At 40.0% G+C, this 142,810-nt stretch overlaps 9 protein-coding genes across 12 annotated transcripts; 1 reads left to right on the top strand and 8 right to left on the bottom strand.

Annotated features, from left to right (window-relative positions):
* The first annotated feature begins 4,137 nt into the window (after nucleotides 1–4,137).
* cplx2a (complexin 2a) lies at nucleotides 4,138–7,737 on the top strand. Its single transcript, XM_073468343.1, has 3 exons — nucleotides 4,138–4,234; nucleotides 4,488–4,666; nucleotides 7,546–7,737. The coding sequence occupies exons 1-3, from the start codon at nucleotides 4,138–4,140 to the stop codon at nucleotides 7,735–7,737; spliced, it is 468 nt and encodes a 155-aa protein (XP_073324444.1).
* Nucleotides 7,738–10,245: 2,508 nt separating this feature from the next.
* On the bottom strand, nucleotides 10,246–32,550 carry tmod1 (tropomodulin 1). Of its 2 annotated transcripts, none has more exons than XM_073470709.1 (12): nucleotides 32,272–32,550; nucleotides 27,246–27,324; nucleotides 27,011–27,094; nucleotides 26,544–26,680; nucleotides 22,446–22,602; nucleotides 20,683–20,799; nucleotides 18,038–18,127; nucleotides 16,573–16,703; nucleotides 16,129–16,236; nucleotides 15,546–15,689; nucleotides 15,043–15,187; nucleotides 10,246–12,798 (listed from the first exon to the last, which is right to left on the bottom strand). In XM_073470709.1, the coding sequence occupies exons 4-12, from the start codon at nucleotides 26,664–26,666 to the stop codon at nucleotides 12,740–12,742; spliced, it is 1,074 nt and encodes a 357-aa protein (XP_073326810.1). In that variant the 5' UTR covers nucleotides 26,667–26,680; nucleotides 27,011–27,094; nucleotides 27,246–27,324; nucleotides 32,272–32,550; the 3' UTR covers nucleotides 10,246–12,739. The 2 variants fall into 2 exon arrangements, with proteins under 2 accessions (XP_073326810.1, XP_073326818.1); XM_073470717.1 differs by having other exon boundaries at nucleotides 32,488–32,504.
* Nucleotides 32,551–34,310: 1,760 nt separating this feature from the next.
* Nucleotides 34,311–47,181, bottom strand: tdrd7a (tudor domain containing 7 a). The gene is made up of 22 exons (XM_073480544.1): nucleotides 46,940–47,181; nucleotides 45,810–46,028; nucleotides 45,422–45,566; nucleotides 45,157–45,274; nucleotides 44,434–44,526; nucleotides 44,008–44,048; nucleotides 43,338–43,375; nucleotides 42,762–42,932; nucleotides 41,740–42,474; nucleotides 41,003–41,190; nucleotides 40,556–40,748; nucleotides 40,151–40,262; nucleotides 39,763–39,974; nucleotides 39,354–39,488; nucleotides 38,128–38,211; nucleotides 37,826–37,960; nucleotides 37,620–37,730; nucleotides 36,609–36,792; nucleotides 36,284–36,429; nucleotides 35,835–36,028; nucleotides 35,209–35,369; nucleotides 34,311–35,101 (listed from the first exon to the last, which is right to left on the bottom strand). The coding sequence occupies exons 2-22, from the start codon at nucleotides 46,011–46,013 to the stop codon at nucleotides 34,869–34,871; spliced, it is 3,633 nt and encodes a 1,210-aa protein (XP_073336645.1). The 5' UTR covers nucleotides 46,014–46,028; nucleotides 46,940–47,181; the 3' UTR covers nucleotides 34,311–34,868.
* A 304-nt stretch (nucleotides 47,182–47,485) lies between these two features.
* On the bottom strand, nucleotides 47,486–56,942 carry stra6l (STRA6-like). The gene is made up of 18 exons (XM_073470697.1): nucleotides 56,456–56,942; nucleotides 56,095–56,167; nucleotides 54,565–54,665; nucleotides 54,237–54,367; nucleotides 54,009–54,129; nucleotides 53,750–53,795; nucleotides 53,420–53,545; nucleotides 52,961–53,034; nucleotides 52,705–52,813; nucleotides 52,439–52,592; nucleotides 52,128–52,203; nucleotides 51,935–52,016; nucleotides 51,382–51,430; nucleotides 51,154–51,271; nucleotides 50,941–51,060; nucleotides 50,454–50,617; nucleotides 49,193–49,336; nucleotides 47,486–48,892 (listed from the first exon to the last, which is right to left on the bottom strand). The coding sequence occupies exons 1-18, from the start codon at nucleotides 56,482–56,484 to the stop codon at nucleotides 48,651–48,653; spliced, it is 1,959 nt and encodes a 652-aa protein (XP_073326798.1). The 5' UTR covers nucleotides 56,485–56,942; the 3' UTR covers nucleotides 47,486–48,650.
* Nucleotides 56,943–57,041: 99 nt separating this feature from the next.
* On the bottom strand, nucleotides 57,042–62,781 carry LOC141000093 (probable pancreatic secretory proteinase inhibitor). The gene is made up of 4 exons (XM_073470729.1): nucleotides 62,663–62,781; nucleotides 61,947–61,975; nucleotides 61,653–61,762; nucleotides 57,042–57,218 (listed from the first exon to the last, which is right to left on the bottom strand). The coding sequence occupies exons 1-4, from the start codon at nucleotides 62,715–62,717 to the stop codon at nucleotides 57,173–57,175; spliced, it is 240 nt and encodes a 79-aa protein (XP_073326830.1). The 5' UTR covers nucleotides 62,718–62,781; the 3' UTR covers nucleotides 57,042–57,172.
* Nucleotides 62,782–64,079: 1,298 nt separating this feature from the next.
* Nucleotides 64,080–67,849, bottom strand: LOC141000025 (phospholipid-transporting ATPase ABCA1-like). The gene is made up of 4 exons (XM_073470643.1): nucleotides 67,721–67,849; nucleotides 67,486–67,592; nucleotides 67,046–67,187; nucleotides 64,080–66,818 (listed from the first exon to the last, which is right to left on the bottom strand). Exons 1-4 carry the CDS (start codon nucleotides 67,745–67,747, stop codon nucleotides 66,636–66,638), a joined length of 459 nt encoding a protein of 152 aa, XP_073326744.1. The 5' UTR covers nucleotides 67,748–67,849; the 3' UTR covers nucleotides 64,080–66,635.
* A 215-nt stretch (nucleotides 67,850–68,064) lies between these two features.
* Nucleotides 68,065–70,775, bottom strand: LOC141000034 (probable pancreatic secretory proteinase inhibitor). The gene is made up of 4 exons (XM_073470656.1): nucleotides 70,655–70,775; nucleotides 70,272–70,303; nucleotides 69,975–70,084; nucleotides 68,065–68,241 (listed from the first exon to the last, which is right to left on the bottom strand). Exons 1-4 carry the CDS (start codon nucleotides 70,707–70,709, stop codon nucleotides 68,196–68,198), a joined length of 243 nt encoding a protein of 80 aa, XP_073326757.1. The 5' UTR covers nucleotides 70,710–70,775; the 3' UTR covers nucleotides 68,065–68,195.
* Nucleotides 70,776–70,989: 214 nt separating this feature from the next.
* On the bottom strand, nucleotides 70,990–110,496 carry LOC141000002 (phospholipid-transporting ATPase ABCA1-like). 3 transcript variants are annotated; one of them, XM_073470618.1, is made up of 49 exons: nucleotides 110,392–110,496; nucleotides 106,259–106,367; nucleotides 104,550–104,643; nucleotides 103,041–103,182; nucleotides 102,701–102,819; nucleotides 97,847–97,968; nucleotides 95,869–96,060; nucleotides 93,742–93,831; nucleotides 88,671–88,914; nucleotides 88,439–88,578; nucleotides 88,228–88,344; nucleotides 86,630–86,824; nucleotides 84,816–85,024; nucleotides 84,554–84,730; nucleotides 84,251–84,473; nucleotides 83,756–83,977; nucleotides 83,309–83,513; nucleotides 83,072–83,185; nucleotides 82,760–82,934; nucleotides 82,512–82,643; nucleotides 82,249–82,388; nucleotides 81,958–82,095; nucleotides 81,628–81,857; nucleotides 81,378–81,450; nucleotides 81,077–81,279; nucleotides 80,916–80,967; nucleotides 80,683–80,796; nucleotides 80,223–80,371; nucleotides 79,986–80,110; nucleotides 79,415–79,513; nucleotides 79,106–79,295; nucleotides 78,840–78,934; nucleotides 78,700–78,732; nucleotides 78,486–78,591; nucleotides 78,150–78,224; nucleotides 77,410–77,579; nucleotides 77,119–77,296; nucleotides 76,841–76,956; nucleotides 76,592–76,736; nucleotides 76,345–76,468; nucleotides 76,098–76,227; nucleotides 75,726–75,909; nucleotides 75,495–75,601; nucleotides 75,055–75,196; nucleotides 74,693–74,827; nucleotides 74,479–74,582; nucleotides 74,264–74,356; nucleotides 73,900–74,143; nucleotides 70,990–73,806 (listed from the first exon to the last, which is right to left on the bottom strand). In XM_073470618.1, exons 2-49 carry the CDS (start codon nucleotides 106,322–106,324, stop codon nucleotides 73,663–73,665), a joined length of 6,816 nt encoding a protein of 2,271 aa, XP_073326719.1. In that variant the 5' UTR covers nucleotides 106,325–106,367; nucleotides 110,392–110,496; the 3' UTR covers nucleotides 70,990–73,662. The 3 variants fall into 3 exon arrangements, with proteins under 3 accessions (XP_073326719.1, XP_073326735.1, XP_073326726.1); XM_073470634.1 differs by having other exon boundaries at nucleotides 80,692–80,796; XM_073470625.1 differs by lacking the exon at nucleotides 110,392–110,496 and adding an exon at nucleotides 106,751–106,842.
* A 21,493-nt stretch (nucleotides 110,497–131,989) lies between these two features.
* Nucleotides 131,990–133,629, bottom strand: LOC140998052 (CMRF35-like molecule 1). Its single transcript, XM_073468223.1, has 6 exons — nucleotides 133,573–133,629; nucleotides 133,085–133,414; nucleotides 132,932–132,976; nucleotides 132,767–132,823; nucleotides 132,129–132,254; nucleotides 131,990–132,003 (listed from the first exon to the last, which is right to left on the bottom strand). The coding sequence occupies exons 1-6, from the start codon at nucleotides 133,610–133,612 to the stop codon at nucleotides 131,990–131,992; spliced, it is 612 nt and encodes a 203-aa protein (XP_073324324.1). The 5' UTR covers nucleotides 133,613–133,629.
* Between the last annotated feature and the right edge of the window lie 9,181 nt (nucleotides 133,630–142,810).

Below are 142,810 nucleotides of genomic sequence, written 5' to 3'. Positions count from 1 at the left end.
CTCTGTAAGAGAGCAGGGATAATGTATCAGATATTGCTCTGTCAGCTTCCCCGTGCTGTTAATTAATGCTGATCCAGCGATACCTGAGTTTACTTTGGATTTCTCTCTTTCTGTCTGAATTTCTTTCTAATCTGTCAAGTGGCTCAATAATGTGATCGATTGCTTGTTGTATTTATTTTCTATTCAGTTTCCATCTTTGGTGCTGAGCCCTCATTGCTGTGATGTGATCTGCACCTGTCCATTGAACAGTGGAGCCTGTACACTGCCGTAAACTGCATGGACTGTAGATACAATTTAGATCTCCATTGGTGGCCATCTTCTTTATCTCTTCAGCCATTTTGGCTCCAATGCTGTCCCATTTTTTTACTGTGTTTTACAAACTATGGATGTACACTATTTTACAATAGCTGAAGTGTCCAAAGACGCTTTTGTGTTCAAAATATGTAACTCCAACTGTGAATGAGGTTGTGTTTTCTCCTTTCTGTTCATGGCGAAAGTTATTTTAAACAGGAAGTAACACATACAGAACTTTCAGTACTTTTTCTGAACACCTTTTAATTTAGATTAAACATTTGTTATCTGCTGTAATCAAAGTAAAAATATAAGAATAAACCCAAAATATATAATATTAGTAAATAATGCAGCTTTTTTCTCATTTAACTAGACTAAGACAGTTTTTAATTTGATTTGAAATGAATGTCTCGTCTCATATCGTGCTGCATAGTCACCAGTATAGAAACAAAAAGCTCCAGAACTTGTAATTGTACAAATCTCATTCTCTTTTTATAGTCTGCAGTTTCCCTAATGTTTTAATTTGTTTTTCTCCCTGTTCATTCTCTCCTTCATTGCTCTCGCACTCATCTCTTCCCACTTCATCCTTTCCTCTCCTCTGTCTCTCCTGTCTTTTATCTCTCCGCATTTTGCTGCAGTTTCTTTTTTTTTTTAATGCTGATGAATCAAAATACTAACGATACCTGGGGGCAGCTGCAGAATGAAGGAGAGCTCTGTCTTTCTTTCTTTCTTTCTTTCTTTCTTTCTTTCTTTCTTTCTTTCCGTGTTGCTTGCTTTCTCTCCTCAGATGCCCCTTGTCTGCCTCTTAACCTCCTCCTCCTGTCCTCACTCTCTTTCATCCTTTCCTTTACACCTATCTTCCTCTCCTTTTCTCCTCCTTTCAGTTTGTCACTTTCCTCTTGACACCCCCTCCATTTTTCCCTCCCTCCATCTCTTCAACCGTTTCTCCCTCTCCCTCTCCGGTCCCACAGAAACTGCTGGGTAATCCCACTAACTGGAACAGCTCAGTTAATTGGACTTAATAGTTTCTGACAGATTCTTTCCCTCTCCTCATGCTCCCCTTGTTTTTCTAAATATGTCTGGTTTTGTCATAATTTCAGCAGCAGTATACTGACTCCTTATCTCCCTTGTCCTTCTTCCCTCTTTTCTTTTTTCCCTCCTCTTCACTGCTTATCTGCTCCCCCTGCCTTTGCCCAAATCCTTCAGACCACTGGCTTTTCTCTTCATCTGTTTCTCTTGTGTTGATGCTTGGTGACAGGTTCCCTCGTTTCTCTTATTCTTTCATTTGCAGTAGTCAGCATTTTTCAGCCTTGGCATCACGAGGCATTACTTCATGGGATGTTTAACTCCTACAGGGGGTGCCTTGTTGTGTAATAGTCAAAACTCATATTCATAACGTATGCTCTCTTATCACATATTGCACAGCAAGTCTGCACATGTTAATGTGATCTGCTGTGTGTTTCTCAGTGCTAGAGAAGTATAGTAAACAATGCATACTGCTTAATCTGATCAGACACTGCTCAATTTTGAGATTTCAAGCTATTTTGCCTCCACGTGTCTTCTTTCAGACTAGGGGGGAAAAAATGTCCAAAACACACGTTCAGGTTCTTATTTTAGTTCCGATTTGTTTTCCGAAAATAACCTCATTTGCATATTTAAACATAAACATGAAATAATCATGAAGCTTGTAATACAAAATATAATTGTCTGCAACAAATCAACTCCGCATTGGAGATTGCCAGGGCCAGAGGCATTATGTTTTCGAGCTGTCCATCCATTCTATTCTTGTGAATGTGATATCTCGAGTAGGCCTTGAGGGAATTTCTTCAAACTTGTCATAAACATCCACTGTCACAGTTACACAGAAAGTTCCCCTATGCAAGACACACAGGCAGGCAGGTAGTATAGCAAAAAGTGAGCTTTAATCGGCTTAATGCCCAAAATCCAAAAGCGCGAACAATAAAAAAGCAGGCGACGAAAACTGGCAACAAAAGGCAGGCAAAGGAAAATATCAAAGTAAGACAAAAACTGAAGACAAACCAGAGAACTATGAGGGACAAACCAGGAACACAGGGAACACACAAGGACAAGGGAACAGGCGAGGGAACTAACGAAGAGTGAGGGAACAACACAGGTTTAAATTCAAACTAAACTAACGAGGGGATGAGGTAAAGGTGGAGAGACACTGGGAACAGAGAAGTGCTAACAAGGATGATGTGAGACAGGTGTGGAGGGACGATCCTGCTGGGGAGGAACACAGGAGGGGAACAGAACACTGGGAACACTCTTATGGTGAGCAGGAAGTAAAAAGTGACAACAAGACATAAGAGGATATAAACTACGAAATAAATCAGGAAATAACCAACCAAAAACAAAACTACGGCATCCACTTGGACTCAAGGTTGAACTGATTAGTTTTTGGCAGTCAAAGGTCAAAGGTCACTATGACCTCACAAAACACATTTTTTGCAATAACTCACCAATTCGAAATGATGATTTTGACACAATTTCACAAAAATGTCTAACAGGATAAAATGATGAAGTGAAGACATTTTATATCCAAAAGGTCAAAGGTCAACTACACTATGACATCATTATGTTCTGCAAAAAATGTTCTGTCTATTATTCAACACCTAAGTCTAGGAACAGCAACTTGACTGGTGTGCGGAGGCATACAACTGCAAGGTGGTAATTGTAGTTTCTCAGACCCCTTTTCCACCGGGCAAAAATCCCACTTAAACCCGCTAAGATCGGGCTTTTGTGTGCAATGGGAGTGTGTACGCTAGGCATACTCTCGGGTCAATTGACTCTGCACTGATGTATTTTCCGCCATGCGAAGTGATGACGCGTTATCTACATTCGGTGGTGGCGTGGAAATAAGGAAAGAATTTGGGTAAAATGTACAAACCGGTGATCAACGTCACTGGCCTTTAGAAAACTTAGTAGTTAAAAAAATATTTGTCTCAATGCATTGATCAACTGGTGAGGTTGGCACAGTTTGACGCACAAAAGGACCTGATCCACACTCCCTCCCTCTGATATCATGGCAGAAGGAAAACACATTTCTTCAACTAAAGAGCCTTCTCCGTTGCCGCCCCCACCCTCTGGAATTCACTCCCCAAACCCATCAGAGACTGTACAGACCCCCACACCTTCAAATCACTCCTAAAAACACACCTTTTTAAACTGGCTTTTAATCTGTAAATTAAATTAAATATGTCTAATTTTCTGTTCTTTTATCCTCTTCTCATTTTATGTCTTTTTTTAACCTTCTACATTGTTTGTGTATCTTAATTGTGTGTTACTCCACATTGTTCTATATTTTAATTGTGTTGATATTTTTATGTAAGCGTCTTTGAGCACCTGTAAAAGCGCGTTATAAATAAAATGTATTTATTATAAAGGGCCACTCAGCACCTCAGCGGTCCCCCACCTCCAGTTAGGAAACCATTAAAGCTGTAGCCAGCGTTGAGGACACTGAGGTCATGTCTTCATTATTGTTTCTGGCTGTTTTAATGACCTAAGACTAACTTGCATTCGACAACAAGACACAAATTACACATTTCTTAAGGCAGATTGCTGAGGTGGCAGATTGCTGAGGTGGAGTTTGAAACAACAATTAGACTTTCATGTATAAAGATAAAATTCACAGAAATTATATTTGAAGCTAAAGGTAAACCCAAGGTGTGAAATAGATATTAGGTAAAATGTTTGGTGTTTGGAGGGTGGGGTTGCACTGCATGGGGGAATGACAGTCTTGGCTATGGCACTGGAAACCATTTGTTTTGCATGCATGAGTGAAAAGAGCCGCAATAGGCCACTTCTTTTCCAAACCATAGTGGTGCTATGCAGGTAGCAGAGTGGACACTGGGCATGTTCCCAGTATGGAGTGTCTCCAATCAGCCTGTCTACAGGGTGGAGTCACCAGCACATGTTGAGTCACGTATTTAAAAACAGAATCATTTTATTTTCCACATACTGAACTGTACAAGTGGAGCGTGCAATGAATGAGATAGTAAAATATAATACACTGTAAATATATGAAGATAACAGATGTCCATTTACTTGCTTGTCTTGTGTCTGTCTGTCTGTCTTGTTCCTCTTTATGTGTCTTACAGACCAACTTGATAGTTTGATCCAGAGCTGTCACTGTGTCTCATGTAATTCTTGTTTTTTTCACTTCCTGTCTTTCTCAGGAGGACCTCCTGATGTGGGCAAAATGCTGGGTGGGGAGGAGAAGGAGGAGGACCCCGACGCAGCGAAGAAAGAGGAGGAGCGACAGGAGGCGCTGAGGCAGCAGGAGGAGGAGAGGAAGGCCAAATATGCCAAGATGGAGGCTGAGAGGGAAAGCATGAGGCAAGGCATCAGGGATAAGGTATAAGACACTAATACTCCACTTGTCATATCAAGTTTACATTTCTGCAGCTGTGCGAGACACCGACCAAACGAGACCAGCGTTTCAGCATTTGTAAGTGCGAAACCACTGGTTAGTTTTAAACAAGAGACCATCGTGCAAGACAGCGTTTTGACATTTGAAAGCGTGAAACCGCTGGATTTGATTTGATTTTTTTAACAAGAGGCCACTTTTCGAGACAGTTTTTTAATATTTAAAAAAGCATGAACTGGATGGTTTTACCCAGAGACCACTGTTCGAGATGGTGTTTTGACATTTGCAGACCATTAGCGCAGCGTTGTCACAACATAAAAATTGAAAACTGAACATTAAGAAATGTGAAGGTGCAACACAAAGAAATGAACAGTTGCAACATATCCCTGGTTTGCAGAAATGTACATTGCCAACATTTATTTTGTCAGTGGGGTCATTAACCCAACACAAGGAACCAAGTCAGTCAGTTTGCATCAGGAATCCAGCCACCAATACAAAGAAAAACCAAAAAGAGAGTACATATAAGATTCATTTTCTAACAATGGATGCTCACAGAAATGTAAAATCGAAAATGGAGTGAAAGAAAACAGAGAAGCGAGAGTAAAAATTTAAAATTGTGTCACATTCATGTGAGAAGCTTTGATGGTTTTGGCTGCCAGATCTTCTAAAGGCTTCACATCTTGGTTGCATGACAGCAAAACTCTTTTTATAACAGACCTGTGTTTGAATAATCAAACTATTTTTGTTTGCTTTTATGTTATTTTTAACTCAGATCAGTGGAGCATCAGGAAGGAGCTGGAAGAGTAGGAGAAAGTCGTAGATAAACAAAATGAGGAGCCGTGATCAGTTAGAATACATTTGAATGTTCAAACAGATATGGGTGAGTCAGAGAGAGGGGTGCTGTGAAAACGCTAGCTGCTATCCAAGACAACCTATATGCACAACTTCTTGTTCAGTGAACGCTTTAGGTACAACTGTAACAGGATGTTAATTGTACAATGTGATATTTATGCATTGTGACGCTGTTGTCTTGATATACTTTGCCTTCTCAATCAGCATTAGTACAATGTGTGTTTTATTGTCTCTCGTGGGCGAAGCTGCTGTCAGTGTAAGTTCGTACTCGGACAGCGTTTGCTTTAGGTTCTGCTGTGATTGTAAAGCCTGCAGTGTGCCCACTTCGCTGCAGAGACAGTGTGACAGACAGGCAGTCTGTGGGTGGGGCAGGTCTGAGGGGAATACTGTGAATCAGCGGGATGAAAAGCGTCTCTCCTCCCCTGGCTCCTCACCTCCTCTATTCTTCTCAAGTTCTCCCAGAGGAGAACAAAGAGCGAGGAACATCTCCCAGAGCGCTCGTTACTGAAAGGTTTGCTGTCAGCTTCCTCCACCGCTTTATCCCGTTGTGCCAGATACAGCGAGAAATGTCCATATTATAGCTGAATTCTGTGTTCAGACTAGAGTATGATAGATGACAGAGCGAATAGTGTCATATGTAAAGCTGTTTTTTTCCAGTTGTTTGGAAATTTAAAGTCACTGACATTGTTAGCAGAACTGCCACCTGACAAATGAGATCAGTAACATCTTAGTATTTCACTCCACTCCCTAATGCAAGCTGTCAGTGATGATATATTATTTCTTTAAAAAGCACACAGTCTTACGTTTTCCCTCAAATTCTGGCTATAGTAACGGGGAACGCTGACTCCATAATACCATCTTTTGTCGATGCATCTTTGGCAGCAACAGTTTTCAAAGCTGATTTTTGTTGTGCGCATTTGTCAAGCAAATAAATGCAGCAAAATGTTGACATGCGCTGTCAAAAGCAGTCAAGACATGCGCCCTGCTTTTGACATATTCCAAGCTGACAGACCCAGACAATGAGGGTTAGCACCTACTCAAAAACAAAAACAGGAGAAGGCGCCATGGGATGGATGACTAGCAGTACATGAGCATCATGTTGTATTGGAGTTATAATAATCATAATTAAATCGTAATCGTAATAACAGTCATAACAGACTTTCCTGAAAATGCTGACATATCTGACTTGGTGCCTAACATACAGAATTAAAGTCAAATATAATATGTACAGGGTTATATTGTCATGCATTAACACACACACACACACACACACACACACACAATTCTGTATTACATCCTCTGCTTACAGTATGATGCTACGAGCAAAACTGTTGGCTCAGCACAAGTTGGTGTCTCGCCTTTCAGGTCAGAAGGCAACTGAGTTCTTAAAGCTGCCATAATAGATGGTTTTGGTCACTTGGGGAAAGAAGAACAAGCTACAAAAAAGACATAAAAGGAAGAGCGCCAGAATATACAGAGTTGTAAGTGCAGGCACTACAGTCAGCACTGCAGGTCATGTGACACACTTGGACTCGGGAAGCAACCATCACATAAGAAAGTGTAAAATGAAAAAGATGTTTAGAAATTACTTGTTGTGTATTCCCAGTTTTAGCCATTAGGTGTAATAGAAATTTGAAAGGCATGAACATCTAAATTATTTTCATCACATTCATGTATGCAGGCAGTCAGCTGGCTTGTTAGCAATACCACTTGATAATGTTATTAGCTATATCATTAGCTTAACCGTAGCTTTTTACCTCTGGTTCCGATTGCATTTAAGCTTCCAAAATCATTAAAGTGATGCTCATTTTCTTGCTTACAAAAGCATCATGAACATTTGCCTTGAGCCCAGAGCTTATTTTCTGCAGTAATCCAAAATCCTATTGAAAAATCCCGTTCGCGTTCAGCCTACAAAAAGCAGCACTCAATTATGGTGTTTTTCTTAACCGGCATTTCCTTTGCATTCTTCACTCTTCTAATTACCAAATATGTCTTTTTTTGTAAATGACCACCAGTACGGCTTAAAAAAGCGCGAGGAGGCTGAAGCCGAGGCAGCAGCCGCCGCGGAGGAGACTGCAGCTGGCAGCTTGACTCGACCCAAGAAGGCCGTGCCGGCCGGCTGCGGTGACGAAGAGGAAGAGGAAAGCATCATGGACCAAGTGATGAAATACCTGCCAGGCCCGCTGCAAGACATGCTGAAGAAGTAGGCTAGCCTGCTAGCTAATGCTAACGTTATCTAGCTTTGTTCATAGGCTACATTCACAAGGTTGGCTTAAATCAGGGTTTTTTTTCCTGTTCACATGACAGGTACGAACTTTGCTCTGTAACTACATCAAGTAAAGTTTAATCTTGTGTGACATTTTGGTGTTTGGACAAACGGCGGGAAAATTAAGCTGATGTGAACCAGCAGTGTGAATTGTGGCCATTAGACTTAGCTAGGTTGACCAGCCAGGTGAACGTTAGCTTAGACTGAGGTTAGCGATGTTACACTAATGAAGCTAACAGCAAGCAGAGGGGCTAAAAAACACTATGTTAGATGGTTTATCCTTCTAGTCTGAGACGTTTTAAACTCTTTTTCTCTCCTCTGTGATAGCTGCAGAGCTCTCTGGCAGCACGGAAAAATAATATCCCTGTTCACTCAATTTGTACATAAATACAGTACGTTACAGGCCTCAAGGTGGGCAAACAATCATTAAAATATTATATGAAATTATTATACTAACTGTGTGTCTGTCTCTAAAATAAAAAAAAATGTGATAACTTGATAAGCCATATTTTAAAAAGGAAATTTAAAGACTACTGTTGTGTGCTCCTAAAGCTACTGTTTTGTGTTCGACCATGTCCAAATTTTATGTCAAACTTTTTGCACACAGTGTGACACATCCTCTGTCGGACCTGTTGTCCATCTCCCCCACACACTCCCCTAACGCCCAACATCAAAGTGTAACGACATTCATGTAGTGTAGTGTTTAAAAAAAATGTTTCTACTCCCCCTGTTCAGTGCGTCTCCTTCTTATGTCTTGCATGCCATTTGTCTGGTTTGTTGTGTGAATATGTACCAACTCACCCCCCTGCCCCCTTTTATCCTCTTCTTTATCATGCAAAAAATATTATGGCAATAACTCCTTAGTTTGAGTGTGTTTTCACTACCATGTCGATATAACCGTCAGTAATATCAGTAATTAAAAGAAAATGATATGTATGCATTCAGGAGATTTCATTTACAGGTTTTCTTTTTCTGTTGTCTCGTTGTTTTGATGAAGAATGACCGTGTAGCCGTTCATACAACAGCCAAAACCTTAAGCTTTCAGCCATAAAACCAGAACTTACAGTATATATACTATTACTATCAGGATCTACTACTAGGGAGAGAGTACTGAATGAATCTGTATGAATAAATAGGACATATGTATTTGTGATTTTTAAGCTCTAATAAGCAGTATTAACTTGAAAAGTGGACAAGTCTGGATTTTGCATCATGTGAAGAATTGTGAGAAGAGACATCACTCACACAAGCACACACACACACACACAATCATAACACACACACACACACACACACACAAAAAGACGTCATGAAGTGATGCTTTATTCAGTTGTACTTATCGTTGGTTTAGGTGTGAGAATGAGCTGCTGAGGGTGATGTGGAATGCCACGAGCAATAAAGGATTATCATGTATGTTTCTGCCTGAGATTCAATAAAAACTTAAAACCTTGTTCACAGACATTAAAGACGTGTCATCTTCTGTTCTCTGTGATGTCCACTACATTTATCTGATAACTTTAATTAATGGTTACTTTGCTGATTGCTTCCTGTGCCAAAGCCTAAGAAGCACATTCTTAAATTACTTTATTTTTTATCTGCAATCAGATAATTAAAAAAAATATGTTGAATATAGGGTCAGGCTGATAATCAGTCGACCAATAGTGTTCAGTATAGCATAGATATATGTATAATTTACTTTTACTTGGACTTTTAATGCTTAAAGGGGCACTGTGTAGTTTTGGAGAAGAATCTCAGAATTTTACTATTTACAATATTGATGAGGTAATCATACAATCATACTCATAAATATTTCTCTTTTCCATAACTGAATAAACAAGCTGTTCTCAGAGGAAGATAAGGTCCCCAGAACACCTTTTGAAGCTAGAAAGGTGGCAGGGTCCGCCACACATAAACAAAGTAAAACCGTATGAAATTGTGTTGTCCTTTGGGGATAGCTTATTTATTTATTATTATATATTATTAGTATTTATTAAGTTTATTCAGCCATGAAAACAAAGAGTTGGCGTACTTGTTACTCAGTGTAAATCATTCGATGAAGATATTTTTCTTCTTCTTTTTTCAAGAAAATTACCTTTGATACTCGAGTTCATTTAATATCAGACTTTTAGTCAAGTACTATTTGTAGAGGTGAACAGTGACAGTGAGAGAGCTGATGCAACTATGTTTCATCATTGGGTAAAAGCTCTCTCTGCATACTAAAAAATAAATGTAATAAAGGTCATTAAAAGGGAAATACTTTTATAAGTTAGCAGAGGTGCAGCTCTGTTGGCGCTCTGAAGAGGGCAACAGAGGGAGAGATGAACAGACTTGGTGTATTTCTTCCATTCTGCCACAGAGAGTCACTGTTGTCTGTACATGTAAGAACACTGCACCGGTTTAACATCCAACCAACTGCAATCAGTTCAAGAACAAAGACATAATGGTAATGTTATTTTCAAGCTTTATTTATTTCATAAACAAAAATTCAACCAACAAAGGTGAACTACCTAACAAAACACAGAGTCAAGCACTAAAATATCAGAAAACACGAGACAGAAGAAAAGAACAGGACACACAAAGACTGTGAGTGGCAGGAGTCCTCGTCCTCTTTTACCTTTTGCACTCAGCGACTTTTTGTTTTTTACAAATGTTTACATCCATAACTCCCACAGCACTGACGAGAAAGTAACAAAGCAGTGATATTAAATAACATTAAACGGGTTATCTAACCCTTAAACATGCTGTCGATTGTATCTCTGAGCGTCAGTATCAGGAAACATAGATGGTAAAGTTTTACCTTCAAGTCTGCAACTGCTAGTTTAAACATTCTCTTGTAGGAAATACCAATTTTATTTTCAGTCATTATAAAGAGTGCAGACCATTTCCTGCGATTTTAACTGAAGCTGTTTAATTTTCAGACAGCAACATATTAGCTCTAGTTCCTCGTTATATAGCAGCTAACCCCTCTTTATCTCATTGTGCTGTTGATTGTGAAAAAATCCCATCAAGTGCTGCAAAATGTACAGCAGACTTTATCATTGGAGGACATAAACAGGCACATACATGTTTTGCCCCTTGATGAAAACATTTTGATTTAGCATTTTTGGTTGATTTGAGACCCGTCACAGATAACAAGCATTTAGAAACTGTAAAGAGTCTGCCAACATTTGTTTTAATTAAACACAAATGGATCTGTGTAATCTGACAGCTGTAAAGACATGAGAGGTTTCCTGTGTTTATAATCTGTGTCTACCATGCATTACTGAAATACTCCAGACCTGGATTGAGGCGTTAATGTGAAACCTGTAATACACAGTTAAGTCAACAGTACCACCCATTTCATATTAAACCACACGTCTTAGCTCCAGTAAATAAAAATACACAAACACAAACAGTCAACAAACCAGACCTGGTTGAGAGTTAGGAACACTCAAATACTCAAAGTTACTTGAAGATACATCCTAGATAACGAGGTGGTTCTCAATGGGTATTTTACAGCGGATTCATAGAATATCTAATTTCATGTGGCAAGGGACGACTTTTTAGCTTCGACTTATCATTCTGACGTAAATATTGATTGCACAGTGTAATGGCGGGAAAAAATTACACCATCAGCGTATATTTTGTTTATGTCTGTGTAAGAATTCTGATGGTTGGTTCAGCCAATAGTGTCACGCCTTGGTATCATGTGGTTTCTGTGCTTCGTCAGTGATCAGCAGTCTTGGTAGCTGCCAGTTTGGAACAAATATAAGAATGGCTGAGCTCTGTTATCAGTAACACCTTTAATACAACCTGATGTTTAACTCTGCCTTTCATCGCACTGATATCCTGGTTTCTAGGTCAAATTGGGATTCTTATGGTTGTTTTTTGCTTGGGACAGTAGCCAGACTGCTAGCGGTAGCGGTTGCTAAGTGTGGGGGTTTGAAAAGTTATCTATTTCTACTTTAAGTAAATATAATTTCTGGGACCGCGCCACAGGGACTGGTAATGTAAATGCTGGATAATGTAACAAAGCGTAAATTGTCATTTGCAGAGACATTTTCACACAAGCGATTTCACGATCCAGCAACATCAATCCCAGTTTGGCCAAGTATTCGAACGGCTTCTGACTCTCAATCAGGTCTGTCACAAATAAATATATTCTGTATATAGCGACAAATCTCACAGTAGCCAGGTTTAAAGATCTATCTGTTACTGACGAGTCTGTATAGCTTAGTATCTGAGGACAGTCAGTCACTAAAATACTGTTTGGACCGAATACAAAAAAGACCATGACATCAGATTTTGACATTCATGTGAAATCCAATATGACAGTATTTCTCTGAGGTTTCTTTTAGGCCTATCAAATTAAAAAAGGATATTATCTTTTGTGTATAATTGGTAGAAAATACCTTGTATGCCAACATCAGTAACTTTGAGGAACAACAGTAATGACAGCACAACTCATTTACAGCATAATAATAATAATTAGAATTCAACTCATCAATAGAAACAGGGATTTGTAAAACCCTCATTAAAAACCAGCCCCCTTTATTAAGGAATCCAGACACTTGAGGAGATACTAAAGGATTCAAGATGACAAGGTAAGCCTTGTCTGGTTGGTGCCTACAAAGAGCTAGAGCGAATGTTCAAGCCTGGAGCCCGGGTCAAAATTCAAACGTCAGAGCACAAAAAATAAGCTGACAATGTCACCTTTTACATGCACTGAAAGCTCAGAAGGTTGTATATGAATCCCATCTGATCCTTCAATATCTACTAAAGTCTAAGTCTGGAAAGTAGAAAGAGTTCTGAGATTTACTCCGAACTCCAAAACAATTGAACCTGACATGGTCTTCTGGGTAGGCCATCGATGGCGTGAGGCTGAAGAGGGTGACAACAGTTGGTTTGGTAAAATGGTAGGGGGTCGAAGAGGGGGAACAGAGGGTTGAGAGTATCCCTGGTTTCTACACATTCGTCCGACACTTGGGGAAGATGGGTCCTCCCTCAAGCCTTCTCTTTCTTACTGTAGATGGAGAGAAGGTGGAGGGACACAGGAGAGGGAGAAAAGAGAGGACGAAGGACGGGAAACAAGGAGAAAGAGAAGAATTAGATAAACAGAATGCAAGAAGGTGGTTCATCATCACTATTAACAATGACTTTATTGCTAAAGCAGAGCAAATAAGGCTGGCCTTATTTGCTTTACATGAGAAAAGCAAAGACAGGCAGCTGAAAGAAAGTAAGACAGGAGCATTAAAGTTACAGCACTTTGTCTGACAGCAGCTCTTGAAGGGAAAAAAAACACAAGACAAAGGTAAGACATGGATATGAGCAGGACTGGACTAACCCAATATGGGGCCCTGGGACAAAAATGAGGTGAGGGCCCCGACTGAGCCCCTCTTTACCCCTGCTGTCTGTGTATCGTTTGTGCACCAGATAATGACAATATACGCTGAGACAATAAGTTAAAACTAGATTTGAAACTGTATGACACATGGTGGAAAGATAAAAAAATAAATAAAAATCAAAACAGCAGAATAACTTTGTTTTTATTTCACACATTCTTCTTCCCTATCAAAAACGTGTGGCTACATTGCCTACAATGCAATTTAAACGTCAATAGTTAGGCTGAAGATTTGGCTGGGTTATACTAGTAGCAGCTAATGGAGTGTGTACCCGCTCGCCCCACGTCTCTGGATCTGCTCATGAGGAGATGAGGAGCAGGCCTCAGAGGTCTGGTAAGCTCACGTCCATCTAACTCTACAAAGCCAGATTTTAGTATTTTTAAACTTCTTTTTTAGCCTAAACTAAAACTCCTGATCAAATCAAATGATTCACAATCACAGTGAACCTGGAGAGTGTTTGTGTCCCAGGGCAGGTGCCCACTGTTCCAGGTTAGCAATCCATCTTTGTATAAGAGATGTGTTTAAAAGAGTAGAAGGCAGGACAGAGGCTGAGCAGAGGAAGGCGAATGCCTCCAGATGATGCAGGAATAGTAGAAACAGCAGATCATAAGAAGAATGATTATCAAACAAAAGTAAAAAGGCCAAAGAGAAACTGTTAGACTGAAATTATTACTGGGAAAGTGATGCAAAAAGTATAATTGGGAAATGAATGATAGAAGTAGAATTGGGAAATGAATCTTATCTGCTGTTTATTCTTCTGTATATCAAAATATGGGTTTTTTTCATTATTTTTTCTTCTGTTGAGCGAAAGTCGAGTGTTCTCTGATTTATTGGTATCCCACAATCCCTATTCTTTCGATGTTCAAGACTTCAATTTTGTCCCATTTGTTATATTGTTGGGCAGAGGTTCCTAAACTTTCATGGGGAAATGTAGAGAAATTGTGGCAACAAAAAAAAATATTATGACAATGGTGGACTGAAGAGCAACAACAGCTACGTTTCGGAGACACTGTCCGGGGTTGGAGTGCAGAGAGACGACTACAAGATGAAGAAGGAAAGTGATGAAGCAACAGAAACTCTCAGAGGAGTACGACAGGCGGTGGCAGCGCTTTCCGGTGGTCTGGAAAAGAACCAGGTGGTGTTGGCAGAAGAAAGGCAAGGCTGAGCGCTGTTTGTATTCCTGTTTGTTTTTTTGTACTTAGTCTTAGACTTGAACTTTTTCCCGAAGGCCCTCTCCAGCTCGGGGACAGACAGAGTGAGGGTGAAGGAGCCGTCTGACTCGGACCTGACGACCCGGGCTTAACGTGGGGGAGGAAAGCATTATGATACAAACATTATCTTCAGGGGGTTTGTAACAAAATACAAGCAGCCTGTAAAACCATTCAAAACAACACAGTCCATACACGGTATGTAAATGTAATCCTATTTCTTAACTTAATCTAATGTGAATAACAAGAACTGTTTCTTCCACTAGTTTCATTTTGTCCTCTCTCATGCACACAGACTCTTTTCTTAGTGCTGATGTCATGACTTAAGAAGCCGCTGTTTTGATTGGCTGTGGCTTTCTGGCCGTACTACTGAGTTACCGGCCGATGATATCACTCTGACTCTTCTGTTAAGGGTCTGATTAAACTAGGACCTGAGGAGATATAGTGAAGATTAAGTGTCAGCACTGACGCACATAACAACCAACACTGCCAGACACAATACAACTGAAACCACAGGAGCCCAGTTCATGAAGATATGTCATGTTCCCCAATCAGTTCTTTTGGAGCAGGTATACAGTGTGTGTTTTTTTTCCCACGACTCATTGCTGCATTTGTTTTTTTGAAATGCACGTGTGTGTCTGTGTGTGTGTAACCCACCCAGGTCGTTGTTGTTCATCATGGCATTGGAGCCTCGGAGGCGCGGGCCCTGCTGAGTGAAATGATATCCAAACTTCAACAGCGTGGTGTTTTTCTCCAGCATGCTGGCTATCTCCATCTCCACCTTGTTTCCTAATGGCTGGCTCTGGAGTTTGAGGAGAGAGTGGGGAGTGAGGGGGATACAAGAAGAGATATAGAGATGAATAAAAAGCTGGTAAAAGTGAGGGTAATTATGTTACAGAGCTGGAGTGCCACAACATAGGAAGGAAGCCAGGACAAAGATGGAAGGTGCAGCAAAAAAAAAAGAATCATTCAACAAGATGAACTCAAGAGCAAACAGTGAGTCACACATCTACAACTATGCAGTATGACACATCACATTACAATCAGGGGGTGCATTAGACTGAAGTGGCAAAGATGGCCTGTGTATACAACCTGACACACTCACATTTTCATGCATGGTTCGTGTGTGTGAGTCTGCATGCACTCTGTGCAGCTGGTACCTGATTGTCTATCTTCAGCTCCTGTAGTGTGGTGTTTCGCTGCAGGGACTCTATAAGGGCCAGGATTCCAGTCCCTGTGATGAAGTTGGACTCGACGTTCAGGCTCTTCAGCGTCGTGTTAACATTCAACATCTCTGCCAATGCCTGAGGAAACACACAGACGCACTAGCTGTCACTTGAAGTCATTTGCTTCTTATTCTTGTCAAAATGAGTTGAATATCAATATGAAATGTTTTTGAGACTGAATGTCTTATTAGATAGTAAAAAAAACTGTATAGTGGCAGAGGGTTTACAAGCACATGAGGTATTAGGAAGGCAAAAAAGACAGAAAAAGAAATGACTATCCCTCTTTTTATTTGTTGCATTAAAATAAAGAGTCCCTCAGGTTATATCTAAAAAAGATTGGAGACAGAAAAGTGTTAATAACAAAATGATACTATGAACAGTTCAACCCACAGATCAATTAAACTAATCAAAACCATTAAAAGAAAGAGTATTTCAACTTTCAGAGGAATGGAGGAATAAATCTGCTAAAATGGCTTCTGTGCAGCATTTTGTGTTAAATGTTAGAGCTGTGACTCACAAATGCTACGGGGTCGTTGCTTCTGGTTCCTACGATACTAAACCTCTCCACCACAGTGTTCTTCATCAGAGCCTCAGCGTACGCCTTCAGAGTCTTGATGGGGATTTTCTGGGAACAGAAAGACACAACATCAGTAATGTTATATGATTTATTCATCATTTCTGATCCAAAACAGCCAAAAGGTTCCGAGTCAAATAAGTTTCCATTTACATGATGATTCATCACTAATGGGACGACCATGAGATTAGATATTACATTAGGTTTTTATTGCCTTTTGCACAGATATACTGGAATTATTGTGCAAGTCATCTTATAACAAGAAGCTGACTTGCCTATATAATTGAATTTAAATGATTAAATGATTTAATCATTTAATCAGCTCTTCTAGACAGCTCTTCTTCTGCCAAATGTTATCTGAGTGAAAGGATCAACAAACACTCTTACCCTGATGTTGTTGAGGTTGACCTCCACCAGGTCAGGGTCGTTCCTCTTTATTCTCAACAGGGTCTCTTCTACGTCAGTGGCGTTGGGCTCTTCATCAGGGACTGGTTTATACTGAGTGCACTGGATCACACCTTTAACACATTTAAACAACACACTGTCATGTACAGCAGGAGACAGTTACTGTTACACTAGTCTCACTGTGTCTCACAACAGTCATTTAAACATGTTTGTGGCCCGTTCCACACACGTCTTTATTGAGAATTTATATTGTACTTCATTGGACACCATCAGGACAGTTGAATGCTTTAGACTCATCTACCTGCAGTCCTTGCCAAACAAAGTTGTGAAGAAGTTTCCTTAAAGAAGTTTTTAAACTGTAGGTAATCCATCACTTTGAACACGGGGGTTTATCATAGCATGCAGCACAGACTGGTTAATTAATCTGCAAAAGAAGCTATTTTACCACACAAGTTTATTAGAACTTTGCCTCCACAGCAGCAGATGTGATGTTGAGTGTGATGGATTACATAACTCAAGCAAAAAAGTTTCTTAATATGGATGGTGTTGCAGTGAAATTAATATTTAACCAAAAGTATACTTTGGAAAGTTGGCAGTGACAGAACATGTTAAAATACTAATTGTTCAGGCTTACTGAAGCAATAAATGTGTGTTTTATTTGTTGTATTAGTGAATTGTGTTGTTTTTAGCCAGGAAATCATCTTGGACCAACATTTTAGTCAGTATCTTTATTTTCTGTGCAGTATCAGATGAGGAAAAAGATAAAAATCTGTGAAACAATGCTCAAACAATAACAAAAAAAGGCTCATTGTTCACTCTTTTATGTACTGTCCCGTGTATCAGGACTGGAGTTTATAGCTGCCTCCCTTTATGAGACACGGTCATATTTGGAAGTCAGATGTTTGGCCTCTGTCTCTGTTTAGAGCTGGATGAGAATCTATAGGTTGAGCCACCGTGCAGTGTAAGCAATGGCTCATTTACATGTGTGTGTGTGTGTGTGTGTGTGCGTGCGCGTGCGATAAAAGTAATATCAGAATACAGTTTACACAGTGTAATGGAAGATAAACAGACAGATCATCTGTGTTATTCCTGGAGGGGAGATCGGACGATGTACAGTTTTATCTGCTTATTGACTTAGTTTTGATTGTACAAGACTGTGCCTATCATCTTTGGTCAAATAAACCAACATTCTGCCAACATGAGATCATTTCACTGGATTCCAGTCCAAGTCCACTCGCTTCAACATTTTTCTTGAATGAGGTAATTTTTTTCCTCAAACTTGTTGACTGCTCTGCTTTATTTTTACTTGATTTTTTTTTAAAAAACTGCTGCACTGAATGTATCTGTGATTGAACCAAGTGACGACAGGTCAGGAATAAAAGATTTGATAGGTGGATTTGATGAAAGATTTGGTACATGTGTGCAGGCGTGTGTGTACTGTACGTACTGTTGAGGCCTTGCTTGTTGACTATGGTGCTGCTGGCCAGGGCTTCATAGTACTGCTGGTTACTCATCAGGGTGTGCATACCCAGGATGGCTGGAAGACAGAGAGAGAGACAGAGACAGAGAGATGCTGAAAAAGAGTCAACAGATTTCATGAATGTCTCGTTACAGCCACACAGTGGACCACCATGCTAATGCAGACAGCACATGAGCACTTGCAGCATACCAAGCAAGTCAAACCTAACCTTATCTTCAAGCACTTGTACGCTGCAAAGTTTCAGGTGCAGCAGTTTAAGTGGTAACATGTCCTGGCTGACTACAGATCAGTGTGATACTCCACCTGCTGCATCGTAACTAGATGTCAAGTATGTGAGAAATTTCAACTTGAGGAATCTGACTCGTGTCCCTGCAGCAGAGACTCGCACCGCAAACGTTCTGTGGTTGCCAAGATTAAAAATCTCAAAAATACTTCACTAGTATCTGTCGCTGAACTCATGGTATGTTCCTTAAACTGATCATGAATATGAGTCAGGAGTGTTATGCTTCAATTAGACAGGAAATCTTAATTATGAGTAATTTACTGTTAAAACAAGCTGCATCAGATAGAGTGAAGCCACATACATACTCTTACACTAAAAAAAATAAAAACTTGTTTCCAGTATAATTTTACACATTAAAGGTTGCATTGTGGGTAATGTCCAGGTTCTAAGAAGCAGTCCACTGATCTACTCCTGTAACACTGTTGGTCTTTATGGACAGTTTAAAAACAAATTATCAATACTGAACCAGATATATCGCCTTTTTAATTCCACAGATTCTCCTTTCTTTTCAAAACCTGGCGCTTACATTACCCACAATGCAACTTAGCCTCTGGGTGACATCACTGGTGGTCATTTATCAGATTGCATGCAGCTTCCTCTAGACATTAAACTGCTTTTTCACATATGCAGTAGTACTCCCCAAGACCTGTAAATGCACTTTATTGTGTAAAATTGATTGAATAACCCTTGAAGTAATTTTCAACTTAGAAATTGCCTTTTTGTGCGATTTGGCGCCCCCCACAGTTTCTGAGTGCAACCCCTGATGAGCAGGTCGGCTCCTTGCATGGCAGCCTCTGCAAAGTCCATTTACAAATTAATCTGATCTAAAAACTAGCAATTTCCACTTATTTAAAGCCTTTAAACATTTATCAGGGGCTACTTACTTCTGGACTGAATCAGCGTTTTTTTTTCTTGTCAAGAAAAAGTTTCTTGCTGCGTGGACAGATAGTTTCACTCGTATTAAATCATTTTCCCTTCTTGTTTTTTATCTTTCCTTTCTTGCTGTGTGAAATATGCTTTAAGCCCGAGCAGCTGCACTGAGGGCCCAGTTTACAAGAAACAATTTAGCAAGAATTATCACCTCATCTGTTCGTCAGAGACACATTGAGGGCATGAGAACAGTTTGCAGAGACATAAACAGTTGGAGAACACATGCTGCTCTTAGTAGATGTAACATGGTACCTTTGACAACTGCAGGAACTACTTGTGCTACAAAACTATTTCTAATTTTCAGCTTCAGCTCTAAGCGTTTGATTACAGACTTCTGCCATGCTAGCAAAGGTAATAGAGATAATCTAAGGTAATAGATCCATCTAACAAAAAGATTGAACATAGTACTCAGAGTTATAATCTCTGGAATACTTTGTAGACTATTAAACAGCTCTTTAGTCTTTATAAGAATATATGATTTACATCAGAACAACACTTTAAAGACTATAAAGAATGAGTTCAGCAACTGAAAAAACATCTTGTGATCCCTCTTGATGACTCTTTAAAATAAATGTCTTCGGTCATTTATATGTTATATATGTTAAAACGTTTCTACATGCAGCAAAATATTTGCCACAGTGATGAAATTTGCCATACATTACAGAGAGTCCATAAAAAGTCCCGTGTAATGCATGTACATTAGAGAGGTTTCTCTGAACGTCTCCTTAACACAAGCCGACAACATGAACATGACAGAGGACCGGACTTGTTCCATGCAAACGCTGCGTGCAGTCTACAGATACCCTGGATGGTGTTCAGCTAGCGAACAGAGATATCCAGCAGGGATGGAGGAGGTGGAGGAGATGGAGGGGCTGATGGAGGGTTGAAAGGGGAGGATGGAGGGAAGGTGGAGGGAGCGCTAGAGGAAATGAAGAAGATCTGGATTAAGGAAAAGTGAATGAATGAGGGGAAGAAGAGGCCATGGTAGTGAGAGAAGATGAAGATAAAGGATAGTCAGACACCTGCACAGTCATTATCAAATCCATATGAAGAGCATTCCTCCAGATACTTTGATGTGAGTATGTTGATGTGTTAATTTGCCTCGTTTTTGTTAGAATTTTTAGTTTCCAAAGATCAATCTGTATTGTTTTAACTTTAAACACATAAAAATCTGATTATATTCCCCCTAATTCTACAGTATATTCTAAATTGCCTTCACCAACTGTAAAACTATGGTGAAATTACTAAGGTGGAACAACTTTTTGATGCAGGACCACAAAATCCAGGTAAAAACACTCATGTACTTCTTAAAAAGCTCTGCATAAATTCGGTGAAAAAGAGATAAAACTGAAACCAATATCTTCTGTGAGGAGATGTGAGGAGGGTGTGAGTGTGTTACCTGCAATATCACACAGTTCAGCATCAGAAGCACTGGCCAGGGCCTCTTCCAGCTCCGGCTCCAGAGTCACACTCTCTATCATGGGGTCCACCCTCTTTTTAGGCACCCAGGCTTTCCCTGCAACATGAATGAGGAGATTTAATACAAAGACACACACTACAAGTACTACTATCACGAGCATCAAACCCTCAGCTGATGGCATTTTCTAAATTAAAGGTCCCCTCTGAAATCTACCGTATTCTCTATCAGGACATAATATTTGCCGAAATTATATTAAAGCGCTTGTTCAACCAGAAAAAGCCCTTCTGATAATAATAATAATAACATGATACAGAATACCATGAAACTGTGATATCTCATACTGTTGCAACCCAACACAGCAGACAAGGAAAAGCACAGCTGTGACTAATAAGATTAACGATGACTTTGCTCTATAAAAGTGTCCCAGTAAGTCAGGACAGTGTGATAGTGAGTCAGCATGACCCTGAAACTGAGGCTCCAAGAAATCATCACTAATCACTCCATTATGACCTGACTGCTGCATCTGACACAGCCCAGTAATCACATACACAATATATCAAACCATGACGGATAACTCTTATTAAAATACAGTATATACAGTAGTGTATATTTCAAATGTAAACGACAAAGTAAGATGAAGTGTCACACATAGATCACTGTCCAAACTAGCTCTCTTACATAACAGCTGAGCCATCTGAGGTGAGTTTAACCTCAGGCAGGCTGTCGTCACCATGTCTGACCGTAACGACCCAGAGATTTGTGTCTTCACTGATGCGTCTGCTGTGTCTGTCTGTGTGTGTGTGTGTGTGTGTGTGTGAGTGTGTGTGTGTGTGTGTGTGTGTGGTCAGCTCCTCAAGTTTCAGTCAGACATTTTTTGACCCCGACATAAACACAGACAGCCAGCAGCACGGAAAGGAGATTTGCCCAAAGCACTGAGAGGCTTTTATAGTCACCTGTGTCCTCTCTCTGTCCAGATCACATCACTGCATCCTTCTACACTGTTAAAGGCTGTGACACTAAAAATCAAACCCAGCGATGGAGCAAACTGTGTTGGCCGCAGTTCGCTCCACTCACATGGTCTGTTTCGCAGCTTACTGGATGTTCCACAAGAAGAACTACGAATGAATGCCTTGCTGAATGGTTTTCACATTACAATGTAAATTTAACTAATTATATTATCATCAAATGAGCGGCATAGATTTGTCTAAAAATTACAAAATATCCTTTATCGTAATTATTCCTGGGACAATATATCATCCAACAAACAGTAGTTATCGTGACAGGTGTAATGACACCAGCAAAGAGGAAGATGACAAGAGTGACAGCAGGGAGACCTTCTTGAGTTTCATAGAGATGTCCGGTATCTCTCACCCTCTATCACACACCTCTGTGTGCACACTAGACTGGGACTGGCCTCACAAGGCCTGGAGAGTGCTGGTGTCATGGAGCCGATCACTCTTTGGGGAAAAAATCATCCTACTCATGGATACCTGAGATTCCCGTTACAGACTTCTGACTTTAGGGTTTGTCGTGAGACCTTTTACTGTTTGCGGCCAAGTTTAGGCCATGATTAATTTGAAAGTATTAAAGTATTTTTTCATTTCTTAATATTTTCCAGCATCCTCAGCTCACATGCTTGGATAACTCACTTATCTAGAATATTTAGGGAAACTAAACAGTGCTGGCATCAAATGTTTTTATCATCTGTTCACTCCACAGTTTTTGAGAAAACCAGTTCTTACCCCTCTTCTCTCCTGTGAAGGGCACCAGGTCTTCTTTGTCAGGATGCTCTTTGGCCTGTTTCTCCAGGTGAGCCAGCAGGTTGTCTCTCTGAAACGTTCCTGTCGGAGCTTTCTTTGTCTGGTCCTTCTGCCGCATCCCAGCCGGCAACAATGCGTTCTAGACAAAATAAGAGAAATTACATAGTTTAAAGGGCTGGCATGGTGTATTCTGGGAAAAAAAGTTTAAACTTTTTTGTGAATTGGTATCCCTTTTGTCTCCCTATTACAGTAAAGTCCTGTAATACCTTACAACATCAGAGCAGGAGAGTGAAGAACAAATTACTTCAGGATTCCCTCTTTGCTACAGTGATAGCACTGATAAATAAGTCTGGTTTATATCACCAGGTACCGGTGGTATCACTGAGTGGACTCTTTTTGAGCAGCACTCCAGTCAGGGTTGAGAAACAAATCTTTGATTTTACATGGTGTGTTGTGACTCAGAGTAAATATTTTCACATAAACACTAATTAACAGTTAAGAATGCATGAAAAAACATTTAAAGGAGACCTGTTACGTTTTTCATTTTTTTCCTTTACTTCATTGTGTTATAAGTTCTCATTTCACCTAAAAGGATTTGAAGGTTAAAAGCCTAACATCCATGCCAATGGATGGTACAAGTGAAGCTAACTGGAAGCTAAAAACATGACAAAGCTGACCGGAGACACAGTGAGTGTTGCTGGCACAGGCATGTATGAGCTGACCAATCAGAGGAGAGGGGCCTTAAAGAGACAGGGGCTCTCAGACAGAGTGGGAATACAGTGCTGCAACACTGGTCAGTATGACAAAACTGGTGTGTTTTTGAAGCACCAAAGCATGTAAACCTATTCTAGTAGTAACCCAAAATAAAATTATGAACCTGAAAATCAGCATAATATGTCTCCTTTAAGTCAGTGCAGTTATACATTTAAAATAGCTCAATCCAATATGATGATGTGCCAGGTATCTACTTAAATAACAATAAACACCAAATAAATTAAATTAGCCAAGTAATTGTAAAAGAAAAAGTGTGAGAATAAAGACTTGCTTCTCATGAATTTGTATTTATAAACAATACTATCAAATTAAACACTAAACAGATATGGTTTATTCAAATTCAATTTTGCAACAATTTTCAGCAAAACAAAAATACAACCAAAGTATTACCGTGTTATAGCAAAGTGAGTTATACAGTATATAGAGATGGTCGTAGCGTATTTTTGCTCTGTTCAGTGCACCAACACATTTCCCAGAGCTTTGCTGCTCACCATGTTATTTTCAACCTAAAGCAACATTAAAAAGCAGGCTCTTACAAGTAGTGCTACTTATAGCTTCATATCTTATCAGCCCTCTCAGCACTCAGAGGCCTCTCTCTCCTCATAACGCTCTGTCTCTCTCACTCTCTTTAGCTCTCACTCTTATTCCTCTTGCTTCAGTCTCTCTTGAAGCAACAAAAGAATAATAATGCCAAAGCAACAAGCAATCTTCGAAAGTATACCAAACAATTCAGACCACATTTACATGATTGTTTGGTTTGAAATATAATCTTTAGAAGTAAAATAATAATCTCTTCCCATCTCATTCAGCCTTTCCATTAGTGGTCTTTAAATGTTCACGTGACTTACAGTAGTATTTATAGTAAAGCCAGGAGTATATCGCATCACCACTGCTGAGCTTTTTATGTCACACGTTCTTTCAGCTGTAGATAACAGGCACTCATGCAGCCCCAGCATGTTATTTTTACCAGCATGAGACTCTACCTTTCTCTGCTGTCCCTTCTAACTGTACTTATCTCTAAGGCCTACTTTGAAAGCTAGGGTAGGTAATGTGTTTTAGAGGCAAGGTTTGCTTTATATTTCGGAATTATCCTTATATCCCATCTAAAATGAATAATAAGAGGTGCACATGTAATCATGTAATCCCTAACATTCCCTGGCATTTTTGCTTCGGCTTGGTCTCAAACAACTCTTTAGCTGATAAAAGCTCCACTATGTTCACTTGCTGCAAACTTTGTCTCTCGGTTGAAAAAAGCTGCCTGTTACTACTGGGGAGAAAATTCAGTTGAGAGTGAACCAAAACAGTAAAACTGCTGGCAGTGAAACCAAAACAAGGAGCTGAAAGACACTGAAATGCTCATTAAAATACTCATTTGTAAAGCTTTCAGTTATGTAAATTTTCACTTTTGTGTGAATTTTCCATGATTTGGGAAATGAAATTCTAGAAATTCTAGGTAAATAATATTTTATGAACTTATTCCAATTTTAAAAAGGAATTAGAGCTCTAATCTCAGAGTTCAAGTTACAGCCACAAGAGCGAGACCACGGCGTTCGAGAAAGAGTAAACAGTATGAGCCAGTCCAAGTTGTAGTTAGTCACTGGATGACTGTGAAACTGTACTCCCCGTACTAAAAACACAAAATGTTCCCCTAATGATTGACACTAAATTTATCTCACTACAATCACAGCAGGCTGCAGCTGGCAGACATGTTGTTTTTTTGGTCCAACATTATGGGGCTTTTTCAATGACTTACTGGAACTGATGTCAGAAGCCTTGCTGGAAGTTTTCAGTGCATTTCAAAGCGAAGGGGCACTTAACTGTTGTGTAACAGGTTACCCTCATAAACAGGCACAAACAAGGCAAGCACGCACGCACTGCCTCTCACTGCTTCTTCTGTTTACGTCATGGAGTCCCTCCAGTCACTCACTGCGGGCATCAGTTGCTCTCTCTCTCTCTCTCTCTCTCTCTCACTCACTCTAACACACACACACACACACACATACACACTGAGTCCTGCACATTATACCCTTCCTGTCATCCCCTTGGCATTGCGGGGGAATCCAGTCTCTTTATGAGCAGTTGCACATTCATCAGAAAGCTATTACAGCTGCTGTCACCAACTCGACCCATGATGCACCACTGAGGGTACGAAGCTGTCAGTGGGTGCATCAAATGCAGAAATAAACACATCATAAAAAGCAACGGAAACTAAACACGAGTATAACTGTTGGACTGGATCTACTGTTGCACCATGACTATGCCTTGCACAGACTGCAATTTATACAAACAGAAAAACTGTAAATGATACAAACATTTTCTGTCAGTTGACTAATTGACCAATCAGCAAATCAATTTAACAAATAACATAAATACACCCGTATGCAGTGTCTAAATCTACAACTGCTTCTCTTATATTCTTAATTATATTCTCTATTCTTAATATTCTGTAAGGTATATAGTGCATAAATCATGGTTTATGTTCCATCCAAATACTTTTGCAGCTGGCAAAAGAGGTGACTGCTCATTACCTCTGCCAAGAAGGTTATTTTTTGTTTACTCGTGTCTGTTTGTTTGTTTGTTTGTTCGTTGGTTTGTCAGCAGGATTACACAAAAACTACTTTACGGATTTCTATGAAACTTGGATGGAGGATGAGTCTTGACCCAGAATAGACCCCATTTAGGTGGCTGGTATCTATGAGTGAGGAGCCTTGGCTCTCTACTGAGTGCCATTCTAGTTTGTCATCTGTAACGATTCTGGGCCAAATGATGTCCACCATTAAAAAACAATATAAAAGTTTCTACTATTGGTCAACATTGACAGTTTCATTTGGATGCAACATTTCTCCCATTGCCCTACCTTTAAATATCTCATTTATCATGAACATACACATGTAGACTGTGAGTTGTTGTATAAATTTCACACATTTTAGTTTGATTACAACCGGACGATATAAACTCTACTCTGCCTTACGGTAACTGCCTGTTAGGAGACTTTGGCTGGCTTTGTCTACACAATATTCAAAGCACAGTCCATCAGCTGCCACTGACTAATACTGTGGTAACCATTATTTACATTACACACATTTGCTCGTGCGTATGTTCAACAGCATTAAAACGCACTAAAACAGTTTAACAGGCTTAAAACAGCAGTTTAGATGAGAGCACATGGACATGTAGTTAATGCACAGCACGGTGCAGCACATTACATAATGAGGCTCTGTTAAGCCTACACGGCCACATAACTCTCCACTGACACCAACATAGTGACAGAAACTGCTCCATATGGAATTTAAATTATAAACTCACATCCGGATCCAGCTCCTCTAACTCATCCTCTAATCGCTGCAGCTCTTCCTCCGATAGTTTCTTCAGCAGCTCGTCCTCGTCTATGTCTCTGTACTTATCCATCTCCTTCTTCATCACCGACATGGCGGACAGCACACCTGGAAACATGGACAGTGTGTCTTCAGCACGTCATGCAACAGCATGCAAAAAGTGCTAGGATAAAAAATGTTTACCTTACTAGGCATGAAATATCACTAACATTGACTGGATTGGACTGATTTGATTTATATACCTTACACTTACATTTCTTGTAGTACCAAATTGCTCGACGTAATGTCATTAGTTATTAAACAAACTTTTAAAAATCATTATCTCTTGTATTCTCTCGGCAAGGTTTTCATTCCTGAGACGTGTCAGTGCTGCCAAGGTAAATGTATACTGTGCAAACACACAAAGGGATCTGAGAGGTATGTAAATGGGCCCCTCACCTCAATAACTCCTCCAAAAGAGAAAGACAAAATGCAGGAGATCAGGAGCCTGCAGGACCCTGGGGTTTCAGAGAAAATGGATATCTGTGGATGGAAACAGCAGAGAGAGAGTGAATAAAATGAATGCAGCGATAACAATGTGTTTGAAGGACCAGAGCAAAGCAAAGAAGAAGAAAAAAATCACATGCAACATCAGTGTCGGTTGATGTTGCTCTAAAAACTTGACTGTACTCACCTCAATGACCCCCAGCTCAGGGGTAAAATAACAGGAAAGGCAGCCAAGTGCCCGTAGCGCTCCTGGGAAAGAGAGAAACCTGGATGGAGGAAGAGGCACAGAGTGAAGAGGGATTAATAGCTCTCAGAATTCAAAAAGCAATAGATACACTAAGTCAACTGTGGAGAAGCATCATATTTCCCTATTACTTCTCGTTTTTCCTGTCTCCATTTCTCCCCTAAGTATCTGACAGGGTGACTACTGAAGGCCGGGAAAGATAATCTTGTTATAAACTGTGTTTTTCATTTTTTAAGCCATGTTGTAAAAACTGTTTTTCAGTTTTCAGCAGCTCCTCATTGAAACACCACGTCTGAAATACTTGTGAAAGAACGTAACCTTTACAGGCCAGCTGATGCTGTTTTCACTGCAGATGCACTGAAGAGTCATTTTTCCATTTCTCATTCTTCCACTGTTTAAATTGCACATGGAAGCGTTTGGCTAGCTGGGAGAAGATTCATTTCAAGCTCCACATTTCCTGATAAGGCAACTTGTGTCATTTTAACCACACCTCATGGATTTCTCCAGGGTAGCTGGTCTTAAAGGAATAGTGTGACACTTCAGTACATTTATTCACTTATTTTGCCTTAAGCAGAGAAGACTGATAGGCTGCCACTCTCTTATTTGTACATATGAAGCTACAGCTAGCAGCCAGTTAGCTTAGCTGAGCATAAAGACTGAAAACAGGGAGCTATATGTGTTACTACATAATGTGAGCTATGGTTCAGTCAGTGTTCTGGCCATTTGTTTGTGGAAAGCAGATCTCAAAATTTAAGGAAGAAGAGGACGGCCATAAGTGCAATTATTTTTTCAGCCGTTATCTCAAGATTATGAGAAAATAATGATGTTATCTCGAGATAAAAAAAACTGTTCTGCTCATTATACGGGTTAATTTATCACATTATCTCGAGATAAAGGTGCAATATGTAAGAAATTGAAGAAACTGAAACACAAAACTTTTAAAAGTATCAACAGAATATGAAGAAATAATCCTAGTTTTTGACATTGTGACATCTACGTATTGTGCTGCAAAGCATGTTACCATGCTAACCAGCCTGGTCCATATATCCTGTCCCAGTCTGGACTGCTAGCTGCACGGCTAACTTAGCGAACTAGCTAGTGACAGTTACAGTTGGCAGCAGTTAGCGGTTCCTTTGATGTGCTGCCCAGCTATTTGTTTTGAGTATTAATTGCACCTTTAAAAAAACAGAAGTGCGCCTACATCGTTCTCCGCTTCTGTAAAAATTAGAACTCTTAATTAAGATGAAGGACAAATTGAATGTGCGAATTGAATTTGTACGACATTATCGAGACATACTGACTGGATTCTCGCTGTGAAACAGTGGCGTTGGTTCTCTGGTGTTTGCCTCATTCAGTACTTAATTTGAAGAGTGATACCAGGAGAGAGACATTGGGAAACCTACACAAGGCTGTTTGTAGATGTTGTCGTGAAAATGTGTTTGACAAGAAAATGGCTAAAAACAATTAAAGTGTGACCTGCTACATAAGCTAAATTATTTTCATATTATTCTAACAGCAGATAAGCCTTTAACTAGCGCTATGACATTAAACCTGTTCTGTGTAAACTCACTCTCCATTTCCTCTCAGAATTATATCCTGCTGCGGACCTGTCCGCCGTGAATCATTGTAAGATGTGCAGTTCTGCTTTATTTCTCGACAGAAAAGTGTCTTCGTATCAAGTTTTTTTCTAGTTTCCTTCTCTTACAGTGTGGACAGACTGTTTTCCTGTCTCTTATTCTACATATAACGAGAGTCTTGGCTGAAGGACCAGATGACTGGTGATGGATGAGCTGCAGCCGAACATTTGTGGGTCAAGGCACCACACGCTCGGCATACATGCTGCCTCTAAGCCCTGGTTCCTCACAACTATGGGTCAGGGGTTTGAAATGTGTGGTGAGCTGCTGCTGATAGACGTCCACATGACAACACTAATTATAACTTCACTGAGCCTGCATCAAAGGATGAGCATGTTCTCAAATTAGGCAGCAGAAAGGCTTACAAACTCTTATAAGTACAATCGTTAAGTGCAAATGTTTCTTTCTGATCGTAGGTATGTCAGCAAGTGTGTTTTGGATAACCTCCTAAAAGGTGGGGTCAAGCGTGCCGTTCTTTTGTTCTGCTTTCTCTAAGCTTCATGACAAGACAAGTTTCCAAAACCAAAGATGAAGAACTGGGCTGAACGCCAAAGAACGCTGCAAGTCTGTTGGAAGTCGAGGCCGACCAGCTCTCATGATATCAAACAGACCCGTGCCTGTATTTATAACGTTTCTACAAGCTTCTGCTTCATTGGAGGACATTTATTGGGCAGAAAGGAGAGACGACTAAAGACGACCTGAGTCAGTATGTACCCTGTAAAGTCATAAACACGTGACTTGACCCTTGACCTTCTAGACCAGGCTTGTCCAGTCCTCAAGCCTCTAAGAATAGCAGCACTGATACAGGATCATTAATCAAGTCGGATGTGTTTAAAACCTCCAAACTGATGCTACAGGGCAACTGGTCTCGGCAAAGCCACAATTTAAATGATCTGTTTTTCAACCAAATTACACATTTCAGCGACTCCTGTCTAGCAAAGTGCTTTAACGGCAATTTCTTTGTGAATTTCTTTCTTTTTTCAGCCATGAAATACACATAAATCTCTGTAAAACTCACACGTGCTCTCAGAGTCGCCAAAAACTCTCACAGCCAATAAATCAGCACATAAAAAACGTCGAGAGCACGTCAGTGGACTTTTAGATGCTTCAGTGGATGACTTCCTGTCTTGAAACAGCTTAAACTGTCATGAAATAAACGACATGTACGGTGAGTGTGAATGTTTCGCTTCAAGTTTCCTAAGTTTGGCAAGTCCAAGATATGCTGCCGTCTTCTCTAATCCTAAATCAAACTCGAACCAGGCGGCCCACTTTCCTCCACACGTGTACATACTTAAACAAGGAAGTATCTTACAGAGCCAGGTATGAATAAAAACAAAATGAATAGTGATGCACGATCGGACGAATGAATTATTGGCTGGATGTTGGAAATTTGATATTATCTGGTATTTATCCGAATCTGTGAAATTACAGCCGATAATACAAAGCTGAACTGCATCTACACACTCCACAGTAGGTGGCAGTAAGTTAATCTGTGATCCACCGATAGACGCTGAAAAAAGGAGAGGAAGAAAAAGGCGCAGCTCGGCGTATGAGCCTGAGGTGTGGAAAAACTAGTTTATGGACTTCTTTTTAAAAATACATAAACGTGAAATTATCGGTAATTGTATCTGTATTGGCCAAGAGAAGCAGGTAATTATCAGTATGACAAAAATCAATATGTTGTTTTGCCTTGAAAATACGGCCTGACGTCCCTCCAGATTTTCAATATCCACTGTCTTCCCAGTAGCTGATAAATCAGTGGTGGAAGTGGTAAAATAATAAAAATGTGTCCGATTCCTTACGTTTATAGGACGTGCAACCTTTAACTACAACATCTGAGCTTCCCACCTGAGAGTGTTGTCAGAGAAAAATGGTTGCCGTGTGAACATGGTCTGTTGTAGCAAAAATATATTAAATGTGGTAAACCTTTGAATTCTAACCAGATGATGGGAAAATAATAACAAGAAGTTACCACACCATTCCACAAGGATAGGTGTATTTACAGCCTCCATCATACTTTATGCTATCTATCCTCAGTGATACAGGAAGTCAGGCCTTATTGTGACACGTTGTCTGTCTGAGCTATTTTGCAGCATTGCAGTTGTTAGAATTGCACAGATCTCTGAAATGACCCAGAAGAAAACAGCTGACAGGCAACTGGTCTGCTCTGCTCTGCCCCATGTGTGGCACAGATAAGCTGCAGGACTGTCTCTGCTGTGACAGTAACAAGGGTTTCCACTTGATACTGATACAGCACACAGATACCAAAATAGATTAGCACACTCCAGAAAGTTTCTATTCACTATGAAGTTACCATTTATCCTACAGTAATATGTCAGATTAGCCATGATCAAACATGTCACTGTCAGACATTGTCTCTTTCTACCAACTTTCAGTGCTGAGGACAGTGAACCCATCAGTGATCAGGGACCAGTAAGGCGTTGTATATCATGAGGCGTGTAACGAGGCGCCCACAGCTGATATGCTGCCTTGGAGCTGAGGTCAGGACATCTGTGCATTCTGCAGAGGTCAAAATGTCACATGTGTATCACTTCACCAACCAGAGCGTAGATACTGATATGAAACATTACTAATCCAAGAGATGAAGAACAGACTGATGGATAATGTTTAGACGGTGAAACAGTGTGCAACAATGAGTCAATGACAAAGACTGAGACAGCTCCTGTAGACAGATGACCAAAGATGCTATACTGCCCACATGCAAGAGTTTGCAGGGCTACGCTACACATGACTAAGAGGAAAACCATCACTTTACCATGTAGCAAAGGTTACAAGGCCCTACAGTGATGCATGTAGGTCACAGAGGAACTGACATCCAACATGTCAGCAGACAACTGTGGCATCTCAATACACTTGTTGACTGAAATCCGGGTTATGCAAGCTGGTTTTATTTTCTCTCACTGTCGAGCCCTGAACTTACACAAAAACTTTAACTCAAGTTTGAGCAATAGACAGGATGAATCCTAAGAAGTAGAACAGGCCCAGTTATTATACATTTACTGACTGGATTACTGGAAACTTCACAGTGAATTAGTTATAATCTCGATCTGTGCAGGACTTTGGTGTGAGGACTTGCAGTGTGCATTACAGCAGCCAATACAACAATCTCCACTAACAATGACATTTATAAAAAGAAAAAGAAAAATATTCCTGTTTTCCTGGAGAAGCCCACACTATTCTCAACGACCTCACTGAACCTTAGTTTCTCCAAGTAATTTAAAAAGTGTTGTACATTATTTTCACGCTGGTAGGTGATCTTCTCTAATTTGCCTGTTTTACAGCTCGCAGTATAATTTCTGCATGTATTTCCGTACCTCCTCCGGCGCTATTTATAGCCGGACGGTCCCGCTGGGTGACAGCAACGAATACTTTGACCAGATATGGTTTCCTTCAGAGCCGCCTGGAGTCGCACTGCGCGGTCCGCTCTGCTGCGGCCGCACAAGCCGGGAATCCGCACAAAAAACTGCGCTACACGAAACCGTCCATGACCCGCAGATAATCCTCAATTCAGCAGCTTTCAGCGTGCTCACCAAGTTTCCTCCCCCGTCCCTGGTCGTCTCGCAGCGGGTTTGTGTGGAGGCTGAATCTCATCTCCCGCAAAGGGCAAAGTAAACTTATGGGGAGAGATCCTCCTCCTCCTCACCCTCCTCCTCCTCTTCCTCCCCCCCAACACGGCTGCCCTGTCACTCCAGTGATGTCATCAAGTGCAACTACATCCATTATCGGACAGCACTTCCGTCTCATAAATGTTAATATTTTAGTGTAATTTTGAGCCGCTGGAGATTGTTTGTTAATGACACACTGACAGGATGTTAGATGCAGTAGTGGAGGTGAAATACTAACACAGGCCAGAATACTCCATCTGTACGGAAGTTCATTTCTGCCAGTTAAAGAAAAAAACATTTATGGAAACTTAAGACTTGATTAAAATGACAGAACAAAAAGTAGAAATTATGAGGCAAAAGTTATACTTGATATTAAACTAATAATTATGGGATAGACAGTAGAAATTATGAGACAAAAATTCAAAATTACAAGTTATTAAGCCAAAAGTAATAAATGTTGACTTTCTCTTATCTCTTAATTCTAATTTACTTCAGCAATATTATTTTTTTTTCATCAAGTTTTCATCTTGTTTTTTATTTAACTGGCAGAAAATGGCTTCCATACAATTACATGTTAAAGTCCCTCGCAAAAAGAATTAAAAAAACCAAAAAACTCCCACATATGAAAAAGTGGAGCAGTAAGTATCAGTAAAATTTTGGGAAATATGCTTATTTGCTCTTACACAATGAATTAGTGTCTCATATCTGTCCGTTACATGGAGCTACAGCCGACAGCTAGTTAGCTTAGCACAAAGCCCTCAACAGCTAGCTTGGCTCTGTCTAAAGTGTGCCCAGTCAAGTAAAAGTCCAGCACATAAGCCCCAGTAAAACAGCAAATTGTTATATTTTTTAACAAACTGAAGAGAAAAAAAAACATACCATGGTACAACTTGCATTTCATCGTACAAACCTTACCATAGACAGAGGTAATGTTAGCTCTATCCATTTCCAGTCTTTTGTGCTAAGCTAAGAGTCCGCTGCACCAGTTGTATCAGTCTTCTCATCTAACTCTCTTACAGCAAGCAAATGAGTATGCTGACAACTCCAGCCCAAAGCATTTATGTTACTTTCTCTGGGGTCACAAGCCAAAAATGTTGGAAACCACCGTTTTAGTGGTTTAACAATTTTCTTGATTGTAAAATCTTAATATGAAGCGTAACTAGTACTACAGTGGTCAAGTTAATGTGGTGAGGTCAAAAGTACAATATTTCCCTCTTAAATGCAGTCGAATGTGTAAATACTCTATTACAGTGCTGAAGTAAATCTAGTCATTTTCATCTGACCACTGGTCAGATGTCCCACAGCTGTATGACCACCATCCATTTGTATCTGCTCTTCAGCCATGAACCACGTTGGTGTTGCAACCCACCTTCCAATCCAACAACCAAGTGAAAAACTAATTTATATAGCGAAAAAACACTGTATGTTTGTATTAGTTAGTGGATATACTCCATTTTCTATTAAAATGAAATTAAAGTGTGCTAAAAAAGAAAGAAGGTCACAGTGTGTCAATTGACATAGCTCATTCAACACACATTCACTACTGGTGGGTTATACTGATTTGTTATTTGCTACTTGACAGCACATTTGGTGTTAAAGTAAAATATTAAAATCCATTTTGAGAGAATGATACTTCACTCAAAAGCTCTTTAATTCGCTGGCAGTTCATCCTGAGATACCAGCTCACATTGTCAGAAAAAACTGCAACAACCACCATTTCAAAAGCTTCGAGACAAAGTAAACCCTGCTTTGGCTATATGTTTTAATAGAAGAAATCCTCGTGAACAGCTTTTAATTTGAAACAAACACAACAAATATTACAACTTATTCTTTTCTGCCAAATAACACAGGATAATATTAACCAAGGCGTTCCCATCAGTGGTGTTTTAACAGCAATGTAGATTAATGCAGATGCAGTTATGTCATGTCAGTTAGATTAATGTAAAAATGTTAGTACACAAAAGTAATTGTAAAATGAGACAAACCACTGCATGCATAAGGCACAAACAAAACAAATTAGATGAGGGAATAGCGTTGTGAATAACACACACAACAAACCATGCAACACACAGATGACTTAAATTGAAGGACCAAAGGAAATGCTGATGAATGAAAGTGAGCTGGGTTGTTTCAAAATGATTACCTGAAAGAAAGTGTCTTTTGGCCTTCAAAACTTCACTTAGCACTTTCACCATTGTTAGAAAATGAAAAGATCCAGAAAAACAATCATTGGTTCAAAAATACATTTTGGGAGATCGACATGCAGTCCCAGAGTCAGCTGGCTGGTTCATTTCCCAACACGCATCCTAGGCTGCTGAAGACAAGTCACCGCCGATGTCAGCCATGATGCTGTGAATCCATAGGTCCCTGGCCTCCACTGTAGTGTCCACCAGGTAAACTGTCAGCCTGCGTTCCCACAGCTCACCTTTAACCTCTGACAGCTCCCGCACACTCTCCACCTGGGCCACCAGTGCGCGATTCTCCACATGGTTCCTGAATAACATGGAGGCTTCCTCTGTCCACTGTTGCTGTGTCATACCTGTGGAACCAACAGGAGAGGGTATCAGTGCTCCACCTTGTGTTATCAAACATTACATTGCCTTTATGCGTTTCAATTTACCAAAACAGAATTGTAATCCGACTCACCTGCCAGCTGTGCAGGGATGGCCTGGAAGGGCAGCTGTCTGAACTCCTCCACCAGGGGCTGGAGCAGAGAGCTTTGGACCAGCTCATGTTTTCCGTGGTCCAACTCGTAGATGGAAACCAACCCATTGGTCAGAATCCCCTTCACCTGCACGCGGTGCCAACTAGATAGGAGCAGGCAAAAGTTAAGCCATCAGACAATAGCATCGTCTTTTTTTTTTTTACATTTTGTTAATCAGCACAAAATAGACAGATTATCACCAATAATTTCTGAGATATATGCAACCAGTGCACGGGCAATCAAGGATAAGCAAGATATTCATATAAGAATAACTGCTATCAGTATGAATGCATTATCCTAAAGTATTATGCTGTTAAAATGTTTCCTTGTATGTAAAGTTACACGGCAAAATGCTCCAAGATCTTATCAGACCATCTACTGTTTAAGGAGCCCTTGTGGTTTAATTATGAGATTTCTATCATGTGTTGTTTTTGACTTCTTGTGGTCATAATAATGTAAATGTAATATAAAAGATGTTAGCATGACTACATAATGTCCCTGATGAAAGAACATAGTAGGTAAGCTATATGGCAGATTTGCGTCAGGTGTAAACACATTGATCACCGACTTCTTGTCTATTTTGGCAGCGTAGACCTCTCCTTTCTTCACATTGGTGGCGGTGTTGGTCTTCCACGTCTGGTTATAATAGAGGATCATCTCCCCCATCAACACAACCAGCTTATGCAGATCCTGCCATTGCTGCAGCACAAAGTGACCAGGGTGGCAGGCCACTGGCACGAAGACATCCATGTTCTGGCCGGGCTGAACGAAGGAGGAGTGTTACTGTTAATTGTTCCTTACAATGCTTACTAGTAGTTTGGTGACAGTGTAGACATGTACATCTATTCTATATCTGCTGACTGTTAATATTGTGACAACCTAACAAAACACAAAATGTTGCTTTAGATTTTATGCACACATTTACAAATTATGAATCATAATATGGGTGAAGACAGACCACGACATACATACATACATAAGTGGGCCACTAGAGAAAGTCTGTCCAACTCCACATACCTGGGGGAGCTCCAGCGGGGGAGGCAGCGGAAGTGGCTGCATCGTGGTTTTGGTGGTCGTGTCTGGTAGAGGTGAGTTTCCTGCTCTGTCAACAGGTTGCCCAGAGAGGCTGTCAAGAGTCAACCTCTCCAGTAGAGCACTGTAAGCTAGAAACGTGGAAAAACAGGAATGCACAACACCCTCAATTAATGCTGAGTTAGCACTATACATAAACCCCATAAAACTCTTTGGAGGGGGTTTGACCAGACTTGTTTACATATGCAAATACTGATTGTTGGTGGGAACCGCCCCAAAAGGCACTTTCTGTTGTGATGTGCAGTTATACCTGTATCCATGCTGCTGTTACTGCTGGTGACTGTGTTGTTGTTGTTCCGTGTTGTGAGTTTGTGCCACAGCTCTGACTGGGCCAGCTGATGGTTGAGGCTTTTGTCCAGCTGCTGACTGTCAGTGCCGATGAACAGGTACATATAGACCAGCCAGTCCCCTTTGTGCTGCTCCAATTTCAAGATCTCAAATGAGGAAGAAATGGAGAAAAAACAAAACGGCACATGTACACAAACTTAGAGTGACCTTGAGGCCGTTGAGATTGTTTCACGCTGTTCTCTAACAAGGCCGTACTCGTAAGCTTGATTTGCAGTGTTTATATTTGGGATATTTGGAGCGACATCAACAAAACTGCTGCTGCACCACACACCCTGTCGGTATGCTTCAAATAGTCAAGCCTTTATAATCAACATACTCTGAGTGGCCACTTTATTAGGTACACCTTTTTAATACATGCTACTACCCCTTATGCCCCCAGAACAGGCTGAATTCTTCATGGTATGGATTCCACAAGGTGCTGCAAACATCCCTGTGAGCATCAAACAGTTAAAGCAGATTTGTAAGCTGCACGTTCATGCTGCGATTGTCCTGTTCAACCACATCTCTATTGAACTGAGATCTGATTACCGTGGAGGCCACTGGAGTACACTGAACTCATCTTCATGTTGGTGAAACGAGGTTGAGATGATGCGTGCTTTGTGACACTGATTTCAACCCATCTGGTATTAACAAACATTCCATTGTTGAAATCACTTTGATCACATTTCTTTCCAATTTGGATATTTTGTCTGAACAACAACTGAACCTCTCTACCATGTCATTTTTATGCAGAGCTGCTGCCACATGAATGCCAGATATTTGCATTAATGGGAGGAGGAGAAGTGTGACTGAGAAAGTGGCCACTGAGTTTAATTTCCTGCTTTATTTGTTGCATGTTTGTGCTGTGGCAGCAATCACTGTGGGAAATAGAGTTGTGGGAATATAGAATTTAGATGTGTTAACTGTATGTTACCTTCATTTTACAGTCGTCAGAGCGCAGGACAATCTCCTTTACCCACAGAACAGCCTCAGGACTCCAGTCCCCCTGTGGAACAGTGAGGTCAGCCAGGCGACATTTGGTAGCCTGAAGAAAGCAACAAAAACAAGTATCTCCATCTACTAAACTGGTTGAATAAGGTGCATCTACTCCCACAACAGGAACACACTCAAACAACTGACCTGTGGTGGGATAACTATGAATTGTTTGAGGAAAAGAGGGGGGAACTCTCTGAGAGCTGTGACCTCTACAGTTGCTGGAACACCCAAGTCAATGAAGAGGATCTCCATCACTCTGTTGCCGTACATGGTGGTGATCTGAAAACAAGAGCAACAACATGTGAGTGAGTGGGTGCCAAAGACATTTGACTTGAAACTATCTGCTCAGCAAAACAATATCCCAATACTTTCAATGTCCAAATCTATTTAAGGCTTTTAATTTTAAGCTTTTAAAAGGAAATACATTTGATTGCCTCTGTTCTTACCTCCACTCTGGACCACTTTCCTTTGTAGCGGGCTAGACAGAACTTGCCACTGTAGGGTCTAGACACCAGGGACTCAGAAGTCACCTGGAAGGAACAATTACTAGTTATGAAAACTATAAAAAACCCTATACAAGAGAGAAAATAAAGACAGGTAATAAACAGCAGCAATCTGTGAACACCACACCAATATGTTTCACAGCATCGACTGGGGAGAGGTCAAAGTCATCGACCAGAAGTAAGTGGACAGCCAGAGAGAGATCAAGGAGGCCATAATGTATGCATTGGGAATCACAGTGAATTTTACTTAACATCACTTGTATGTAGCCACATCCCAGTCAGGGATATCAGCTGGCAGCTGCTGATCATTCCCTGTCAATTGCCTATTTTTAAATTTTTGATTGGGTTGTAGCATCAACTGCAACATGCTCAAAAGGTTTCAGAGATTTAAGACAACAGTGTTTTGTTTGTGATGCAGTTTGGGTTTACTATTGATCTAAATATTTGGATAAAGTTATCCCTGCTTTTATCAGATCACATCACAATGACTGTAAAACACTGTTTGCCTGCCTCTGTCAACACAAGCTCAGTTCTTAAGAACAAGGTGTAGAGCCCAACCTACAGGTCGGATTTTATAAAGCATTAACCAAATACTTTCAAAAGTGATATTAAGGTGAACTTAGTGTAGTTAGGATAATTCAAACTTTTGCATTTTCATGAAAAGGACCACCACCCACTGAACAGACACCAGAAAACTACACTGTTGGTATTCTTTATACCTACAATTATCAAATAATATAATTTACTTCACTGTAAACCTAAAAATTTTGTACAACACTGTTAAACCAACATTGTGAAGAAATTATCATTTGTGCGATTTTGAGCCCCCCACAGTTTTTGTCGTAAATACAAATCCCAGGTCTGTAACAGTTTGTCAGACATAATGTAGGTGCTAACTACAAACAAAACTCATTACATCATAACAATGTTATGTGTTGAACACTTGTATGTTGAAGTAAACATGTATGTAATGCTGTGATCCTACCCTCTCAATGAAGTTACATAGTGCAGAAACAAGTGATAGGGGGGCAGAGTGGCAGAGACAGAGACACCATTCTCCCTACTACAAGACACTGTACCATCAACATCTTTTTGAAGCTGTTATTTTAGGCAGCCTGTCTGTTAGTACTAAAATGGAGATATTCATGAACTCCTAAAGTCTCGTCTACCTGGGAGGTAAAGATGGCCTCTGTTTCCTCCAGCAACTTGCCGAGTCTTGCAGCTCCTCTGGAGGGCAGCTGACAGTGGATGATACTATCAGTACACACATTTGTGACACACACGTCCTGATAGGTGGCATTCACCTAGAGGCAACAGAAACATTCATGTTAGATAATAACGGGGAGAGTGATGTCAGTGAAGACGTCACAATCCGTTGGTTTTAAGTACAACTGAATAAAACTCTACTACTTGTGTCTACTGTTGGACACAATACACCAACATGAGGACAGTACAACAGCACCTCTCACTAGTACAGCAGAGCCAAATAAAAAATATGAGAAAGTGCTCTTCCACTGGCATTTAATTGGCTTCATACATGCAGCACACTACAGATGTAGTTAGCGCCACCCTTCTTACAGTCAGAGGGTTGTTCATGGTCTTGTCCCGCAGAGCCTTCAGGCAGGTGGAGTTGATGTTGACGTCATCATCCTGAGAAGTGTCGTACAGCACTGCCACGGGCATCTCTCCCTGCTGACAGGGCTCTAATGCCTCCATCAGCAGGATCTTTCCAACCGCCAACTTGTCTAAGGAGGACACCACCAGTGGATGGGAGCTAAATGCCTCTAGACCTGGGAGGTAAGGAAGGTAAGGAAGGTAAAGACAGGTGGGAAGACGAGGGATGAGGAAGAGGATCAGGGCTATTAGTGACCCCTGACTCATGTGGTCCACTGGCCAATGTAAACATTTTGTCTGTTCTGTTGTGACATCTTTGATCCACATCAGTTACATAAGAAAAAGTCTGCACCTGCAAGTCTAACATTAGTAGCCTGGAATGGCAGTGACAAGAAGTCCTGGTGCAGCTCCAGCAGATTAGTCCCACTGGTTTCCACAGAGAAGCCGTGGTCTAAATAGTACACCTGGCAAACAGACACACAACAGTTAATTTCTACAAAAACACAGAACCACACCACTTGAGATTTCGCATGGATTTGTGTTTTAAAATGATGAATCTGTTTGAAACTGATTAACATACATTGTTAGTAAAAACAAATCTACAACTACCTACAAACAACTCAATCTTTATTTGTATAGCGCCAATTCACTAATACATTGGACTTATAAAGCGCTTTTCTGAATACTCAAAGACGCTTAACAAAGAAAACAAAAACTGAACAGGTCTACAAGCTATTTAACTAACTAAACAAGTTACCTTGACCTTGTCACCGCCCATAACCTCCATGACCTGAGCTCTGGCAAGCTCATCTCCATCCTCCCCTCTGACTGCTACCAGCTGACCAACAACAGGGTTAGAGAGAGTGTGGTGCAAAGAGCTTCGGCTGTAGAAGGAGTGCATGGCTTCCTCCATGGCCTCCTGGGCATTGGAGTAGCTCTCACCTACATACCTGAACGGACAGACAAACATTTTTTTCAGCTTTTCTCAATCAGTGCATATTAGTCCTCGAACACCGTAACCTAGATGTTGCATTAGCAAATCAAATGTGAGCGGTTGCTCATATTTCATTCCTCACAAAGCTTTGAGGTTTGTTTTTTTTTAGTAGGTGAACTACTCTTCTGTTCCTGTACTTGTGTTAAAAATAATTCTGTTTACAGCTTCAGGGACTATTACATTTATGTCTGACGATAATGTGTGCCTCACCTTATAGTAACAGCATTGCTGTTCTTGGCATCAGTAATCAGCACAGAGGGGTACTGCTCTGACGGAGGAACCAGAGGAGGTGGCATCACAGGACCCACGACCTCCAGACCAGAAGGAAGGGGATGGCGACTGCACTGCTGGCCGTCTGTGGCTTCCATGTGTGTGCTGTTGTAGATATACAGGATGGCCTGACCACAGGACAGAGAATCAATGACAAACACGTTAATAAATACAAATATTTAAACACATACAGACATTCAAGAAGGATGTCCCTTGGCTCCCTGGAAAAATAAAGGTAACAGTAGGGATGAAATCATTGTTACAAATGTTGGAACCGAAAATCAGTTTTCTCTTCCCCACACCAATCATCATTCCAACTTATCACTTGACTTTTTGTTATCCTCACATTAACTGTGGATAATGCAAAAAAAGATCCTCTGAGGCCACTTCATTTAACTCTTACAGACTCAGTTAACTTGACTTGTACATGAGAGCTGCAATGATCAGTCTACATATGAGTCTTTGGGTTTTGGACTGTTGGTTGGACCAAAGAAGCAATTTCAGGGTGTCACTGCCTCTGGGAATTTTTGACGATCACCGTTTTACAATTTTAAAGACTAAAAGATACACTGTGTAAATAATCAGCAGATTAATCAATAATGAAATTAATTGTTTGTTGCAGCCCTTTTGTACATTGTGTTAACTCTGGTACAAGCTGTGCAACCTCATTCAATTACCTTCTTTTTGTTGTGTGGTATGGGGTACTCCACAGTGCATATATCCAGCAAGAGGGACAAGTTATCCAGAATCTCTTCGGGGAACGGCACCTTGTAAGTGTCCATAAAGAGTTTGGGCAAAGCATGGGCCCACAGACCATGACTGTTCTTTGACAGAAGCTCCTTTATTCTCTGACGCACCTCAGCTGACACAAGGCCAGTGGAAGATTTTGAGGGGGGGCAAGGGGCAGAATCGGAAGTAGGGGAGAAGGTGACCTTCAAAAGGGGTAAAATGTCAGAGCCGGATTGCAAGGGGGGAGCCAGTGGTGGAGCATTTTGTTTGGGGTTGAGAGTAGCTGTAGGCAAGTTGTGATTATCTTTACATCCACCATTGGCATTGATTGCAAGATTGATACATGTGGGCAGCCAGGGAGCAAGAGCTGGGTTGAGGGCAGGGCTGCGCAGCGTGACCGACGACAAAAGCTTGCCTGAAGAGGCAGTGACAGGTTGTGAAGGAAAAATGAAGGTGGGCTTAGCCAAGGGGGAAACTGTACGTTTAGGAACATGGAAAGAAGGGACATGAGTGGAAGGCTGTTCAGTTGATGAGGGAGGTGATGAAATGGGTGTGGTGATGGTGCCCGAATCAGTGGCTGATGTTGGCGGAGTGGTGATTCGTCGGGGGACAGTGGAAGGTTTAGGAGGCTGAGGAGGGTAGATGAGGCAGTCAGTTCGGTGGGTGCTGGAAGATTTCTCAACCTGTGAAGGCCAGATGAGCCGGACACAGAGAAGAGAAGGAAAGAGACTTTAACTCCTGTCAACTACTGTTGAGGTTGGGTAAAGGTGTTGGGGGGGCAAAAAAAAAAAAAAGGTAAATGAACATACATGGAAAAAACAACCGACTTTATCATCTTGTGTATTTAAACAGCATCAGATCATTTCCCCCCCAAAAGATAGATGAGGCATTATACTTATGAGGCTTCGCTATACCTACTTTATTTGATTGGGCCTATAACTATTGGCACAAATAAAAGTTACTGACTCACCACACAGATGTCTGTCCACTTTTCCAAATCTGTGAGTGCCTGAGGGTGGAGCTTCTGACTGAACATTTCACTGTAGACCTCCGACAGTTTAGACATCCACAATCCACTGCAGTATTTCTGCAGGAGCTGACTTACTCTGCTCTGCACCAGCTCCTCACTATACGGACACGACTGAGGAAAATCACAATTCAAATAAATAAAACAGAAACTACAAATTACAAAATAAACTAATTAAGAGGGATGACAGAAAATGACTGCTGTTGCATCAGTGATTGGGGGTGTGGCATGAGTGCTGCATACATAAACACAGGATTGACGTATTAAAAGGCAAACACTGACAAATTTTCTGCTCGTCTAATGTAGAACTTCATTACAATCCTTCAGGGTGCTACCAGCCAGAAGCAACAATTCAGTGAATGTAATTTTTTTAACAGCAGTAGGTCTATGCAGTTCAATTTGGACCTTTTATAGGGGTGTAATAAGGACAACATAAAATGTCAATGCGGTGCAATTCAGTTGTACGCTGTCATGTCATTTTGTGCAGAATAGAAACACAGAGAACATTTCTGTCTGTACCTGGGATTGGTTAGGTGTCCATACCTCAGCAGGCTTCTCTGTGAAAAGTTATGCAATGTAGAAGGTTAACAAGTGCTGATGTCAGTAACAGGATGCAGCAGATTAATTCAGCAGATAGTTAGTTATTTTTTGTTTTTATCAGTGTTTTACAATATTAATATGATAAACTGGTCTGCAATTACTTCCTCAATGACAAGTGAAAAAGGTTTCAGCGCTGTCTTTTACTCCCCAGCGATTGGACAATATAACAACTAAGCTGATCTGCTGGATTATCACTAGGGCCAATAAAGACTTTTTTTTTGTTTCAAATCAATCGGCTAGATGAAGCACAATTTATCTGATCCCATGTTGATTGTGATGCTGTGTTATCCTGGCTCCACCAGCTGTCAAAAAAAATAAAGTAAAATTGCCAAGGGTATTGAGTTATCTTGGACAATATAGAAATTGTAAAGGGGTATTTTTTCATATTGAATTATCTATTTTAGGCCATGTGCAGCTGTACTATGAAAGACAAGTATTGGATATGTACAGGGTGAAAAACCTGGAAATATTAAACAATATATGATAAAAAAAAAATTCAGCTATTTCAACCCTGATTTATATTCAAAGACTTCATTCCAATAAATGTTGTAAAATTGATGAGGATACACACCAAGAAGGTCTCACATACCTTTGGGCATCTGGTGGCAGTTTGAAAAGCTGATCTTCTTCCTGTTGGCAACATAGCAGTATTTAAAGCATAATGTGCTTTATGTCATTCATTACAAACATCTTGCTGAAGTTCTTGATACAATAATAAGTTAATACAGGTTGGTCCTGTATAAATAAACTAATAAATTCATTCATTCATAAATGTAAGGGTTCCTATTAAAATGTATTCCAAAATGTCCTCCCATCTCACTGCTAACACATTAAATGACCCATGACCAATATTTTTAGTATTACATACTATTAAAAAGTAATGCTAGCAAGCTAACCTGTATATGTATGTAGTTATGATTTGTAAACTCAAAATATATATAGCTGTCCAAAATTAACACTGTATATAGAAGAACCAGGTTAGCGGCATAAGGTTTGCCTGCATGTGTACGTTTACCTTTCAGGCACGGCACACTGTTTTACAGCTGGTTGCGGAGCCGGCACTCTATGCTCAACAGGGGTAGTGGAGCTCAAGGTTGGGTCCAACTGCCTGATGTTTAAGGGAAACAAATGCTGCAACATTGGTTAATTCATTTTTTAATTCACTTAGGGGGAAACTCCACCAAGTTTACACATTAAAGTGTGTTAACAGTTCTTGGGGAGTTCTACTGCATATGTGAAACAAGTAGTATAAAGCCTTTTGGGGCTCCAGAGGAAGCTTCATGTAATCTGATGAATTGGCAATGATGTCACTTAGTGGCTATGTTGCATTGTGGGTAATGTAGGAGCCAGGTTTTGAAAAGGGAAGAGGAATGTGTGGAATAAATGTGATATCTCTGATTCTGCTACATGATTTTGATCATTCGTTATTGAACTGTTCATTATGCACTTAAGCCATTAAGTAAAATCACTGGATGCAATTTCTCAAATACATGCAGGTTCCTCTGGTGCCACAAAAGGCTTTATACTACTTTTTTCACATATGCAGTGGTGCTCCCCAAGACCTATAAACACACTTTAATGTGTGAAAAGTGGTAGAGTTAGAAGTTAAAGCAGAGACAAAAGATTAAACACTATTTAGGATTACAAAAACTGATATGCAAGAAAAAAAGGGTTATAACTGAAGAATATCACTAATAGCAGCTACAGCAGATATCTACTGACAGCAGATATTGGTCACCTGTAGTCTCCTGAGGACCTGCAGCCTCTGTAGTTGACTCTGTGGGGCCGAGAATAGTTAGCTATCCAGTTAGAGGCATCACCAGACGAGGGTTGGCGGAGAGATGACCTTGGCCTCACTAAAAGCAGTGTGAGGTTAGAGTGAAACAAAGGGTGGTGGATTACAGGCAAAGTTGTTCAAAATGTGTTGCCACTCTCTTAATACGAAGGCTTTTGCAGAGACAGAGCCCTGACGTAAGAAACAAAGCTGTTTGTGTGTTTCCTACCATTGAGCATGTATGGGTTGGAAGGTTTGAACCTCATCCTGCAATTGACCACTTGGGAGCGGCCAGATTTCTTGGAGCTCTTCTGTCTGGCGACCAACTCAGCAATGTGGGCTGTCTCTTGACACACTGCAGCAAAGCATTTAATCTACAAACCAGATTCATTGTTACACTTAGAAATTCATAAAATTGCTAAGTAAAATTCAGCACACTTCTGAGGATTGAGTTAAATCTTAGGAAGTACAAACTTTTTTTTTGAGATTTTCAATTCTGTGTTCATGCTAGCTGCCCGTATATGGATGTAAAAATATATCAATCACACCATGTCAGGCAAAGTAAAATCACAACTCGATCAGACAATATTTTTTTTAAAAAAAAGAACAGTCCCCACCTCACCCATGCAGTACTCAAGGCGGACCACGGAGGGGATGCTTCGGAGGTAGTCCTCTAGTTTTGAGTAGCCCAGCTTCTTCAGCGGGATGCTCTCTCCGCACAGATCTTTGTATTCTGACTGGAGTCTATACATAGACACACCAGTCTTGCTGGACTGGAGCACAGACCGCAACATTTTTTTGATGGACTCGCTGTCCGACATACTGGCAAGTATACACTGAAACAAAAACAGCACAGAAAATATAAATCAGTGGGGTTTGAACTGCACAAGTACACCAGCAACATCTGAAGGATCAATCAAAAGGCGATGTTGCTGTACTTTTAACACCCTGATAACTGTTCCCAAAGCATTGTGTCATTATCATTGGGAACAAGCTACGCTCAACCTGGAAGTGCTACGTTCCTTCTAACTTTTGGAGACAATATGATACAAAAGTAACACGATTCCAAGTAAAGTGCTTCAACATTGTATGGGAGTTTGTGGAGGTACTTCACATTTTGAGAGTCCATTTCATCCGTTCATTAACATTGTTAAGAACATTTAAAAGCTTAACATTAGAGAAAGATGCAAGCTGTGACAGTCAAACCTGACGATGAATAATTTGTGTAGTTATGAGCCAGTTGTTTAATCTTGGAGTTTTAGGGATAGATGCAGGATTTTTGGCTTCACCATATTTTCTCCCCCCAAAATAATTCCAATGTGAACAAAACGTTCATATTTAGCCACTTTGTTGTCAACACATTCCTGATTACTTTTGTAGTTGACGTTATTTGTGAAAGCCAAGATTTAACACTGACGTGCAGCAGATCAGGACAATAGAGACTAGAGACTAGAATCAAGATAATCAAACAATAAATTCGTGAATTTTGGACATTCATTTTCGGACTCAGCCTCCACGGAGGCATCAGGCCCTGTCCGTCCTCCGGCTATCGCCAAACGGATCGTCGCGAGGGTCGATGTGGGCGTTAGCTAACAGCTAACAGCTAACAGTCCGTTTGCAGCTAGCACCTAGCCATAAAATAAAGTTTATTTCGGCCCACAATTAACCCGTCACCAACTAGAAAAAAAACATTTGCGACGTGAGCTCACATTTATTAAAAATAAAGATGTTTCCATGTTTGCCTTACCTGTAATTTTAGCCTGCTAACGTTAGCCAAACTGCTAGACTCTTCTTCCGCAGCGTTTAAAATCACGCCCACACATGTTCAGAAGGTCACTGCCAATGTTGACTTTAAATGTGCCCCAAACTTATCTAATGAACAACTGACACCACGTTTTAGTTGATCAACCAACTTGTGATTCTTCTAGAAAAGGTCGTTGGATTATTATTGTTTTAGCTGAAAGCTTTTTAGGATGTTGTAAACGTTAAGGTCAACGTTCTTCTTCGTTGGTTTAAGAGCGGTTTGCATCCGAAATGTTGCATTACCGCCCCCTACTGCTGGAAAGAGAGACTCAGTTTTCCATTTTTAAAACAAACAAATACAAACAAACAAACAAACAAATAAATAAATATGCCTTAATAAATAAATAAATGAATAAAAAGGTCTTAACAAATAAATAAATAAATAGGTCTTCATAAATAAATAAATACATTTCCCCACCCCTCATCCAACGCTCTATCAGCCATTAAGAGCATCATAGGCCCACTTATACCACACAGTGAATCACATCAATGCAGCTGTCGCACTTTTTTTTTATTTCAAACTCGAAGAATTTGCTTGCCATTGTACAGGTTCTCAAAATGACTATAAATCAAATCCCAATGGTGTGAATTGCAAATGATAAATGCTCCCTCTGACCTGATGGAATAGTGACCAATTAATTGAACACATAAACAACATTATATCTTGTTAGTCAGATGTTATTCCTTACGGAAGCCTTAAAGGGCCATGCATTCATACATTTTATTTCCTCCGTTTTCCCCTGATAACGAGTTAATTTCATTTGTTTTCTCGAGATCTCGAGTTATTATCTCGAAATAACAACTGCTGTTTTCCCGAGGTAACGGGATAATTTTCTCGAGATCTCGAGATAACGAAACTTTGTTTTCCCGAGATAACGATATAATTAATTCGAGATCTTGAGAAAGCAAAACGATAGTGTAGTATATTAAATCATTGCAGGAAACATCATTCAGTGTAGCAATGTCAGAGGAGCAGGAGCATATCGATCACCATGTCACATATCTTTTCAATCAAGGCCTGACACAGGCTGAAATAGCATTATGCCTTGCTATTACAGATAATATACACATTAGTGTGGGTAATCTAAAAAGACGGTTAGCAAGGCTTCAGCTACATCGGCGGCGCAATCTAAGTGAGCCTGATGTCGTCGTTAACTACATAGCTGACCAGCTACGAGGTCACGGGCGTCTCCATAATCTCAGGCCTATCATATCACAGCCATTATCTCGAGATCTCGATAATTAATGATATCGTTATCTCGGGAAAACAAAGTGTCGTTATCTCGAGATCTCGAGAAAATTATCCTATTATCTCGGGAAAACGGCAGTTGTTATTTCGAGATAATAACTCGAGATCTCGAGATAATTACCTCGTTATCTTGGGAAAACGGCAGTTGTTATTTCGAGATAATAACTCAAGATCTCGAGAAAACAAATGAAATTAACTCGTTATCACGGGAAAACAGAGGAAATAAAATGTATGAATGCATGGCCCTTTAGGGCTTCCGTAGTTCCTCATTTTGTTTTTTTGTTGTTTTTTTTTGTTTTTTGGTCCTTTTGAAAAGACCACAGTGTCCCTTGGACAACATGGAAATCCTCTAAAGAACAACACATATTTTTTTTAAAAAATGATCAGAATCGAAGAAAATGTTTCTTTAACAGTCTTCTGCCGGTATGACATCAAACTCTGGTGGTGACTGTGACGCTGCTTGGTGACTCTGTGTTTGAGAGGCCATGACCCAAGCCTGCAACACTGCATCTGAGTGTGGAGATGATGATGTCCGTCGCGATGAAGATAAGGAGACGTGGTGCTTTCTGAGCAGGATCAGACGAGGGTTCCTCAGTAAGGTGTAAAGCAGCATCCAACGCCTCCGGGCCCGACTATTTACAGGGGATTCTGAAAAGAAATTAGAAGTTAATAAACCGAAAATAAGGAAAATATAAACATGCAAATGATAAAAAAAAGAAAAAGATATTCTGATAAAATATATAAATCTCTGTATAAGATGAAATTTTGCAGGATCAAACAAAACTGTAACAAAGTGCATTTCAAAAGGTAATTTAAAAGAAAACACTGGAGAGGTGGATGCAGTAGTCATAGAGTGGATGGTTATTCATGTAAGAGCTCTACACACACCCACAAACCCACCCATCCACCCACCCACCCACACACACATATATACACACACACACTGACCAGATGGCGTGTTGCTGAATGTTGAATATGAAGATGCAGCGTGTCTCTCCAGCGTGTTGGAGACCAGCAGCTGGCAGAAACACACCATGACTGGATTGTTATGATAGTGGTCAGCAAAGATCATCCCAACCCAAGTGCTGTAGCCTGGAACATGCAAGACATAGGCCTACTGTTAGATCCACACACTATACATAGGAGATAACACTGTAGCATTTTAACAATATGTGTTTGGGGAGGACGCACAACTGAGGAAAAAAATAGTTAACTGATGTATGCATGTGAATTCTACACTTTAATCTAAAGTTTATCACACTTATCAAGATCAACAAACGCAACAAAGGTTGTTAGCCCTGCTTCAATACAGCTCTAAATGCTTCTGAAGTTAATCTGATAAAAGATAGATGAGTTTTGCTATTTTACATTTTCCAGCTGTCTAGATTTCTCTTTTTCTTTCTTTTTTCTCTATTTCTCTCTTGAAATAGCTTCTAAAATTGTTCATTTCTGGCACTAATCATCATCCATGACTGAAACATTTTTCTAAATTTAATAATCCAGGTTGAATAATAAAAAAAGATACATATCTACATTTCTCTACAGTTATCACACTATTACTATATTTTTTGTCTTAAAGGGTAAGCAGTATAAAGTATTTTGTGGCTTGAGAGGAAGCCACATAAAATCTGATAAATCACCTCCAGTGGCTAAGTTGCATTCTGGGTAATGTAGTAATCTGGTCTAGTACTGCACTCACCTAACAATGTTGGAGTCATTATGGACAGTTTCAAAACAAATGATCAAAATCAATACAGCAGAACCAGAGAAATCAGTTGTTTATTCCACGCATTCTTTTTCTTTTACAAAACATGGCCTACATTACCCACCATGCAACTTAACCACTGAGTGACATCACCGGAGGCAATTTATCAGATGACATCCAGATTATTCTGGAGCCACAAAAGGCTTTATACTACTTTTTTCACATATGCAGTTTTTCATATATGCAGTAATACTCCCCAAGACCTGTAATTGGTGGAGTTACCCTTTAAGACACACAGCAACTCCGCTGATACACTGTGAAATGCTGCCATCTGCTGCAAGATGTGGATGCAAGCAGGTTAATACCAGCATCACTAACAGTATTTAAAACAAAATCAGGTTTAGCTGTGTTGTTTTATGGTGGTAAATCTTGAAATATGCAATATATCCTTTAAACAATATTTCACTTTTGTCTCACACACATCTTAGTTGAAGTTGAGCTTACCGGCATCCATGCCTTCATATCCTCTCTGCATTATGGTCCGGTCTATGCGTGACACCAGCCACGTTCCTGCCAGAATGCTGCTCAGCAACCTCAGTATGCAGTTGCCGATCCCCATCACCACATTGTAGAAAAAGAAGAAGTAGTTGAAGCAGTGGAAAGCCTTCCTGAAGAGGAGGAAGAGAAACTGTGATTCCAGGTTACTGTACAGTGCAGGTTTACTTTGAAATATATTCACTTGTTACTCTTAAGGGGATTGTTGACACTGTTAAACACCATGATAGATGTATTCTGTATCTGCTTGTTTCAGCGAGTCATTGAAGCTACTTCACTCTATTAAGTAAGAGAGAAAGTTTTATGACTTCATTATCTCTTTTGGCCTTTATCACCAGCACTTCCCTTTTCAACAGTCACTGTTTGCTGACATGGGACCTTTGTTTAAGTGGGATGGTTTTACCACCTACATAAGATGTAGATATAGGTCACCCACCTGTTGTTGAGAGCCAGAGGTTTTTCTTTATCAGTGGGAGACATTTTGTCCTGGAGGAAGAAGATCTGAACCAGAACTACCTGAAGAATCACCAGGGCGATCACCAGGGCGATGGTCAGGCTGAGAGACACAAGAGAAATAAAAATCAATCAACCACTTGGTCTGATCTAACCACCCATTATATATCAGCAACCACAAGGAAAGCAGCCTCACACTGTAATTCCCACGTTGCTGAGCATGGTCAGTACTCTGCCATGCTGTATAGGAATAACCACAGCATAGACAAACAGCAGGGCAAACAGGAAGTGGACAAAATGGACAATCAGGTAGCCTGAAGGGGAAACGCAGAAGAGACATCCTTATTAGCTTATGTAATCAAGACTATTCTGTGTGATAGGACAAAAACAATTATTCATGTTTTTAAGAAAATAAATAACTTACCCCACAATGTAAATGCTATTTGCCAACCAGAGTATCTTGTGATGGAAGCCTGTGAAAATTCAATGAGAAAATTTGGTTGTACAATCCTAAAGTCTATTGAGCAAAAGTGTGTGTGTGTGTGTGTGTGTGTGTGTGTGTGTGTCCTTTACATATTCAAACATTCAAATACATGCTCAAACATTTGAATAGTTCAGACTTGCAGACGTGTGTATGCGAGAGCCTGTTTCTGCACGTACAATTAGCCAGAAGCCCCGTCAAGATGCCTGAGAGCCAGAACCCCATTTGTGATAATTATGAAGCGTTTTGGCAAAGCTGGCGGGGTGCAGCGGCCTTATGGTTCCACAATATGAGGACCACACAGAAGATCATACACTGTGATGAACACATGCATTTTGACCTGTCAACACAGTTATACTAGGGCTGATCTCACACTTGTAAGTGCTGATTTTGAGTGAAACAAGTGAAATCTGATTTGCACTAGAATTACTGCCATCTGCTGAACGTTTGTGTGTGTGTGTGTGTGTGTGTGTGTGTGTGTGTGTGCATTACTTACTACACTGACAGCTGAGCTAGGGTTGTGAAACTTCTCAGGAAGAAACCCCTTCTGCCCTCTCCACAGTCTCTTCAAGTGTTTTCTGTGTGGACAGTTACACAATGACACTCATTTATGTCGGGTTTTATTATAACTAGTTGTAATATCTTCCAAACTCTTGAAATCTACAGTTTTTATTTAAACTTTCTCTTACCTGTAACATGCCAAGACATGGAGGGTGTAGGCTACTGAGTTGAGACTAGCAAAGATGGTGGTAGCTAGCCAAGACTCTGGAATAAAAGAAATCACAATAAGGCTTAACTTGTTTCACACCGTTTTGAGGACCATAAATAAACAACCACAAATAATTCATGTTCCAAAATCGATTACAAAAAATGTGATTTGTTTGATTTATCAGTGAAGAGTTGATTTTTGGCTCATTCTTATGAGAAATGTTCAGAATCCGGAAGGAGGAAGCCGGACAGAACTGTCCACAAGAAACATGAATCATGCAGACCAACTCACTCCTGGCCACGTCGATGAACTCCTCCAGCTGTGGTATCATCGGTCCCAGAGCTTCAGTCTGGTTACAAGAAGTCACCAGATATTCTAGTGTCTGCTTCCACCTCTCTACTCGGTCAAAAGCCACATTACTGACGCTGTAGTCAGCCAGGGTCATCTGTAGAAACGCAATAAGACAAATTTGTAGATGTTTGAGTCATCAGTTTCCAGAACAAAGAGTTTGGTTGAGACATTTGGTTCGACATAATGAAAGGGCTGTCTCATTATACCGTATACAGGCCTATGAGGGATATAATGGCAGTGCCGATGATCCTGTTGGGGAACTTGAAGTGGGGGTCCCACTCATACACTTTTCTCTGGAACCAGCTGAGGGGCTCACTGCGACACAGAAAGGAGGGTCAAATCTGGTTGCGGGTGTGTGTCTTCATGACTGTGTGTTGCTGCCTTCAAGTGCTATCTGAAATCTGGTAAATCTGTCTACGGTTAACAGTTTTTTGTAAACAACTGACAGAACTGAAAATCTACCTGTGTGCAGGTGGTTTCCTCAGCAGGCTCTTAACATGCTGCACCTGGTGCTGCTCAATCAGCTCCTCAGGATCCTGGCAGCAGATGCAGTTTATATCAAGGGAAAAAAAAGAGGGAAAAGATTCAAGATGTATTTATTTTATCATTCTACAACTGGATTATTTATAGTGAGTAAGTAATGGTAGATTTTTAGTCCCCTTATACTCCTGTACCTTCAATTAAAGATTTATGTATTTTTAAAATATTTGATATTGATATTGATATTCTAGGTGAATCCTGGCAAAGGATTAGTCCTCACACTCACACTCACATTGTCACATGATTTGGTGTGTAAATGTTTACAACAACAGGACAATAAAACAAGATAAAGACGAGAACAAATAAAAGCAAAAAAGGATGAATAAAAGAGGAAAAAAAACAGCAAGAATCATTTCAATCATTTTACGCAGGCACGCTGACCTCTGGTTCCAGTTGCAGATGTATTCGAACAGCTTTAACCAATATGTAGATAAATCGTCCCAAGAGGAAGACGAGGGAGAGGATGCAGGGCCACTGGACAATAATCTTCTGGTGTTTACCCAGAATCTTTAAAATCATACACAAAGTTATTCATTTGTTCATTTTCTCCATGATATTCAACAAAGTACCCACAGGCAAGTCTTCATAAAGAGCCTCATTCATTTAGCTGCAGGCTGAAACAATAATCTGGACGGAGGAGGCTGGTTACTTGGTCACAAGCTACACGGCAACAAGCACTATTGCACTATGATGAGTTTAGTACTCACCTACCTTACCACCGGGACAGGTGAATGTATCCCAGACCATAATAATGATCCTACAAACAAGCACAGAGACACAAAATAAACCCACTCATCCATCCATCTACAGTCCAAAGTCTTTTATATATTGTGAAAGTGTTTCTTTATCATTTTATGTGAAGTAACCCTCATTTTTCAAAGCTGTGTAAAAGAAACTATCGAAATAAACCTTTTGTTGTTCTAATCCACATTGTGAAACATGTCTGGATATATAATGAATACATATTTACCAGCACAGAGAGTACAGTATTCCCAGCACTGCCCCAGCTGCCCTGCAAGGCGTGGACAGACAGGCAAAGAAGGGGAAATAGACCAGGCCCACCTCTAATGCTCCGATCAGAAACACGATAGCTGAAAGATAAGAATCGGGAAACACCACATCAGTCAACATGATTAGATCTTGTATCTGCAGGGTTTGAATATAGAGTCTGGATCACAGTGTTCAACAGTGGGAGTACCTCTGGCCCAAGCTGGGACAGTGAAGGGGATGTAACCTTCAGAGAAGAGCAGCAGGACGCTGGAGGACACAGCACCGAATGCAAATCCATAGGACCAACGATTACTGAGGCTGCCTATAGTGTCTAAAGGACTGGGACACAGTCATGACAAAAACTATAAACACAAACAAAAGCACACGGCTGCTTAAAGTAGCCTGATACATGAGAGTAAGAGGAGAATAGATGTTAGATAATCCAGACTGTTGCCTATGACAACAAGGAAACATATTCATATTGCTGTCACTTTATCTCCTGACACTCGTGGTTGTTATTGCTGCCGTTGACTTACATCACAATGGCAAAACGTCCTCCCAGGAAGGGCAGCCTGCGGTCGATGCCCAGTGTTTTGGCTCTCTTCTGGAGGAATGAGAGTATCCCTGTGATGAACACCTGCAGGACAAGAAATCAATACAAACTTCAACAGAAGCTTTGTTGGCATCACTGCAGCTGTCGGCTTTTTGTTGATTTTAAAAGGGGGGGATGGGCCCGGTTTGTTTTATTCATGACTAGCGAGCTAGTTTCTTTAGGTTTCGGAGACACAGTCAGGAGATTTTAACTTTGCACAAACCTCAGTAGATGCATCCTCCGGTCACCAACAAGTTGATCGATACTGTGTGTCCGAGGTGGCAGAGTGATCCACTGAATTGAGGGCTGATTTTATAAAATGTCGGTCTCATATCTGAACCTTATACTTTGCATCACCAGCTTGGCAAGTGTCCTATCAAAGCAGTGTTGATCATGCTGCTGTATCTTCAAACTCATTCACTGATGGTGTTGTAGTAACACCTGTGCTGTGTTTAAGATCTGGCACTGAAGAAGAGAATTGTAGCTCCAACTTAAAAAACACAACTTCAGTTGGTAACACACAATAAATTGTGTTCATCTAACTTGTTAACTTAAATTACATTAATGTGTGTTATCAATTGAGGCAGTTTTTAAAAGTTAGTTAGTAAACTTTTTTCAGTGTGGTGTGGTACACTGGAAAAAATGTTTTTGGATGAAATTAACAAGTTTAATTTTTGCCCTACAAAACATTTTTAAAGATAGCTCTGATAATTCTCTTTTTCAGTGTGTAGTGTAATTATATTTCTGGACACCCTCTGTTATGTGAGTATATCATGAATACAGAAACTTAAAATGCTGTTTCCCAGAGTAATAACAAACAACACTTCATAACAATGGTACAAATCATAAACTTAAGTAATGACTAACTAACGCATGACCTAGATGATTTGATGAATAAACTGATATAGGATGTATCATAAAGTCCTGTTGCTCAACATTAACAAGTTATATAGTTACTATAACCTGAGGAGATCATTAAGGAATGTTGATTCACAGATTTACTTCATACATGAGTTGAAATGCTTAAAGTTAGCTGGATTTCATTTACATAAATGTTTATTCACATCACAGTATGAGTGTATTTATGTTTAAAAAGCAAATGTTTACATCCTGCATCTGTTAAAATCATCACGAGTCATGCATTAGTTAATCATTAGTTAAGGATATGATCCTGCCCTTACTATCAACTGTACCAAAAATGCATAAAGCATCAGCATGTAGTGCTAAATTTCCGTTTTTCTTGTTGTCATGTGAAAATTAAATAACTTCATTGTTCATTTTTCAGTAAAACTGAGGGAGCACACATTTATTGTTGAGAAAATGTACCTTTTTCTTAAAGTAAGCAAACCATTTTAAACCCATTTGACCACCTGACAAATACAGTGTCTCAAAGCTGTTATTTTTTGTTCAAGACAAGTTGCCATTCTGGATATACATGGTTTCATATCGCAGGTTAAATCGATGGACAACTCACTGCTGGTATGAGAGAAACATGCAGGAAGAGTTCCATAGAGATGCCATTCTGACAGTCCTGAACCCTGTCGACCCTGGAGACACAGTGACAATGCAAGCAGGATTTTATAGTGATTTGACTGACCTACACTGTGGGGACACAGAGCAGGATGGAAAAGAGGGGAACAAAGTGAAAGTAGGCAGAAATGAATGGGATGGATTGAACTAGACTAGCTCAGGTTCAGGTTCACTGTTGCTCTATCTTGATACAAAACTGATCGTGAACTCTGCGAAACATTTACCCGTCGACTGACAGTAACAACGTAAAGAGCTGCATCGTAACATCAGCAGCAGGGAGCAGAATATTTACAGTCTGTACTTACTCAGGTTCCACTTGGGTTCTTATCATCATCAGGTCACTGAAGTCTTAAAGGCTCTGTCTCTGCTCTGCCGTAAAGACTGAGGAAGCAACTGGATTCATACCACTTCTCTGTTTCCTGGTTTCAATCATGTGACTCACACAGTTGACCTTTGACCTCAGGATTCAACACTTTAGTTCTCTCTGTAGTTTCATGTCCACTGTCCCGGTGTGTCGCTCTGTGCTTTTGTCATCTTCATGACACACACCACACACACACACGCCTGAACATTATTGACCGCTGTGTTACTCAGTCTAAGATGTGTAAATATTGGCTCCCAACACAGATAACCAACCGATCATTCACCTCCTGCCTCCACAAAACAAAGGAATGCTTTCAGATTATGTTACCTGAAAACATTTCCTTTCTTTATTTCCTTTCCTTTTTATTACCTCCATTGCAAAAAATAAATAAAATGCATTCACTAGCTTCCTTTTCTTGATTTATTTAATTTATAGCAACAGTTTGACTCATTTATGCATGACTCAGACTTCCTATCACTTGCCAGATTTGGATTTTAATGAACTAAATAAAAGGAAATGTCAGACGGTTGTTTACTGCTAATTGATGTTTATTGCTCATCGTAATGACACAAACATTTAGGACAGCTGGGATCCAATGTTGGGTTGATAATCAGATCCCGATTGGTCACCTTAGTGGTGACATCATCTCCTGGGCAGGTCAGCAGCTCGTCTCCTTGGTGATCAAAATGTCCATCTTGGTTCTTCTGCAGAGAGGATCAGAACACGTCACCGCTGTGATTCAATCTGTTTTGCACAGCTGGGAATCAACGTCAGTGAAAATTATATCAAATATTGTGATGAAACCACCAAATCACAAAGAAAATTTGAATTCTAGTTGACCCTAAACAGAGAGTACATGGTGGCAAAGTACCTGACAACCATGACTGATATAAAACTAAGGAAAATGTTGACTGTGTGCAGAATCAATGGGCAGATCTTGTCTGTAGAACCAGGCTGTCACAGGCAGAACAGGCCACCCAGGGAGGCCAGGCTGTGTTCATTTTGTCATAAAAGAGAGGCTGAGACAGAATCTCACTTCTTATAATCGTAGTATAAAAATCTGAGAGGGGTTAGCTTTGAAAAAATAAACAACATACTATATTCTGTGTTTCTCAATTTCCCTGACCATCAGAAAGAGGAGAAAAGAAAACTGGGGAGAGAAGTCAGTGGGTAGTATTAGCTGCAAGATATCAGTGTTGTAAAATGTAGCCAAAGGTCATACTTGAGTAAGAGTAACGACATTGTGTTGAAATATTACTTTAAAAGTGAAAGTCACCCAAGCAAAATGTACTTTCAGCAGTCCTCCTCATCATCGCACATCACCCAGATTAACACAGATATTGGAATAACCATTAACCCTCAAACCATTAACAATCAGTTCAGAGACTTTAATGCGTCATTATACACCTCTGAGAGCCCAGATAACAAAACACAGTACGAACACTTTTTTAGTTCCTTAGACATCCCCTCTATCAACTCTGAAGTGGCATCTAGTCTGGACGCACCATTAACAATAAACAAACTTAGGAGTGCTTTAATGCATGGTTTCCCTGCCGAATTTTTAAAAACATTTTCAGATACACTGTCCCCACTACTACTTAACATGCTTAATGAATCACTGCAAAGTGGCTTACTCCCTCTCACATTACGTCAGGCTACTATCTCTCTTATATTAAAGAAGGATAGTCCTGTCCTGTAGTAATGATCGCCCTATCTCTCTGCTTTATGCAGATGTCAAACTACTAGCTAAAATGCTGGCTAGGCGACTGGAGTGTATCCCTCCAACTATCATCGCCGGAGACCAAGCAGGGTTTGTAAAGAACAGACATTCCTTTCATAATGTCAGGCGACTATTTGATATTCTGTATTCACCCACAACCTCTGACACCCCTGAGCTGGTCATTTCAATGGATGCTGAAAAGGCATTTGACCGTGTGGAGTGGCTTTACCTGTTTTACACATTGAAACGTTTTGGCTTTGGCAATACATTTATATCTCCATTGCTGTTTGCCATTGCCAGTGAACCTCTAGCAGTAGCCCTCAGGTCCAGTCAGATGCTGGGTATCTCAAGAGGTGGCATAGAACATAAATTGTCCCTATACGCTGATGACCTTTTGGTCTTTCTTTCCCACCCAGACAAATCTATCACCCTAGTACTAAACGTGTTGAAAGAATTTGGGCATATCTCAGGTTATAAATTAAATCTTCATAAAAGCGAACTTATGCCAGTCAATGCTGCGACCACAGCCTATCCCTTCTCAAAGTTGCCATTCAGAACGTCTCTGGAGCACTTTAAATATTTGGGTGTTTGTGTAACTAAAAACTATTCAGAACTATTTAAATCTAACTTTTCCCCCCTTTTAGCCAGGCTATCCCAAGACATCCACCGGTGGTCTCTATTACCTTTGTCTCTCGCTGGTCGGATAAATTGTATTAAAATGAATGTACTGCCCAAGTTCTTGTATCTTTTCCAATGTGTACCTATCTTCCTCCCTAAACCATTTTTCCACTCACTTGATAGCTCAATCTCACAATTTATTTGGAACAAAAGCACCCCTAGGATCAAAAAAGAAATTCTACAAAAACCTAAGGAGTTGGGCGGCCTAGCTCTATCCAACTTTTTGCTCTACTATTGGGCTGCAAACATTAGAACAATATTGCACTGGTGCCGCACCAGTAGCCAATCTCCACCATGGCTTTAGATTGAAGAAGCCTCATGTAGTCCCTCTTCTCTGATGTCTCTGTTATGCCTCCCACTTTGGGCTACAGTTAATGCCTGTCTTATCCCCAGCACATTCTAACCCTTTGTTCACTCCATCAGTTATTGACAAGGCTTTTTTGATCTGGAAAGACCTGGGGATTGTGTCAACAAAACACCTTTACATTAGTGGCATATTCGCTTCCTTCAACCAGTTAACTCAAGCTTTCAATTTGCAGCCCACCCATTTCTTTAGATATTTGCAAGTCAGAGATTTTGTTCGCAATCGGTTTCCTGGCTTCCCTGCCCTCCCTCCATCTACCCTCACTGATACCATACTTGGAGTTAACCCCAATCTCAAAGGTTCCATTTCAATGCTGCACAATACTCTTCTCAAAACTCGGACAACAACCTCCGATGCTTTACGCAATACATGGTCTGCAGAGCTTGGTGAGGATATAGGTCCTGCTTCCTGGGAGCATGCTCTGAGTTGGGTCCACTCATAATCAGTCTGTGCTCGCCATGGCGTTTTACAATGCAAAGTGATTCACAGAGTTCACTGGTCTAAAAGTAAGCTGGCTCGTATCTATTCTGACATTAATCCAAACTGTGACAAATGCCACTAAGGACCAGCCAATCTCAGTCACATGTTCTGGTCTTGCCCCACCATTGCTCCTTTCTGGACGTGCATTTTTGACTCCCTCTCAGCCATCACATCTGCCAACATCCAACCTTCACCATTACTTACCCTGTTTGGTGTCCTACCCACTGGCGTCTCACTGCCGTCCTATTTTGCTGAGCTTGTTGCCTTTCTCACACTACTAGCAAGACGTGCCATTCTGTTGCGATGGAAGAGCCCTTGCCCCCCCTCTCACTCTCAATGGATAAAGGATGCTCTTCATTTTATGAGATTGGAAAAAATTAAATACTCCCTTTGTTTCTCAGAACAAAAATTCCATAAAATCTGGCAACCCTTCCTAGATCATGTCAGATCTCTCCAGATAGACATTCTTGCCAATGCCCGCAGGCCGTCACCTCTTCACATAATTATATTCCCCCCATAAACAATAGCTTGTAGCACAGTAGGTGTATTTTTTATTTTTTTCTCTGTCTTATTTTGTTCAAGTTTCTATGTTTAAGTGTTTTATTTAATGTTTTAGTGTTGTTAGTATTGTTTTTTTTTTGTGTGTGTGTGTTTGTAAGCGTGTGAGCATGCATGACATATATGTACATATGTCTATGTATGTCTAGGCATGCATGGTCAATATTAGACTACCATTGCCACTACTACTTATATCAAAACCCACTATACCCTATTTCATTGTTACTTCTCTGTAAGGGAGGGAGGGGGTGGGGGGAAACTGTCTCTTTGTTAGTACCTTGTTTCACAGACTGAATCTTTGTATTAATCCCACTTCATGTATGAGGTCTAATAATAATAATAATCAACATGGTCCATTATTGGATCCAATATTCAGCATTTTTTGTGATTATTGGAATCAGTGTTTGTTTTTTGTTTTTTTTTAAGTCAGATTGGTGATAAAATAAATACATTCAAAAATACACTGATCTGGCTCTCATGCAGCCTGCAATCTGCAAAGTAACTAGTAACTAAAGTTATCAAATAAATGTAGCATTTCCCTTTAAATGTAGTGGAGGGGAAGTACAAAGTAGCAGAACATTTAAATACTCAAGTAAAGTACAAATACTTCAAAACTGTACTTAATGCTGGTGCTTGAGTGAATGTACTTAATTACATTCCATCACTGCAAAGTATAAACCGTTGTTATGAACTAAAAGAAAGAAGCTCCACAGTAAATATTTCTCAGTGATTTACAGTGTGCATGTTTAAAATGTATTTGTCGTCTTATTATCTATCTTGTTTTCTTGTTTATTTATTTAGCGTTGGCAATGATGTAACACACATGGCAATAAAGATGATTTGAATTTGATAAGAAATCACACCTCATATTAACTCTGTTGTGTCTGGATGTAGAAGCACATTTGGGCAACAGTGGAGAGGTAATTTGGGATAAAGTGGTAAATGCCATCAATGAGGATTTTTATATACACAGTCAGACAGAAAGAGACAGAGAGCACTATTATTTACATAAAAGTCCAAAACAGAAAACATATGTTTCCTTTAATAAAGCTTCTTTGTGATTCAAAGAGGTTTGTATGCAACGCTGCAAGATCTCATGAAATTTAGTGCTTTTTCATGATTTGCTCACCAGAGATGTGACCAGCGTTTTCTAGCAGTGACTAATGAGCCCCAGCTCATTTCCAGACCAGGACATGAATAATAGGCTGGACTGGAAAGCGTGCAGTCATTTGAATCAGCTGCTGTTTCACCACCAGGGGGCGACTCCAGCACTTTATCCTCCATAAAGTTGACTTTAGGTGAGAATGCTGTGAGGATGCAGCAGCTGTGTGTACTCACTGTCTCTGGTCACACAGGGTGCACTCGTTGCCGTAGGTGTTTCCATCGCTGCCACACACCGGTTCGAAGTGCCGGGGGCACACCATGATCTCCATCTCAGGACAGGAAGGCTGCCAGAACATAAAACAACTTAACAGAAGAAAACTCATTCACCATAGTACATGTTTAAAATGACTTGAATTACACACTTATTATCCTCTTTAATCATAATCAAAACACCCTCCTATATGCACACACACACACACACACACACACACACACACACACACACAGCGATAAGTCAAGATGCAGCACCTTTCTCGGGAGTCCAGACGCCTCAGAATCTATAAAGAGAGCAGATGACTGATAAAACCATACATGTTGAAATAATTGACTCATAAACTCCTGTTTATGAGCTAGTGAGTAAGCAACCCACCTGATACAGACACAAAAATATCATCTTCATGCAAAAGTACCTTTTCAGCCGAGACTAGATAGAGTTATTTCTGATCTGTTCTAGTTAACACACTACGAGTATATGAGTGCCTACTAGGGCTGCACAAATCTTGTTTTCCAGATATAAAGGACACATTTGTTTGGCACAGACCCCAACAAACACTGCATTGTCATGATTGTATTAGTTTTCCCACTAATCGTGAATCAAATCACAATGATAACATCTGTCAAAATTATGTCATATGATTTTTTTTTACCATATCGTCCACCTCTAGTGCCTGCTATGTAATATGACATACATATGATTTTAATGTACAATGCTTATAATAAGCATGCAAACAAGTATTATATAATTCTGTTTCACCTCAACATCAATGTTTCTTTTTCTGTTGTTCAGTGTCAAAAAACTGAATCTCCTCTGACACATGTTGTAACACCACGAAAATGAAATCCTTAAAGGCACAATATGTAGAGAAACTGTTAAAAATGGCTCTATACTCCTTTATCTTGATCTATAACACCCACTTTACCATAAATGTATAAAATACCTCAAACTGAGTGTTTTTCTTTTTTACCTGCAGCCACGCAGATGAGCAGAAGTCCCAGAAAAACAGCTCTTCCAGTCATCATGTTGGTGGGTGAATAACTCAGAGTAACTGAAACCACTGTGTGTTTTTGCTAGCAGTAGATTATGTGTGTGGGGGGGGGGCCTCGCTCTACAAAGTTATAGCGAGCATTAACACACACGCCCACACAGACAGTAAACACATCTTTTGTTCAATCATTAGCTACAAACTTCCATCTGTCAAACCTTTGGTCACTGCCGCAGTAAAATGGTTTAACTCCTACCTGACGGACAGGACTTTTTCAATTCGCCTGGGAGATTATTCATCTGGACATGCTCCGCTCGTATGTGGTGTCCCCAGGGTTCGGTTCTGGGCCCCACCCTATTTTCATTATATATGTTGCCCCTAGGTTCTATATTTGAAAAGCATAATGTCTTGTTCCACTGCTTTGCTGATGATGTTCAGATATACATGCCCTAAATCAAAAGCAAAGGTGCATTGCAACCTCTGCTTGATTGTCTGGACGAAGTTAAGTTGTGGCTGTCCTCAAACTTTTTAAAATTAAATGAGAGCAAGACAGAAGTTATTGTGTTTGGCTCCCCACTGCCATTGGGGGATGAACCTATCCTTGGGCCTATCTCCTCAAATATGCTCAATTCCGTGAAAAGTCTGGGAGTGCACCTTAATAGTTCTTTTGAATTTGGAAAACAAATTTCATCTGTGGTCAGCTCAAGCTTCTTCCAATTGAGATTAATAAGCAAAATAAAAGCCTACCTTCCCCCGGGTGACTTAGAGAAAGTGGTACATGCTTTTATTACAAACCGGCTGGACTACTGCAACGCTCTGTATGTGGGCCTAGACCAGTCCTCTATCCAACGTCTCCAGCTGGTCCAAAATGCAGCCGCTCGCCTTTTAACAGGCACCAGAAAAACTGAGCACATAACCCCAGTGTTGAGGTCTCTCCACTGGCTTCCTGTTTGCCAGAGGATAAGTTTTAAAATTTTATTATTGACTTTCAAGGCCATGAATGGCTTGGCTCCCCCTTATCTAGGTGACCTGCTTGTTGCCCACACTCCATGTAGAACATCACGGTCAGCCGACCAATTCCTCCTCAGCATACCAAAATCTAGGCTAAAAACAAGAGGTCATCAAGCCTTCGTGGTCGCTGCTCCAAAACTTTGGAACAACTTGCCATTCTGCATTAGAACAGCTCCAAATTTAGAAAATTTTAAATCCCTGCTCAAAACCCACCTCTTCTCCCTGGCTTTTAACACTCCTAACTGACTGATTGTTTTATCATGACAGTTCTTATTGTTTCTTACATTTTATTTTATTGTTTATTTTAGTGTTTATTTTATTGTTTTATTGTGTTTTATTGTGCTTTTATCTGATGTATTTAATTGTAAAATAATCAAATCAGGAGTCGTTTTTTTTTCAAAATGTATGATCTTTTTATTTTTTAATGCAAAGAGTAACTATACACAATGAGTAACAGACCCAAACAGCTGTTTAATACTTAAAAATGTAAACAAATAATATTGAGCACGAGAAGAGAAATATCACCATCTTACTGTCCTGCATGTCTCTTTATCTCACTACCTCTTTTCACTCATTTCTCTCATCATGTAAGCCTCCGTCCTCTATTTTAAGTGTCACAAAAATGTTTTGACGCAGTGTTGCAGCTTCATTTCGTCTGAATTATATCTGTGTTCCAGTGCAGACATTTAATTTGAAATGTCTTATTTGCCAAATCTCTTACTTCTACGTCTCTGACACTACAGGCTATAAAGTGCTCACATTTAGCTGAGGGTGAGTCTGAAGACCCACAGCAGTGATTAGATCCCCGAGATGACGGAAACCCCTTCCATGATTTTATATGACACAGAGCACCCTTAATGACAATCTGTCATTAAATTAAACCCTGGATATGATCTTTTTTTTTGGAATATAAAGCATTACAAGCACAACTCTAATAGACATGGTCCCTGTTTTATGTGTAGTCTGGCCTTTGGACTAACTCTGGAAAGTCTAAAATCGGAGTTACTGACGGTACAGTCAGTGCTGCAGCTTATTAATGTGGACAAAACTGAAAGATTGGAATTTGGCAACATCACCAGGAAATAGCAAAAACTTGCAGTCTGATGGAGACTGAATGAGGGAGAACAAATTTGACATGAAATGTGCTTTTTGTTCTCAACAACAAAGGAGAATTTCTGTGAGCTGATGGATAAAGAAGTGAAACAAAAGCACAACTTAAAACTTTACAAAACCTCCTTGAGATTATGCTGGTTGATCAAAGGTACATATTCAGCTCCATTTGACACAGCTAATGTTTGTTCATTCCACTGGTAACATTTGTTTTCACTTGACATCACAAGATACTGCTGCCCCTGTACATAATATCCACATCAGTGATGGCTCAGGTCTCAAACACTTCCATCGTGCCCTCACACAGTGCATGTATAAAAGCACACATTACAAGAAAAGTTGCCATCTTTAGACCCCATACAAGCAGAGTAGCTGTGAGCCTGTTTTCTCTGTGTATGGGAGCTACAGTTTTACCCACAGGAACATCTCCATCTCACTCATCAAGTTACACTTTGACACAGATTTTCCTTTTTTTTTTTTACAACAGAATCTGAACTCCACATATATGTTATTTGGCGGTAAACCGACAACAATAATGAAGCACAATTCAGTCGTCTCCAGTCCTTTACAAGCTGAGCTGACGGCATGCTCTGGCACACACACACACACACACACACACACACACACACACACACACACACAGAAGTGCTGATAGTCCAGGTGTGTGGCCCAGTGGAAAGCATGCAGTATATATTTCCAATGAACTTTCAGAAACACCAGTCCAAAATTGTCTGCAATCTTCAGCTTTCTGTCGAAGTCACAACTGCCAGTTTGTGACGGTTGTCCTGCGTACGTTCTGATTGGCCTTCAATTCCATTTAAAGAGGGCAGGACAAGTAAAACAAGCCAGTATAGTAGGCTGCGTCATGTACAGACATCAAGCAACCACACATTTTTTTTTGTTTTTGACAATGTAGGACACAATTTCTTACTGTCAAGTTTCAGTCATCATCTTCAGAAAAAGCTGATGTTTTGTGCTTTGACGCATGTTGGAATCTGTCTTATACATTCCTTAGCAGCCTACATACATTGTTGTTGTTTTTAAATGGAGTGCTCGGATTTCTCTCTCCACCATGATACAGTATAGGCACTGTGCTGGACAATGTCAAGGACACCAAGAACAACAAATATAAAAGACAACTTGGTTATCAATCTTAATTGTTATCCAAACAAAGGGAAAAAAACTCCAAAGAGGTTAGCTTCATCTATTAGAATTAAATTACCTTAAAAAATCAAATTAGTAAAAATAATCATGTTGCATGATTGTGACTTGTCAGAGAACTTTTGTAGATGGCGGTGGGGTGATTGGTGGCAGAAGTCTGCAGTGTACAGGGTGAACAGGAAAGGGTCCAGGACTGTTCCCTGTGGGGCCCCCATACTGCAGACGACCGTGTCCGACACACAGTCCCGAATCCTCACATACTGTGGCCGGTTGGTGAGGTGATCGAGGATCCAGGACGTGAGGTGTTGGTCCACCCCCGTGAGCTCCAGCTTGTCCCCCAAAAGTGCAGGCTGTATGGTGTTGAAAGCACTGGAGAAATCAAAGAACATGATCCTCACAGTGCTTCCAGGCTTTTCCAGGTGAGACAGTGATCTGTCCAGGAGGAAGATGATGGCCTCGTCCACTCCGATGCCAGGCTGGTAGGCAAACTGGAGTGGGTCCATAAAAGGACCCACCAGTGGGCGGAGATGAACAAGGACCAGCTGCTCCAGGGTCTTCATCAGGTGTGAAGTGTGAGCAACTGATCTGTAGCAGTTCGTTTCTTACCTGGATAGTGGAGAGGGACAGATTGGAGCAGGGGGGCTGAGTGTGGGGTGGGGGAAGTGGGTGAATGTCAAGGGGGGCAGTGGGGGGAGTCTGCAACATGAAAGCAGAGGAAAGGGAGGTAGAGGTGAGAATGGGGCAGTAAACGGGGGAGGGGTGGGTGTCTGGTCAAACTTATTGAAGAACTATAGCTGCCCGCTGCCTTGTCCACATATTTGATCAAGCCAAGCTTCCGGATGCCCCACTCTGCCACCTGGTGGACAGGATAAGATTTGTGAGTGAGTGTCAGCCATCTTCTTTTGAAACAATAATACTGAGGATTAATGATCTGTTTATTTTCATAGACCAATATTCTGTATAATGCCTCAGCAGACTACAATACCAAAATGATGAGCCTAATTTATATCTAAATGATCAAAACAATCTGTCATAGTAAATACAGCCGGTCCATATATATGTGTTCATGCGTGTGTGACTGACCTCACAGACTTCCTTCTCAGGCACGCCCCTCAGGATGGCATAAAACTCGAGGTGTTCTCTTCCGGTCAGCAGGTCGTTGATGGCATCAAACTGAGGACAGTAGCCCATGTTCTGATGCACCTCATCTATCTCTGTGTTCACACTGGAGACAGTTTAAGAGTGTTTAGTTTCATAGAAAGCAAAACATGTTAAAGAAAGCTAATTTAAGTTCCATTGTAAACCAGCTTGTTGAAGAAGATCAATTAAACTTTACATTATCTTAACATTGTATTCTGCCATGATTCAATATTTATTTCAAGTATCTTAATTACATCACTGATGCCAAGAATATATTGTGGTGTTCACTACCTCTTGACAGTCTGGCTTGCTGAATAAACTTGAAGATTATATGAATTTAAATACAAATGACTGGATGTTTTGTTTATTTTGAGGCATTTTACCTTTTGCCAGCCAGGTAAGCCTCTCCACCGGTAACCACAGAGTCTCCCGTCAGCATTTTAAAGGTGCTGGTTTTGCCTGCGCCATTCACCCCCAGCAAACCAAAGCACTGAAGGAGAGGAGAGACATGATATTAGCTTAACCTTCACATCCTGTTATGAACACAACTTTAATGACAGACAAACTTTTTATCAGTTAAATAAAAGAAAGCCTGGTGTATTTTTTTCTGTCCCGTACCTCTCCAGGGGGGATGCCAACACACATCTGGTCCACAGTCCTCAGTCTAAGATGTGTAAATATTGGCTCCCAACACAGATAACCAACTGATCATTCACCTCCTGCCTCCACAATACAAAGGAATGCTTTCAGATTATGTTACCTGAAACATTTCCTTTCTTTATTTACTTTCCTTTTTATTACCTCCATTGCAAAAAAATAAAAATAAAATGCATTTACCAGATTCCTTTTCTTGATTTATTTAATTTGTAGCATCAGTTTGACTCATTTATGCATGACTCAGACTTCCTATCACTTTCCAGATTTGGATTTTAATGAACTAAATAAAAGGAAATGTCAGACAGTTGTTTAAGGCTGATTGATGTTTATTGCTCATCGTAATGACACAAACATTTAGGACAGCTGGGATCCGATGTTGGGTTGATAATCAGATCCCGATTGGTCACCTTAGTGGTGACATCATCTCCTGGGCAGGTCAGCAGCTCGTCTCCTTGGCGACCAAAATGTCCATCTTTGTTGTTCTGCAGAGAGGATCAGAACACGTCACCGCTGTGATTCAATCTGTTTTGCACAGCTGGGAATCAACGTCAGTGAAAATTATATCAAATATTGTGATGAAACCACCAAATCACAAAGAAAATTTGAATTCTAGTTGACCCTAAACAGAGAGTACATGGTGGCAAAGTACCTGACAACCATGACTGATATAAAACTAAGGAAAATGTTGACTGTGTGCAGAATCAATGGGCAGATCTTGTCTGTAGAACCAGGCTGTCACAGGCAGAACAGGCCACCCAGGGAGGCCAGGCTGTGTTCATTTTGTCATAAAAGAGAGGCTGAGACAGAATCTCACTTCTTATAATCGTAGTATAAAAATCTGAGAGGGGTTATCTTGAAAAAATAAACAACATACTATATTCTGTGTTTCTCAATTTCCCTGACCCTCAGAAAGAGGAGAAACGAAAACTGGGGAGAAAAGTCAGTGGGTAGTATTAGCTGCAAGATATCAGTGTTGTAAAATGTAGCCAAAGGTCATACTTGAGTAAGAGTAACGACATTGTGTTAAAATATTACTTTAAAAGTGAAAGTCACCCAAGCAAAATGTACTTGAGTAAAAGTCGTAAGTATCTGCTATTACATGTACAAAAGTAAAAGTAAAATATACATATATTTACATGTATGTACTGCGTATGCTATGTAATAAGGGGTTAACCGATAATCGACATGGTCCATTATTGGATCCAATATTCAGCATTTTTTGTGATTATCGGAATCAGTGTTTGTTTTGTTTTTTAAGTCAGATTGCCGATAAAATAAATACATTCAAAAATACACTGATCTGGCTCTCATGCAGCCTGCAATCTGCAAAGTAACTAAATTAGTAACTAAAGTTATCAAATAAATGTAGTGGAGTAAATGTACAGCATTTGCCTTTAAATGTAGTGGAGGGGAAGTACAAAGTAGCAGAAAATTTAAATACTCAAGTAAAGTACAAATACTTCAAAACTGTACTTAATGCTGGTGCTTGAGTAAATGTACTTAATTACATTCCATCACTGCAAAGTATAAACCGTTGTTATGAACTAAAAGAAAGAAGCTCCACAGTAAATATTTCTCAGTGATTTACAGTGTGCATGTTTAAAATGTATTTGTCGTCTTATTATCTATCTTGTTTTCTTGTTTATTTATTTAGCATTGGCAATGATGTAACACAGATGGCAATAAAGATGATTTGAATTTGATAAGAAATCACACCTCATATTAACTCTGTTGTGTCTGGATGTAGAAGCATATTTGAGCAACAGTGGAGAGGTAATTTGGGATAAAGTGGTAAATGCCATCAATGTGTAGGGATTAAAGACAGAATATCAGGAAACAGACAGAAAGAGACAGAGAGCACTGTTATTTACTTACATAAAAGTCCAAAACAGAAAACATATGTTTCCTTTAATAAAGCTTCTTTGTGATTCAAAGAGGTTTGTATGCAACGCTGCAAGATCTCATGAAATTTAGTGCTTTTTCATGATTTGCTCACCAGAGACGTGACCAGCGTTTTCTAGCTGTGACTAATGAGCCCCAGCTCATTTCCAGACCAGGACATGAATAATAGGCTGAACTGGAAAGCATCCAGTCATTTGAATCAGCTGCTGTTTCACCACCAGGGGGCGACTCCAGCACTTTATCCTCCATAAAGTTGACTTTAGGTGACCTAATGTGTGAAAGCTGTGAGGGTGCAGCAGCTGCGTGTACTCACTGTCTGTGGGCACACAAGGTGCACTCGTTGGCGTAGGTGTTTCCATCGCTGCCACACACCGGAGCGAGGTTCAGGGGGCACGCCACGATCTCCATCTCAGGACAGGAAGGCTGCCAGAACATAAAACAACTGACCTGTCATCACCTGAGAAGAAAACTCATTCACCATAGTACATGTTTAAAAGGACATGAATACACACTTATTATCCTCTTTAATCATGATCAAAACACCCTCTTATATGCACACACACACACACACACACACACACACACACAGCGATAAGTCAAGATGCAGCACCTTCCTCAGGAGTCCAGACTTCTTCTCAGAATCTATAAAGAGAGCAGATGACTGATAAAACCATACATGTTGAAATAATTGACTCATAAACTCCTGTTTACATACAGACATATGACAGACATATGACATACAAATGATTTTAATGTACAATGCTTAAAATTCTGTTTCACCTCAACATCAATGTGTCTTTTTCTGTTGTTCAGTGTCAAAAAACTAAATCTCCTCTGACACATGTTGTAACACCATGAACATGAAATCCTTAAAGGCACAATATGTAGAGAAACTGTTAAAAATGGCTCTATACTCCTTTATTTTGATCTATAACACCCACTTTACCATAAATGTATAAAATACCTCAAACTGAGAGTGTTTTTCTTTGTTACCTGCAGCCACGCAGATGAGCAGAAGTCCCAGAAAAACAGCTCTTCCAGTCATCATGTTGGTGGATGAATAACTCAGAGTGACTGAAACCACTGTGTGTGTTTTTGCTAGCAGTAGATTTTGTGTGTGCGGTGTGTGTGTGTGTGTGCGTGGGAGCACAGCAGGTGACACACAAAAACACATGCACGCTCTAGAAACTTATAGCGAGCATTAACACACACGCCCACACAGACAGTAAACACATCTTTTGTTCAATCGTGAGCTACAAACTTCCATCTGTCAAACCTTTGGTCACTGCCGCAGCAACACAAACGCAAAAATAATCAAATCAGGAGTCTTTTTTTTTCAAAATGTATGATCTTTTTATTTTTTAATGCAAAGAGTAACTATACACAATGAGTAACAGACCCAAACAGCTGTTTAATACTTAAAAATGTAAACAAATAATATTGAGCACGAGAAGAGAAATATCACCATCTTACTGTCCTGCATGTCTCTTTATCTCACTACCTCTTTTCACTCATTTCTCTCATCATGTAAGCCTCCGTCCTCTATTTCAAGTGTCACAAAAATGTTTTGACGCAGTGTTGCAGCTTCATTTCATTTGAATTATATCTGTGTTCCAGTGCAGACATTTGATTTGAAATGTCTTATTTGCCAAATCTCTTACTTCTACGTCTCTGACACTACAGGCTATAAAGTGCTCACATTTAGCTGAGGGTGAGTCTGAAGACCCACAGCAGTGATTACATCCCCGAGATGACGGAAACCCCTTCCATGATTTTATATGACACAGAGCACCCTTAATGACAATCTGTCATTAAATTAAACCCTGGATATGATCTTTTTTTTTGGAATATAAAGCATTACAAACACAACTCTAACAGACATGGTCCCTGTTTTATGTGTAGTCTGGCCTTTGGACTAACTCTGGAAAGTCTAAAATCGGAGTTACTGACGGTACAGTCAGTGCTGCAGCTTATTAATGTGGACAAAACTGAAAGATTGGAATTTGGCAACATCACCAGGAAATAGCAAAAACTTGCAGTCTGATGGAGACTGAATGAGGGAGAACAAATTTGACATGAAATGTGCTTTTTGTTCTCAACAACAAAGGAGAATTTCTGTGAGCTGATGGATAAAGAAGTGAAACAAAAGCACAACTTAAAACTTTACAAAACCTCCTTGAGATTATGCTGGTTGATCAAAGGTACATATTCAGCTCCATTTGGCACAGCTAATGTTTGTTCATTCCACTGGTAACATTTGTTTTCACTTGACATCACAAGATACTGCTGCCACTGTACATAATATCCACATCAGTGATGGCTCAGGTCTCAAACACTTCCATCGTGCCCTCACACAGTGCATGTATAAAAGCACACATTACAAGAAAAGTTGCCATCTTTAGACCCCATACAAGCAGAGTAGCTGTGAGCCTGTTTTCTCTGTGTATGGGAGCTACAGTTTTACCCACAGGAACATCTCCATCTCACTCATCAAGTTACACTTTGACACAGATTTTCCTTTTTTTTTTTAACAACAGAATCTGAACTCCACATATACGTTATTTGGCGGTAAACCGACAACAATAATGAAGCACAATTCAGTCGTCTCCAGTCCTTTACAAGCTGATCTGACGGCATGCTCTGGCACACACACACACACACACAGAAGTGCTGATAGTCCAGGTGTGTGGCCCAGTGGAAAGCATGCAGTATATATTTCCAATGAACTTTCAGAAACACCAGTCCAAAATTGTCTGCAATCTTCAGCTTTCTGCCGAAGTCACAACTGCCAGTTTGTGACGGTTGTCCTGCGTCCGTTCTGATTGGCCTTCAGTTCCATTTAAAGAGGGCAGGACAAGTAAAACAAGCCAGTATAGTAGGCTGCGTCATGTACAGACATCAAGCAACCACACATTTTTTTTTGTTTTTGACAATGTAGGACACAATTTCTTAACAAAAAAAAAAAAAACTGTCAAGTTTCAGTCATCATCTTCAGAAAAAGCTGATGTTTTGTGCTTTGACGCATGTTGGAATCTGTCTTATACATTCCTTAGCAGCCTACATACATTGTTGTTGTTTTTAAATGGAGTGCTCGGATTTCTCTCTCCACCATGATACAGTATAGGCACTGTGCTGGACAATGTCAAGGACACCAAGAACAACAAATATAAAAGACAACTTGGTTATCAATCTTAATTGTTATCCAAACAAAGGGAAAAAAACTCCAAAGAGGTTAGCTTCATCTATTAGAATTAAATTACCTTAAAAAATCAAATTAGTAAAAATAATCATGTTGCATGATTGTGACTTAAATTAACTGGATTGTAAATGCTTCTTTTGCATTATAAAACAACTGCGCTTGGTAACGAAGAGCGACAAAGAGGTTTGACCCTGATAAAAAAGTAGTCAGTCCATCAAGCAGTTGGCAGTGAATGATCAGAACCTTATTCTGTTGTTGTTTCACGCTACAATACAGAGTAGCACACACACACGCCCCCCTGACTACTGCTCACTACTTTTAGGACAGGGGATGTATCTACTAGAGATATTTCCTTCTATCATCCCAGATGCCGTGTCCACTGAGTGAGTAGCAGGTCTACAGGCTTTCAAGTCTGACACAGCATCATAATCCTGCTGTCGCTTCAAGTGTTTCTTTCTTACTGTCTGTCCGTCTTAGTGAAGGAGAAGCACCAGTCTCCAACCCTCACAGGAATTTCTTCTCATCTTAAATATATTTCTATATATTTCTTGCATTGATTTGCATTGAGTTTTCATTGTTTCAGTGTCTGTCACGATACCTGCAGTCTCTGCCTTTTCAAGAGGCTGTGCGCTGAAGTGCAGGTCCACTGAGAAATGATAACAATTAAAAAATACTAAAAAATAGAAAAAAAACCCCAAAATTTAACATAGTCTGTCTCCCCCGCTGGTTAGTGGTCCATATTTTGTGGGTTGGGGGAGGGTGGGTGAAGCTAAGCAACACCCACTGATGGTATGTTGTGGAATCAGACGCAGCTCTCCCTGGTCTTGTTGTCCGTGAGGAAAGAGTTTAGCTGGGAAATGTCCACTACCACAGCGTCCCGCTTGTTCAGATGGACGTCTTTCAAATGGTCCTCATCACTTTGGTCCTTGGCGAAATTTACAAACACCTGTAGGAAGGAAGAGAAGAGGAGGCAGGATTTAGATTTAGCGTAAGCAATAGTCATTATCTAGTTGCAGTCTGAGTCTTGAGACTTGCTTACTTGGTCTAGAGTTGTCTGGGAGACGGAGTAGTCCTCTATGCTGAGCGCCTCCTTGTTCGTAGAGAGCAGGGAGAAGATGCGGGCGAGGGAGGTGAGGGAGGTGGGCAGCTGGTACTGCAGCATGTTGCGGTGTTTCTCCTTCAGTGTGCTGCCAGGCAGCTCCCGCTCGATGAACTCCATCACCGGCCGGAGGTCTGGGTCAGGGCCAGCCACCCGCAGGATGATGGTGTAGCCATCACCAAACCTGGTAGGAGCATAACGAAGCACATTTCATTCACCGGATCTCTTTAAGTGATAATCTTTCTCATTTCTTCTGTGTGTGAGCCTACTGTATGTGCAATGCGATTGTCGCGTGAATTCCCACCTGTTTTTGAGATGTTGCACACTGCCCAAACAGCGGAACCTGCCGTTGACCATGATGGCCATTCTTGTGCAAAGTGCTTCACACTCTTCCATGCTACAAAAAACACATGAACAAGCCAGGATGAGCTCAGTCTCAGAGTTAATACACAAACTATAGTCAATGACATGTTGATATAGAATGATATGGTTCAGTTGATTGAACAGATGTTATCTAACCTGTGTGAGGTCAGGACTACAGATCGTCCCTCTTTGATGATGCTCAGGATTGCGTTCCACAGAGCACGGCGAGCTTTAGGATCCATGCCTGTAGTTGGTTCATCCTGTAAACGGGAAACATCAGATGTTCAGATGCTGCTACAATGATCACGCTGATGCTGTATGCTACAATAATTCAGAAGTATTTGTGTATGTTTGAACATGTTCCACTCACCAGAAACACTACAGGTGGTCCTCCTATGAGAGCAATGGCGGTGGACAGTTTCCTCATGTTTCCTCCACTATAGCTGCCCGCTGCCTTGTCCACATATTTTATCAAGCCAAGCTTCCGGATGCCCCACTCTGCCACCTGGTGGACAGGATAAGATTTGCGAGTGAGTGTCAACCATCTTCTTTTCAAACAATAATACTGAGGATTAATGATCTGTTTATTTGCATAGACCAATATTCTGTATAATGCCTCAGCAGACTACAATACCAAAATGATGAGCCTAATTTATATCTAAATGATCAAAACAATCTGTCATAGTAAATACAGCCGGTCCATATATATGTGTTCATGCCGGTGTGACTGACCTCACAGACTTCCTTCTCAGGCACGCCCCTCAGGATGGCGTAAAACTCGAGGTGTTCTCTTCCGGTCAGCAGGTCGTTGATGGCATCAAACTGAGGACAGTAGCCCATGTTCTGATGCACCTCATCTATCTCTGTGTTCACACTGGAGACAGTTTAAGAGTGTTTAGTTTCATAGAAAGCAAAACATGTTAAAGAAAGCTAATTTAAGTTCCAGTGTAAACCAGCTTGTTGAAGAAGATCAATTAAACTTTACATTATCTTAACATTGTATTCTGCCATGATTCAATATTTATTTCAAGTATCTTAATTACATCACTGATGCCAAGAATATATTGTGGTGTTCACTACCTCTTGACAGTCTGGCTTGCTGAATAAACTTGAAGATTATATGAATTTAAATACAAATGACTGGATGTCTTGTTTATTTTGAGGCATTTTACCTTTTGCCAGCCAGGTAAGCCTCTCCACCGGTAACCACAGAGTCTCCCGTCAGCATTTTAAAGGTGCTGGTTTTGCCTGCGCCATTCACCCCCAGCAAACCAAAGCACTGAAGGAGAGGAGAGACATGATATTAGCTTAACCTTCACATCCTGTTATGAACACAACTTTAATGACTCATTTTTTATCAGTTAAATAAAAGAAAGCCTGGTGTATTTTTTTCTGTCCCGTACCTCTCCAGGGGGGATGCCAACACACAGCCGGTCCACTGCCGGCTTCTGTTTACGCTTGTAAATCTTGGTGAGCTGTCTGAGCTCAAGGATGTCTGACTGTCCTGCTCCGCTCAGGATCCTCTGTCGCTCTCTGGCCACGTCCTCGTCTTCTTCTCCGATAGGTTTCAGATGACTGGTGGACGACCTGGATGGACAGAGATGAACGAGGGGTCACATTAAACACAGGGTTTAGTTGAATTCTTCACCCAGAGGGGATTCAAATCCAAATCCCCCTATTATTTTGACTTATGATGTTTTAGTCATGGATACTCTGTTATGAGGAAATCTCTAGAGAGGTTGTTTTCTTCACATTTAAGTTAAAGGATCACTAACCTAGCTTTGAAGCAGAAGCGGTACTGGATGAGGACAGTGATAACAAAGAAGATCACGCCCTCTATGGCCATCGCAAACAGGTTCTTTCCCACCATGTCCCAGGCCAGAGGAGAGCGGAACCGGTTCTCACCTTCAGAGACACAAATAGAACCACAGATCAGACATTTTAAACACATCTAGGAAATTTATTTTTGCTTCCTTGCCAAAACACAAGTATACATTTGTAGGAGACGTCTGCTGAAATTACCAAATCTCTCCAAAGCATCAGCCATTGCCTGATTCTTCACCATGTCAATCAGTCCTCTACCCAGACAAAAGTGAGGGAAGATGAGGAACACGTTCTTCAGGATGTCGTTGATACCACCGATTTCCTTAAATGGGAACAAAGACAGCTCTTAATTATGAGGGGTAAAGCATTCATTCTCAGTTATTTCTTAGTTTGCATTCAAAAGCATCCCTTTCTCAGACAATCTGAATGAAAATAACTTATTTACATTGCTTCCAAACAGCTCCAGAACAAATGTGGAGACGCTGCCGTTGATTCCTATCAGTATGTTAACGCTGGTCAGGACCACGTAGGCCGTGCTGGGGATCTTGAAGAAGAACGAGGCTGGGTACATCAGAGGGGTGATGGACCATCTGTGAAGAGATACAGAGATAATTTTAAATGAGAAGGGGTTAGAGAAATAGAGAAAATAAATGAAAGGAAGAGCCAAACAAGCGGAGTGTGTGTCAAAATGTACCCGTAGAGCAGCAGCAGTAAGGCCAGCACAGGCAGATTGGTGGAAGAGACGTAGGCGTCTTGTTGGAAACACACAAAGATGATGATGACCAGTGTTGCTGGGACGATGTAGTTACACTGCAAGAGGTGAAGGAGAGGAGGAGGGTGAAAAAGAGGCTTTGGTACATAATAAGATAAATAAGATTAGATAACTGCATTATGTCCTGATCAATTTGGACTTTTCTCCTTTAATTTCTAATTTAGTTAAGACAGAAGCCAAGCTCATCTGAAATGTCTTACCATATCCCAGACAAAGTTGGCCAGCCAGTAGAGGAAAGGCTGCACTCCACTGATGAACTGCATGTGTTTGGCCTTGTTCACTCTCTCCTGGATGAGGAAGACTACAAAGCTGGCAGGGACAAAGGACATGGCGAAGATCACGCAGATGGAAACCAGCACATCCACTGATGTCGTCATCCTGAGGGAGGGACAACAGATCAAAGGAAGCAATGAGAAGTGAAGTCTGTCAGAAAAGGTCAAAGAAATGTTATAACTGTTTATACACCTCTCTGTCACAACAGTAATACTCACAGTGCAACCTGTGACAGCTGTTCCTTGGTGAGGTTGAGTGGGTGATTGTGGGCAGTGATGCCAAACTTTGTGGGGTCTTTGCCACCTTTCAGACTTGCCCGCAGGATGCCGTTGTTCATCACATTGAGGAAAGAACCAATGCTGTGCCAGCCCTTGTTGTTGAACCAGATCTGGGGAGAGAGGGAGGCAGACATTTAGTTTCTGTAACCTCAGAGGACATACAATGCCGGCTAGGAGTAAATTAGTAGCTTGGTGATCAGCTGAATGCCGCAAGTCTGTGAGGGAGAAAAGATTACAGTGTGTCTTGAGTAAATATATATTTTCCCTTCTGCTCTGACTCCCGCTTCAACTTTTCTTTCTTATATCTTTCCAGGTTTATGGTTGCTTTTCTTTTTGAAAAATTAAAGCTCCTTTAGTTTGTGGTTCTGGATAAAAGAATGACTAAAATGTGAAATTGTAATGTGTAACATTCAAAGTTGGTCATCAACGTTGTCCTAAACAAAGAAAAATTGTTCAAAACTAAGAAAAACAAAATTCATGAATAAGAAAGAAAAAACTAAATGGGCAACAAATTAAAATATTACACAATCAAATTAGACAATATTAATCAAATGAGTGAAGCGTGTCCACATGGGTATAACAGCTGCATTGCTTGAGAATTTGGTGAGGAAAGCTCGACGGCGACCTACAGTGCCACGTGCTGTTGTATAACCGGTGTGTTTGCGTGTGGGTGTGCTAACCTTGACGTTATTCTTGGTGTCCAATCCTTGGATAAAACTGGAGAGACTGTGAAAGAAACGATCGGCTGCAGTTCCCTGGAGGGTGGTAAGGCAGAGAGAGAGAAAGAGGATAGGGGAGGGAGAGAATCTACATTAGCACATGTAAACTGGGTAAACTGACACTGTTCGAACCTGCAATAATACATGTTTAGTTCCACTACAGCTCAAATTATAAAGAAGTTAAAATGAGTCACTGTGTACAGCACTAATTGAAACCAAAGTAGTAAAACCAACCACATTATTGAGCTTTTCTTGTGTATTGGCGCAGTAAAATAATAATGTAATGACATCTCTTACTCTCTCGAGACGGAAGCGTCTCCTCAGCTCAGCTATCGCATCATCGATTTCATCCGTGTGGGACAGAAGCTGAGAACCCCTGGCGCCCAACGAGAATCCACCGTATCTGCATGGAGAATAACCCTTTTAATCTCAGCACAGGACAGAGCAGAGAGCCGCTTGGCTCAATATTATTGACAAATCAGCTCAAGATGGATCATGTCTTATAACCTACCTGAACTCATTGACCCAAATCTTGTTCTTCAGGCTGTAAGAGAAGAAAAACATAAAATGATTCACTGTTTAACACATCATCTAATGAGTTATAAAACAATGAACTTGCACAAATATCAGTGTGTGTAAAATGACTGTTACCTCTTTCCAATGATCTGAGCGTAGGTTTTAACCAGATAGTCCGAGACGTTTCTGCCAGTCAGATTCTGAAGAGTGTCTTTGTCACTGATCTTCATCTGGATACACAAACACACAAAACACTTCATTAACATTTGGCTTTTATTGTATCAGTTTACTTTCATTTTTGTGTGTAAGCAAGGTTGATAGTGCCTTTTTTGTAAGGTTATATGATCTTCACTTGATTTAACACTTAAGTCTTGACTTTCTAATTGTTTGGTGTCACTGACCTGTGGTGGTGGAAGTCCGCCGGCACCTGCGGGACACTCTGGAAGCATCCTCTTGCGTCCTCCACAGCTGCACTCACACAGGGGAGAGGGATTCTCCATGGACCAGTTGCCTTTGTCGAACATCTCCTTCAAACTTTGAGAGACTTGCGGGACTGACCACTCATCCTCAACTGCCGTACAGGGAATGTCCCTGGAGCACAGAAAGAGATAAGTTTCCATTTAATTTCAAATCTATATTTTATGCATATGTGTAGACAACCATAATGTGATCTATTCAAATGTGTATTAACTTTTCTTCTCCAAACTTACGATATGGGTTCTCCATCCATGCAGCGTGTTCCAAATCCCGGTTTTTCTGTCAGAGCTCCCAGTAGTTTGTTGGTGTGAGGGTCCTCAGGTAAGTCATTACTACAAATCAACAGAGAACAAGTTGCCTTTAATAAGACATTCTGATATTCCATAAATGTGAGAGAACAGCATTTCTTGAATTGTCCTGAAGTGTAAATAGACAATGAGCTGAACACTAATAATAATAGACTGACATTTAAAATGGCTTTATCATCAATTTCTCATAATGCTAGTGTGTGAGTTTCACAGTTACTTCACAGTAGTTACACAATAGTACAACTGTGCTAAGTGCAGTTCAGCACTCTAAGCCGCTGAGTTTAAAAATACATCAGTTAGGTAACATGCAAACATAAATACAGTTAGGTAACCTTTACATCTTTAATGGGTTATGCACTTTGGTGATGGAAATAACATGTTTATTTCCTTTTTTTGACAGAAAAACAGAGTGATGTGACTGAGGTGAATTTAAGGTTAATGAGCAGAATTTTTTTAAAGTTAAGTTTGTGAGAAGAAAGTCAATGCAATATCTCACCTGATGAAGGTGAACTGTTCTCCATACATGCCGGGATCCAAAGCCAGACTTGGGTACTTTCCAAATGGAGGAACAATCAGACTGAACACCAGGGCAATACACACAAACACCGCCGGAAGAACAATCTGAAAAAACAACATCATGAAAATGCATTAAAATTGTGTTGATGTAAAACAGAAAGACCCACATCGACTTGTCTATTTAGAGTATCTGTGTATGAAAACAGCATCAGTATACCTGAGCAAAGAAGCCTTTCCTGGACCGCCGAGCATAGAGGAATCGTTTCCAGAGCAGTGCAACAAACTGCTGTCTCTTCAGACTCCAGCCTTTGACCTGGTACGAACCTTTGCCATCTGTTCCACTGAGCCAGTCGGTCTCCCGGGATTCTGCACACAGAGATGGTGGTACACATGAGCAAACTTGCAAAATGAAGTCTGTGTCATGATTTTCTAAGTTTATAGAATGCCTGCAATTGCAATTTTCCTGGCACAGAGCACCAAATGTCTATGTTTTGCAATATAAATCTGCTTTTCTTCAAACAGGGAGAAACTGCCCTTTTTCTCCATCAAAAATCTGAGATGTGACATATCTGTCCTCATTTTCTATTTATATTTTTGGTGCAAACAAAGAGTAACAGCAATGATAGCATTTAAAATTATGCTATCATTGCACTGCATGCTGGGTAGTGCAGTTCTACCTGGGTCACCTTCAGAGTCGTTAAAGTCAAAGTCGTCCTCAGTGAAGGGCTTCAGGCAGCTTTGGTGGTCTCCAAATGCATGATGGCGACGAATTCTGGTTGGCACGACTCCATCTGCAGCCACAGGAGGATCGACATGTTCATTTAAACTAGTTGGTCTTCAAATCTTCCGTTTTGTTTAAAGGTAACTCAGATTTATTCCACTAATTCTCAAATAAAGGTGCAAATCTCACCTGAAAGCTCAACAGCATCCACTCCACTGTCCTCAGCCACTTTCAGGAAAATCTGCAGAGTTGGAAGAGATACGATTAATACATGGGCAGAAGCATTAAAACAATAAATCAAGCAGAAAATAAAAGGCCAGACACAAGGGTGTGTAAACGCTGCTCCTCACCTCCTCCAGGGTGGTATCAGATATTCCATAGCTGGATATTCCCAGGTCGGTGAGTCGGTCATCCAGCTCGTGGAAGAGCTCTACAAAGGCTCCGTCTTTAGCTGACTGATAGGGCAAGACATAAGTGAGCTCGTGGCCAAGGTCCTCAACCAGGCGAGCCTCAGAGACATGCTTGAATATCACGTTGGAGATAAGGGACACATCTGTAGGGAAGAAATCAGCAGAAAGAATGACAGGTTGGTTAATTTTACAGGAATAAATGTATCTAGCTTTGAAGTAGCCAAAGTGTGTCAGTTCTTACCGATGGTAGTGGTTTCACTTTCTGGTTCGCTGCCCAGACCAGCATCTGAACTGCTCTGTGATACACTGTCCTCCTGAAGCAAAGGCAAAGAGAGTAAACAGTTAAGTGAAAGACAGACTCAATAAAACATCTCCTTTATTCATGATAAGAATCTCTCACTAGCTGAGACAAATTAATTTTCTGCGCTGGAAGTAAACTCCTTCTCTTGCATCTTTAAAAAAACACCTGTTCCTCTTGATGTCTCTCTTACCTTCTCGTTCTTCTTGCTGTAAGAGACGGTGCTGGCAGAATTCCTGCAGGACTGAAGTGTCAGGTCATAGTCTCTCTTGACCAGGGTCAGATAGTAGCCCGTGCCAAGTTGGGTCTTCAGGAAGAGCGAGGAGCCTACGCAGCACAGCTTGCCGTGGGAAATGATGGCAATGCGGTCACCCAGGATGTCAGCCTCATCCATGTGGTGAGTGGACAGGATGATGGTGCGGCCTGACAGAGGAACAAACACATTCAGCAGAATTAAAAACATCATACTGTATATCCGAAATAACTATGATATGACCAAGAGTAAACTATCAGTTGTATTTACCTTGTCTGTATTTAAGCAGCAGGTCCCAGATGCCCCTGCGAGCATAGGGATCGACCCCAGCAGTAGGTTCATCCAGGATTACAACCTTTGAGCCTCCAACAAAAGCCAGGGCCACTGACAGCTTTCTCTGCATCCCTCCTACAAAGACAACAGGAAGAAAACGTCAGAATGATAAACTTTACTATCTAATTACTATCTTAATGGAAATTCCCCTTCAATTCAATTCAATATTACTTGTGAAACCACTACAAGGAGAAAAAAAAAGCAAAACAGTAAAATAATAAAACTGACCAGACAGTGTGCTTGTGCGAGACGTTCGTTTGTGAGGCAATCCGACATCGTTCACAATTTGTTCCATCTCAGCCTTCACCTTCTCCTCTGGCAGGCCCTTCAGACGGGCGTAAAACCAGATGTGTTCCTCCACTGTCAGCCTGGTTTACAACAAATTACACAAATGTACACAATTACCAAAACGTAAGGGGGAACAAATGAGCACAGAATTCAGTTTTTGATATAAAGACATTCGGATACTGAGATCTTGACTGTATACTTACATGCTGAAAAGTACATTGTGTTGGGGACAGACACCCAGATTCTGCCTGATGGTGCTCAGTTCAGTGCGGATGTCCTTGCCGAGGATGTAGGCTGTGCCAGAGGTGGGTGGAAATAGTCCTGTCAGGATTGACCTATCAGAAAAGCAGCAGGGACACAACAGTCACCATCAATCGCCATCTCAAAAAGAGTAGATTAGTGACAAAGGTGTATTTTAGATGTACTGCAGGTAATTTGTGTATTATCTTACATTGTTGTGGTCTTGCCAGCTCCGTTGTGTCCGAGGAAGGAGGTTATCTGTCCGTTATAGAACCTCAGGGACAGCCCGTCTACAGCCAGTTTGTTTCCGTGGCTGTAGACCTTCACCAGATTCTCAATGTAAACACCTGGCTCGATGTGGCCCGGCTCCTCCTCAATACACACAGCTGTGGATAAAATAAAGTCAAGGAAAACAACGTTTTAATTACAATGTTAATTACAATTACTGTTTGTAAAGCCACATAAACAGAAAGACAAGTATGTATATGTAAATATGTAATGTATTGATGATTATGATTTGTACCGTCAGCGTTGCCCTTCTTTGACAGAGGGGTGGAGAGGTTATTGTTCTCTTTTTCTCCACACCAGTATGTCCTAGTGAAAGGGAAATACCAAGGCCTGGGGATCCCGTATTGACCTGTAATAGAACAGTGAATGTTTTTGATTTCAGTCCTGTTCACTATAACAACCACAAAAAATTTAACTGTAAATCATTGATTTAAGGAAAAAACCACACACGTTAACTTTATTCATGACTCACCAGGGAAAACAGCTTCGATGTACCAGGTCATTATTCCGTAGAGCACGGCGTCAAACAGCATGAGGGAGATAGAGGTGGTCAGGTTGTAGCTGTCTTCCTCCAGAGGGCTGGCCAGCAGGTTCGACCACTGGATACCGACCCCCTGCTCCTCGAACAGGGCAAAGTACTCACAGCCAAAACCAAAAGCCACAGGAGACAGCAGACTCTGGGAGGAGAACAGAGAAGCCAGAGATAAGTGGAGAGAAAGATAATAATTCTAGAAAGCATGCACATGATTTTTTGGAACGTGTCGGTCCATTTGACGCAATAATAGAGACCTTTTTTAATTCTCTATTTGAATTTGAAAGTACATATGAGGGTGAACTCTCAATAAACTCACACTTAACACAAAATACTGACTATTCATGTCTGTATTGACTTGTATATAATTCAATTTCTTCCACGCACCACTACAACTTTTGCTCCAAAGCCCACGTAGTCTTGCCAGGCGACACACAGGACATAGGGCAGGTAGAGGGTGAAGTATATAATGCCACCGCAGGCAGCTGCCAAGTTGGCGCGAGAGAACAGGGTGCTGATGAGGAAACACTGCATGATCGTCACTACACCGAAGGATCCCAGGAAAAGAAACACCACCCCTGGGTCACTGTAGGGCAGCAGGTTTCCCATCTGAGAAGAGAGGAAGGGAAAAGAAAGAGAATTAAATAGTTTTCTGGTTACAGCAGGATGATATCACTTGTTTTCCACAAATTGATGACATTTTTAGACAATGAAGTGTTGTGATCATGGAAAACTTTGATTATTGAGTTAAATGTTGAGTATAAACATCAGCAATGATCAGTTGAGTGAGTTCACTTGTTTTCTACAATTTGCTGACATTCTTGCATGATGACAGAGTGTATGCACGTGTATGTGTGTGTGTGTGTCTGTGGCAACACCAACCTTCAGTAACATCACCAACAAGCCGGCGCTGATCAGGAGCGGGATTAAACTGCTGATGAACCAGCTAAGCCACAGGATGCCGTTGTTCAGTCCCATGATCCTCATGGTCTCCTTGAGCCGAGCCTCCTTCTCGTAAACCACGCCCTTTATGATGATGGCCACTGAGTACATCCACGCCAAGGTCATGAAGAGAGGCATTGAGCGACTCATCACCCGCAGGAAACTGTGAAAAAAAATTCAGAACTGGTTAAGTAACTTTTAAATTACAGTGCAATTTGTTTTTTACTTTTCAAGGTTACTTACATGTCATCAACATAGCAGGGGTAGGGCATCTGCTGAATGTAGATGCCCGTCTTTTCCTTGGTGCCTGTGACAGCTCTGATGATTCCTTGCTCGATGACGTCCTGCAGGTAAGAAAACCCACCCCAGATGTAGCGAAGGTCCTCAAAGGGGTCTGCCCTGGGACCGGGGTCCCAATATCTGCAAAGGAAGATGAAAATCAGTAAGAACATACTTAAACTGCAAAGGAGCTGAGGTCAAATATTAGTTGGACAAAGCCTCTTACCCATCTTTAATCTTGTTTGTCCTCTCCACATTATCAATGTCCATGCGGATCTTATAGTTGACGTTAGGAGGCAAGTCAGGGCTGTTGCTATGGCCAATGTCAGGAAACACGATTCCAGCCCAGAACTTTTGGTTGTTCAGAAGACCCATGGATTTGTTGACCAGTCTCTCCTCATTGGCTACTGGCTCCAGTTTGTCCAGGTTCACACACTGAGAACAAAAAATAGAGGCATATTTTACTCTGAGAGTCTGACAAGAAGTAAAGCTGAATTTGCATGAGTTGTTGTGAAGTTTAAATTGTGTCTGAAGGTCTGAGTCATCTAAAACAAAAACCTGTAAGAACATCTTTTCCTGACAGAAGTTGTTCTGAATTGGAGCATCTCTTTATCACTTAAAATGTTAAAAGTTGACCAGACAGACACTTAACAGATGCAAATGAACTAATCAACTCTTAAACTCAGATCATAAAAATACGACCGCTACACCTATTACACAAACTCATGTGGATTGGGTAGACACAAAGTAACCACAGTTGTTGAGACATCCTGTAGATAAGCCTCTCATATACTCTACATATCTGACATAAGCTGACTTGTACCTCATCTCTCCACACTGTGTGAGAAGCCAATGAGTTCAGAAAGCATAATAAAAAAACACAGTATGGGTATCTCTAATGCTCTAGCCATGACAGGCTTATCAGGCGCAGAAGGCCTTGACATAGTTTTTAGTGTGAGGAAAGTCTTTTTACACACATTATATGATCTCTTCAATGGGTGAGACACAGTCAGCGGGCCAGTGGGTCAAGGAATGAAATGGCATGGTGTTTACTTGGTGTTTGTGTGACGTTGACCTCAAGTTGAGGTTTTAAATTCTGTCTTTGTAAATGATTAGTACTGTTTTTCTCCATGTTATTGCATTATCTATAACGGCATGAGGGATAAGAAGACTAAAAAGAGTCACTAAGGTCAGGAGGTGGATTCAAACCCATAAAATCATTAGTTTTAGTCATCAGTCTGTGGAATGGAAAACATCATTATTTATTTAGCTAATCTAATCACTATATATTTTTTAGCGGTACATCACAAGGCCATTAGTTCACATTTACTACTGAACCTTAATGTTTACTTTGTAGACCTCTCAATCAAGATTGACCATTCACTATGCCATGAACATTGATTAACATTTCGCAGGGGTCTAGGAGTGGTTGTTTATCTCTGATGCTTGGCTCTGGCACACTGACCCGCTACGCAGAGGCAGGAAGCAGTGACACACTCAGCATGGCAATAATTCAATTTGATGAGGGGAGGAAGGGGAAAGAACATTTGATTTTAAATCTTTAAATAGCTGTGCCAGGAGCTAAATTCAGTTCAAAGTGCATTAAAAACCAATAGAAGATACTCAAAGATTTTGTAATGCGATGACCTTTTTGGGCAAGTGGCATTTAACCTATTTCCCCACTAGCTTTTCTTTGTATCTTGACCTAAATGGAAGATATTGGATAACCTGTATTTTACAGACACAACTTAAAACCCGTACAAAGATGTGTTTACTGCGTTACTGAAAACAAGGACAGCTACACAGTTATATAATTACACATGTCTGAATAAACAGACTGAATTTGTTATGTAAACACATCATATCACCCTCTACATTATTTTCCATGAAAATAAAAATTGGTCTAATTTTATGTGTTTCCCAGTAAAAATGACATACAAATTACATACATTTACACATCTGATTGCTCACATTTTGAGACTACTAATTTTCTATTCTTAGTCATGTGTTTAATGATGTATCAAGCACTAACGCACTAACCTCCATGAAGCGTGAGATGGTCTGTATGGCCTGGTCGGTTTCGTTAAAGACTTCTCTCCAGGTATAGGCCGATCCCGCAGATCTCTGGTCCTCTGAGGCCTTGGAAAGGAAGGCCGACACATCTGACACACGCCACTCAGTCCCACTGAGCTGGGCGTTCAAGAATGCAGCACTGGCATTATTCTGGAGCAGGGTCTAAGAAAAAGGAAGGTTTTTATTGTTTATTATAGAGAGTCATGGTAGAAAAGAATAAAAATCTAAAATGTTAAATAGGATACAGATAAAGAAAAAAACTGACATTTACAAACAGCTCAGTCTTACTGTCACAAGACCTTACAATCCTTATTAACCTTCTTTCTCTTGCTTTAAAATGTATGTCAAAGAACAGTGAAAAATAACTGTTGAATAATCACTCTGCCTTTAGGCTTGTTTGGTTTTAAGACCTTTTTTCCTGATGCACCCTGTGTGTATGTTTGTGTATCTCCTTGTGATGCCTGTGACCTATTTTACTGTCATTAGATTTCCTGAGATCCCTATTCAAGGTTTTTCTCAAAATATTATCTCTGCTCAATTATCTCTGCAATCCGCCATTTTCCTGTAACCCAGACAGAGAAAACTATTTCATGGTAGACAGTGCCTAAAATAGCAGAGACAGCCATATAATCAAATACTGTATATAACAGCACACTGTTAGTGGAACAAAATAAAACTGAAGAGCGCTTTAAATGTTTTAAACTATTCCCAATAAATGGGTGTTCACATGGCACCTGCAAAAATATATTGAACAACAAAATAAAGTCAGTGCGCTCAGCAAATATCTCTGGCATGAGGTTATTTTACAGTTACACCTTTCACCACTAGGTGGAAGTGGTGCTTATGCAGTTTACATAAGTAAAGTGGAAGTTGAGAAAAAAGAAAGAAAGAGGAAGAGCCATGTTGTGAACTACACGCCATCTGATAGATACTTTTTCCTTACGAACATGATGGTAAATTGGTCATTCTGGTAGAGTGACTGTATTTTTATAGCCATTAAACTAGACAGAACAAGTAGTCCAGTGTGCAAGACAACCAACACTTTGTGTGCATGTCCCTGTTTAATGTGATCAGAGAGGAAAAAATATTGTTTTTCTTTGAGGTTGCAGACTGATGCCAGACCCACATTTTATTACCACTCTGACAATTCCACTATGATTTGTTTTAAATAATTGAGTTTTATGGATGACTGAAACACTTTGCCCCTTTTAGCTGAATTATCTGTCTGTATATCTCTCACCTTACGTTTACCAAAAGACACCAGCCAATATAAAAAAATTACTTCTCTTTGACTCCTCTTTCTCCACAGTTACCGTGGTACTGTTAAGAACTTTTATCATCTTGCAAAGAACCCATAATAGGTCAAACCAATTTTGTGACATTCAGGGTCAGTCAGAAATCTTGTAGACCTATACTGAAGTAGTCTGGGTGGTCACATTAGACACATAATTACACTTCAGTCAGAGATGCAGAGATTACTCTCTTTAAACCCTTAATGTAAACAGGAAGAACACAGAGACCCTATGACGTCTGTTCGTGTGTGTTATCAGTGCATACACACTCACCCTGACCATGTCCATTTCCTCGCTATTCTCGATGAAGTTCCAAAGTTTGGGCCTCATCTCCTCCCACATTCCACCGAGGTCCCTCAGCACGCCGAGCTCCTGGAAGGTCTTATTAACCTGCGACACACACAAACACAATCAGACTCATTTAATGGGGCTTTATTTATGATTCTGGTTAGGGATTAGAGATTAGAGAGGACTGTTGTTGTACCTCGTGGATGATTCTCTGTGTGGCTGGAGTATCTGGGGTGTACAGGATCTTCCCCATAAGCAGAGGCTTCAGAGCTCTCCAGATCATCCTGGAAATAGGGCTGGACTCGAGGCTTCGCATCATGTTGTTACAATAGGGAGCTGGAGAATAAACACAGGCATTCTCAATCTTGAACCTTGTCTGGCAAGATTTTTTTAAAAAAAGCTTGTTTCCAGTTACTTTAGACACATACTGGAAGAGTTGTCATAAGCGGAGAGAGGTTCGCTGTCGCTGTCATTGCCATGGTTTCCGAAGAGGGCCTTGTAGTTGTTGTCTTCATACCAGTTGAGAGACTTGATTTTGAGGCCGCCTCCCTCGGGGTGTCCACAGACGATTCGTGACACAGCCTGGTACATCTGGTTTGGGGAGCCTGTGGCATTTGCAGTCAGATACAGGATCTCCTTACGCATATCTTTCCAACTCTTCATATTGGAAAGCTGGAGGGAGGGGGAGACACATGGAGAATTGTTAAAATGATGACATTTTGGGATAAGTGGCTGCCGGAGGCGTCTTATTGTCAAGCTTGTAGGTGATTTAAAGTACATGGATTATGAATAGCTGCACTTTTTTTGTATTTTTCCCAACTGCATCAGATACGGTAAATAACTGTGAGCAGTGAAAATGATATCTTCATTTAAGGCGATCATCTTTCATAACACGGGGAGCTTATATGCACCCTGTTTGTGTGACACTGCATGTTTGAAGTTATTAAAGGTTATCATCTGCACTATGAGTGGTATTCTAGACATGGAAGTCAAGTGTTGCATTGCGGGGTGGAGACACTTAGCACTTAGCCGTCTGCCTGACTAAGATAAATTTAACTGATGTTCCCAGTCCTATCTCCCCCCCCCCCCTGTGTGCACGTGTGTGTGTGTGTGTGTGTGTGGTTTTGCATTTCTGTCCAGAGGACAGATCAGATAACACATGAGATGTAATTTGGTGTGTTGCTTAGATGTTATCACACAGTTTCCTACATAAAAAGCAAGTACGACAATGTATATTCTTGGAGTTTCTTAGAATGTAAATATTGTCACTGGTGTTAATAGTTTTACCTCTGGACTGTGTTTCTTTTAAAAAAAAATGTCAATGCTATAGGCTTGGGGGCAGTGTAGTACTGTTGCTCTGTTATTACAACAGTGTATTGGTACTGCTGCTCCTCAGCTACTATTAAAAGTCATATTATAGTTCAGTATTGTTGGCAATGACTAAAAGAGAAATAAAAGGTAAAAGCCAAATTGTGACTGTGACATTTTTTTAATGAAAACTAAACCATTAACTCTTCATTTAAGTATTTTTGCTGAAGATGAGCAAAAAGCTTTAATGGTAGTCTTCTTAAGTAATATGCTTCGGTAGTATTACGCTTGCTTACAGGAAAAAGTAACTTAATCAACCATCAAGTCTGTGTTACGGCAGTCTGAAGGGAGCATGGAGTTCATTGTGGTTCACACGGAGGTTACTATGGGTCAAGAGACAAGTCGCCACAAGTTCCCAGTTAATGTCTCCAAACTGGTCAACTGCGCATATAATTATGTCACCAACTCGTGATACGGAAGGAATCAAAGGAGGGGTGTTGTGTTTTTCATGCAAGTAAAACAAAGGGTGGAAGAAGAGGGGAGCTTTTGTTTCTAAAGTTTGCAATGCAGGAGGTTATACTTGGGCTGAAGTGTGAGGGACGAAGGCTGAGGAAATCACACCTTTTTTCTGAGGTGAATATGTTAGGAGGTCAGAGATAGATAGAGAAAGAAAGAAAGAAAGAAAGAAAGAAAGAAAGAAAGAAAGAAAGAAAGAAAGAAAGAAAGAAAGAAAATCATATGAGCTTGCAGCAGAGAAGGCAGGAGAGGGAGGTGTGAGAACAAAGAGAGGTTACTTTCGGTCGTCCTCCTAATAGGCAAACCTCCGCAGGCTCCACAAGCAGAGCGCTATTATACTGACAACTGTTGAGTACACACTCACTGACATATAAACACAAATGCACGCACTAACACACAAATGAGAAGATCAGAAGATCAACAGAAGATCCTGACACGTCATGCATCGCTGTATCAGAACAAATAACACTGTTTTCTCCATCAAGTCAGTTTAATGTCAAATCACCTGTCTACAGCATGTTATTCTTATTCTGCCCGTCAACATATACTCAACGATACTCAACACTTTTTTCCAACAAAGAGACAGTGAGACTGAGAGCGCTGCTGCATCTCAGATAATAGATGCACGTTCTGTACACAGCTGCTCTGCAGATGAGCCTGCTGCCACATCAAACAGTCACATGCTTTCTGGGTCTTTGTGTAAGTGGTTTTCCTGTATGGCTGTCGATGTGTGTTAACGTGTTAAAAAGCTGTGCATGTGTGTGTTACATATGTACTTGTAAATATGTGTCCTCGTCTCTTCACACCAGCTGCGAAAACAGAGCGATGGCTGACGGAAACCTCAAAAACCATTTATTTCCTTTGTTTCGGTGTCAAGTGCTCGCACACAAACACATCTTATAAAGTAGGGGTTTTTTTTTGTCTGTGTGTAAATGACTCTCTCTGTCTGCCAAAAATGAACATGACTGTGCATGGTCCAAGTGGGTGAGGTTTCATTTGCCTTTGCTGAAAACGCTTTTTGTGTGACTGAGTCTATGTGTCATTTCCCTCGAGGGATGATGCCCATGTTAACTTAGATGACTAGGTGGAAACACACACACGCACACACAGACGGGCAGGCAGCAGACGAGGATCGTCCCAGAGTAACCTCGCAGCAGAGCCTGCTTGAGGTTACTAAAGTTCAAATTCACGCTCTGGTACACAGCTATTTAGATCAGGACAGCTCAGAAGCTAATCATAAATGAATTGTTAATATGAAATTGTAGATTTTTAACTAAATCCAAACCAGGTTGTGCCCTGAAAATTATGATTCCTACTGTAAACAAACAAGACTAAAAAAATATTGGTGATGAGCATCTGCCTTACATAAAAGGAATCCTAAAAAAGAATATTAAAATGTTTTGGTCCTGATCGGGTCAAAATGAAACATCTTTGTACTCTGACCATAGAAGACGGTCAGTTAAATTTAGAGAATCTAATCGTTTCCCTCTAGATATCAGGTTGTAGTTTTCTCAATGATAGTGATCAGGCTTCGAAACAGAGAGGTTACTACAGTTTATTCACTCCCTCCCTGCCTCTTTCCTTAGCAACCACTTGAGCTACTTATTGCAAACAATACAAAGACGATAAATGTCACTAATGTTTCCTGGAAGCATGTTGATTATAAATTAGAATTAATTATTCAAAAAGTATTTGTTTACTGGGCTTGTCAGGGAAGGAAACAAATTACCATTTTTCCCCTTTATTACCACCTATAATAATGCAGGCTTTAGTATATGTTGTTGTAATAGCGTGGGAATGAGTGTGAGTCCAGATTATTAGAGTTCAAATCGGTGTACTGCCAGCCTCCAGAGCTAAACAAAGTAATCCACTTACAAACAGAGAAAAGGGTTAAAGAGTGTACAGCAACTAAATAGGATTTAATGACTGTAAATCAAGAACGTGGATGGCTGCTTGACAAGATTGATCAGCTATGAATAAGGAATAAGTAAAGGATATTCTATTGTTCACAGGTTACTTCATTCTGATGATGAAGATAATGTAAGTTTTTGTAAGGATCTTTGTGAGAGCAGTGAGGACAATCTGCAATTGCTTTATATACAATGTAAGTGCAACAAAACTTGAACTGAACTTGAACAAAGTTGGATTTTTACATATTCGCTCCACTGGCAGAATTTTTATGTGGCTCGTCACATGGCTGAAAATGTTAAAATAAGGTTTTTCTTGACTACTGAGAAGACATTTGAAAATGCATTATCGCTGTGGTTCTTTTTGCCCTCCAACAGTGATAAGCCCCGGATTGAAACACAGGCTGCAGATGATTACTGGTTAGGGAGGAGAGGTTACATGAGTGCATTTATCCACTCTGCCAGCCGTCTACCAACCAGCTGAGCGAACCCATATAATCTGCTTCTAACAAAGTAATACATCCTGAAGAGGAATGATTTCTGTTCACGAAAGAATAATCAGATTAAATAGATGCTCTTTCAGTGAACATGCCACTGTGTGTTTACATCATACCTGAAGTATCAGTGGCCTAAAATAAACATAAGGTCTCCACAGGAGAACAAAAGATCGACAAGAGCATTTCAGACACAAACAAAATGGTGGTGGAACCTGGGAGGAAGTTATGCAAGATTTTTTTGGGTTGATATTCTTCCACTTTGGATGTGTGTTAATCATTGGCCTCTCACACAATAGAGCTAAAAAAAAATAAAATTGGTGGAATATTGGAGAAAGCACAAACAACACAAGAGAAAAGACGAAATCGGTGACGTTTTTACAGCTGTTTAGACAGGAAGCACTTTCACACCCGTAAATGTACACACACACACACACACACACACACACACACACACACACACACACACACTTGTACACATACAGCTGGGTCTGTGTTTAGCCAACTCAGCAGCAGCCTGAGATAAAGGGGCCTGTGTCATGTTGTGTTGTGTTGTGTTGTGCCGTCTGTGTTTTTGCACCACAGACTGCTGCTTCTCTCCTTTCTTACTACATTCCACCTGCTCAGACTAGGTTACATTAGCTGAGGTCAGCATGCCAGTGCAAGAGAGTGAGAGAGGGAGAGTGTGCATGTGTTTGCGTGCATGTGATCCTATACTGGTTGTGTATGCAAGGCAGTGAAGACACCTGGTTGTTGGCTGAGTAAGGCTCTCGTGCCACCACCTACAGGAACATTTCACAGCCTCTTTTTTCTTATTAAAGCTTGAGAAAGAAACTTTTTTGTAGAGCTTTTATGATTTATACTGTAGTTTGTTAAGGTGAGGTGAAATCTAGCTTCAAAAAAGAGGAAAATCAGAGCTAAAATTCCTTAATTAATATTGTTGAATGTTGAAAAACAGAACCCATACCAACATCCGACAGCTTGCTGAACTTAAGGACCCTTATTTACTTATTTTGTTATTTTATCAGAATGTGCTTTGAAGCAAGTTTGCTTTATTACTACGAGCGACTTGTGTGTAAAATAAACTAAATAACTTTGCAGAAAGCAGATTCTCGGTAAAAAATTGATTTTATCAACAAACATTACTACTGAAGTCTGAACTTTGGAAACAAATACTTCAGTCGTCCTGTTTGTATCTGTTGTAACATGCGTGGGTTTGTTCTCGGTGTGTGTGTGTGTGTGTGTGTGTGTGCGTGTGTGTGTGGTGTACTTACCTCCACGGCCAGTGCTCCCAGGTTCTCCAGAAGATAATCGGTTGCAGCTGAGACTTCCTGAACGACTTTGGGGTTGGACTTCACATCCTTCTGTTTGAGAGAAAGGGCACCTTTACTAAATTGCATTTTAAACTTTTCTTTTGTGTGTGCATAATTAATACATCCTGTAAAAAGAAATTGAAACAGGTAATAAAACTAAATTGATGTTCAGGGGAAGAAGGAGGCCAAGGTGCTCATAAAAAGTTCTTAAAATACAAACAAATCTTGTAGTCATATTGTATTAACATATGTGCTATCTTCCTACTTATTCATTTAGTATTAATTGTGAAACTTCTCTTAAATTTTCCTTCATATATTTTCTCACATATGACATTTCGAAGGAAAAGGCTCATCACAGAGGCAAAGAAAGATGAGAAGGGAAATAAAAGTTGTGGTAAAGGAGAAGTGGGAGAGAAGGATGACGAAAAACATTGGGGTCAAAGGTGAGTGAAGAGGGGAGCCGAGAAAGAACAACAGGTCAGGCTTTGACCCCCTGTGTTCCCGTCACTCAAACTGCTGTGTGTGTGTGTGTGTGTGTGTGTGTGTGTGTGTGTTCTCATCTATCACACTATGCTGTCAGCTGCTGGAACGCCTGACACTCGATAAAGCACAGGTGTCGCTGAAGACAGAACAGCCGTCAAGGAAGAGAAAAAGATACTGTAGCTTTCTAGTATGTTCACTCTCGTTTGCTCACTCGCCTGCCTCATTTTCTATTTATCGCTCGCTGTCTTACACACACATGCACCCCCATAGAGTAACTTTTGGGAGAAAGCTGAGTTATGTAAGATATGCTCTCACTTTAAATGTAATTTTGTCACTTTTAGACAGGAATTTCCATCCATACATCAAAGTTTTTCAAAATCTAGAGTTTTGTATAGAGAACAAGTGTTTTGGGGTGAATCAGGTCCACAGTGAGCAAGACAATGATTTCATTCTCATATCAAGAGACTTAAAGGCAGCTTTTCTAATCTCTTTAACAGCGCAGCAAGCACAGCAAGGCTCTGGGTTACAGAGCGTTGCTGACTCAATTTTTACTTAAAGACACACTCTGTTTTTCTTCATTTGTCTGTTTCTTCCTCTATAATCAGAACTACAGCACACAATGTTTGTTTCACCTTTTGCCATCCTTTACCATCGTGACTCACATTATTGTCACGGGTTTTATGGGAAGGGGGCAGGCTGTTCAGGAAGATAAGTTGGAGGAGAGGTGACGCTGACGGAACAGAGGCGATGAGAGGGAGGGAAAATGAGTAGAAGAAAACAAGGGAAAGTTTCATAGTAAGCAGAAAAGACAAGGGATCAGGGATTTACTTCAAATGGGTGAATAAAAGGAAGTCCGGCTTTGATTGGCGATTTAATGCCAGACCTATACAAACAGTGATTCCTCATGTCACATAACATTAGTCTCACTGTCAATGGCTCCCATTTAGCAGTCACAGTAAAATGACCTCCAAAGACAGTTACAACAAGTCTCTGAAGTGAAGAGGAAGCCATCCACCATGTAGATGTGTATGTGCATTTTTATCTGTGTGTGCACTTGTCCATGATGTCCCATATTCTGTAAACACTCAAGTTGTTAAAAAGTAAAAAAAATAGCAAAACCTCTCAGCGATTCTTCTTATAAAACAGAAGAGAAAATCTGTTATTTTAAAAACAATATAGTATGAGCCCCTGTTGACTGCAGAATACTGCATTTATGGGAATATCTATGGTGACACAAACTCATCTTGCTTATGTTGGAGGTCACAAAACTGTCTAGCAGTGAAGTAACACAGGTCAGTGATGTTATAATGTTTGTTACAGTGAAAACGGGAAGAGTGTGTCTTCCTGGCCAAGAGGACAAGATACAGAGTCCTGGTGAAACATGTCAGTAAAATTGTGAAACTGAATGGTCGACCTGACTGACTGGGGGGCCAACAGAATGATAAATCGATGTTCTCAGGTTTGACGTTGTGTCATCACCAACAAGGTGCAGGGCCAAAACTATGAAAAAAGGATCCATGTTGTTAAGAGTATTTGATTATTATTTTTGATCGGGATGTTAAAACTACAACTGGTTGATGTGTTTGACTCAATGGATAAACTTACCCAAATCGGTTTGAGGAAATCCAAATTGGACAGGAAGTGGCTTTGCGCCTTGTTTAGCCAATCACTAGAGGACTTGCAGATAATTTCTTGAGTCAGTTGGGAGACGTTGCGGTCGGCAATGTGAACAAACTCCTCCAGGGGTGTGGTGTTACAGAGGTCTCTCAGATGGAAACCGAAACCTTTAGTCAGCACCTGCACAGAGAACAAAGACAGTGGATCAGAAAAATTGGAGAAATATGAAAACACATGTGTACTACATGCCATGAGAGGATAGACGAGAGAAAAATATCCAGTTTGATTGGTTGGGGTCAATAAAGGGACTGATCTCATTGTTTGACTTTGAAACATACAACAACAGAACAGTGGTCCTGCCAATAAACGTTTATAGATGGTCCAGTAAATTATTTCTATTTCTCTTCTAAGAAACACTTGCTCACTTTGCCTTCGCAAGTAACATTGCATCAGTGTGTGGTGAGTAACACTGTTTCATCACAGAGGTCCCTTGCTGGGGGTTCTTGACTCTGTAAAAATTGTCATGTCTCAGCTTAGAAACATCCTGACCATGAGAACAAAACAATGATGTTCACGGAAAGATATTGCCGAGGGAGAGAAATGTTATGAATGTCGAATGGGCTGGGGCTAGCCAAGGACATCTTCTGGAAAGCTTTTTGACGAAACACGTAATAAAAATAAAACTCTACTTGCAGAGAATCATCTTTGTCATTTAAAATAAAACTTCTCCCCTCTCATTTTTCATAGGGTTAAAGACACTGAAGAGGAAGCACAGCTGCGCACATGCAAGCAAAGTAACAGAATGCTGTATCCTATGTCCCTGGACAGAGGCTCTGTTCTCTCTAAAAGAGTCGAGATGGTCGTATATGCCTGAGTGTGTGTGTGTGTGTGTGTGTGTGTGTGTGTGTGTGTGTGTGTGTGTGTGTGTGTGTGTGTGTGTGAGTGTGAGTGAGAGACAAAGACGAAGAGCGAGCAGGGAGCACACTGACTTATCATCTAAATGTCCTTGACCAGTCTGTGTTATGCCATCATGTCCGTCAGACTACAAATTGTAAACACACACACACACACACACAAACACACACACACTGTGATAATCTTTTCATTGGGAAAAACATCAGGGCTTACAGCAGTGAGTTTGGAGGATTGGGAATCATACTAATCATCCCAGAGAACCCCAAACATATTTTTCCCTTTAGATATCTTTGCTTTCATGTATCTCACTGCTGTTATTCCATACAAGCTTCCTTTAATTTTCACCCCTATCCTTAAATAATGTTCAGAACATCCTTCCTGGACTAATGGATAGTCATCCTCTCTGATCAATAGATGTCTGGGAGAGACTGATGGGTAGAACAGAATCAGATGGTGTAATGTGAATTTGTCTTTGAGCCTCTGTGTCTGCACGTGAGGAGAAATGGGGGCAGGGGGAAAGGGAGGAGAGGCGGGCATGTGACACCAGCCATCCAATTGTAAAGCAGGGATGATGTGGTGGGCTGGGTTGGGAGCTGTTGTTGAGGTGGGTAGCTGAATCAGTCAATGTATGTGTGTGACATTGGGGGTGGGGGGGATCATCACGTCATCATGAAAAGAAGAAAAAGAAAAGAGAAAAAGAGCAGAGGAGATAACAAAGATATAACAAGAAGAAGAACTTGATTTTTTTCTTCTTGTGGGGAAAAAAAACATAAGGAAGAGGCAGACGGGGGCTTTTGATGCCCGACAGCCTCTATATCCCCCACCCACAGTGATTTTTCTGCTGGGTATTAAGGGCTTAGCTGTGCCACAGCAGAGTCCTATGGCCCAACAGATACTGTCAAGCCAAGGTCATTGGATTCATGCACAAGCACTGTGGCCAGGGAAGTGTGATTATCTCATACTTGAAAAGAACACAGAAAACAACTTCACACACAAAACAATACTGTACTGTTTGCTTTGGTTCTGAGGGACTACAAGCATGATACTCTACCTTTTCCAGATTGACGTCAGCCTCCACGATCTGCTTCAGCGCGTGACGAGGAAGTGAGGCATTGTGGTGAAGGAAGTGGGAAAGGGTCTCATCATCTCGCAAAAAGTCCTTCAGCTTGAAACCTATAAAAAAACAGAAGCATTGACTCAACCAAGTGTAAGACATAAGACGCTTCTGAAAAAAGAAGTTTTTATTTGCTGGTTGATATTGATACCAGGATTTACAGCTGTGTTCCCAGCGTGATATACAGTAAAATCTAATTTATTTTCCACAATAAAGTGGGGCTGCAAACCACTTTCTCATGCAATGATCATATGAAACAAGTCATAAAATACATCCTATAAGGTGACTATAAACTTTCCTCACTATTCTGACAAAAAAATCTACCAAATTCCCAGATTTTCCTTGTCCTCAGTATCCCTCTTAAAATTCCTTAACATTACAGAAATGATATCAAGTGGAAACCCCCAGAGCAAGAGCTCCATGATTTAATGCTCAGTGATAACAACAACATGTAATATACCAAGGATTAGTGGACTCACTGACTCAACTGAGCTCATAAATATACATCACTTAATTAAAGGATTGTTTCCAAATCAAATGATATATTTGAATAGTTCACAAACACAGACACACACTGTCTTCTCTGCATTCTCTGAGAACTTTTTGTACTTTCGCTGCATTCCAAAAAGGTCAAAACCATTTCTGAAACTGGCCTGAGTCAGCTGTGTGGTTGCGCGCACACACACACACACACACACACACACACACACACACACACACACACATGCACACACACAGCTCACTTCTCCTAAGCTCTGGGTTTTGTTCTCAGGCAGGGTTACTACAGGGCGTTCCACTTTAGTCCAGATACTGGTCTTCCTTCCTTTCTCCTCTCTCTCAAATTTTTGCCATCTCGACCTTTCACCTATTTTTCTGTACCCTGAATGGCTTTTTGCCCATTTTTCTCCCCACTAGACCTTGGCTGAAACTAGTTGCGAGGAATCATGCAGAGAGAACAGGAATAGCTCCTGTTGCCCTTGGGCTGCTGCTGCTCAGCAGACTGTTATTTTGGTTATTAACATCTGTTAATGTATCTGTTGTGTAACTGCATACTTTTATGTTACCATAGCTTGATGCATCAAACTTAACTGATTATTTCCTCTACTGCCCTGGATTATCAAGATGAATTTTTTTACAAAGCCTGAATGGTAACTGCTCTGCTCTTGTCTAGTCTGTTTGCAGCTTAAAAAAAAAAAAGATTTTGATTGCTTATTTTACAATGTCTTCCTGCTTTCCTTCCCTCTAGTCTTCCCTTCATCTCCAGTAAATCTTTTTGTACTTGCTATCATTTATAGCTATCAGATGATCCCTCTACACACACACACACACACACACACACACACACACATACAGGAAATACTTTGCTTTGACTGAACTGAACATCCCTTGGGAGGAACTGAAAGAGAACAGTGTGTTTCTGTCTGTTGAGTGGGCACATGTGTGGTGTCGCTGTTACATATATTACCATTTCTGCTCTCCATGGGCCTCTGTGCATGTGGTGTGTGTGTGTGTTTGTGTGTGTGTGTGTGTGTATGTGTATGAATCATGCACCTGTGCCTGCATATGCTCCTGTGTGCTCTTAACTCCCAGGAGTGAACAACCAGGGAGTGCTAATAAGGTCTAATCAGTGTCCCAGTAGGAAGTCACAGCTCCCATGGTGCACTGCATCCAAAGGCCCATGAGGACAGACCAGACTGGATGGAGCAAACTTGTTAAAATGGAAAATCTAGCAGTCTTGCGTAGTAAGCAAAGGTGTTTGCGTGTTTATATTTGTATTTTCACTTCCTTTTTCTATCTTAACTTTGTGTGTTTGTCTTTATTTGCACTGCTTAAGTGCTTTAAATCCCCTGAGTTATCAGGAACAATGTAACACGTAACAAACCTTGATTTATTTGTTTATGTGTGCTTTTCCTATGTTGGAGCCAGCTAGATACAAGGGTGAGCCCTACATTAACACTTACAAGTCTGTACATGCTCCCGGTGGTGCCTATCATGTTTGAAATCAGACAATATCACACCCTTAGCTACCAGTGTCATCACCGGTCAAACTGGTCCATGAGCAGGCTGTGATATGTTGAACCACATATTCCCAAATCCATTCTCCTCCTTTCAGTATAGGAGCTGGTTTTACTGCTCAGATAGGTTACGGTTAAAGTCAAGGTTGAAGTAGAGATTGGGCTGATGTTTATGGTCAAGGTGATAAGAACTCATCAGGGTTCCTTTCAAAGAGAGAGGTACAAAAATCTGTGTGTGTGTGTGCGCGCGCACACACGTGTATGCAAGCTGGAATACTTTGTACATTTCAGAAAAAAGGCAGCACGAGTAAATTCAGCAGGCCAAATCTCTGACACATCACTCCTTTGAGTCAAATGGAGTCTTTTAAAGCAGCCAACCAGATAAAATATGAAGGTGGTGAAAGGCTAAAAATGTAAGAAGTTCTCCTCTATTATGCAAATCCACTTTCAGCTTCACTTTTGTCAAGACAGGTAGGAAGATAAGAAAAAGCCTGTGGCGTATGAAAAGCTTGAGACTGATGATCAGAATGAATTTATCTGTTTGGTACTTAGAGAATCTTTCTCAGCTGAAAATTGTTGCATGACTCAGTTCTTCAAATTTCTACCTTTCATCTATCTGCCATGTGATTCTGCACTATCTCAAATGGAAATGCATTAAACCTGATTATATAAATATACATATCCTGCAGCTATCCTATCAGGAAAAAAGCTCATTCTTCTCCCTGGCCCCTCACAGTCCCCCTTCACTGTCAGTGTAAATCTCATTTGCTGACCCCGCAGGTTGCTGAATTATTAACTGCCACGTGAGGGGCTTCACCATCAGCTCTTTGATCCATGCTGTTATCATCATTACTCTGCATGAGCAACACTCGTTTACCTTCTCCTGCATCATACATGATGGTACAGTGTGACATCAGTGCATTCCCTCACGTGGATTGAAGACAGTGCAGAGTGGAATATGGGATTGAGTACTCTCAGACCGCTGTGCATTTCTAAATCAATTGTGATGAAGTGCACTTATGCACTGAAGTTTAAAATAACAAACGAGCCAAAAAGGGAAGAAAAAAAATCAATGCAGACCCCTGGCTCTGTTCATTCCAGTGGAAATGTAATAAGCCACTGTGAGTAGTTAAGGTGAAAATCTATTACTGGGCTCTAAACTGAACTTCTAACAAGATGGACAGGAATGAACCAAAAAGAGAAGAGGTTTCTTTATAATTAGAAATGAACACTATTTTTTCATTTGCTCTGACATGTAATCTCTCCTTTTTACAGGCCATGCTATGCTTTGCAGGGCCATTGCATAACATACTGTACCTCTGGGCTAACAGAGCAGACGGTAGCCAAAACAACAAGAAGCTTGATTGTTCTGCTTTGTTGCATAATTTCTGATGGTACACTCTGCTCAATTTACCCTCACATTGGGATCTGATGTGAAACCAACTAATACCCCTTTTTTATGGAAACTACATATCAGCAGCTGTAAGTAAGGAAATACTAATGGGCACCCAGTCTATTTACACTGCCTAATTTCAGTATATCAATTAAATGAGGTCAGTAGTTATATTACTGCTGTTTACTGTTCCTGCACTCTGTCCTGTCATGCCCTTCCTTGTGTTTTGATCCACCATTTTATACAATTTACATGTTTTTTCATAACTCCATCACATGTTTCCTTTTCATCCTGGTTGTCTGTGTACATGTGGTTGGCTGGAAAACAGAGATTGCTCCCACGTCAGAGAAATGGGTACTGAACAAAAATGAAAAAAATCTCAATGTGTTTGTGTGACTTCTGCTCAAGTAAAGTAAAGTAAGTGCAGAGTTCAACACAGCCCTCTTTCCTATTTTCAGGTTGCTTTTGACCGACTCAGCACAGTGGAGTCAACAACAAGATGTTATTTTAGAAAGATGACCTTTCTCTGCTCATGACAGCCAGGGTCATGACGATCAATCTCTCCTTCTCACTCTAAAATTTAAAGATGACTATTAAATGGATTAGCAAAAACAGAACAGCTTGACCTTATCACATCTGTGACCTGGTCCTACAGTGATGGTACAACAATTGCCAGGGTGGAGCACAATTTTCTGTTTTTCCTGTCTTGTACCACAACTAGCACGTAATGGCGCGGGACAACGCCCAAAGGCCTCTGGGAGCTGGGCCCACCATGGCTGGCAGGCAGTGATAAGGAAGGGGGGCGTTACACTCTCAACACTGCTCTGAAGACTTCAGCTGCATCAGCTGTTACACTGCAAAAGTGACCGTTTTAATTTTTTGATCTGCAATGATTTAAGCTTCATTCACATTGTGCTTATTGAGTGGTGCCTCAGTCTTTCTTTTTAATCCAAATCTAAAGAGATTACAGCTACAGTGGAAATGAGTATGTTTCACTTAACAACTTGTTAAAAACATTTTGGCAAAAGCTGGGGCTCTTAGGTGGGACTGATTAAAAACAATGTTTTGGAATATTTCAAATAACTAAAAAATATACTTGTCAAGATTACATATTATACTTGTTGCTATTTTTGGGAAAACAGCATGTTTTCATAAACACATATATTTCCCAAGCTGAAGCTCAGAAGCATTAACAGCAACGTGTGAATAAACTGTAGGTGTGAGTCACTGCATAAGCAGTTGTGTAGGTGTATTCCTTTCTGTTTATATGAGCAAGAAAAATGGATGACTGGGAAATCAATGTGAATGGGTGGGTGACTGAACTGATCAATCAGTTGGTCATTCAAGAACTTTATGTAACAGACATGAAAGGTATGTCCTTACGAGCAGTGTTCTTCTGCAGCTTCCCAAGGGCCCTCAACAGGCCTTTGTAGCCCTCGTAGCTTTTATCATTCTGGGTGTACAGCAGGATCTTCTTGGCGTCAGTGAACAGACGGGAGATTCTGGTGTTGGTCGCAGGGAGAAAGGGAGACTAAATTAGACACATCTCTTGAGAGTTTAAGACCTAAGATGAGCTCTTCTCAATGTTGATAAAAAAGATTGGAAAACGTTAGTAAAAAAATTAAACAAAACTCATTTGTGGAAAGCGTTGAATTAGTGCTTTCATTAAATGATTTGATTAATCTACTACTTGCTTAATCAGCAAAAGGGTCTTGTTACTCACATAGAGTCATTGAAGTTTCCCACCACCCCGGGACTCTCGCCAGGCGTAGGATTACGGAAGCAGGGGTTGTTGGCGTTACAGATGATGCCTTGTACCCAGGGAAGGGTACCTGCTGAGGGCATGGCCTTGTTAGGGAAATGGCCTGGAAAGGAAAGGGACAGCATATATGTATTATGATTAGTTTTAAATTTGGACTTAAATATCAGTAAAAACAGAAAATTACATAATTGGGCCTCGCTGGAAAAAAGTGATCTCAGTTACTAGATATTCAATTTTTGCCTCACCAACAAACCTAAACCCTATGTATGACCTTTTATGTAAATAATTACCTCTCTGTTATACCAACAGCTAAGAGGACCTTTGGTTAAACTATTGCTAAATGTGTTGAACATTTGCAGAACTGGGAGCTTTCCAAAAGATTTGTGTTATGACATTGACAGGATTTATAACTTATTATAACCAATGCAGACTACAACAGATAAACCACTGCCACTGCCTTTGGAATCAGCTTTAAAAAGCACTGACATTATCTTTACAATTGTTTGTCCTCTTATCTGCTGACTTTACTGCTACTGCTGCAATCTACTGAGGTTAACGAGCTATTATACTGGAAAGATAAGTATAAAGGGGGAGAGAGGGGAGTCAGGAGGTTGACCCATTTTTTGGGCTTTACTGGGTTAACTGGGTAAGAACTGTCTTGTGATACAATGTCATTTGCTTTTGCTCCAAATAAGGGATCTGGTTTAGTGGTAAACAAAACCATCACATGCCAACTCATAATGATTATGTTTGACACTTGATTTGTCCAAACGCAAGTGCATGTAAGTAACACCAACTTTATGTCTTCCACCTCTTCCATTCAAGGTGTCGAACCCAACTGAATGAACTAACTACACATAACGATACCAGTAGGATTTCAACAACTACCTCTTTGGAAACTCGTTCGCAGGTAACTGTTCTCCTTCCTAAAAGTGCTTTTGACCAGTGATAATCTTATTGAGTTGAAACGTGGTCAAAGTTGTGAAACCAGTTCTGCTGACGAATTAGATTGCAATTCCCTTTTCCAGGAGTTAAAGGTCCTGTGACATGTTCACACAGTGCAGGCAAATATTGACAAATCCAAAAGATCCTTATATGAGGATAACACGGAAACCTTGGATGAGGGACATGTTGATCTTACCAAGAACTAAAAGACAAACACCCTCTAACAACAGACGATTTCTGTAGAACAGTATAATAACGGGCTAACAATCATCAGGAGAGAATACTCCAGTGTGTTTGAGGTGAATATAAAATGGCAATAGATTAATACTTCCTAGCATGAAAAATCATAGATTCTCTTTGCTTGCGTACCATTCAATTATGTTGAGGAACACAACTCTCAACATTTAATGCAGCATCTGCAAATGTAATTTATCTTAAACTTCAAATGGTTGAAATCTGAAAGTCTCAAAAAAAGCTTTGGTAAAGCGCCCCCTTCCCTCCCCCAATCTCTCCCTGTCTGCTTACATTCATGTTGCTCATAGGGTGGATAATGTATTCTGACTGAGATCAGGATGAAGAAGATGAAAAGGGGCCAGATGATCTCAATCAGCAGCTGGATCTAAGAAAGGAAGAAAAAAAAGGATGATAACGTTGCGTTAATCAAGCAAATACAAGAAGAATGAATAAAAACTCATGAAACAAATTAGTTAATCACCGCAAAACAGTGACAAGTTTAGCAGTTTTTGCATATTTTCAGTTCAAATAGGGTCATCTCTAATGCTTTAGAAATGATTTGTGTGTATGTGTGTGTGGAGGGGGTTGTCAGCTGTTGTCTTTTGTAAACAGTAATCCCACCATGAGTCTGGGAAGAGTATATGGGTTAATAAGGGGAGACAGAGCGAGACAGGGAGATAGAGGTCTGCGGGGTTTAGAGGACTATGAGTTTGTCCATCTGTACCATATGGCCCCTCTACTTCAGCTGCCTGTGTCTCAGCCTTAACCAGCATGGCAGACATGCTGTGTGAGGATAAAGAATAAAGACACTGTCATAGAAAACGCACTGCATCCCTCTATTGGAAGTAATTGGACTGATTGTCAAACAGCCCTAGCTGTCACTTTAAGGAGAGGTTTCTGCTTGACGGTCAAATGGCTTAATTGTGTGCAGATGAGCCTCCTCACGTATAAAGAGTACACTGTGCTCCAGCTTGGAACTGAATTTGATTTACATAACTTTGAGTGTGTGGGCATCAACCAGCACAAGATGGTAACTGGACAATGGACTTGACATGTAAATGTGTCATCAACACATCGTTGACTGACTCACTGTAATCTGTAAACTATAATGCTTTTCAGTCCAAACTGCTCGGAGGAGAATTACATCATTTCCATTGTTGTGAGCTACATATGTACTGGAACCACAAAAATACACTTCTAAAAAGCCTTTGTAATGCCCTCATGGCTAGTCATGTGATGCTGGAAAAATCAACTCTGCCAATCCACAAAAAATGTGCCTGAGACAAATCATTCAGGGGAAATTATCCTTAAGGAAACACACCCCTCCATATTGGTTTTTAGTCTTTGTTTGTATGACTAAAAATTGGCTTGCTTGCATTATTAGGACAGTTTACACAAAGAAATGCAACATACGTTAATAATTCTGTCTAGCAGCATGTATAACTAAATACTTATGTGTACTGGGACTTGCGAATAAAAAAAGTGCCAATAGGGCTGCACAATATGGTACAAAAATTTACATTGTGATTATTTTGATAGATTGTACAATTGCAATATGATTCACGGTAAGTGGGAATGGTCAGTTTTACATCACAATTTTCATTTTCACTGATGTTATTATAATTTTTACTATTTTAATCATGATGTTGTGACATTTGTTGGGGTCTGTACCCAACAAAAATGTTTTCTTAAATCTGAAGAACAAGATTAAGATTGTAGATCATGGCATCTCTGCAGCACTACAGTACTTCATTATAATGCTGTTTTTTTATTTTCTACCCTTATCAAATAGTTGCAGCCTCTGTAATTTGGATATTTCATTTGCAATTTTGATAATATTTTGATTAACTGTGCAACCCTAGGTAGGATCATTAGGAATGGGAAACAAATATTTTTAATTGAATAAAAAAACAACAAATAAATAAAACAAATTGGATAAATATTTTACTGTGGACTGCACTGTGGACTATGAGACAGTAATTCGAAACACTCATACTTACAGTCTGTCTCCGTCGGTAGGTGAAGTTCTTCCAAAGCAGTAAACCCAGTTGAGTGGAGACTGCCATGTTGACGTCTTCCCAACCTCACTGAGCCCTCTCCTGCTCCTCACTGTGGACAAAAAAAGACCAAGAGAGAGGGTCAACCACTGCAAACATGTACAACAGATAAAACCAGTAAAAAATACATTACATATTAATCACAGTCAGCTTTGTTTGTGTGTAAAAACTGTAATCCAGCACACATTGACGCACAAAACCGATGTGAAAACAGAACAGAAAGCTGTTACAGAAGAAACCCGTAGAGTCAGAGAGAGAACTTTTCTTTAAGAAAAAAAACACAAAAACAAAAATCCTCAAGGAAGAAAATCAAACAGGAGCACAACAAACATTACCTGGCTATGTATTATTATATTCTTAAAAATAAACTGTTAAAACTAAAAATACAGTTAATTACCCTAAAAAACAATGAATGACTGCTGACAAAAGATTCACCTATAGATTCACTCTGAAACGCAGCGCAGCCAAAAGTACAGCAACGCTCAGCAAATGGAAGTTGGCTGATGACTGAGAAAGGCTGCTAACTACTGCAGATTCAGGTCCACTTGATGTAGACTCATCAGTCCAAAGGTCAAGCTACAGTTCAACTGGGAGGATGAGTGGGTGGTGGGCAGTTTTCATGTGGTGAAAGTAGTCACAAATCCCTTTGTCAACACTATTTTCATCATGTTAACACCTCAGTATAACACACAATAGTACATTTAATCACTTTGGTCTCATGCTGTCCCCATTGTTCAATCTAAATCAAACAACTCACTGATTAAACAGTAATAGTGGGTTTGTTCAAAGTAATAAATAGTCAATAAGTAAATAAACTGATATACTCAACACTGAAGACCAGTGTCGAGTATATCAGATGAACTAAATTCAGCCTGTATGAAAACCTGTGTGTTGCGCACACTATTTCATGTCTATTTGTTTATTCTATTTGTGGATTCAAAAGTCCATCGACTCATGTTACAACATGCTTGGATCGGACCACCAAGTCCATTATTTGGACAAAGAACTCAGAGAAGACCAAAGTACACAAAATATTTCTTGCAGTTCTGTGATTTTGTTTTATTTTGCACAGATTGCTTAGTTAAATATAAGTAAAAAAAGAAGCCCCACAAATGAGAAACATCAGGAGTTATCCAGCTCTGTTTGCAATCCAGTTTTCTGAGACAGACACAGAGACATCAAGGGTTAAAATTAGGTCAGCCACTCAAGACCGAGACCCTTAAATCCTTCAGTAAGTCCGTCATGGTTTACAGTATTTGAGGAAAATATAGGTTGGGTTCTTGGCATTTATGCAATCTAAAAAAGGGACTTTGTATAATGATGAACATTTAACAAACTCCATGTTCACCAAGAGCTAATTAGGATGGGTACAGTGAGTACATCAATGTTCCAAGTCCATACCATATTTCACAGGTATTAGTATTATTATAGCTGTTATTTTTGTGGTTTGTTATGGAAGAGTTGAAATCTGAAAGACAAAGGCTTAAGAATGTCCTTACAGAATAAAGCTAATTGGATGTCAGACACATCACAAGTACACAGTGATGATCAAACATGATCTTCAAGTCAAGTCATTAATCCAGTTTTCTGTGGTTTTACACCACATTTTCTCTAATCATAATGACACATTAATCACATCTAACCACGTCAGCAGTATCTACTTACTAAGAGGCCGAAACAAATTCACAGCATCACTGCCAGAATATATGCCTTCTAGCACTGAATCATTGCAAGTGGGGATGGCCGAAAAGACAACACAGATGTTTACGACATTTTACTTTTTCTGCCAGTAACTCAGCGCCATTGCACACATTTTCCACAGTTACATGCAACTGACTGTATTAAGCAAATCCACTGGAATGTATGAAATGTCGCAATAAAAAACTAACAGGAACTTTGGGATCAACAAACAACACAGTGACCCAGGTAAAATATCTGCTGTCCTACGGGTACATCTGTTTTCTCTCCGTGAGTCACTTGATTTAAATGCAGCACTCACGGCACATATTTAACTGTTTCATTGACAAACAATGTAAAATACCTGCGGCAGACTTACTGAAAGAGACACAATAAGAACAAACAGATGTTCACCGACTACGCAAGTGAACATTAGATTGATGGGAAAGCAGATCAGCTGGACACAATATGAAACTCTTCAACAACCCTGGAAACAACATTAATGCCTATATTTCTGCAGGCTTAAAGACAATAAGACCATCAGCACAGGCTTATCCTGATCAGAAATTAACATTTTCTTTTCTTTTACAGAAGATTTCTCTGATATGTCTTCCACATATCCTATAAAATAATGAGCTAAAAAACACCACCTTCATATTGTAGTCTGCAATGTTTCTGTGAGTGTGTGGGTGGACAACAGTGTATACAATTTACACCTTCGTCACATTTGGCACATACTGAATGGATGGAATGAATTTTTCGCTTCTTTCCCCCTAATTACATCCCCAAACGACAAAAACTGAAAGAAATGGAGGCTGTTTAAACCTTCCACCTTTATTTGAGGATTTATATCTTTTCAAAGCAACATGTTTACATGTTTATTGCCTATCACAGGACTTGATTTCATCACCTTGCATTAGCTTTATTCTACTTTTGTTTTCTGTGGGCTAATAAAACAATCACAGCTTTGGTCGTTTTTGTCGAGTTTTTCCTCCGTGAACTGTCTGATTTTGTTAAACACGGTGGTTCAAACAACAGCGTATGCAGAGAGGAGAGAGGCTGAGCAGCACAAATGGTGCAGAGCCAGGGCGCCTCTAGTGGCACAAAAATTTCTTTTTTAATACTTGTTTACCATCAATCCTTGCTCACGTGTTATAACGCACTCATACAGGATTTGTTTTTCCTCTCAACTCCATTGTCTCCATTCTTTTCCGAACACACTTGACAAATCATTGAGAATCAACCAAAAACTAATCAAAATCCGAACAGTTCATTTGTGCTTTTACGAAAAAAGACGATTTAAGAGCGTCGATGCTCTGCAAGACACATGTTTGCTTCCTCAAACCACGAATGAGAGCAGAAAGCAAATGCATTTCATCGACGCTGCACCATCACTGCACACATGTACATTCACAAAAAGCACTAAAATAATACATTACAGCGCTGACAACACATTGAGAGAGAAAAACAGATTTTTTTTAAAAAGACAGGAATGAAAAACAAGATAATGTTAATTGTCATACAGTGACATCTTTCCCTCTGCGACTCAATGTTACATTAGGACAGATTAGGAGAATTAATCGTCGTTTGACTGACTTATGTACTTATGTTTCATTGTTCTCTTAAAATAAGGTTACTGTCGGTCACTCAGCTGCGCGATGCTGGGCCACAGCAGCTTCAAGCTAGCCAAAATGAGACTACAAGTAAGATAAAGGTGCTTTCAGCATTAAGCTGCAGCAAATGTGACTCAAAAATAATTACCATTAGGAACACAAAATATGCCCTTTTGTGACCTTAAAAACAACAGCTGTGCAGATTTAGAATGAAGAATGTTAAAAGCTGGAGTGTACATTTGCTTTCTACTTGTCAAACTCCTCTGTAGAGACGATATTTGATATGAAATAAAAACGTTGCCACAAAGAGGCTTTTATTTTGGAAATGCATCACCGGAAGCTCTGCGTTTGCTGTAGCTAGCTTAACACTGGTCCTAATCTCACGGTCGAAAAGATGATGATATACATCATAAAAGAGTAAAGAAACAGCAAATGCAATACTTGTCATTTTAGCCAAACAACGGCAATGTCTTTCACAAACAAACGTCCATTCACCGCATTGCAATTCTTGTTTAATTTTGCGACGTTAAAATGGGAAAAACTCGGCAAACAATTATCCAGCAGCAATTAGCATTCAAGACAAAAATATTGTGGTTTCTGACCTTCGCTTCCTCTTAAAGTCAAAAAAGAAAATTGAGCTGACAATAAATGTAGAAATATCAATATAAGAATGTGATTTTACAGTTACACGGAGGGATACATCTCTTTGTTGAGCCAACAAAGGAAGTCACAATCTCCCCCCCCCCCCAAACTCCCTGACAATAAAATAAAAAACTCCAAACTCACCAACCAGTCCTGAACGTGTGAATATCCACTCTTTCCCTTTTCATAAAGTGAATTCCCTTGTCCAAAACAAGTTATAACGGGTAAGTAAACTGTGCTCCTCTACTGTTGCGGTCCTCCGTTTCTCTGAGTCTCAGTGTCTGACAAAACAGTTTTTTCCTCCGGCAGGGTTTTATACGGCTGCTCGCTGCGCAGCGGAGCGGCGGCAGAGGTAACTAACGGTCACCGTTTGATGCTGTGCCATATAAGGCAAGCACGTGCGGAGTCAAAACATCTCTTAAAGGGCCAGCGACACCTCAGCGCCTCCTCAATGCACGGTGCTGCTTTTCAATTACTGCCAAGCTCAAGATGAGTGCGGGGAAAATATTCAATTAGGCTACTACACATGCTATTTTTAGGCTAGGACTGCAGCTACATAAAGTAGGCTACTAATAACCTATAAGATTAATCATCATTATCATTACAACGAGGGAGAAGAGTATTTAAAAGAAAAAAAGTGTTACATGATATGATATATAAATGTTGATTTTCTATTTCTATTTCAGAATGTACTATATATATATATATATATATATATATATATATATATATATATATATATATATATATATATATATATATATATATATGTGTGTGTACATATATATATTTATATATGTACATATCTATTAAAATGCTCCGCAAAACTAAATGCAAGTAGGTAGTTAAAAGTTGATAAGGAACATTGGATATTGGGGAAGGAACACAGTGAATTGTTGTAAATTGTAAAGTTGGAGATTATGTACTTTAAAGTTGAATAAATATACTTAGACAGTATGAGATTTATTTTTGTGTGCAGGTATTTATAAGAGATAAGGAGTAATGCAGAGTAATCCGTTAAATTACATGTGGAATTTCGGACTAGAAATGGGAACACTCTGTTAGTCTTGTCTCTCCAATGTGTCCCACAAACCTCACTGGACTCAAACCCTTGCTGACACCCTTCCCCTCTTTCCTCTTCCTAAAATGCATTGCTATGTAGGTGAGAGGGTAAATGTGGCTATCTCTCTGTATATGTTAGTTTGCTCTGTGGCAAGTTAGAGGTTGTACTCCACATCTTGCCCCAATGTGTACTGGGGAAGGTTCCAGGCCTCAATGACCATGAACAGGACAGGCAGCTTAAGAAAATGGATGGATGGAGGTTCGCTTGCTGCTGATTCATTTGCACTTGCTATCATCTATCAAACCGGGACTCAGACCGCAACAGGCAATGGACAGCGGGCCACTTGCAGTACACCAAAATTTCCATTTCACGTCTCTGCCAGTTCACTGGCAGAGACAGCAGCAAGAAAATTTGTTTCTGTGAGTAACATTTCTTGTGAAGGCCAAAGTGACAGAGCGTGGCTGTTAATCAATCAGTTGATTCAAGACTTGTTTAAACAACTAAGTTCCCCCTGGGGATATTGATTAGATTTTCTACCTGGGATTATCTTTTGAAATCAATTAAAGTACAATTAAAGTATACAAGTATATTGCTGAGAATTGTGGGGTTGTTGTCACTCCTGACCATTCATGTGCTTCAATTTGAAAATAACTTACCTGAGTACCTGAGCTTACAGAAGACTATGGCTCTCAGATACTTTTAACTTAAAGACATGCTAACACACGCACATTCATAGTTGGTTTACTACTACATGAAAAAATGAATGCCCCTCTAACACCAGCTTTATATGAAACATAAGTAGTCACAATAAAATTTCAAAGAATCAAGAAGAATTTGTGCAACCATCATTGCGGTGTGAGTGTGTTTTCCTGCAAAAAGTTAAAATGCACTGTCTTGTTGTCCGCTCAGTGAGTGTAGCTGAACAATGACAGTATATGGAGCATGGCCACTGGGGAACTGGGTCACTTTACTGTCTAACAAGCAACTGTAGACACTTTACTAGTCATCAGACCATGACGTCTGGCTGGTTTATGTTTTTCTGACTGCATGGCTGACACCCATACCAGATTAAACAGCAGTGATGAAGGAAGTATACAGGTTCTTTCCATTGCAAAAACATGAATCCCATACAATAAAAAATACTTTACAAATAAAAGTCATGCATTTAAAATTTTACAGTAACTCTTTAATGTAACTGTCATTAATAAATGGTAAAATATAGCTCATTAAGCATGAATTAATAGTTATTTGACTGTTAACAAACAATGAAATGCTCTTTTAAACCATTTGTTACCTAACTGTCAAGGTTATATAAACATCAGTTGCAACTTTATGATGGCCATCCAAATAATGTTTACATATAAACTACATAGTATTTATAATCCATTTACAAAGTTTTATAACTTACTTATACTTTAATAAATGTATTTAGATACATTTCACCACTGTTAAACAGCTAAAAGTTGGTCTGGTAAGGACCTTGTTATAACAAGCATTTTCCCTTAATGATGATGAAGTGGGAGTCAAAAGGGAGAGGGAACAACCGTTGAACAGTTTAACAACGCATGCTGATTATTACACATCCTCACATGGATCGCGCATTGTGAGGAGCAACGCCTTTACTAAAAATTTAAAAAAAAATACTGCTGACCTCACATGAACACCATGGTGAACTTTTCAACTGCTCTCTAAACAAATCCTCAGAATAAAGAGCAGCTTTTCACCTCAACACTAATCCTATTTGTTTCCTGGTTATCTTTTGTTGATGTTTGAGGGAAGCTAGATGAGCCTCATGCACAGTCCGGACCTACTAATGTACAGAGGACCTGACAACCATCTGGCAGTGATTATGTGCCTCCACTGTCTGTTCTCTTTGCTTAAGGGGGCAATTAGTTTAAATATAACACAGGTGATGGTGGACAGCCAAATCGCTCTTTTCCTTTCCCATTTAAATCTGTAGATACCAAGTGGGGGAAAAAAGGGAAGATTATAAAGTTTTTTGCTAAATAACAGACCCCATTGCTTCTATTCTATTGCAGTATTCTACATTTTCTGCTTATTATTTACCCAGAAAAGATACATTTTATTTATTGTCTCAAATGACCTCAAGCAGACATGGTCAGAACCCTGTAGAGCACATGTTCTAATATATATTGCAACAAATAATTTGCAAGATTCAGCTGATTTTGCTTTAGTAATGAAGTGAATGTGAACATTTAACTGTGTCTGCTGAAATGAGATGAAACAAAAACTGGAGGAAAAGGTAAATGTTGGTCATCTAAAAACCTTATTTTCCTCCATTGTGGACAGGGCCACAGTGAGCTCTCCCAGTATGACGGCCCATTTAAACTGGATACTTAATCAGAGTGATTAGTCGTGTAATCCATCAAAGAAGCTCTGAATACTGTCTGCAGGGATAAAGATGGATGATAATCATCAAAGATGACTGAATTATACAACAGCTCATCTTTCATCTGAAGAATTCAGAGTAACTGTGGAAAATTTGAGCTGCTGTCAATTTCAAAGTGTTCTCATGAGTGTAAATCGTTCTCATGAAAACAAAGACTGATGTAGAAATAGTGATTCTAAATGAACATTTTTGAATTGTTTAATAAAGGGCAGACTATAACTTATCTAATTTGAAGTTTCTGAGAATAATTACAGACTTCCTCAGTGGTTAAATCTAATCAGGTAAATGATTGGTTTAACAAAGCCATTTCCAAAGAGACTGATTACATTATTTCTCAATGACACATTTAAGAAGAGTATAAAAAGTGAAACAATTACTGTAAAAAGCACCTTTTTATTTTTATTTAACAATTCTGTATTTGCGTGATAAATGAATGAATGCATGACTGGGTTTAAAAAGAAGGAACAAAAAACACTATTAATCCGCCAATTCTCGGAGAGGGAAGGCAGCTTTTTCTATTTCTAGCTCCTGTCCTTTCAGAGGGTCAGAGTTCACTGGCAGTTTCAGAGCAGCTAACAGGCAATGATTGTCTTGTTCCAGGACATTTGAGGACACTAAACTGCAAGTATGAAATTTCACGAAAAGCACATGACTGATACAAAATATCACGCACAGATACAAGGGTCACCTCTGAGCAGTCCAGGACAAAAGTTCGAGATGGGAACCATAGTTCATTTTTCATCGAATCATACCGAAGGGATGGAGGAAAATTTGTGGTATTAAAGACAGTTGTGATGAAAATTGACCAAAAAATCCAGCAGTTCACATCTCCGTGATAATGTGTAGTAAGCTGTCAGGTGCAGTTATTCCCTCTGGCTGGAGAACAATGGTTTGTTATGGCTGGCACAGTGTGAGGTAGCTTACATGCTCGGGACTGATGGGATCACTAGACTGTAACCCACTTAGGATGTTAAAACACTCTTTGGACTTCTTGGAGTTGTGCCTACAAGATTATGAAACAGAAGACTTGAATGTTCAAAATGTCCACCAGAACACGGTTAGAGCATGTTCAAGCAGGTGGGCAGCATGCCCTGTAGAGAAAAGAAACATCTATTGCACATTTAAAGAAAAATGTAAAAAGAAAACACACAAAAAAAACAAGGATTATGAATTCCTACAGGAGAATTTGTTGAGAACAGAGTGTAATTTCACTGTTTCAAAGGTGGTAGGTGGTGAGCCATGAGCTAACAATGTGAGCCATCATGTACAATCATATTATGTATGTTATGTGGGATTGTTAGAACACTGAGGTAGAATGATCGGTGGAAATCACATGGGGGACAGGGGAGACCGGACCTCCAGACCTAGGAAAAATATGACTTGTCCTCCCCAATATATCACTGTAAACACAACTATGTAATTTCAAATAACATGCAATAAAAGCACTTGGCCCTCCTCGCCCTCAGCGCTGGCACATGATGCAGGATGTGTGGGAACTTGTGTCTGTCGTTGCACGCTGACCTCCTGAAGTCCAGCAAATGATATGTTAGACATTTCTTCTTTTAAGCACAATAAAAACGTATTCTTTATCGTCACCAGTCTTCATCTTCTTTGCACTGAATTACAGGCCACTCTTTATGTTAGCTGGCGGTAGCCGATGTTTACTAGCGAGCCACAGTAACATTAAGTGTTTGCAGCTGTTTGAATCTGAGACAGTGAAAGAAGCTGGAAAAGCAATGTTAGTGTCCTGAGCTAACAGAGTGTTTGCTAGCAGAGTTACAGCCCTAAGTTTATCAGCCTTGAGAAAGTTTCATGTAGGTCTCCACTCCACAGTCATTAACTATTAAACTGCATCATGGTCTTGAGAGAACAAATGACAGTTTTGTTGTTTGTTTGAGTTGTTTAATGGTGCTGGATTGTGGATTTCTTTGTAAAGGACTCGGTTCAAACAGTCCAAACAAGTTCCTCGTCTCAGTGTCTCTCTCTGCTCCGCTAACAGAGAGCAGAGGGAGCAGAGAGAGTCCACTAACATAAACATTCAATCGGCTTCAGAAGTTACACAGAGACCATCACATTTTATGTTGAAAAGTAGTCATAATACATGTGGTTCACTCAAGAAAAATGTTTTTTTTCTCCATATCATGACATGAAGTGTGATCCCAGAGCTGAGCAGAATTTTGTTTAGTAACATAAAAACAAATATTGACCTTGTACATATGGATGATACACAAAGATTAAGCTGGCTGTTTACATATGAAACATTTAGACTAGACACTTACCTGGAGAGAGCATGGAAGATGAGGAAAAAACAGCTCTTTATCAAGATAAACAGTAGATTTGTAAAAACATTCATTTCAATGTACAGTTCATTTGAAATGTGTGTTTTCATGTGTTTTTTTCTCTTCTTTTTTTCACCTGCAAGAAATTGGTGATTCAGTATATTGTAATTTAATTTGGGAGAGCCAGATATTGGCCTAACACGAAAATAAAAAGTAACTAATAATATAATAATAATAATAACTTTATTTACATAGCGCCTTTTGAAACAACCGTTACAAAGTGCTTTACACTGACGGGCAAATAAAGGAAAACATTGAATATAAAATACAGTCAGCAGTCAACAAATTAAAACAAGTTAGGCACAGATAAGAACAAATGAACCAGTTAATCTAAAGCCAGGCAGTGAATTTTCCAGTTCCTCAGGTAAACTATTTCAAAGAGCCCTAACAGCAGTAACTAATGAACATAGGAAAAAAGATGTACAATCAGTCATGAGTGGCCATGTTTTCTTTAGAAACCATGCAGTTTGGCCAAAAGCTACAAACCAGGCATCTAATGACTGTGACCAAAAGACATTACAGACATTTTTGTATTAACTGAATCAATAAAACTTTTGAAAGAAACTCTTTATAACACAGAACTTAAAAACTGATATGCAACAATAGGGCCACTTGAACCTGAGCCCATCATGCGATCAGTGTGTACCCTGATGGTTTCTTCATCACTTCTAGGGGAAGGAAAAAAGAGGTAAAAGGAGCAATTACTCATTTTGCATGACGACCCATTGGAACCAATGTAATGGCCCTGTAGAATCACTGACTTTTTTAACTGAGAGACTTGTCTATGTACAATTAGGGGAAAGTGGTGCACAGACTCAAAAGTCAAGGATGAGGCAATTAATCTGTAACCTCTAAGAAATCAGTCTTCTAGGTGTAAATACGGGATCTTTGCTTGTTGACAACAGTTTCTGTGGAGTTTAAGAATTTGGCCTCAGAATCAACTCAGACTGAAATGAACCAGCCTGTTGATCCACTTGTCTCTTTCAGGGTAAAATATGTGTCTCGTGATCTTTCCAACCTTTATTTCTTCGTTGCAGGGAGGCATTTACAGACTTGTTCTGAATGCTTCTTCCCGTGTTGGAAAAAAGTGAACCAGCTTCCTCATTTTCATTTTAACCGATAGTAACCCCTGATAGAGCTGCAGTTGAGAATATACAACAGTGCTCTTTGTGGGAGTAAATTAAGCTGCAGGATGTCTCAGTCTTCTCCGTGTGCTTTCCGCTGTCCTGTCGGTAAAACTGCGTGCTGCATAAACACATCAACCCAGGTAAAAAACGACTAAATATGCAGGCATGTCGACATGATGCGGTAGCAGACGCAGAATGAAAGGAGGAAGAGGATGGACGATTTGTCCGATAGTAACCCCAGCACGGAGAGCGAAGGAGGAGGGGAGGTTTGTCCGATAGTAACCTCAGCACAGAGTTGGATGAAGGAAAGCAGGATAGGAGGGGGATGGTGTACGTATCACCTATATTTATCTCTGCGTTGCAAAAATGTGTCACATCTGTCTGAAATGCTGAAAAAATGACCGATTATCCTCAAATGCATCTGTTTTTGACACAGACCATAACAGCAGCCTTTTTAAAGGGACGCCATAACCGGAAACAATCACTCGAGACATGTCAGTTTTTCAGTGTGTCGTTAGTGTTGCAGCAGAACACAGAGTACACAGAATAAACCATGGGAAGCATTTCTCGAAAGCCATTAAACCGATAGCCTACATAACACACACAAAGAGCCCTCGGGAGCAGGAGCTCTGTGTTAGATAAACATTGCTGCGTGGCTTTCCTCCTTGCTGGCAACGTCGGCACTCATGTGGCCTTCATGTGCTGTCGGATTATTGTTATATTATTGTTAGAGTTGCAAATGAAAGGCCATTGATCAAGAAACCAGTAAATGAATCAGCCATCTAAGAGAAGAATCAATTTTGCACTGGTCTTCATTCAAGTGTCACGAACTATCTGGTCCAAAAGCAAGGTTTGATTTTAGAGGTAAGCATTTTATGTCGAGCACTGATTCTTTTGACTCTTGAGTTTCTGTAACTTTAATTTTTTATCTAATTTTCAATAACTTGCGCTTCATTACTTGCAACTCCTTCTTTCTACAGAGAAGAGGCAACGACAGTTTAATAGGTTATTAAAACACATGTCAGTCTATTTGACATTTTCACACACACACACACACACACACACACACACACACACACACACACACACACATAATTTACAGCACTTTTGAGCTGATTCACATTCACAAGTTTATTCATTTCTATATTTGTTTGCTTGTTTGTTCTCTTGTTTGACAGGGACAGTGCACAGCATTTACATCTGTACTCCCTCGGCAGGAGACTGAGACAAGATCTCTAGTAAGAATGGAAGAACACTTTACAAGAAAATATGTATTCACTATAAAACATCAGCAACAGCAGCAGCAACAACAGTAAGATTTCAAAACATTAAAACAATACAACAAACCATTAAAACACTACAACAATAATAATATCAGATTTCATGGAGATAAAATCTGTTTTGAAGATAAACACTGGCTCTCTCAAGACATTTTTAATGTTAATTGTCTTCACGGTGTGACCTTTTTGCGTGGTAAACTGACATCCACTAAAAAATAATATTGTCATGCGTCAATTTTTTTACATCATTTATTTTGATCGATTTGCGTAAAAAGTCTCACCTAGACGCATGGATGTACGAGCTTTGGAGGAGTCCGTGAACGCAGCGCGCTTTGACCGCTCGTTACCTCGTGCTGCAGCCATCAGAGAACTGGGTGAAAGGGGAATGATGTCACTGACTGGCTGAGGGCGGCTGAGGAGAACAATAAAAGACTCCTGAGCTACTGGAAGTGGTTACCGGGCAGAAATAGAGCAGGAGGAGCTGATTGTTTTATTACCAAAGGAATGTGTCATGTCTGTGAACAACAGTGCAGGAATTACTGAATGTTTACCTCAGACATTCCTTATACCAGATAGTTAGATAGGTGTGACAGTCTCCTTGAATCTCTTATTATATCACCATAAACACACTGAAATGCTTCTGTATCTGTGGTAATCCATAACAACATCATAGTTCAATGGGTTTTTTTGAGCTAAGGATCAGGTCAGCGAGTGAAGGAGTCATGCGGGAATATGAGGGAAGAGGTTTGAATGATGGCCAGCATGGTTTTCAGTAAAATGCAGCTATTAATTTCTGGAAAAGATTGATTGTTTTACCCCGGTAACAGTTTACAATAACAGTCAATAGTTAATAGTTATTTGAGGGTAAACAAACAATGAAATGCTTTATAAACCATTTATTAAGTGATTGTAAAGGTTTATAAACATCGGTCACAAAATCCAATTAATGTTTATAGATGAACTTCACAGTATTTAGTAAAGATTTACAAAGTATAATAATCATAAACAGTTGCTTAATAAATGCTTTATTTAGCATTTCATTGTTTAGTGAATAAGCGATTAACTAAAGTTATATGAACTTAGCATTTACTAATGATGGTTATTATAAAGTCTTACAATTACTCCTTGTATGGAGGCTTTGGGGATTTTCCCTTCAGGACTAAATGAAAAGGTCATATGAGCTTCTAATAGTTTTGATATGGCACAAACTTGTCAGAGGTTCAATGCTTTGCATGTATGACCCTGATACAGAATGCTATCCAAGAACATATATGGCATATATGCATTATGTTTTTTTCTTATTTCAAGGAAAAAGTCATCAGATAAAAAGTGACCTAAATGTCACACTGTACAGCCTAACTAGGTCAATGTAGAGTCATTGATTATTCTCACAGTTGCTGTTTGCAGCATTCTTGTCTTCATTATGTAAGATGTTTGTGTGTTATGCCTCAATTCATGTGTGCGAACTATCAGCTATGACATGAACAGCAATTTCTTATTAACGACTCAATTAGTGACAGAGTTAGAAATGATACAGAGCTTGTCCTATATAGCTGCTGTACATACTGCGCACATACTTTGTGTGTTTGTGCATACACCACTTGTGTGACCAATCATATTGAATAATGATTTCCCATGTAGCTGTAATGAAGCACCACTAGAAGTGTCCTACTTATGCTCAGTTGGTGAATGAGGCCATTGTTGCAGCAGTAGCTTACAAGTATCTCTTTCTGTGTATCGCTTGGAAAGAATCTTCACAAGTCGTGACCCTGACTGATTATTGGACTGTTTTGTGTTCACTGTGTTCTGTTCCATTTATGGTTCATAAGTGGGACTTTTGTAGGCTAGATTAAATGTTTCAGTGTTTGTTAGAGGCATAACATGTCCCTAAAAAGATTTCACACACACACATTATCAGTTTATTTGGTTCACACAATTGCTGTGTGAATAAATGCTCTGTGTTGTGTAAGTAATTTATATTCAACTTTTGTTTACAGAAAACATTGCTTGACAAAAAAAACAACTCTAACTGCATTTCCTGGTCCTCCTTAGTCGATAAGGAAAATCTGTAAAAATAAATAAATAAATAAATAAAAAATAGAGCGAAACAGAAGAAAAAAATGTTGTATAAGGCTGATTGTGGCTCTGCAAAAAATCTGCTAAATTGCCTCGAGTGATGTCACTTGAGTCAGCGTTGGTTGGGGCCAAAGACTACAAGTTTGAAAAGTTTAAAAATCTCCACGTGTGGAATTGGAAAGAAGTGAGCAGACCTCTGTTAGCTTCTCATCTCTGAGGCTCGTGGCTCAAGGTTACGTTAGCTGCTACGAGCATAACACTCAACATTTAAACAGACAAAGTAAATAGAGGCCTTTCTCCACTGCACCTATAAACTTGTGCTGGCCTCCTGTGAACAATGCTGAGAAACACTGTCCAGTGGCTGAGCCTAACTGCTGACCTCTCGTTACGGATGTCCAGGACTTCCCCTCCTGCATGCATTCTTCATTTCAGGGAAGATATGACCGATAGCAGATGAGCCTTCTACTTGGAAAACAATCTTATTTGGCATGTCTTCAAAGAAAACACATTTTTTTATAGACACACTAAATTTTACAGTAGATTAAATTGAATAAATGCATACGTTCTTTTGCTGAAACTGTTTTGTTGTGACATATTGTCCTCTGAACACATCACTGAGTACATTTAGTTTATTTTCATCATCAACACTTGTATGCATCAAGGACACAAAAGACTGTGATTATAATTTTGAGTAACTGCTGTGTGCTTTTCCCTGTGACCCTCTAGCCCTCAAAGTACTCAAGATGACGTGTTAAGTGTTGAGCAGCAGTTCAGCATGACCTATGGACACACTTCAAACAGATATTGATGTGTTCAGCAATTTGTTACAGACTTCGTCACCACACATCACTCCCATCCTCTAACACACACTACATGTTGTTTTGTTTTATCGCAGGCTGAGTTGACATCAGCAAACAACCTCTTCCCTTCAACAATGTGTGTCAAAGTGCAAAGTCTCTGAGAAAGTCATGCTAATGCTTACTTACAGGCCCAAGTGAGCAGATAATTGATAATTGTCTGTAGATTTTCTTATAAAAAAGTATGAATTTAGGATGATCCAAGGTATATATATCAAAATGTATAATAGCAGTGGATTAGTTTAAATATTAATAGACCATTTTAACTGCAGGAAAGGCCCAGGTGGAACTAATATCATTAACAATGTCTCTGTTCCATTTGTGTCCTGATGAAGCCCCACCAGTGAATCATCATGCACAATAGCAGAGCCCTCAAACTAGCAAGACTAAATGGGATGCAGCCCCTGTTATTTTAATAATTACCTGTGCTTCTCCTGCTATTAAACGCCAAGATTATCTGCTGCGTAAAAGGTTTTTAATCCCCGCTGAGATTACTGGGTCACTGCATGATACAGCAAAGAAATTTGGAGTTTAATACGAATAGAGGGTTTTACACATAATACACCTGACAAATTCTGAATTAAAGCTGGGGTTGGTAAGAATGGAGGAATCAGCAAGAGCAAGTCTAATTTGGAAAGAATCCTACCCAAAAAATCCTATCCTCCCCTCCACCGACTGCCCCATAGCGCTCATTGGCCAGCTGGGAGATGTGTGTTAGCAGCTAGTTCACTATGTTCAACAAGCTCTCTTCACTTTTTTCGTCTAACAAGTACATTAATAACAACTCTCTTAAATGACGTATACAAAAGCAAATAAAGCAGCCAAACTTACCTCAGTCAGAAATGCTACAAGGTGCCAAAGTTTCTCTTTACCGCTGTAGGTGTGTACTTTGTGCTAACTGGGTTAGCTTGACTCAGGGGCTGTGTGCTTAGTGCTCCGAGTTAGCTAGATGCTGAACAACTGGCTCAGGGGCTGTGTACTGAGTGCAGCGCATTATTGTCATTACTAATTGTATCCACATAGCTGGCTGAACTAACCTCATGTCTCAGGTGTAAGAAAACGGCTAACATTATCATAATGAGTGTAAAAAACGCTATTGTTAGTTCTCACTGCTGTCAGGCGAGTATGTTAGTACTGGGAAATTATAGCTGCACTTTCTCTGCCATTGTTGTGCCACTAGCTTGCTAATAGCTATAGCAATACATCCACCTAGCTTTGTGGAAGACTCCAGTTGGGCAATGGGCAGATAGTGTGCAGGCAGGCAGGTAAATGGGTAAACAAATGGGTAGGCTGTCTTTTTTTAATCTGTTTTATAAGGGCCGAATGAAACGATTGGATGGGCTTTAAAGGCATGCGACAGCTACGGATACGGATTTATTTTTTCAGAGCATTTGATTTATTGATTGCTGTCAGGATTAGAGCATGCATACTGAACCTAAACCCGTGAGGCTGCGCTCGGACAGAAATCTGGAAATGATTTCCTGGTTAGGGTCAAGTTCAGTCACATCAGTTGACGTGGTCTTCAAGTTCTTTTAGTGAAAATATAGTCTCATAAATGTAGTGTTAAAATAAGTGATAACTGATATTTAGTGATAAATAATAACAAGTCATGTACCTATTGTTGGGGCAGGACATATTGTCCTGTCATGATAATGCTTTGAATGCAACACAGAGGCCATTTGTTCCTTTCCAGTTGGCAAACATTCATATTGGACTTTGCGTGACCATCAGGGTAATCCAAACTCAGTGCTTCATCTTACAATTATGAGATCGAGTTGGGTTTGGACGTAGAAAACAAAACATCTGTCACGTTCAGATTGGGCTCAGTTACTCTCTCGGACTAAAAAATTTAAAAATGAGAACTGGTTACAACATTAAAACACTACATATTGAATGCAAAAACATTTAAAGTGTGTGAATTTAAGTACCTTGAAAATGAATCAATGAAGAAACCTTCACTACTGGAAGTAAGAAACTCCGAGTGAGAACATAAGAAGCTATTTAAACCATGTGCACAATTAATCACCAGCTCACCTTTAATTGTTCCATCAAGGTGAAATGATTTCATTATTTATGTATGCCCTCTTAACGATGCTCATTGTTGTGTGAGGTTACTATTGTGGCCCTGCCTTTTCATGGCTGCACACCCATTAATCCACTCTCGACTTCAAAAGCAGTCGGTGTAGCTGCATTCTTAATGACATTAATGTTATCTTTTGTCTTTGTCTTTGAGTTTCTTCAAATGGAATGGGTCATTGTGTATCCCTATGTCAGATTGGAAGAAAGGCTGCTTTGAATTTCCAGACTACCAGGAAACTAAGTTGTGAATGTTAATGATGGATGGGTAATAATTCATACGTATATAAAGGTTCAGGGGAGTCGTGTATTCTGCATAGAAGGCAGAGTTTAGTGTAGGTGAAAGTTGTTTGTTGAATGCTTTCTGTTGCATAATGCGACTGCTCTGTCAGTGGGCGACCATCACGAACTTATAACTGACCCGATCACTGTGTGTGTGTGTGTGTGTGTGTGTGTGTGTGTGTGTGTGTGTGTGTGTGTGTGTGTGTGTGTGTGTGTGGAGCATCTGTTAGTATTTGTATCAGAGTGCATTTAAGGTTGAGTGTGTTTTCATCAACTAACGTCTTTGTGTATATGTGTGAGTCAGATTTGATCATTTTTCTCTAAATACAAGTTTGTGTTGAGAGCTCAAGTAAACATGTTTTACCCTTTTTTATATAAACCGTTATTCTCTCAGATAAAGTCTCATTCATCTCTTTGGACACACAGGAAATCACTCCACATGTTCCTCCTTAAAATTGGTGTCCATCTCTTATGTCATTGCTGAGGAGTGCACATCATTTTTTAGAAATCACGTTAGTCAAATGCGTATGAATTTCACTCTTATTGAATGCCGATCATACTTACCACCCATTTCTTCTTCTATTGATTCAAAACAATTCTTAAATGTGGAAAAACTCCATTACTTGCTGACCACTTGAGGAGTTTAACTAAACAAGTCCTACCAGAGCTACAGCAAAGCAAACTTAAAATCATACAAAAAACAGAATATAACATTAATTATTACAGATGATATAGAATTTGACTGATTTGTTATTTTACTTAAAATTGCATCATCAATCATCACATTGTTTTTCAGTCATGTGAGTGTCCTCTCCACCCTTTCCAAAAATGACTCTGCCTGCGTGTGTGTGTACTAGTGTGCTGACTAGCCATCTGCCGCCCTCTGTTCTATATAATGGAGTATTCATCTCAAACAGCTGGCGGCCACACTGACCTCTGTGTATTATCTGTCTGTCTCCCTGTCAGTCAGTCTGATTATTCAGGTTTCCCACTCCTTGAGCAATCTCTAAAATATCACAAATCTAATGAAGTATGTCCAGACTTGGACTTTGTTATGTTCTGTGGGGATTTCAGTGAGTATCACAGCGGACATGGTTTTGGTTCAGCTGTGAGGGTATTAACCCTTTTTGTCACATTGGTGAGTAGGTTACATTAATCAAGTTCACTTTTGACCAATTTTGACAGTCTTCTTTTGCTGTTTATTTGTGTATTACATAAGCTTGTGTCTGCAGCCAGCTAAAAGACAGGATAAGTTACATTAAAGCAAACAGTGCAGGGACAACTGTTAACAAACATCAGTAGTGTCCTTGAAGCAGGCGTTTGTAAAAGGATGATGTGGGGGATGGAACACAGTGGAACAGAAAACAAAATGTAACCAACACAAACACCAGTCGAAACCCAAATTATAGTAGGAGAGACTGGCTGCTTGACACCATATAATGTAGTAGGTGAACCTCAACTCTGAGGACTGATGAAGATGTTACATTGTGTGTGTGTTTGTGTGCTGGCAAGGCCTTTAAGATGTAGTTTTAACAGTTTTAAACTCGAGCTGCACTGTTCTCGCAACGCTCTGTGCTACTTTTTTGACCAAATTCCAAACATTATCTTTGTACACACTTTAAAAGCATTTAATTGGTCAACTTAACAGTAATTTTGCATGCACATATTGTCACAGTTAATATCATAACTTACAATTCTCATAACTATCATAGTATCATTAGGTTTTAATGTAAAAAAAAAAGTGCATGTTAAATGGTTAAAGGTTAAAGGTTGACCTGAACATAGTCAACATTTAGTCTGTATCTTTAAAGTTATGGGATGTAAATATGTCCATTTACTAGAATACAATTTTGAGATATTTGTACTGTGTTTTCATTTTCTATTACTTCATACTTTCACTCCATTACATGTCTAATATTGTATCAGATACTATACAGATACTTTGTCCATGTAGGTTTTTCTGTAGAGATATTTTGAGACTTTTACTCACGTACTATTTGTGTGGGTGACTTTCAGCATGCTATCTTTACTTTAACTCAAGTATGACTTTTGGATACTTTTTAACAACACTGTTTATGTCTCTTTCTATCTCCTGTACTTTGCAGCTGTCTCCTCCATAGTTAATCTGTGCCTGCAGTGTGACTCTCAGCCATTTTAGGGATTTCTGGTCTGTGTTTAGAGAGAGATATTGCTGTTTTGTTTCCTGTTGCTCCAATCACTCTCTCTCTCTCTCTCTCTCTCTTGCTCCACCATCTGGGACAGATGTCCCATATTTTTCTTTCTCTCTTTCTGCTGCCCTGGTTGTTTTTCTCATGTCAGGGCCTCTGTCTGACTCTGCTGATTAAGCAACATTTTATATCCTATGCAAGTTATGCATGTACACACACACACACACACACACACACACACACGCGCGCGCGCACACACACACACACACACACACACACACACACACACACACACACACACACACACACACACACACAGCACTCACACACCTATAGATACATGAGACATTAATCTATATGGAGTGAAAGGTTTAATAGTTGCAGCTCAGTTTGTGCAGCCGTTTCTCTCTTAATCACAAAGGGTTAACTTGTGGAAATGTTGCTGGATGTTGAAGCTAAAGTACCGGGCCTTCAACAGAGGAGGAAGCGGGCAGGTTGAGAATCCTGTTGAAACATGACTTATAAAGGAATAACACACACACATACATGCAAACGAACACAGCTTTGTCCTTGCATGGAATGATGTACACACATGCACACACACACTCTCTCTCTCTCTCACATACACACATACATATTAGTACAGCACAGCTCTGCTGTAGTTCCCAAAGGATAACCCGTGGCTATTTTTGGCAGTGTGGAGGACTTTAATACTCAGAGAGAGAGAGAGAGAGATGGAGTTTATAGGAAAGGGATTGAATAACATAGGCAATCCCCTCTGGACTGAAGGAGAACCGGGATTATTGTTGGTATGTTCATTGGGATGATGACATGGAAAGACAAATCAGAAATGAAAGGGAATATAAGTACTCTTATTTGCTCTTTTGCAAGGAGTTTCATGAGAAATCGATACCACTGTCAACTCTGTTCACACGATTGTTGCTACAGCCAACAGCTGTCAAGATTGGGAGTGCAGGGAAACAGAAAAAATCAATATATTAGCACTTTAAAAGCGCTCTACTTAACATGTTATATATTGTTTATTTAATCTGTAAAAACAACGAAGTGTAATACTGACACTAAACAAGCAAGATATAACATATAGACAGAGACAAAAATGACTTTTTCTTGAGGTTTGATGAATAAGATTGTACCAAAAACATTGCTCTGCTCATAAACATCTGTGGAAGAAGAATAGCATTTAGTGCAAAGTCCTCTTTGTGGTCATTTTGGAGACAGTGTCCAACTGTCATAATCAAAGAATTCAGTTTTATTGTAGCCTGCACTTCTGCAAAATCATATGTTTCAGCAACTTCTGCAAATTCATTTCAGAAAGGGCCTCAATTTTGACCAGCAGCAGACCGTACAGCTGGATCTATTATTGGACAGTGGTTTTATTGAGAAACAATTTATCTTTGAGATGAAAGAAAACTCTGGCAATGAGAGCTCTGCAAGGACACTTGCCTGTGACCTTGAAAGCAACTAAAAAAAAGCATGAAGATGAAAAGAAGTCAACTGATAAGGAACAGCGTGACACAACGCAGAGAGGAAAATTGCAGAGGTGCACAGAATAGGTGAGAAGGGAAAGAAGAAAGAGGGGACGGCGAGGCAGCACAGCTGCCCCAGTAAAGAACAGATGAGCCTCTTTTTTCGTTTCCCCTCATGCTGCTCTCACCGCATCCACGTGAGAGAGGAAGGGGAGGGAGGAGGAGGCAGGGGAGGCTGGGAGGAGGAACGTGAAGAGGATCAGGGCTGATGAACACCATTGCATGGCAATCCTGCTCCATCCTTTGGCCAAAAATCCTGTTCACCAGTTGTTTGGTTGAACAGTCGTAAATTTTCATTTTCTTAAAAGCAAGTGAAAGAAATAGGCCACGGGGGAGAAATAGTATGATTTATTTTTGCTTTTGTTGTTTGTGATATTCCTTCATATCATTTGAACATTTAGAATAGACAATAACACAAGATAACACATCAATATCACCTTGAAATATGATGAATATACTCACAAACAGTACATTTATTGGATAGGAGAAAACTAACATGTCTAACACCAAATATGAAATTCCATCAGTATGGAGGAAATTACTCTTGTTTCTTGAAATATAAAAAAAGTCAAGAAATTAAATATTAAGGAGATTAGGTTTGTGTCGTAAAATGAGTAAAGAGGTTTGCAGATGTACACATGAACACACACATGTACACAAACACACGTGCTCCGACTGAGGAGGACTTATTGAGAACCAGAGAAAGCTGGTCTGGTGATTTTCCTGCGTAATGAGTTGGAGATAGAAATAAATCTGCTATGTGAGGGTTTTGGCCGGGGGAATGGGGAAATCGACTGTGGCGTTCATCATCATTTAGTCAGCTGTGTTTCCGTCTCAAAAAAACCTGGAGGGATCGTTCATCCCTGTGCAGAGTCCATCCACATCGTGTTTACACTCAAAGGGGATGTGGATGAAATTCAACAAGCTGTGTCTCCAGACCAAAAGAAGACATTTTGGTAATATATTCTCATTTGTTGGGTTAAAACATTATTAATCTTATTTAGATATGTGAGCCAGACTGAATCCACATGTTCGTGTGGCAGCATTCATGACTCATATCCTCAGTCGTCATGCGAGCAGTCATTTTGTTGGAGTAGGCATTTGTCGATGTCTCATTTGGAAACTTTATGACCAACCTCATAAGGAACAAGGTCTCTAGAAATTTAAGAAATCCTTAATTTCTGCAAGTATTCAGTTTCAGTTTGGGTGTGAACTAATTGGCTGCGTGTGTGTGTGTGTGTGTGTGTGTGTGTGTGAGAGAGAGAGAGAGACCTTAGTGTGATTTTTCACCATAAAAGAGAAAGAGAAAAGATGTCAGCCTCTGAATCATTTATACATCCTGTCATCAATAGCTGTGACCATCACTGGTGTCTCTTTTATTAAACATAATTGAAAAAACATCCACCTTGTGTTTTGTTCTTTATCTGCAGTGCTGACAGTCTTGCTATGTGTTCGGATTATGATCTACATTGCTTTGGCTTATACTTTTAAAAGTTTTATGTTATTTTGATATATAAGTTTGATTGCACATAAAAAACTTTTTATACAATAAAATCAATACATAACAATAAAATAATGATAACAAATTCAGAAAAAAAACAACAAACTAACAAAGGAATAAGAGAAGATAAAAAAGGTAGAATGAGGCAGGGCAGGGTGAATAGGGTCAGTACTGATGGTTTTGCTTAATTCAAATGTCCCAGTTAGACACATGACAGTGTGACACTGATATCTATCCATAACAGTGCCGTCACTGGAGGAGAAATAAAGGCTGTTGTTGATTCACTGTTGTTCTGTTATGTTGCATTTGGTTACATCAGCATACAGCATTATGTGGATATACATGCACATACTTTCAGACATACCTACTATCCAACTAATCAAGCATTGAGTCTTAGCACTGTGGGACGACCAACCATTTCTAATGCAAATGTTTTGAGAAATATCTCAAATTCTCTTGTTATAATCTGTCTTCTTTGCATTAATTCAGTTCTTGATAGAAGTGAACCTTCCATGCAAACAAGTGTACTATGACTGACTTTTGAATGCTTTCTTACACAAACAGTTCTCCTCTACTTCTCACTTTCTGTCTGCAAGGCCCACTTTAACTGTGTCTTATTCCCGGTAATGTCACGCTGACAAGTGTTTGTTTCTCGTCATAACTGTTTATGTATGAGGGCCACAGTGTGATCATCTAGTCTCGTCTGGGCCATTTCATTCTCACAGGGGCATCATGTCCCCTGTCTGTGAAGGACAATGTTCCAGTGCAAGTGTGTATTAAACTATGCATGTGTTAAAGGGTGTGTGTATGAGCCATTATTTTGTGTTTCATCTCTGTGTGTGTATGCATATGTATGCGAGTGTGATGATGGCTGTTGCATAATGCTTCACCAAAGTTACCATGAAGGTCTGCATCTGAGGAGTGACTCATCCTCTTCTCCTTGGACAGAAGCAGCAGAAAAGCTGGACTCCAGCGCCATCTTCTGCACTGCCTATGTAAAGGCACCTCAACCAGAAACACATCTCCATGTTTTTGTTGTTTACTTATTTTAATTTTTTTTTTTGTTGCATTCATGTTTCCCCACAGAAAGTCGTTTTTGAAATGCAAATGGATTGAAATATTAGAAAATCACGTTGGGAAAAGTGGATGCGTAATGCTAAAATTAGTATAAAGCCTTTTGTGGCTCCAGAGGAAGCCGCATGTCATCTGATAAATTGCCTCTGGTGATGTCACTCAGTGGCAAAGCTTTTGTGGGTAATGTAGATGGCAGGTTTTGAAAAGAAAGAATGTGTGGAATAAAAAAAATGTTTTTTTCAATTTTAATCATTTGTCCATAATGAGTCCAACAGTGTTGTAGGAGTGCAATGCTAGACCAGTGGACTACTTTTCAAATCCTGGCTCCTACATTACCTACAATACAACATAGCCACACTGAGTGACATCACATCACATCAGAAGTAGCTTATGCCGAATTAGCTATTGACAGTTAATGTTTGCAACCTGTGGTAAAGACAACTTTCACCGGATTACTTTAATATATATTAAAACCTTTAATTAATGTCAGGCAAGTTCTAGGGTCCTATGGAGCAACATTTTTCAGAGATTTTTGAGCGAATTTCTGGCATTTATTCTAAATTGGCATCAGATATCCTCACAGTCTGATTTACACTGAATCTAAAACTCGTGTAACTCGTCTGTGTGTTCAGTTGTGTGACTTAAGACTCCAAGAGCAAATAACCCACACATTTTTAATTGACCTTTTACTCTCCACTGACCCAGGGTCCGGTGAGTATAAGAAAGCTGAAGTTAGAGGATGAGTTAGACCTGGCGTAAGGCTTTCTAAACACGGTGTAAAGCTTTGTAGAGGTTATTCAGTGTACCGAACAAAGGTGCGACATGCAGGCCTAAAACAGTGAGAGAACTTTAATTTACAATGCTCCACACTTTGATATTTATTTATTTTTAATTTCACACATCAAAACAACTGAATTCACATTGACAAAAGAATATAGTGAAAGGATTAATGAAGACACTGTGACCATTCACCAGCATCGAACTACAGGGATGAAACTAGTTAACACAAACAAAGTTCTATACAACAATAATATATAAATAATAATTAGATGAAGACATCATGTCCTGTGCAATTGATTCTCCTTCCCAGGTTGTCAAATACCAACATTTGTCACAGTCCTCGGCATCTCATATAGACACACAAGGTACCCTTGAGCTTTTTTTTAGCGACTGCTGTTTCAGGGTTTCAGCCACTGGTAAGCTTCAATCCATTTCGAATTGCTGTCCGTTACCTCAAGGCATTTCATAGCCTGCGATTTTAACATGGGAAGCTGCTCCTTTAATTTTATAATTCCAAGAATAAGTGGCTGAGGATATGTAATGTGAAATCATCTTTCTTAAAACACAAAGATAGAAAGGTGAAACAAAATCAGTATTGAGCCACGTCATGCAATAAATCACTCATTTTCTAACAGGTAATGCAAAGCAAGGACTGCTGTGTGATAAAATAATGTCCCCAGAACTTAATTTGGACCCTGGTGCCTGTGAGGGAACCTTCTACCAAAGGTTCCTAGTCACTGGGGAAAGTTCCTTTGTGAACATGACTCAAGTGTTTGTGTTTGAAGACCTGAGAATGAGAAGGCGTTGGCTGGTTGGTTGCGTTAAAGCAGATTGTGGAGAAGGGCAGATGACCGTCCTCACTGATGTGTGGGTCTCCGGCCTCAGTGTAGGGGCTCCTGATGCTGCAGATGTTCTGATTCTTCACGTATACAACCTGCAGGAGGACACACAGTGCTGAATTAAGGCCTCATAAACTCAACATAACCATGCACACAACACACACACACGCACACACACACACACACACACACACACACACACACACACACACACACACACACACACACACACACACACACACAAACTTCTCACCGTACTCCATGTGCTGATCCACGGGGCTGCCTCACCTCCAAGCGTTGCTGGGATTGACACACATTAAGCATTACATCTCACAAACTGTAACCAGGATAAATGGTTATGGACCATAAATCAATAATAAGGGTTAAGTCAGAGAATTACTGGGTAAATAATAACGTAGCAAAGACATACATGCTTTAAATTGTTAAACTGAGGTAACTCACATCCTGTATCATGTCTGTGTTTCCTCATTTTAAAGTACAAAACCATCAGACACAGCAGCAGGACAGCAACAGCAACAGCGGCAGCAACAGCCAAGTACAGCCTCTTTCCTGTCAGTGGTGGCAACACTAGGTAGAGGTAATAAATAAAAGAATTGAAAGCTTTCTTGATCTTTGATTTATCACAACTGCTAAATCTTACTTTAAAGCAATATAAATGTTGTACAATGCATTTATTATTTCAAACAGACTAGCTGATTTATCTGGGACCAAAACCCTCTAAAGGAAACAGGGGATTTAAATTATATTTCTATAGAAATTGTACACATTTTACATAACTTAATTTTTAATTTAAAGATGTTTTAAAACATTTTTCCAGATGTTGTTTAACCTGCCTTACTGTATGTGAATAACTCTAAAGGTGAAATATAGTTAAACTTTCCTTGCCTATCACTCACCACCAGATGGTGTCATTATCAAGACTTTTTGGTAAAAAATAACCTCGGATTATTTTTCATCTGCAAAGTGGGCGAAAACTCGTACAATGCCCAACAAAGAGAGAGCACATTCGTTGGCTTTTTTTTTTCAAACTACCGTGCACCTCAGATTTATCCTGAATAAACTGCTGTGTGATGTGTTACCTGTACGCATATCTTCAGGTGTTGTGGACCACAGTGTTGTACTGGCACTATCTGACACTGAGTAAAAGAAGCCAGAACACAGACTGATACTCAGCATATATTGAAAAAGAAAGTCTGCATTTATCAAGATGGACATTGCTGATCATAACACACAGTTTAAATAACCTGTAGTAGCAGGAGGATGTGAGGTGACCAGTGGAGGTGCAGGAGCTGTCAAAGAACAACATTAGGTGTTCAGGGAGGAAGAATGAATACAAGTGCAGTAATGATTAAGAAAAATAGCTAGAGATAGAAAGAGAATAGCCAACTTTAACAGACCTTTGTAGACTTTGAGTTCGATTTCTGTTTTAGGATCAAACCCATATGCATCTATCCAACACCAATATGTCTCGGCATCGTTCAGGTTGACGTTATGGATGGTCACATGCAGCATTCTTCGTTTGGTATCATCGTAAATATAATATTTCCCTCTTTGTGCGCTCCCTTTTTTTCCAGCAGCAGTTTCAATGATAGACTGTCTTTTACCATAAATACCTTTATAGAAATATTTAGGATATGTTTCATATCCAGAGTCATATGGGCAGGAGATCTCAGCCAGTCCTCCCTCCTGGGCTGATACATGAATCTTTGATGGTTGGCATCTGACTGCTTCCAGAGAAAAATAAATACAGGAGATTAAAATTTGATTTAATTTGTTATCTTCAAAATGACTCAGAAAGTCAAATATTTTTAGCAGTATACTAAAGAATATCAACAGTATAGGAAGGACATGTTAAACTCTCTGCTGGAACATGTTGAGTACTCACCAGAGGACAGCCAGATGATGAGAAGGAGCATTTTCCTCATCGTGATCCTCACTAAATTCTCTCTCTCCTTTTGTTTTCCTTTGCGTCTAACAATTTCTCTGCCCTTCATCAACTCTCAGACAACTTCAGTCAGTCTGAAATAAATTTAAGCCTTTCACCCTTTTCAAGAGACGCCACTTAAGCCCCACAATAAGACAGGAAGTCATGGTCGATCATCAAGGGTGGGGAGAGTTAAAGCTTCATCACATCACATAAGCTTCCTACCTAACTCCAGACATTTTTTTTTACATAGCAACAGTCCTGTGTTGTCTTTGACAGAAACAATAACATTTTTATACCCCATAAACACATTTAGATGTAACTTCATGTCCTGTAAACACATTTAGTGCTGTAAACACTACTAACAATAGCGTTTTTTACGCTCATTATGATAATGTTAGCTGTTTTCTTACACCTGAGACATGAGGTTAGTTCAGCCAGCTATGTGGATACAATTAGTAATGACAATAATGCGCTGCACTCAGTACACAGCCCCTGAGCCAAGCTAACCCAGTTAGCACAAAGCACACACCTACAGCAGTAAAGAGAAACTTTGGCACCTTGTAGCATTTATGACTGAGGTAAGTTTGGCTGCTTTATTTGCTTTTGTATACATGTCATTTAAGAGAGTTGTTATTAATGTACTTGTTAGACGAAAAAAGTGAAGAGAGCTTGTTGAACATAGTGAACTAGCAGCTAACACACATCTCCCAGCTGGCCAATGAGCGCTATGGGGCAGTCGGTGGAGGGGAGGATAGGATTTTTTGGGAAGGATTCTTTCCAAATTGGACTTGCTCTTGCTGATTCCCCCATTCTTACCAACCCCAGCTTTAATTCAGAATTTGACAGGTGTATTATGTGTAAAACCCTCTATTCGTATTAAACTCCAAATTTCTTTGCTGTATCATGCAGTGACCCAGTAATCTCAGCGGGGATTAAAAACCTTTTACGCAGCAGATAATCTTGGCGTTTAATAGCAGGAGAAGCACAGGTAATTATTAAAATAACAGGGGCTGCATCCCATTTAGTCTTGCTAGTTTGAGGGCTCTGCTATTGTGCATGATGATTCACTGGTGGGGCTTCATCAGGACACAAATGGAACAGAGACATTGTTAATGATATTAGTTCCACCTGGGCCTTTCCTGCAGTTAAAATGGTCTATTAATATTTAAACTAATCCACTGCTATTATACATTTTGATATATACACCTTGGATCATCCTAAATTCATACTTTTTTATAAGAAAATCTACAGACAATTATCAATTATCTGCTCACTTGGGCCTGTAAGTAAGCATTAGCATGACTTTCTCAGAGACTTTGCACTTTGACACACATTGTTGAAGGGAAGAGGATGTTTGCTGATGTCAACTCAGCCTGCGATAAAACAAAACAACATGTGAGTGTGTGTTAGAGGATGGGAGTGATGTGTAGCGACGAAGTCTGTAACAAATTGCTGAACACATCAATATCTGTTTGAAGTGTGTCCATAGGTCATGCTGAACTGCTGCTCAGCACTTAACACGTCGTCTTGAGTACTTTGAGGGCTAGAGGGTCACAGGGAAAAGCATACAGCAGTTACTCAAAATTATAACCAGTCTTTTGTGTCCTTGGTGCATTCAAGTGTTGATGATGAAAATAAATTAAATAGACTTAGACTTTTCTTAAGTTTTTAATTTCTTAAATGTACTCAGTGATGTGTTCAGAGGACAATATGTCACAACAAAACAGTTTCAGCAAAAGAACGTATGCATTTATTCAATTTAATCTACTGTAAAATTTAGTGTGTCTATAAAAAATTGTGTTTTCTTTGAAGACATGCCAAACAAGATTGTTTTCCAATTAGAAGGCTCTTCTGCTATCGGTCATATCTTCCCTGAAATGAACAATGCATGCAGGAGGGGAAGTCCTGGACATCCGTAACGAGAGGTCAGCAGTTAGGCTCAGCCACTGGACAGTGTTTCTCAGCATTGTTCACAGGAGGCCAGCACAAGTTTATAGGTGCAGTGGAGAAAGGCCTCTATTTACTTTGTCTGTTTAAATGTTGAGTGTTATGCTCGTAGCAGCTAACGTAACCTTGAGCCACGAGCCTCAGAGATGATACCCAAGCTTTAAGTTAGTGCTGTAGGTATGAAGCCTGTCAGCCTCCTTCCTTTCTATTATCATTATTTTTTCTGCTTCCATCTCATCAAGGCGTGTGTGTATGTGTACTTATTCATTGTAGTTGGAAGGTGTGAACAAATTCCACTTCTTCACCGTAGTCAACCACAAACAAAACAAAACAAAACAAAACAAAACAAAACAAAACAAAACAAAACACAGAAAATAAATATTAGTTTTACTATGTTTAATGTTGATGAAGGTTCTCAGTCATCCAGGTCATGTTAATTCTAAGTGCTGTATCGTAGGCAACTGGACTTGTTTCAGCTTCTTGAAGACGTTTCACCTCTCATCCAAGAGGCTTCTTCAGTTCAGAACTGAGTTAGAAATAGTTAGAAATATGTGCTGAAGTTAGCGTGCTAACCAGCTAGCCCTGGCCCATCCCAGCCCAATGCTCCTGTGTTCGTGGTGTAAACAACACCAACACTCCCTCAAGTGCCCCAAACTCCCAGTCCACATTGTTAGCTGTGCTAACTAGTTAGCTAACTGAGCTAACTAGCTCATGACAGCTACAGTTAGCAGTAATTAGTGGTTACTTTGGTTATATGCTGCAGGTGTGAACTGATGGAGTTGTCCATTTACGTTTGGATCACTCAGGACGGATGTTAATATCAGGTCTGAAAAGGGCCTTTGTATCAATTATCTCCTCACATATGAACCTGGTGATACTGTTTATATTACTGTCTATAAATTATGTTTAACAAAAATTAAAAACAAATAAAAGGTCAATAAAATAACAGGTCAGATTTGGTTGCCTAGCTAGCTCTGGGCAATATGGCCTTAAAATTATATTGTAATATGTTTAGTTTGTATCACGATACACAATGTTTATCTCAATATTTTGCAATCTCCTGAAAAGCACTTCATAAATGCTACTGGGCGACAAAACACCAGATATCACTAATATTGACCAGATACTTCACTATGGATATTGCAACAGTATTGTAGGGATGACTATTGGTACTTTCACATATTAACACAATCATTGGTAATGTGGATATAATGAGTAAGTGGGTAAAGGCAGACTCAGTTACATGACTTTACTGTGACACAGCCTTAAGAGCCCACACTTCCATTTGCCATTTCCAGGAGCCAGAAGTCTGCTATATGTGAAGGCCCATGAATGTATTTAGTGTTATCTATAGATAAGGACACCTGCACGTTTCATAAATAAGTATATAATTAATTTATAAGGTGCTGAAGTTAGACGATAAAGTCTGTTACAGTAGTTATAGATAAAAGGTCAAAGGGTTGAAGCCATTATGAGATTAGCAAAAAAACTTTATAACAAGGTTTCTTTTTATTGTGTGTTACGGCCCTGCATGTGTGTGTATGACCGCTGTGCTGTCCCCCGTCATTTCCAAGTTGGCGATAAAGTTTTGGTTTTGCTGCCTATTCCCGGCTTGGCGCTCTCAGCCAAATTCTGTGTGCTATGTGAGCTATGTGTGTGTGTTATTTCCCAGCACATCTATGCAGACTGGCCAGAACTAATGGTCATGCATTATCTCACTGGTACCTCATTTTCCTAGAGTTCTTAAACTTGAAGTCGCTAAGAGACTGTTATATATCAAGACATTTTGTCTAAAAGAGAAAAGTACTGTGGTGAGAGAGTCTTTTCAAACATATAGAGCTGACACATGTACAGCAGAGACTATACTTCCCGAGGAAGCTGAAACAAGCCTATCTCCCCATCAGCATCCTCAGGACCTTCTATAGTGGTGTGGTGGAGAGCGTTCTGACATATTGTATCTCGACATGGTACTCCAGCTGCAGTATGTCAGACAAAAAAGCCCTGCAGAGAATAGTTAGAGGAGCTGAGAGGTTCATTGGAGTTTCACTCCCCTCTGTCCAAGGACTCTTCCTAATCTGCTGCAGGAGCAGGGCATGAACATCATCAGGGACCCCTCCCATCCTCTCCACACATTCTTTGAACTGCTCCAATCAGGAAAATGATTCCGGAGTCTAAAAGGCCGAACAAACAGACTAATCAACAGCTTCCTTCCACAAGCTGTTAGATTGCTGAACTGCTGATCTGGAGCATGCACACTACTGCACTTCATGAGCCTTAGTCATAGTTTTTGTTTCATTTATTGTAGTATTCTATTGTGTGTATTTATTGTGTTCGTGTTATGGGATCAAACGCAATCTCATTTAATGCTGCACTACTTTTGTAGGTACAGCGAAATGACAATAAAGCTTTGATTGATTGATTGATTGTTTGATTGACCACTGCTTATGATCCCACAGTGACATGTTTGAGGAGCTGTGGAGGAGGAAATCAGAGAAATGGCAGGAGTTGCTGACTGCAGTATCTTTTCCTCCCAGCAGAGGCCCTCAGCTCCTGGTAGTATTCCTGGAGTACTTTACCAAACTGAGCTGATTTCACTCTCATGCAAACTAATTCAAAATGGAAAGAGAAATGAATTTGGTACCATGAATTTATTGCACATTAAGCAGTACAGTGAGTAGACAGAGTAGACAAACAGACAGTCAGGCTTCACCTCCTCCTCTCCAAGAAACACACAGCAGGTCTATGAAAATAGTTACAGGCAATCTCAAAGGCAACAGATGCTTTTTTTTTCATATTTTAGAGAAAGTCTTTTTTCTACAGCCCATCTAGTCCCAATGCCTATCAAGTCCTTATTCATCCTCTTACTCAGTGTTGCAGGTAATGTGCTACAGAAGTAATGTGTTACAGTAATATATTAGTTTAGGCATTTTGGTAATGTGATTACAGTTACGGTGTCCAGTAACATGTTTCCAACAAAAAATAAAGCCTTCATCGATTTATTTTACACCATGCCACTTTTGCCAGTGTGCCATTAGAAAGAAAAGGCAGAATGGTTGCAGAGTCAGATTCTATGGCCCAGTCCCAATGTCCCCCCAAGATCTAAACCCAGAGCCCTCATGGACTTATCTGATACCACCTGGTAAGTGTTTGAGTGAGAAGGGCTACGAGGGGCTGAAATGGTATTTTAGGAACGAGATGGCACTTTGTGAAGTTTCACTTTACCTTGTAGGTTTTCAACTTTTGATTTAACAGTTTCAAACATTTAGCCTCATAATTAAAACTGAAAACAGGAATACACATAAACACAAATAGGAACATATTCAGTCAAAGGTTTCAGGGAAAAAGTTCCATATAAGCTTATTGCTTTTTGTTTTGTTTAATAAACTGAGTGATTTAAGTAGACAATCAGTTCTAGGAGAAAATGTAATATGTTTGGTAATGACTAAGAACGTTTGTGGACAAAAAACTTTGCATATAGAGCAATGAAAGCATCCTGATTGTCCTGAATGTTTTTACCCTGTGTATAATGTTACAATGCTATGAACTGTGGGTAATTCCCGTCAGCAAAGTCTGCAGAAATGCAGACTTATGGAAAGTGGCCATAAAGGGCTCAAAATGTCTGCATGAGAGACTCATGCACTTAACGATTTGACAGTGAGACAGCCCTAAACCCTTGTGGACTTACTGGAATGCACCTCAAGGTCTGTGAGTCTATGAGTGTGGACTCTGGGGTTGGGTTTTCAAAAGGGACTTGTTGTGTGATAAAATAATGTCCCCAGAACTTAATTTGGACCCTGGTGCCTGCGAGGGAACCTTCTACCAAAGGTTCCTAGTCACTGGGGAAAGTTCCTTTGTGAACATGGCTCAAGTGTCGGTGTTTGACGACCTGAGAATGAGAAGGTGTTGGTTGGTTGGTTGCGTTAAAGCAGACTGTGGAGTAGAGCAGATGACCGTCCTCACTGATGTGTGGGTCTCCAGCCTCAGTGTAGGGGCTCCTGATGCTGCAGATGTTCTGATTCTTCACGTATACAACCTGCTGGAGGACACACAGTGCTGAATTAAGGCCTCGTAAACTCAAACATAACCATGCACACAACACACACACACCCACCCACCCATCCACCCACCCACACACACACACACACACACACACACACACACACATACACACAAACTTCTCACCGTACTCCATGTGCTGATCCACGGGGCTGCCTCACCTCCAAACGTTGCTGGGATTGACACACATTAAGCATTACATCTCACAAACTGTAACCAGGATAAATGGTTATGGGCCATAAATCAATAATAAGGGTTAAGTCAGAGAATTACTGGATACATAATAATGTAAAAGAGACATACATGTTTTAAACTGTTAAACTGAGGTAACTCACATTCTGTATCATGTCTGTGTTTCCTCAGTCCAAAGTACAAAACCATCAAACTCAGCACCAGGACAGCAACAGCAGCAGCCACAGCAGCAGCCACAGCAGCAGCTGAGTACAGCCTCTTTCCTGTCAGTGGTGGCAACACTAGGTAGAGGTAATAAATAAAAAAATTGAAAGCTTTCTTGATCTTTGATTTATCACAACTACTAATTCTTACTTCAAAGCAATATAAATGTTGTACAATGCATTTATTGTTTCAAACAGACTAGCTGATTTATCTCGGACCAAAACCCTCTAAAGGAAACAGGTGATTTAAATTATATTTCTATATAAATTGTACACATTTTACAAATTTTTTTCAATATCATTTTGAAATGTGTTACATTTTTCCAGATGTTGTTTAACCTGCCTTACTGTATGTGAATAACTCTAAAGGTGATGTCCAATCTAACTTTCCTTGCCTATCACTATCACTCACCACCAGATGGCGTCATTATCAAGACTTTTTGGTAAAAAATAACCTTGGATTATTTTTCCTCTGCAAAGTGGGCGAAAACTCGTACAGTCCCCAACAAAGAGAGAACACATTCTTTGGCTTTTTTTTCAAACTACTGTGCACCTCAGATTTATCCTGAATAAACTGCTGTGTGATGTGTTACCTGTACGCATATCTTCAGGTGTTGTGGACCACAGTGTTGTACTGGCACTATCTGACACTGAGTAAAAGAAGCCAGAACACAGACTGATACTCAGCATATATTGAAAAAGAAAGTCTGCATATATTAAGATGGACATTGCTGATCATAACACACAGTTTAAATAACCTGTAGTAGCAGGAGGATGTGAGGTGACCAGTGGAGGTGCAGGAGCTGTCAAAGAACAACATTAGGTGTTCAGGGAGGAAGAATGAATACAAGTGCAGTAATGATTAAGAAAAATAGCTAGAGATAGAAAGAGAATAGCCAACTTTAACATACCTTTATAGACTTTGAGTTCAATTTCTGTTTTAGGATCATACACATATGCATGTATCCAACACCAATATGTCTCGGCATCGTTCAGGTTGACGTTATGGATGATCACATGCAGCATTCTTTGTTTGGTATCATCGTAAATATAATATTTCCCTCTTTGTGCGCTCCCTTTTTTTCCAGCAGCAGTTTCAATGACAATCTTCTTATTAGCATAAATACCTTTATAGAAATATTTAGGATATGTTTCATATCCAGAGTCATATGGGCAGGAGATCTCAGCCAGTCCTCCCTCCTGGGCTGATACATGAAACTTGGGATGTTGGCATCTGACTTCTTCCAGAAAAAAATAAAAAACAGGAGATTAAATTTTGATTTAATTCGTTATCTTCAAAATGGCTCAGAAAGTCAAATATTTTTAGCAGTATACTAAAGAATATCAACAGCATAGGTGGACATGTTAAACTCTCTGCTGAAATGTGTTGAGTACTCACCAGAGGACAGCCAGATGATGAGAAGGAGCATTTTCCTCATTGTGATCCTCACTAAATTCTCTCTCTCCTTTTGTTTTCCTTTGCGTCTAACAATTTCTCTGCCCTTCACCAACTCTCAGACAACCTCAGTCGGTCTGAAATAAATTTAAGCCTTTCATCCTTTTCAAGAGATGCCACTGAAGCCCCACAATGAGACAGGAAGTCTTGAGGTCAATCATCAAGGGTGGGGAGAGTTAAGTTAGTGCTGCAGGTGTGAAGCCTGTCAGCCTCCTTCCTTTCTATTATCATTATTTTTTTCTGCTTCCATCTTATGAAGGCGTGTGTGTATGTGTACTTATTCATTGTAGTTGGAAGGTGTGAACACATTCCACTTCTTCACCGTAGTCAACCACAAACAACAAAACACAGAAAATGAATATTAATTTTACTATGTTTAATGTTGATGAAGGTTCTCAGTCATCCAGGTCATGGTAATACTAAGTGCTGTATCGTAGGCAACTGGACTTGTATCAGTTTCTTGAAGATGTTTCACCTCTCATCCAAGAGGCTTCTTCAGTTCAGAACTGAGTTAGAAATAGTTAGAAATATATGCTGAAGTTAGCGTGCTAACCAGCTAGCCCTGGCCCATCCCAGCCCAATGCTCCTGTGTTCATGGTGTAAACAACACCAACACTCCCTCAAGTGCCCCAAAGTCCCAGTCCACATTGCTAGCTGCGCTAACTAGTTAGCTAACTGAGCTAACTAGCTCATGACAGCTACAGTTAGCAGTAATTAGCAGTTACTTTGCTTTTATGCTGCAGGTGTGAACTGATGGAGTTGTCCATTTATGTTTGGATCGATCAGGATGGATGTTAATATCAGGTCTGAAAAGGGCCTTTGTATCAATTATCTCCTCACATATGAACCTGGTGATACTGTTTATATTACTGTCTATAAATTATGTTTAACAAAAATTAAAAACAAATAAAAGGTCAATAAAATATCAGGTCAGATTTGGTTGCCTAGCTAGCTCTGGGCAATATGGCCTTAAAATTATATTGTAATATGTTTAGTTTGTATCACGATACACAATGTTTATCTCAATATTTTGCAATCTCCTTAAAAGCACTTCATAAATGCTACTGGGCGACAAAACACCAGATATCACTAATTTTTGACCAAAAACTTCACTATGGATATTGCAACAGTATTGTAGGGATGACTATTGGTACTTTCAAATATTAACACAATCATTGGTAATGTGGATATAATGAGTAAGTGGGTAAAGGCAGACTCAGGTACATGACTTTACTGTAATGCAGCCTTAAAAAGCCAACACTTATGCCATTTCCAGGAGCCAGAAGTCTGCTATATGTGAAGGCCCATGAATGTGTTTAGTGTTATCTATAGATAAGGACAC

The sequence above is a fragment of the Pagrus major genome, chromosome 1 (assembly GCF_040436345.1).
Source record: "Pagrus major chromosome 1, Pma_NU_1.0".
Lineage (NCBI taxonomy): Eukaryota > Metazoa > Chordata > Actinopteri > Spariformes > Sparidae > Pagrus > Pagrus major.
Note: the sequence above shows the minus strand (reverse complement) of the source record. Positions and strands in the feature narration are given on the sequence as shown.

Coding starts and splice junctions, on each gene's coding strand:
- tdrd7a (XM_073480544.1), bottom strand. CDS start 46,013: ATGTCGGACAGCGAGTCCATCAAAAAAATGTTGCGGTCTGTGCTCCAG. Junction 40,749..41,002: donor AGCAATGCTGTTACTATAAG/GTGAGGCACACA, acceptor CTGTCCGTTCAG/GTATGTAGGTGAGAGCTACT. Junction 40,263..40,555: donor TGGGCGGTGACAAGGTCAAG/GTAACTTGTTTA, acceptor TCTGTTTGCCAG/GTGTACTATTTAGACCACGG.
- LOC141000025 (XM_073470643.1), bottom strand. CDS start 67,747: ATGTGTGTTGGCATCCCCCCTGGAGAG. Junction 67,593..67,720: donor TTGGCATCCCCCCTGGAGAG/GTACGGGACAGA, acceptor CCTCTCCTTCAG/TGCTTTGGTTTGCTGGGGGT. Junction 67,188..67,485: donor GCTTACCTGGCTGGCAAAAG/GTAAAATGCCTC, acceptor AACTGTCTCCAG/TGTGAACACAGAGATAGATG.
- tmod1 (XM_073470709.1), bottom strand. CDS start 26,666: ATGTCGGTGATGAAGAAGGAGATGGATAAGTACAGAGACATAGACGAG. Junction 22,603..26,543: donor TAGAGGAGCTGGATCCGGAT/GTGAGTTTATAA, acceptor TATTTTGTCTAG/AACGCATTGTTGCCGGCTGG. Junction 15,690..16,128: donor GCAACGACCCCGTAGCATTT/GTGAGTCACAGC, acceptor GTGTTTCCTCAG/GCATTGGCAGAGATGTTGAA.
- LOC140998052 (XM_073468223.1), bottom strand. CDS start 133,612: ATGAGGAAAATGCTCCTTCTCATCATCTGGCTGTCCTCTG. Junction 133,415..133,572: donor CATCATCTGGCTGTCCTCTG/GTGAGTACTCAA, acceptor TTTCTCTGGAAG/CAGTCAGATGCCAACCATCA. Junction 132,977..133,084: donor CGAACTCAAAGTCTACAAAG/GTCTGTTAAAGT, acceptor GTTCTTTGACAG/CTCCTGCACCTCCACTGGTC.
- LOC141000093 (XM_073470729.1), bottom strand. CDS start 62,717: ATGATGACTGGAAGAGCTGTTTTTCTGGGACTTCTGCTCATCTGCGTG. Junction 61,976..62,662: donor GCTCATCTGCGTGGCTGCAG/GTAAAAAAGAAA, acceptor CTCTCTTTATAG/ATTCTGAGGCGTCTGGACTC. Junction 61,763..61,946: donor CGTCTGGACTCCCGAGAAAG/GTGCTGCATCTT, acceptor ATGTTCTGGCAG/CCTTCCTGTCCTGAGATGGA.
- cplx2a (XM_073468343.1), top strand. CDS start 4,138: ATGCAGGTAGCAGAGTGGACACTGGGCATGTTCCCAGTATGGAGTGTC. Junction 4,235..4,487: donor ACCAGCACATGTTGAGTCAC/GTATTTAAAAAC, acceptor TGTCTTTCTCAG/GAGGACCTCCTGATGTGGGC. Junction 4,667..7,545: donor GGCAAGGCATCAGGGATAAG/GTATAAGACACT, acceptor AATGACCACCAG/TACGGCTTAAAAAAGCGCGA.
- LOC141000034 (XM_073470656.1), bottom strand. CDS start 70,709: ATGATGACTGGAAGAGCTGTTTTTCTGGGACTTCTGCTCATCTGCGTG. Junction 70,304..70,654: donor GCTCATCTGCGTGGCTGCAG/GTAACAAAGAAA, acceptor CTCTCTTTATAG/ATTCTGAGAAGAAGTCTGGA. Junction 68,242..69,974: donor ACCTTGTGTGCCCACAGACA/GTGAGTACACGC, acceptor TCCTCTCTGCAG/AACAACAAAGATGGACATTT.
- stra6l (XM_073470697.1), bottom strand. CDS start 56,484: ATGATGATAAGAACCCAAGTGGAACCTGA. Junction 51,272..51,381: donor AATAGCATTTACATTGTGGG/GTAAGTTATTTA, acceptor TTTCCCCTTCAG/GCTACCTGATTGTCCATTTT. Junction 51,061..51,153: donor AGCAACGTGGGAATTACAGT/GTGAGGCTGCTT, acceptor TGTGTCTCTCAG/CCTGACCATCGCCCTGGTGA.
- LOC141000002 (XM_073470618.1), bottom strand. CDS start 106,324: ATGGCAGTCTCCACTCAACTGGGTTTACTGCTTTGGAAGAACTTCACC. Junction 97,969..102,700: donor GCTGCAGAAGAACACTGCTC/GTAAGGACATAC, acceptor GTTTTTTTATAG/GTTTCAAGCTGAAGGACTTT. Junction 78,733..78,839: donor GCTCAGATCATTGGAAAGAG/GTAACAGTCATT, acceptor CTTCTCTTACAG/CCTGAAGAACAAGATTTGGG.